The following is a 144,179-nucleotide window of genomic DNA, read 5'->3' on the forward strand; positions in this document are numbered from 1 at the left end:
ACTCCAAAACTGCTGTCGGCACTTTCTGGTAATCCAGCTCCTTTTTCCAATTCATCTGGAAGCACATGTGTTACCTCTCCCAGGATGCTATCAACCATAGTACTCCAGCTTACTTCCTCTTCAGCATTTGGCTCTTCTAAATCTATCATCTCCATTAACAGAGGCATTCCTAGACCACCTTTCTCCAACTCTGTTACAACAATGTCCTCTCTTACAGAGTCTGTTTGTGATATTATAGTATTCTGCAGCACTCCACTTTCAGCCAGTGTTCCCTTTTCTTCCTCCACCTTGGAATTCTTCAAACACTAGTGACAGCCCTCTGTCACCAACTCATACTCAAAAACAGTAGGGGTTGCTTTATTTATTTATATATGTCATTATTTGCACTTCCTTATAATATTTATGAATTCATACTCATTTCTTTCCATTTTTTACCTTAACATATAATTCATACACACACACACACACACACACACACACACACACACACAAATACACACACACACACAAAAATTAGCTCCGCTTCTATTTTCACCATTTCAAGAAAAAAACATAAAAAAATCAGTTTTCTAAGACTTCAACTATTTTTTTTAATTCTTTATCTATCTTCCTTCCATTTTTCCACAACCATATTTTTATTTCATCTAGCATATCTTTATTATGTCTATTTTTATTATACAATTATCCATTACACTTTCTTTTCCATAATCTCCAGATTACAACAAACCATATTCTGCCCAATTTTTTAATTTCACATTGTTATATTTGTAAATCCTTCCAAATTATATTCCATTTTAAAACTTGTACAAAACTGCTCATTTTATACATTTTAAAAATTAATACTTTATTTTGGGGGGTTAATAAAATTCATGTAGGAATCGTATAAGTCCTACATGGAAGGTACCGTGGCCGCGTCTGCGGCTCCCCCTCGGCAGTGCACCTGGCATATTAAAGAAGGCACGCTACTGAGAGAAAGCCATGTAACACAGTTACAGAATCAGTAAAGGGGGTGCGTTACAGTGTCCGGAGATGAGTAACACACACCCCTGCACTGTGAAAGTGCAGGATGGCACTGAAATATAAAAGTTACATTTTTTTTATGTGTGTGTTTTTGCAGCATGGTGCTTAGTAACAGACACATGCCAGACATCTAAAAATAGAAACCAGATACTTTCAATTTTCATATCAAATATCAAGTTTAAGCATAGCTGAGCATGTCTGAGAGGTGTGGCACAGTGCTCAGCATTGCTTAAATGTATAGAAATGTAAAGCAGTTGTCAACATATCCATGTAGCTGAATGGTTAGACTCACAGCCCTGTGTGCAGTAGGTGCATGCTCTGAATACAGAGACAGGCCATTCAGCTTTTATATTTGATAGCAATATTTTATAAATTATCCTATTTTTTATTGATGTATTTATTGACATTTGTTTGCTGGGTTAGTCCAGCTAGGCCAGAAGCCCATTTTCAGTGGAGACCTGAGAAGAAAAGATCCAGATACACACAAGTTTACAACACATAAAATACCCACTCCAAGATAAAGAAATTAAAATACATAAGGTCAGGAAATATAGAACTTCAATACATACACATAATAATAAACCAGTAGTCATGAACAAATAATTTAATTGTTTTTTATTTTTTTTTTTTAATTTGCTTTGCCCTTAGCTAAGCTCTGATAAGTACTGCTAAGCCAAGCAATGCTTAAAAATGACCCATTTTAGCACTGCTTAGCAACATGCAGCTCCACTTAAGTGATTTGGGCACTCCTAAGCAAACCCTGTTTAAGCAGTCCTCAGCTCAGCTAAGCTGGTTTGTGCACCAGTAAGCATTGCTAAGCATTGCCAGTTTAAGCACTGCTTGGCTGAACTCAGCGAGTTTGCGTGGTGCTAAGCAAACCACTGCATTTTTAAAAATGGCCCAATGGCAGCAAAAAGTGGTAAAACAGCCTTATTTAAGCTAAACAGCAGGAATACAGACAGGACCTGTTGGAGTTTGACCCATGCAGGAACTCCATGGCAGGAGTTGGACAGGATGCATGCTTCTGGGTGCAGCAGTGGGGCATTTTGGAGTCCAGGGTCATGGTTGGACTCCTTGCTAAAGACTATGATGTCTGGCTGCTGCAGGGCCAGTTCCAGTGATTGGAGTACAAGGTGGAGACCTGGGACCAGCTGGCATGCCATCTCACCAGTGAAACTGGTATCCCTTGCACAGGTGAGCAGGTGCATCACCATTATGATGATCTGAAGCATAGGAAGTGGGATCTCTTGGCAACATGGATCCAAGACGCTAGGGCTGAGAATGCCTCACAAGTTTGTAAGTATTGTAAGCATTGTTTTACCAAATTCTAGTATGAATATGTGATAGACAGGTATGCATAATGGTGTTTTTCTCTCCCCACAGCTGCAGAGCAGACAGCTCACAACCTGGAAGCCCATGCAGGATGTCTGGCCAGAGTGTGGTGAATGCAGATATATCTTGCAATCTATAGTAATACAAATAAGAAAGAGTACAGTAGCAACTGCCGGTAGGTATATTCTGTTTTGAGTGTACTACAATGAATGCGGTCATAGACCTGGACTTATATAAGTGAGTAATGTCAGGTACAGTTCAATATAGATGCAAGAATAAAACCTGCTAATGTTAATAATATAAAGTTACTACTGCATTAATAGTGTTAAGGAAACAAAAGTTTCTACTGTATTAGTAATGATAAGGTAATAAAGTATAACTGCATTCATAATGTTAAGGAAATAAAGTTCAACTGCATTCATATTTTTAAGGAAATAAAATTTGACTGTATTCATAATTGTCAAGAAAATAAAGTTGCTACTGCATATATTGTGGGATTACAGCTGTCTTGCAATACCTGCATTATCTGAAGTGTTCATCAATAAAGACTGTTAGATGTATACCAATCACTGCTTGGTGTTACCTATAATGAAGCTGTGTTGTGCAAAATGTGTGTATTATGGGCTGTTGGTCAAGAAATCGAGTATTACAAGTGCTGTGAGGTAAACATGGGAATAATACTATGAAGTGACTGAAGGTTACCTGATAAAGACTGTTTTGCTAAAGTGCAGATGTGAGGCTGTACTACAAGATATAATGTATTATGATATTTGTTCTGCAATAAGATCTGAATCTAGAAAAGTAATGGCTAAGTTATGATAGTGTGTTTATCTCAGGACTGTCTTGTGTTAACCATTGCATTTCAGCTATATGCATTCCTGAACTTAGATACACTACTGCAGGCAAGTATGAAACTGTGATGCCTTGTATTGCTCAGGCTCTGGATTGCATTGCATAAGTGGAAATTTCTTAAAATTACAACAGTAGGATAAGTTATTTCTTACACTTATTTCACTGAACTGCACTTCTGAAACGCTTATAATTGTGCTATACAGTTGATCTTCTACATTTTGCACTGTTATAAAGCTTTTTTATTGTTTCACTGCATTTATGTACTGTTTTATACTGTTTTAACATTACTTAACTGTAAACTGCTTTTTCATACTGAGAGTTGTATTTTATGTTTGTGAGTGCTCTATCCGAGCTTTCCTGTGCATTTTTGATTGTCTGTTTACAGTTAAAAGCATTCTCGAGTCTGCTCCTTAATCTGTTTAAAACTTTCATTTAGTGGCTACAGCTAGGAACTGTAATAGTGTGCATTATTATAATTGCATTTTTTATTTAATTACTAAATTGTAAACTGCTTTTTCATACTGACACTTGTATTTTCTCTTTGTGGGTGTTCTTTCTATGCTTTTAAAGTGAGGTTTCTGTGTTCTGCTCAGGGGGCATAATCTTGATAGAGGCCTGTTGTCTAGGTTGGTAGTTTTGTTTGAGTTTCCTGTGTTTCTGGCAGCCATTTTCTGCTGATTGCCTTCATTATTATTGAGAGTAACAAGGCCTCCTGACCTTCTGTAGTACAAGTGATTGGGTAATAGCAGGGGCTGAGTAGTAATCTGATCTTCCAACTCTTCCATTCTTATTGCTATATAAACCATGTGTCTTATAAAGGTTCTGCTTGTATTGCTCAGGCTCTGGATTTCATTGCATAAGTGGAATTCCTTAAGATTCCAAGATCAGGATAAGTTATTTCTTACACTTATTTCACTGAACTGCACTTCTGAAATGCTTATAATTGTGCTATATAGTTGATCTTCTACATTATGCACTCTTATAAAGCTTTTGTTATTGTTTCACTGCATTTATGTACTGTTTTATACTGTTTTAACATTACTTAACTGTAAACTGCTTTTTCATACTGAGAGTTGTATTTTCTGTTTGTGAGTGCTCTATCCGACCTTTTCTGTGCATTTTTGATTGTCTGTTTACAGTTAAAAGCATTCTCGAGTCTGCTCCTTGATTTGTTTAAAACTTTCATTTAGTGGCTACAGCTAGGAACTGTAATTTTTCCCACCCACCCTCCCTAGTGTTGTGTGTTCCTATACTTGGTGGCTTTGCATTTGCCTGCCCATACTGTATATTTGATCTGTGACACTCCTCCCAGTCTAGTGTCATTAGTTCACTCAATCTAATAGAGAACATTTGTGAAGGCCAACCCACTCAGATTCTTAATGTTGAATTAACTTCTGTTCCAGCTTTCTCCATTTCCACTTTACTGGAAAAAAGAAATTCTAAACTTACTTCACCCCTTTTCTGTGGCAGGTCTTGTCCAGATACGGATTTGCTGTGTCCAGGACTGTTTGTGAGCTCTTAAGCTGCCCCCCCCCCACCCCACTTAACTGGAGTTAAACTATTCCTGGCGCCATTAAGTCTGTTCTTCAATATTTCCCTTGCAACTAGCCAGCTTTTTAGTTTTAGCACTCACCTGTTTCTTTGAGCTCAGCACTTGTTCAGAACTCATTGTAAGCACTAAATAAGTTACAAATTACTACAGCACTCAACTTTCCTCACTTGTCTAGAGGAAAACAGTCTTTAGTACTTAATAAATAAGCACCTATTCAGGCATGTCTAAAAGTCAACTCCTGGTGTTTTCTCCTGTCTACCTGATGAATCTGGGCATCGTGGGACAATGCAACAATTGCCTCATGTACACAGACAACCCTCTCCTCCTACCACCCAACACTACAACCTGTGAGAGATGCACTTATATAGCCAAACTGGAAGCAAAGCTCTGTTCACCAAAGACTGGCCTTGACAGGCAAGAGGAGAAGGTCAACACTTGCACTTCACCAGACTCATCACATAGTCCCTCAAAACCTACACCACCAAAACACACACAGAGAAGCACAAAACACACCTACATTCGCGGAGGCTCTCAGTACAAATCTAGCCAAACAACAGATACCTCCAAGCAACCTCCACCCCCCAACACAACCCAAATGACATATAGCCCACATACTCAGTGTGCCACTCAACTACAGCACATAAGGCATAACGTACCCAACACTCTAGTCATAGGTGACTCTATAGTCAGGCACACTGATGTTCCACTCACCAGGCAAAACAAGGAAAAAGTTACTGTCAGCTGTCTGTCAGGTGCCAGGGTCCGCCACATAACGCACGCACTCAGGTCACTCCACAACAAGTACAAATATGACTCTGTCATTGTCCATGTTGGTGTGAATGACCTGAAATGTACCTCCCTGGACTGCATGAAAAGAGACATGGAGGAGCTCTCCAATCTTGTAGCTCAGGCCGGTATGACCCTAGCCCTGAGTAGCATCCTGCCATCACCCAGAATGACACCATAGTACAAGGACACAATGATTGACTTTAACAATTGGCTAAGCTTCTGGTGTCATTCTAAGGGAATCCAGCATTTGTCTGCCTGTGATGACATGGTCGACAGACCATGCTGCTTTGCCAGAGATGGCCTGCACCTGTTGCCCTTGGGATTCCATATACTGGCAAAGGCTCTTGCTACCCCTATAGTGCCTTTTTTAGGCAAGATTTAAATGACAAATTCACCACCGTAGCCGATATAAGCAAGCAAAATCTGAGGGTAATGCTACTCAATGTTAGAAGTCTAAAACTTAAAATGCACTCACTCAAGGCACTCCTTAAAATGGAGAACATTGACATCTGTGCAGTGACAGAGACCTGGTTCAAAGCTCCAGACAGCACCCCTGCATTAACAGGCTATAATTCATACCACACCTTTCAGCCACCAAACCCAGACCGAAACACTAAAGGTGGAGGCGTGTCCATATTCATGAAGGATATCCACACCTCCAAGCTAGTTGCTCAGCATAATGCATCCGAGATTATCCAAGTTCAACTAACTCCAGATTGTAGCTTGCTACAGACCCCCCCACCATGCCCCAGGATTCCCAATCCTCTTTTCTTGATACACTGGAAAATAGTAAGGTACAACCCAACACTCTAATAATGGGTGATTTCAACTACCCTACCATTAACTGGGAAAACTACTCATGTACAAACTCTTTTGCTCAATGTTTTCTGGAAATCATTAATTCCAATGCCTTGGATCAACTTATCCACACCCCCACCAGGGGCAGCAATATCCTAGACCTTGTCATCACCAGCATGGGTGACCGGTGTTCCACACCAGAGTTCAGCTCCTTGTTGGTCAGATCCAACCACAAGCTAATCACCCTAGACATCTACATCCCGATCCCACCCCCCATTTTGAAAACAACCGTAAAAAATTTCTCCAAAGCCAACTTCACGCTTCTTAAGATAGAAGTGGCAAACTTCACGACACCCATGCAGATGGACAATAGAGGTACGACTGCTGAACCCTACACAAATGCACTTTATAAGCACTTACACAAGTGCATGGATCATGCTATCCCTAACAGAACCAAGATGCTATCCTCCAAGAAAAGGAAGCCAATCTGGTGGTCTTCTGCTGTAAAAAAACTCTACAACAGAAGAAAGAAACTTGTTACAAAAAAGAGTAAAATCCCACGATTGGAGGAACTCCCTGATCAGCCTCAGTAAGAAGCTGAGATGACTCATAAAATCCTTGAAAGCTAGTTATGAAAACAAAATTGCCACTGATTCTAAAGACAACCACAAAGTATTCTATAACTATGTCAAGAATCTCAACGGCAACACTCAGATCTGCTTTGAGTGCTCTGCTTTGAGTTACAGCACAATGACACTAAATATACAGAACCAACTGATATTGCCAACGTCCTAGCAAATAGGTTCAGTGCTAACTTTACCCCCCCTCTCACCCCCTAAAGGGTCCATCATTATATCGGAAGAATGCAAAGTTCCTGTAATCACAGCTGCACAGGTAAAAACCTAACTCTCCAAAGCCAAGAACACAGCATCCATGGGACCTGACAACATCCCAGGCTGCCTTCTACATAAACTACAGAATGAACTGGCACTCCACCTAAGTACCATGTTCAGTCATAGCCTCACCTCAGGCTTTGTCCCATTGAATAGCGCACCATGACAGTTATCCCACTCCACAAATGGGGGGGGCTACAACAAACCCCGGGAACTACCGCCCCATTAGCCTGACGAGTCTCGTCTGCAAGGTCATGGAACGTATCATCATGGAACTCATAAACAAAGACACTGGAGATCTCCAAACTCTGGACCCCACACAGTTTGGGTTTGTAAAAGGCAGATCATGTCTCCTAAACCTGATAGACTTCTTTGAAGTAGTTACCAAAGCCATAGATGAGGGTAAGGTGGTTCACACAGCCTATCTAGATCTCGCCAATGTGTTCAACACCATCCCCCACTCTGGAATTATAGATAAACTCACTAAACTAGGTATAAATCCCTATGTCACAAGATGGGTTGCCAACTGGCTTATTGACAGAGCCCACACTGTGAAAGTAGCAGACTCCAAATCAGACTTCAGACCAGTGACAAGTGGAGTACCACAGGGTTCAGTCCTGGGTCTTCTCCTGTTTGGTATCTACTTCTCTGAAGTACAGGCTAACACAGAAGGTCTTTGGCTAACTAAATTCACAGATGACTGCAAACTAGGAGCCATAATTGAAACTCCTAATGATGTGGACATCCTACAAAATGGCCTCACTGAGACAGATGCCTGGTGTCAAAGACATGGTCTCAAGCTCAATGCCAAAAAGTGCATTGTCATCCTCTTTGGTAAAAACTCTGTACCCATGAACTACCACATAGGCGGTAGTCTACTTAACACCAAAAGCGTGATAAGAGACCTTGGGACACAGGTGGACAGTAGTCTCTCATTTGATAATCACATCGCCACAGTGGTCAGGAAATCCTTCTACATGGCACACCTCATCATAAAAGGTTTCTCATCCAGAAAAAAAGAGGTCATTGTTCCCCTCTACTCATCACTCATTAGACCCATTATAGAGTACAACACCCCTTTTGGTATGTACCTCACAAGACATCTACAACAACTGGAGAGGCCCCAAAAATTTCTCACAAAGAGGATTACTGGCCTCAAACAGATGCCTTACGCAGACCGTCTCAAAAAACTCCAGCTTTACTCTGTCGCATATCGCCTACTCAGAGGTGGTCTCTGTCTAACATACAAAGCTATGTCAAACCCAGAGCTGTTGGACATGCTCCACTTAAAGAAATCCCAATCCCTCCGAGCTACATGCTCTAGGGACCTAAACCTTGTCACCACAATAAACAGAACATGCTGGAGGGATAGATTCCTGTCCCAGAGACTTCCCATACTCTGGAACAGGCTACCTATATATGTCAAACAGAGCTCCTCATTAGCACTCTTTAAGAAAAATCTTGATGATTGGATGGGTAATAGGAAATGCACTCCCGGGATCACTTCTGTGTTTCTGCTTGATAGGGGCACGGGAAAATAATTTTCTCGGGTGGCAAAAGCCAGGGTACCTTTTTGGCTAGGCTTATATAGGCCCTAGGGCCAGTAGCCTAGTACCTACCTATGAACCTATGAACCTATGAGCTGTAAACTGCAAATATACCATCTGCAACTGTATATGGGTCATAGGCAACCCAGCAGTCCAACATGGTCTGTACACATCACACATATTCCCACCCACTAGGGGTTAATTGTATATACCTGCATTCCAATTATTAATGCACAGTTCACCTACTATATTTGTCATGCATGAATCTCATGCATGTGTTGTCAACTGTCACTGCAGTGTTCTATAACACTCTACCTCTATTACCAGGTCACAGTTTGTTATCAGGTGAGGTCTAGGCATATATTAGTCAACCACTATTCAGCAGTGGCTCAGTAGCTCAGTGTACTAAATGCTAGGAGTGATATACATTTTGTCACTCACAGACTGGGATTCGAATCTAAGGAAAGTACTACTAAATATTAATAGAAACTGTTATGTATTGTTAACAGATGTCCTCCCCACAGGAATTACAGGTAAATACTGTAAATGGCTGTAGTAGCTGTTCAAATAGGTTACTAATTTGTGTGTTCAGTTGTACCAGAGTGTTAACAGCATTGCTCAGCAAGGTAATAAGACTTCAGTAAATAAAAAGTTAACAATTACAATACTAATACAAGTTATTAAAACAAATAAAAGTGTTTAATCTTGGTACAGCTGTATGCCTGGTGTGTTTGTGAATGTCTGCTGATAGTCTAACCCTATGCCTGACAAGGATGACACGATAAGCATAAACTCTCTGTACTGTGCATGATACATGTCTTTCAAGTGTCATGCTGTCACAGACTGTGATCACTGTTGCCAAATCTCTGGGACACAGATTTAACAGCTATTTGATTTATATCAATAGCACAGTCACACTAGAGCAGTCCACAGTACACCTTGGTAGTTACATATATTCCCCTGATATGTAATAGTCCACTGTAGTTGTCTACCTTTAGGTGTTACGGCTTTCCCCATACTGTCTCATGTGGATAGCTTGAGAGGTATGTAGGTGAGGTGCTACAGGATCTATAGGGCACTTGTATACATAAAGTAAGGGCAGATCTGTAAAATATATAAGAGTACTGTTGCAAACAATATAGCCTATACTGGTAGCAATGGAATGTCTTTCTTTCACCCACCACCCCTTATCTGCATCATAATTTATTATTGTTATACATCGGGTATGGTTTACATTTAACATATGTTGTTCTCAAAATGTTATGTTGGACCTTCTGTTTTATTATTGTTATATATTACAATGGTTGCATACTAACGTACCTTGTTGAATTACCAATGATGATGGTCTTATTCCGTAACTGTTATTGCCATGCTGTTACAATACTTACTGTTATCTCACTTGTTGTGTTGCATATGCTATGCAATGTTATCTTGCATGCTGTTATAATTAACCTTAAAATGTTTTGTCAATTACTAACCAATACACTTTGAAAAACCTTAACACCTTAGCTCAACTGAGTGGGCTGGTTCCTGGCAACCCACCTACCCTACCTTAGTCAGCCATGGCACTGGGTCCCAGCATGTCTGGGACCCAATCTGGAGCTGCTCCCTCTGCTGGTCCTGCATCCCCTACAGGTGGAACAACCTCAGATGATGGGCCCTTTTGGGACTGGGTGGGACGAGGGAGTAGTCACCCATCGACAGCTACCAGGGATGGTGCTCAGGCTCATCCACCATGGTTTGGATGATTGCTGTGCCAGATTGAGGGCAGACTGGCCAACCGGGAAGGGTAGGCTGGCCCTGGTGCCCAGCTCCCAGCATAGCCACCTTCAGGTCCATGAAGGAACAGTGGTGACTACCCATGGGTGGGGAGCTCAGTCTCACTGCTGCCATCTGGGGGCATATGGCTGGCTCTCTGATTCCACAACACCCTCCCTGTCCAAGGTGTTTACCCCCTCATGTGTCATACACCACCCCTGTCTGCTGTCTTGCTTGTCTTGTCTGTTTGCAAATGCTGCCTATCCTACCCAACTTACCTCCCACATCTACCTATATCCCTTCCCCAACATTCCAATCTGTCCTTAAAAAAAATGGGCATCTGTCCCACAAAAAAGTATCACCCATAATAGCGCTCCATTTCACCCCCATTTATACTGCCCACAATCAATTATTACAGCAATTAATCAACACAGTTATGTCACCCACACCGCTCCGTCTGGGATGTGTGGCTCCAACTTCCAAATTGTCCACAACCTGCACAGCTGTTGCTGTACCAGAAATGGAGAGCTATGGTCCTTTCAATTACAGTACAGTGCATTAGCCCACTAGGCCAGTCTGCTCTAAAGAATAGTAGGTGTTTCCAAACACATATCCTGAGTATCAGTGATGCACATCAGCAAAAATGTCACCCTTCCCAAGTCTCAAACCCAGGACTGTGTCAATTACAGAATAGTGCATTAGCCTACTAGACCACTCAGCTCTGAATTGTATAAGGTGTTTCCATACACATATCCTGAGTATCAGTGACACACTGCTTGTACATAAAATGGGGAAAATGACAGTATACTTGAGACTGTGATGCAGACACTAAACCAGTACACAGCCACATAAATGCTGATGGATCTACATAAGGACTAAGATATCAGGTAGAGATGACAACTGCACAGACAGTTGCAGAATGCCCACAGTTGTGCCACCTACTTTTGGCATGGTTGTCACAAAACCTAGTCTGTGTGCTGAAGTACTAGCAAGTCAGTACAGATTGAGATTAAAAAATCATGGCAGACAGTTCAGTGTCACACTTCATAGCCATCCAAACATACATGTTCATGCCAATACTGTGTAACAGACTGTATGCATGCACATGTCTTGCAAATACACCTGCTATAGTATTGACCCAGTAGCTCAATCTGTTACATTCCTAGCATGCTTTACATATTGCCACCCACAGTCCTGGCTGCTATTCCAGTCTGTTGCACGTCAAGTACATGCTTGTCAATATAACAAATAACTGACTGAGTTATGCAATTTTAAGCAGAACCAGATGCTGCTGCTGCAGTCATTCCTAGCATGCTGTACATTTTGCCTCCCACAGTCCTGGCATCCATTCCAGTCTATAGCATGTCAGGTACATGCTTGTCAAAACAACAAATACATGACTGAGCGTGCAATTTTAAGCAGAACTGGTTGCTGCTACTGTAGTCACTGCCACCCATATTAGCACAGCAAAGTCCTGTAGGTTGGATACACTTCAAAGATATGTATAGGCACCCTAAATGTCACCTACCACTCTCTGGATGGCACTATTACATAACATATGTACCTGAGGCACATGTCTCACCTGGATTTTTATGGGTACCATCACCCTTGCAATGCTGTGACACCAGAGCTGACACTGCTCCTTCACTGACATATACAGCTTGGTGTCTCCCAATGTGTTCACAATCCCCAGTATGACTCACGGCCAGAATGTAGAAGCTGCAGCCTGCAACGTATGGGGCAGTATGATCGGCTACCTGCTACATACATAACATACCTCCCAAACACCTAAAACAGGGGATCCACACAACACCCATACTGAAAGGGGTTGGGGGAATGGTCAAGTGACAGGGACATGTGTCACAGTCTTCCCCTACAAATATACACAGCTGATAGACCAGTGGCTACTACAGTAGCATGCATATTCTGATGCAAATGAAGTATGGCACTCACATCTGTCTGTCCCCTTACTGACCTCAACCCACATTGTTAAACAGTAAACTGCCACATAATCAAAAGGTCTGTTCACAATGGCCTAACATAGCATGCCAGACTGTGGACATGCCAAATAAATCCAGATAGTGGACAGTATTTTTACCTACCCTCTGTGATGCTGTAGTCCCCATGCTTTGATAATGTACATCTCATAGGCCAGGAAAAGGGCCAAGGCCTACATGAAGGCCTTAAATATAGCACTGTGGTGCCATTCCATTGGCTAATGAAAATGCAACCCAGCTGTTCTGGATGCAATTAGCACAGATTGGTGCACAGGCAATCACCTGTTCATGAGCATTACCTACAAAAGCAAGCTGCTCCCTATGGTAAACAGTTCTGTAACTTTCTTTATGAATGCATTCTGTGAGAACATAAGTATTATACTACAGGATTTCTGCACATAAAGGAGAACAGCACTATACCAGGTAGGTAATAGAAGTCCTCATGTGATGGGATGAAGATGGGAGGATGCAGTTGTGGGAAATAGGGATTACAACAGTAGGTCTGTAGTACATATCATGGGATGACATGTTGCTGTTACTCAGCTGTCTGGCACCTACAAACTTCCCTTTTGGCTCTATCTGCTGTGACATAGGTCACAGCTCTGGCCCTCTGAGTCCCTCCAACAATTGCCAGCTCATGTACAAATGTTACTGGCTTGGGTTTTAGACAACAGTGACAGTAAGTACTGCTGGATACAGCCTGCATATCTCATGATGTATTGTCAGTCAGCTCCTCTCAGTCTGTGAATGTCATACAGGCATACTTCAAACACTGTGCAGGTGTCCCAGACTGTTCCTGATGTACTCTGGCTAGGACTCTGTGTACTCCACACATGTATCCCATCACCTGATAGCTATGCCTAGCATACATGTTGACCCCCTACAGCAGGACAGCAGGTTATAGCCAGTAGTAGTGGGGGAGACACAGCACAGGCCCAACATCAACGGCAGAATATACATATCAAGCATACAACATAAGGGAATTAATACAGTACCAGATATTAATGTACCATAACTGTTTTCCGAGGGGTCTGGTGTGTGACAGCCAGATTATCCACAGTATGGGAACAAACATTACGTACTGTCTAACTGTTTGTCACATATCCAAATTTGTCTGGCAGATGGTCCATATATATCAGGCACATGTGCACATTCTGCAAACATCTGTGTACTGTGGATGTAGGACACCTACAGGGAGGATATCCCACAGCATGTTTTCAGTGCTGTCTGCCATTGGGTCACACACATGTTGCTGGACTGTCCCCATACACTTGTAGTACCACTCACCTATTTGTCAGATGGTGGCTATATGACATCATATTGGAACGTCACCCATAGGGGACACACCACAGAAGATGGCAGTGATGGGTGTGGAGACATGACAACACAGTCCATCACAGCACACAGGGCCATAACCAGTAGACCTAGGATCATAGGAGGTTAGTGGCTTATTCTTCCTGAGGCCCTCATAAGCCTAGCCCAGAGTTTAGGCCATATTTATGCAAGTCAGCACCTGATGCCCCAGTCTAACCAGGACACAGGTGGCATTCCAAGGGAATATGACCTGTTTACTATCCAGTTATCCAGGTTTTGCCTAAAAAGGGGTAAAGAGGTACTCTATCTGATGTGGGCAGGGTGTCCATTCCTCAGCTGGGTGAGTGTGTGGGACACACATCTGACCTGCCATCAAGTCCTTTTGATGTCACAGACCAGGTTGAGGGCGTATGTGCAGGTTACTTGACTGGAGCTTGAGTTGTAGATGTGCAGCATTTCCATCAAGGCGGATTCCGTGATCACCTTGTATAACACACAGAGGTAACCTTAGAGGAGTCTGTATGAAACCAAGTAGAGGGATGGCCTTTTAGCCTATCTGTGTATGGTAGCTGTTTCAGGCCCTGGTATTTCCTGGTGAGGAACTTCTGTGGTCTCCCCAGCTGCTGCATGTTCTTTGTGAGGTGCATGATGAAAGGGACATTATACTCAATAATGGACCTTATTAGGGAGGAATACAGGAATGTTATGACATCCATGTCTCTGGATGAGATACCCTTACATATGAGGAAAAGGAAACAACATGGTGGTCAAATGTCATGGTGCCATCAACCTGTGCACCCAAATCCCTCATGACTGATTACGTATTTAGGACATTGCTAGTAATGTGATCATTTGTGGGGACATCACTCTCCCTAAAGGGGATGATGCTACATTTTGTGGCATGCAGCCTGAGGCTATGTGTCTGGCACCACTCATGTGTCTGCGTGAGACCCTCTTGGTGGATGTCCACATCACTAGGGGATTTGGTAACAGCACCCAGCATCCAGTCTTCTGCAAACATGGTTGACCATAGCCCACTGGTTGTGCACTGCACCTCAGAAGAGTATATTGCACATAACAGAGGCCCCAAGACAGAACATTGGGTTATGCCACTAGTTACAGGTCTAAAGCTCAAGGTGGCTTCCCCTATATTGAGTAGGTGGGTGCTGTCTGTGTGCCAGTGTGCTATCCAAATGGTAACATCTGGATCAATGCCTATTTGAGAGGGTCTATCTATTATGGATAAGTGGGGTATACTGTGAAAGTCTTTGGCCAGGTCAAGGTAGGCAGTGTGCACTGTTTCCCCCTCAATCATGGCTTTGGTGACTGTGTCAAAGAAGTCAACCAAATATAACAGACATGATTCCCACGTGACAGAGCCAAACTGTGTGTGATAGAGTGTGTGCAGGTCACCAATGACCTTGTTAATGATGTTCATGATAATCTGTTCCATGGCCCTGCAAAATCAGGCTAGTTAGGCTGATGGGTCTATAATGTGCCAGATCTGTGGACGCTCTACCTTAGTGTAAGGGGATGACAGTGGGTGTATTCCACTTGGCTAGAACAAAGGCAGTATTCAGGCTTTGGAGGAATACAGTGCCTAATGGTGCTACAGGTTCATGCTTAAGGTGATGTAGGATGCATCCTATGATGTGATTGGATCTTATGGAGGCTGTATTCCATGACTTTGAGATGCAAGTGATGTTCCCTAGATATAAAGGGAAGGGGACAGAAAACTGGAGATGTTCTGATGTACTGATGGGGGAACAGGGGGTGAAGCTTTCACTGTCTCTGTCAGGCAGCAAGTCTGTTATATCAACAGCACTTGTATATCTGGTATCCCTGACCACCATGTCTGAGCAGGTCTGGGTGCTTCCTTTGAGGTTACAGACATATGTGAAGAGGGAGATATGACTGTCTGCAGTGGATGTCACCAATGAGGGCTCGAAGTTTGCTTTGCAGGATTTCAGTAGTGCTCTTATTTGCTTGTACAGGCTGAGGAGACACTGCTTCACATTGAGCACCTGCTCCTTCTTGTCTTGGACACTAATCTTTCACTCCTGTTATAGAGTGTATTTATTGTCCATCAGACAGGTTTATTTATCCTTGCAAAGGATGATGTAGTCCTATTGGGTATACCTGACTCCATGCATCTATACAAATCCACGTATAGGGCTTTGGTGTATTTGTGGATATTGGTGGCAGTTCCTACAGAGGGGGAGGAGGCTGTGAAGCTGTTTATACTATCATTCAGGAGGCTGCAATCAACTTTGGTGACGTTTGTTTGTCTGACCCTAGCTAGATGGGTATTGTGGGAGATGATTACTACAAATATGACCACTTTATGGTTGGTTTTACCAAGGAGGATGCTACTGTAGGGATGCTGCAGTGGTTACCCATGTTGTCAATTATCAACTCCCAGAGATCTTCACCTCATGTGCGGGTAGCAGTTAGCAGCTCTGAGGTGTTTGCATTGCCAAATTACATGGATCTCTGTACATTTGTGTGCTGGCATAAGTTGTTCTTCCAATCTATGTTTGGGTACTTAAACTCACCCAGGATCAGAATGAGTACAGAGTCAAATCCTGGTAGAGTCGAACAGGTCCATATAGGTAGAATGGGCTTCCTGGTCACATGTGGGGGGCAGTAGCTAGATATGATTTGAAGGGTCTATATTATAACTTTGAAGATGTAAAACTTCGAAAGTTGTAATATCGAACCCACTACATTGAAGGGTGAAAATAGTGAAGCCCCAGAACACTGAAATATTACCTAGGGCAAGATTTTGGTGGGCCATTCTGTGGCTTTGCTATTTTTTTCACTGTGGTGCGACAGTTACGGACCTTAGAGTTAGGGTGCAGGTTAAGGTAATTAGATAGTTAGTAATGTATGTATAGTTTAGTGTAGGGTTGGGTTTTGTTAACTGTATGTGTGTGGTTTATTTATTTTGGTGTGCTTGTGTTGTGTGTATATGTTTCTCGGAACAACAATTTTTTTTCCCTGGTAAAAAAATTCGCTATTCTGAGCATTCATTGTTATCAATATTCAAAATTCCAAGTTCGAATTTATGGTGTTCGATATTTTGGAATTTCGAATATATGATATAGACCTGATTTGAATAGGGGTCGTGGCAATGGTTAACTGCATCTGGAATGCCTTCTGTGCGTCTTACTGTTTGAACAGCCTGGAGGTATGTATGTCTTTCATATATAGTGAAACCCCACATCCTTGGCTTTACTGCCCACACCTAGGGGTCTGACTTTAATGATAGGATGTGTGACCATGTAAGGCTGGGGTGCTCTCTGCTGCTTTGAACCATGTGTCTGTCAATGCACAGATGTCAGCATTCTCCAGGGTTAACACTGTTTGCTATGGGTGCAGATTCATGTTCAGACTCCTAGCATTTCGCATCATGGCCTTCAATTTGTGATATGTTGAAAGTTTCATGTTGGTAGTGTTAATGTCACCACTTTTCCTAATAAAGGCACTATGGTGGTAACAAGAACCATGGCCAGGTGTAATAGATGGAGGCCATCTCTGGAAAAGCATCGTGGACTGTTGATCATATCATCTCAGGCTGTCAGATACTGGATCCTCCTGGAATGGCACCAGAAACTAAGCCAATTGTTAAGGTGAATCATTTCCTGATTTTATTGTGGCATCATTCTAGGTGACAGCAGACTGCTGCTTAAGTCTAGGAACATTCCTGCCTGGGACACATACTCAGTGGGCTCAATCATGTGCCATGTCATATAGTCCAGGGAGGTATGTCTCCGGTCAGGCACGTCAACATAGACTATGACAGACTCATAACAGTAACTGGTGTTGAGAGACAGCAGTGTGTATGTGATATGGCAGATTCTGGCACCTGACATGCAAATAACCGTGACTTTCTCCATATACAGCCTGGTGAGATGCACATCTGTATTTCCCACAATGGAATCTGCTATAACTAATATGTTTGATTTATGGTGACGCCTTAGTGGCTGTAGGACACAGGTGTGTGTGTGGTATATGGTGTGCAGGGCTATGGATTTTTCATGTGTTTTTGCCTCAGAGGTCTCCTTTATTTGGGGATGTTTATGTTGAGGACCTCCACATATGTGAGTGTGTGTTGTGTAGGTGTGCATGGTGTGTGAGGTGTACTGATTGTCAACTTTTTTGGTGCCAGATATGTAGGCTTGAGAGGGAACCAGCATGGACTGTAGGCTCCTAATGTCATTGCATCTCTCACAAATTGTGTTCCTTGGTGTTGCTTGTAGATGTTGTCCATGTACATGAGGCAGTTGCTATACTGTGTCAGGATGCCTATATCAACCAGACTGGCAGGGGAATCTGTAGGACATTGTCCTGCCATATTTGTCAGAATCTGAGGGAGGAAGGCCAGGGAGACCAAAGGAGTGGTCTACAGCCTAGGTGCTTAAAAGAAATATAGGAGGCTTACACTACCGCATACAATGTAGATAGGCTATAAACAAGCAGTAATAGGTGCAACAGAAAAGATGCAGCTGAAAATCTTAGAGAACATGCAGCAAGTAGCAGGAAACAGCAAGATGAGGAGGGAACGGCATGATGCATTGCCACTATGTTGCTTATAGTCACATACATACTGTGGTGAGAGATGGTAGGGTATGATGTGGGAGTTAGTGGAAGATAGTGCTGGCAAATGTAGATGTGGAGAGTGTGTACATAATGGAGAGCAATGTATGTGGTCATGTGATGTGTTCCCCTCTTCTTGTCTTTCAGGAGTAATGAACAGATGGAGGAACCCACCTTTTTCTGCAGCCGAGAATGAAGTCATAGTTGATGGCCTCAGACTGCATCATGCCATCCTGCTGTTGAGGAATTGCCATATGCAGGAACAATATGCTGCACTGTGGGCAGACCTTGTTGCATCAGAAAATCACATCAGGCTACAGAACAGAAGCTATGGGCAGGTCTGACACCGAGCCACTGATATGATAAATGCTGCATGGCAAAGGGCCGCAGCTGTGGCCAGGGACCGTGCTGGCTCCAATGGAAGGCCTGCAATGCAACAACCACTCTTGGCCACAGAGGAGCTCCTTGCAAACTTGGGTTCAGCCACCAGCTCGCAAGCATTCATTACCCTATATGTCATGGAGATGGGTGGCACATTTTCCACAGCAGACGATCATCCAGGTAAGCCTCTTGTGGTCATCAGTTTAATACTGTAGCAGTTATAGTGACAGCCTCTGCTTACCTGTACATGGATGTCAGGTCAATCTGCATTTGAGGGGGAGGTTGTAATGCACACGTGTGCACACATACTCAGACTATCAGCAATGTGGGCAGTATCACAGTTTGTACTGTACATGTTGGTATATGCACATATTATCCTGTGCCAGTGCCACATTTGTGTTTGCTGACAATACCTCTTCCCCACAATTCCATAGGTACATCTGGTGTTCCCGGAGTCCAACATCCTATAGCTGTTGAGTGTGAAACTGTTCTGTTATGGCTCATCTATACCGTAGGAATGATAAAGGTTGTCAGTTTGCCATGGACACAACTGTTCAGCTTAGCCATAGTACAATACTTGTATGTTCAGTTGTGGAGGGGTTCAAATTGGTAATCACAGTAACATATTTGCAGGAGCTGTAACATATTTACATGTATTTTTGTGAAGGTGTATACAGTCTACTATACAGGAGGCAATAATGTGGTGGAGATGGGTGCACTTTTTTTTAGGTGAAGGTCCATCACATACACTGACATGTCACTTATCTCACAGGTATATAGTACTGGCAACATTAACCAGACATAGTGCCTTCTGTGGAAGGTTGGGTGCCGGGCTAGCAACTCGACCCAGTAAAACTCCACTGCCAATCATGAGCGGACAGGTGCTCCACTGTGGTAACTCCTAACCAGGAAAAGTTGAAAGAAGAAGAAGAACATTAACCAGACATAGCTGCACTGCATGTTGTTAAGTGCTTGTCTTGTCTGTGTCTGTTGTGGTCTGCTTGTGTTGTTGTGCATGGGATCAGTAATAAGGTGTGGTATGTATATTGCAGTTGTGGCACCTCACAGGTGTGTGTGTGTGTGTGTGTGTGTGTGTGTGTGTGTGTGTGTGTGTGTGTGTGTGTGTGTGTGTGCTTGTGAGTGGATCAGCAGCATAACAATGCATGTATTAATGTAGTCATGTTGTCTTCCTCCTCACAGGTGACCGTGGCTCACATCCTGATGTCAGTGTCTCATCAGACTCAGATGGTGATGGCCATAGTGAGGCAAAGGTGGGGTTGTTGGGGGCTGAATCTGTCCCATGGGTTGATATCCCACTTCCTCCCCCAATGTCCCCGCACACAGTCAGTATGCCCACACATACCCAGTCCTCTGCGGCCACAGATATTGGACAGCCAGAGGGAGTTTGCATCAAAGAGGAGAGTGTGTCAAATATGGCATCTGTGAATGTAGCCACTAACCATAGCTAGAGAGTTGGCAAGGTCCCATACAGGCAGATTGACAGTTGCTCGAAGAAGGACTGCTGCCCATCCATCACCTGTTACAGGTGTCACATCATGAGTCACTTGATGCATGTTTCAGTCCATCATGGAGGCACAGGCACATTCTGAATGCAGCACCAGACACATGCTCAGGATCATGGATGCATCACTGTCTGGCATCCATCACTCCATTCACAACATTAGTGATACCATGCATCATTTTGTCGATGTAGGGGACAGATGGTGAGGTGAGACATTAACCATCCATCGTCTGTGCTGGAACATGTGGTGGGAGTCGGGCATCGGACACGTGGATGTAGGCCAGCACCACCATTAGCTGACAGCCCATGTGGCCATGCACAGTCACGCTCCCATAGTGGCAGTACCACCAGCACTACAGAAGGGAGGTTGCTGTCTCCACCATGACATGGCAGGTCATGAGCATGTGTTCCTGGGTGGTCCCATGAGGAAGATGGTCACAACAGACACCAATCTCTGTCAGCAAGTAGTACTGCATCTGACCATGGGCATGGTGGTGCCAGTGCCGGTCCTGACAGAGCCAGTTCCCGTGTTCATCGCTGGAGACAGTGAACTGTACATTCTGCCATATACGGTACACAGCTGTCCAACATACTCTCATGTAGGGCTAGCACATGGCTTGACTGTGTTTGCACACACACTCATACATCACTGTCACATGCAAGTCACCAACAGACACAGACAGCTCCTTTCCATGGCCCAGCTGACCAGCACCCCCCCAGACACACACACAATGTCAACTGTGTGGCACAGCCTAGGCCTTTGGCAACCACACACCACACCCTGTGCATGTGATGATACCTGTGCCACATCCCTGTCATCCATACAATCGATGCAGAGACATGCAAATATGTGTCTGATGCACAGAGTGACTATAATACATTTAATGACAGTTTGTAGTGCAGTAGTGTTATGCCCTGTAAGGTGCTGTCTGCTGACATGTGTCAAGACTACACATCAAAGTTTATGAACGTTTGTTCCATGATGCTGCATTGGTGGTAGTATTGCTGACTGACTGTTGTTTCCCACACCTTTTTATGTTTCTGTTTCAGGGGTCTTCTGTGTCTACACTGAGGAGAGCTGGTGCCAATACAATGGCTCAGGATGGCATAATGGCAATGCAAAATTGTGACTTAGCCAAGGTACCGCTGTATATGTGCATGTTTACCTAGGTGCATATGTGTAGAACAGTGTGTCAGGGACAATGGGGGCAGACAGCATAATCTTGCATGCATACTCATGACACAATATGCTACTCATGATACATGTCACCTGAGAGTTCAGTGGGATCATAGGCTCATAGGATCATAAGAAGTTACTACAGTAATGGCCTTGGGGCCCTTAAAAGGCTAGCCATTATTTTAACCATAGAAAGAAACATCAGTCAGCACCTGTTGCCCCTTTCAGTAAGGGACACAAGTGGGACCCCTGGGACAGAATTGTGGTTTTCCATCCACTCACTATGGTTGCATTTGAAGAGGGTCAGCATGGTACTCTGTTTGATGTGTATAGGAAGTGTATTCCTGAGACAGGCCAGCCTCGGGAGACAAACCTGTCTCACCAGCAGGTTGTGTTGATGTCGCATATCAGATTCAAGCCTGTCATGCAGGTAAAGTGAGAGGGAATAGACTTTCATATATGTGGTAGCTGTAGTGGGGTAGGGTCCATCATTGCCTTCTAGGTGTGACACAGCCCACCTCTGAGCAACATGTCCAATACTAAGTGGAGCAATAGTGATTTGAACCTATCTGCATGGGGCAGATGTTGTAAGCCATGGACTACATTTGTGAGGTATTTCTGTGGCCTTTCCAGTTGGTGCAGATGTCTGGATAGATACATACCAAATGGGGCATTGTAGTAAAATATTGGTGTACAGAGTGAGGACTAAAGAATGGTAATGGCCACCTTTTTTCTGGATGCAATCTCTTTACCTGTGAGATGAACCACATGTAAGGCTTTTCTGACCACTGCCACTACATGATAGTTGAATGCAAAATTGTTGTCAACCTAAGAACCCAGGAGTTTCAACAAAGGCTGTGTTTTTAGGGGTTGCCATTGACATGGTAAACAATAGGGCCATGTCTTTGCCGACTGGTATAATGATACATTTTTATGTGTTTAGCTTCAGTCCAGGACCTTGGCATCAGTCCATAGTTGATGTAAGACTCTCTTGCAGTATGATAACATATAAGGAGTCAATGACAGCCAGCACCCAACTTACAGTCATCCACACACTTGGTCAGTACCTACAAATGTAGGTGATGGCAGGAAGCATTCATGCCTAGATACATGTGAGTTATTTAGGGGCAGCAGCTACTCAAATGGCCTCAAAATGTATACATATTGCACAGACATAGGCAAGACAGACTATAGCTGCCACCTTATCAAGTGCCCAATGTGGGACACTTTTTGTGGTAACATGAGAGTTGGCAAGACAAACCATACTCTCAATGAGTGCGACAGACAGAACCTCACTTTTTTTAAAAATATAACAGCTTATTTTGTAGTATTTATGTTAATCATGCTATTTCTTATAACATTTAGGTGTTTGTGATGTAAAATGACTATTTTATGCAACTGCTACTATAATGTAGGAAATGTTTGTTGTCCTACACTCTTAGGACATTTGTACTGTTTTAGTTATTTTCGGAGGACACACCTGGCCAAACATGGACTGCAACTTGGACAGTGAGATTGGTAGCAACCCTAACACACTCACACTGCTGCAAGGAGATATATATATATATATATATATATATATATATATATATATATATATATATATATATATATATATATATATATACACACAGAAACTGCCCTTGGTGTGAGAAGAACCCCTACCTGGCTAGTTATACATACTATAGCGCTATATACATATTGCATGTGCCACGTAGCTTATGTGTTTTGGAGTGTCTGCCACTACTGTTCAGGTGGATAACATCTGCAGGCACTGTAAAGGTTGCCAGTGGGGTGGTTAACAGGTTTACACAGGCCTTTAAAATTGTATAACCATTGCACACACACACACACACACACACACACACACACACACACACAGACAAAACAGCCACACTGCTGTGAGGGGATATGCTTATACACATACACACACACACACACACACACACACACACACACACACACACACACACACACAGACATACTCACAGAGTTGCCGGTTTTGAGAGTAGAACTCCTACCCATCTAGTTATATAAATTACAGTGTGCCTATGTCTTTCGGCTTTTCCCGGTTAGGGGTCGCCACAGCAGAACTCCGGTCTGCTAGTGATTGGCAGTAGATTTGTATGTACTGGCTTGCCAGGCCTAACACACAACCTTCAACGAAGGAATGCCCATTCACACATGTTGACACACAGAAGACACTCTAACTGAGAATCGAACGGGCAACATTTAACTGTGAGGCAACCATGCTACTGCAGCACCACCACCACAGTCAGTTATATACATTACAGTATTACATAATTATCGCATGTGCCACAAAGCTAATGTGTTTGGAGAGTGTCTAACTGTACTTTTAAGGTGGGCGACATCAGTAGGCCCTGAAAAGGTTGCCAATGGGGAGGTTAGCAGGCCCTTAAAATTGTAAAACCATCACACACAGGCAAGACAGCCACACTGCTGCAAGGGGAGAGGTTTACACACACACATACACTTACAGAATTGTCATTTTTGAGAGTAGAACCTGTACTTATCATTATATATACTGTAGTGCTACGTACTTATTGCATGTGCCACAGAGCTAATGCATTTGGCAAGTGTCTAACTGTGCATCTAAACTGGATGACATCAGTATGCCCTAAACAGGTTACCAATGGGAGGGCTTAACAGGCCTTTAAAGATATATACCCATCACCCACATGCAAGGCAGCCACACTGCTGCAAGGAGATATACTTACACACACACACATACACTCAGAGTTGCCAGTTTTGAGAGTAGAACTCCATCCTATTTAGTTATAGACACTATAGTAATACATACTTATTGTATGCACCACAAAGATATTGTGTCTGAAGTGTCTCATTGTGCTTCTAAGGTGGATGATATCAGCAGGCCCTGTAAAGTACACAAATGTGGGGATTAACAGGTAGACACAGACCTTAAAATGCATTAGAATTGTACATACATAGGCAAGACAGATGCACTACTGCAAGGCTATTTACTAACACACATGCACAGAGGTGCTGTTGTTGGGATTAGAACCACTACCTATCTAGATGTATATACTATAGTGCTAAGTACTTATCGCGTGTGCCACAAAGCTTATGTGCTCGGAGAGTGTCTCAATGTGCTTCTAAGGAGGATGACATCAGCAGGCTCTGTAAAGTAAGCCAGTCTGGGGGTTAACACATAGGCATGGGCCTTAAAATGTATTAGCATTGCACATACATAGACATGACAGATACACTGCTGTAAGGGAATAGACTTATGCATAGATGCACTCACAGAGTTGCCATTGCTGGGATTATAGCCCTTACCTATCTAGATGTATAGAGTGTAGTGCTATGTGCATAATGCATGCACCACAGAGCTTATGTGTTTGGAGAATGTCTGCCACTGCTGGTGGGGTGCATGACATCAGCAGCTGTTGAAATGGAGGCCACTGTTGTGGAGGAAACTAGTCACAGGGCCATAAAATGAGTGACCATTGCACAGACATAGGCCTGTTGGGTGTGTGTATGCTGCAGTATGTGGCATATCTACACACATGCACACAGAAGGTGCTTGATGTGAGATTAGAATCCCTGCCTACCTGCTAATAAACATTACAGCTCACTGTAGTAGTTGTATGTGCCATTGGTAACAAATGGAGTGCAACTGGCTGCAGCACTACATCACTTTATACCTTTCTGTGCTTCTCTCTCTGTCATTCTGTATATGATATTTATAATAAATATATATATATATATATATGTGTGTGTGTGTGTGTGTGTGTGTGTGTGTGTGTGTGTGTGTGTGTGTGTGTGTATAGAACCACTACTAAATCCCAAAAACTCAAACTACTGATTCCCAAAATCCCGAGACCAAATACCCGAAACACTGAAATAACGAAACATCAAACTGCAAAATTCAAACTACCGAAAACTACACTCAACATACACCACACACATTCACAAGCACACAACATCCCCCAAAACACAAACACACAAACCTAAACTACAGACAAGCAGGGGCCAAGCCCCCCTGTACCCCCCACCCCCCCTACTTAAATATTCTAACTCCAAGGTTGCACTACATACACAAACACACGAAACAGCACCACACACCTACATTCCCCTCGCACATACACATCACAGTCACAACACACACTTGCACACTAAACCCTAACCAACACATTTAAACATAGATACTTACCTGACCTTCCACCATACCGCAACACCAAAAGTGTGAATGTCAAACTCCTGATGATCAGGATTTTGAAATTCATGCTTCTGGTCTTTTGGTAATTAGGGGTTTCAGCTATATAGTCTCGAAAGTTTGAAAATCGATATTTCAAACTTTCAAGATTATGTAGTGATCCCATACATATATATATATATATATATATATATATATATATATATATAGATATATATGTATGTATATAAAACTCTACAGATACATATATATCCTATATGCACCACATACTGATAGGTAAGGGTAATCATGTCTGATGGGGATAGGGAGAGACAGTTAGGTATACATAGCTGTCTGTATGCACAGAGATATATTGACATCTCAGTTTTATAGGCAAATGAGGCTTCAGACATGGACTAAAATTAGCTAAATGTAGGAGTCGGCCCAGTGTGACCATCAGTACTTACAAGAGACTCCAGTCCAGACATACCTGTACTCCAGTCCGGGATTTTGTGTGCTACAGCCAATTTTATTTTGTGTGCTACAGCCAATTGGCTGCTTCACCTGATTACACAGTCCAGCACCTTCCTCATATAATGTCCAAGGGATTCCCCAGCTGTGTGCTGGCTGTAATATCTGACTCATACGTAGGGTGTGTACAGATTGTATTAGACTGAGTAGGATTTTTCATCATATGTGTGGTATGTTTTACATAGCAATGTGATTTCCTGGTACATCAGTGGCAGATCATAATAGATTGACATGGGGAACTGCTGACAGACATTTGAGTTACTGACTCTATACACAGCAAGTAACTCATGCTACTGCATGACCTGTTCTACTCTGCAGTTTTTACATTTGTCTGGACAGTAGTTCTCCTTATATGTGGCCCTTTGTCTCACTTTGGTTTCTGCCTTTGTCCACAGTTGCAGCTCTATGTAGTTGTAGGTATGCTGTGACTGAGGTACAAGATGTAACACCCCACACAGGGTTACAGACTTCAGACCTCTGACTGTACCTGTTTTGCAGGATGTCCAGCATTGTGCCCCATATGTCTGCTCTGGTCCAAACATGTTGTGTTGTATTGGTATTATAATGTTATATGGTGCCCATACTTCTCAATCTCTTTTTGTTACTGCAAGAAATCTGGACAAATCCATATATAACAGAGGGACACAGGCCCAAAAATAAGGATTTTTTTTTAATATTGCTTTTACTTTTACAAACAGACAGTTGGTAGAATAACAGGTTTTATATTAGCATGAATTTTCCAAAGGGTATGAAGTCTGCATCTTAAATGTCTGTCATTATTTTCTAACATCAACCTTTATTGATTTGCCACGAGTTTGCCAGAAAACTGCAATGTTATGAAAAATGGACCAGAGATATGAGGAAACACTGTGGACATTCTGTGAAACTCTGTACATTTGAGTGGTATGCTGGTGCCCACTGACTTGATGTAAGTACTGACACAGTAACATGATGGCCTTGACTTCCTGCTGCTACTCTGACTTGTTACCACCTGCTGTTCTACTAGCCACCATCTAGGTTACCAAGAGCTCTGTACTATCAATGTCTGTGGCCTCCTGACCCTCCGTTGTCTCTGGCTTTGTCCAGTTTTCTTGCAGTAACAAATAGCGACATATGCACAGTCTGTAGAACTCCTACCATAGGTGTACCTCACATGCAAAATACTAGGCGCAGCCAGTCTTGATCCATAAACACAATCAACCATGGTAATGTACTTAGCCCACTAAGCCACAACAGCCACCAGACAGTGCAGTTTAATTCCTGACAGTATCACCCACAGAAATACATAGCACATTGGTCCCCGCATATTGTGGAATTGGAAGATGTAACCAGGTTGACTGAGACAGCCATGGGATTGTGTGGTCTGCTGCTATCACCTTGCAAACATAATATTACTGCAGTTGCATGGGAATACAGGTGTGTTAGGGGTAGGGGATTCTAGCACTGATAGTCATGCATCTGTTCTATGACTTCTCTGTTTGTCATTTCCCTCACATAGTGCAGTGAGTTTTGCTGCCTTGGGGCCTACTGCATATTATGGAGCAGTCAGTATTGGGCAGAGAGCTCCTGTTGTCCCACATAGCTGTCAGTTGTCTGCAGGTTTCCCAGTAGCCAGTTCTATTCCCTAGCATACATGCGGCAGGTCCATACATATGCTACCATAGTCTAGTACATCATACATTTGTTGTAAAAAAGAGTGACTTACCTTGTGCCTGCAGCAATTGAGATTACAGTGCTTCAGGGTTGACTCTGTCAGATGCACACAGTACATAGCCAATACATGGTAAGGTACAGGTTGTGTGGTGTGGCTGGCATCCTTTTTGCTATGTTTGTAAGAGTGTGGTGTCAAGTATCTAGGTCCCTAGGAAGTCAGTGCATGTGCTATGCATTGCCTCTTTGCCAAGGCCAAGACATGCTGGGCATGCCTACGTCTGCCTACAAGGGCAGGCTCAGTGAGTTCCTCCTTTGATTCCTCCTGTGGCTGTGGGAACCTTGGCACTGGTGGGGGGCTGTGTCCCTTCCCTGTGATGTTCCCACCACAGCTGTTTCTGCAGGATCATATTGTGTAGCATGGTGCATACTGTGAACATGCATGCACATGTGGCTGGAGAGTTCTGCAGGGCTCCACCAGATATATCGAGGCAGCAGAACCATGACTTGAGCAGCCCAAACAAATGCTCTATGATGTTCCTAGTTTGTGTGTGTGTCTCATTATCATGTTCTTCGGTAGATGTGTGTTCATTTCTAATGGGTGTCATCACTCACAGCTCCAGTGCTTAGCCAACATTCCCCAGTACATGGCCATATGGGCTGTCCCCCCTGGCAAGCATGTGGTACAGCTGTGATATGTGTTACAGATGTGGGAGTCGTGATAACTGCCAGTGCTGCCAGTACACACATTCATGAAAATGCCCTGGGCAGTGCACATGACCTGGCAGTTGATGGAGTGATACGCCTTGCGGATGATGCAGACTCTACCCTCTTCACCATGTGGTGTTTTGATGTACACAGTAGTGCAGTCTATGGCACCCAGTACCTCAGGTTAGTGTGCTACATGGTGGAAGAGATGCATATTGCTGGGTTCATAGGTTCATAGGTTGGTACTAGGCTATCAGCCCTAGGGCCTATACAAGCCTAGCCATAACAATTCCCTGGCTATTTCTTCCCACATTATTTACTTTCCTAGGCCTCTCCTCAGGGGTGCAGGGTAAATATATGTGCTCACTAGCATGTGTTTGCATGGCATTCAGAAAGTGGTGGAGTACCCTGTAAGCAGATTCCTATGAGACCCCCATCATGTCCCCAGTAAGTCTTTGAAAAGTACCTGTAGCTAGTATTCTAAGCATTACACATACCTCTGTTTCCACTGGGATAGATTCCCCACTATTGGCTCTGGGTCTGAGTTAAGGGTGGCAAAGCTTGGTGAGTTCTTGTAGTATGTTCCTGTCCACCCTGTAGTGCTTTACTATCTCTAGCTCAAGTAGCTCCTGGAAGGTTAATCTGGGGCTGAACACTCTCCTCCTTCTCAATATAGGTCTATTGTCAGTATCAGCACCAACACTGACCTCAGCCTCTAGTACATAGAGATGTAGCAGAGGAACATTTTGTAAGTTAAAATTCCCAAGTGTGTACTTCAGTGATACAGAGTATGTGGGAAAAATCAGATTGAAGGGTGTATTCATACTTTATAGTGGTGTGCTGCAAATGCATCCTGTGTGATTGACTGATTAGGATGTATTCCCCCTACCAGGTCTATCATTGAAGGTTTTGAATGGCCCAGTGTCTGTGGGACAGGGCTTACCAGTCATTTATACTTGATTGGCTTTCCCAGGCTAATGCTTTGTATTTTTTTTTTTAAATTTCTTTCACTGCTAAGCACTGGGGCGCAGCCTGCAAACTCACGGTGCTAGTATAAATAATGCTCAGCAGTGTAGAAACACCCCCATGCATGGGCATGCTCAGCATATCTCAAATCAGCTAAAACACATGCCCTGCAGATAAACAAAGCTTAGCAGCACTGGACACACCTCCCTGTTTAGCTGTGCTTAGCTGAGTACAAACGAGCACTGCTGAGCTACAATCCACTTAAACAGAATGTGGCACACCCCCTTTTGATGTCAGCTACCTTATCTACTGACACCAACACAATTCCGGCCCTACATGGGTTTTATCTGCAGACACAGTGTGTGCTATTCAGTAACCCCAGCTCATTTGCATACAGATCCTTGCATATTCCTTGGATACTTCATTACTCTAGGGCCTGCCTCCTTAGCAATCACTGACACCTGCCATTGTACACTAGCATGCAGGTCACTATAATGCATTATTTTTGCAAATGTTTTATTTTCAGTTTTTCAACATTTTAATATTTTTTTGAATAACAGCATGTTTGCATGTTGCTGCATGCCACACAAATGCAATATATGTGTTAAAAAATGAAATATTTTATAATGCTTTGCATTGCTTTTTGGACTCACTGGGTATAGTTTTGGCCATTTCCATCCCTACATTGCAATATCCAACATTTTTTGGGGCTTTTACAGCCCCTATTTCATTTTTTTCATTTCTGTACATGGTTACTTTCTGTGCACATTTCTGACACCAAAACACCTCCTACACAGGTACTGTGTTGCTTATTGGATTGTAAATCACCATAATTTGCATGGATTGCACCTGCTTATGAGGTCATTTGCATTCCATGGATACTTCCATGTCCCAAGCTCGTGCATGCCCCTCTGTTGTGTTTACTGGATTTCTCTGCTGCTGGTTTCCATGTTGGGGTTGTGCCACTATGCCTACATGGAAAATCCCTCCATGTAGGCTTTACTGAATTTCCCCCTATTTCTTCCTTATTGTACTCCTCACAATTTCTTTGTTCCTCATCCTTTACACTTTTTACTGATAATTTATCCAACAAAATTCCAAAAAGAAATCTCCTGCTTTATAAAATTTTCAAAAATTTTCTCATGTTCCATATAGCATTTCTTTTGTTTTGAAATTCATTCTCAGGATATACCATATAATATTTTTCCATAATATTGGTATACCATAGTTTTCTTTTCTTAACAGTCTCATTAACTTTCCCTTAAACAATTGCATTTTATTTTTACATTCTTTTCTATCTCCTCTTGTTTACTGCTTCTTTTTCCTCCTTCATATTTTCACACATCTTCATATCTTACATACAATATTTTCACCATCATATGCAACTTGGTCTGTTTCGCCTTCACCCAGGAAAAAAATCATTTTATACTGTTACTTTCTTAGCATATCCAGCATAGTATTCCAGCTTATTTCTTCATCAGCATTCAGCTCAAAATGATCCAGCAACTCTAGCAAAAAAAGGAATCTCTGGACCATCTTCTTCCAACTCTGTAGAATTAATCCCCTCTTTTACAAAGTGTATGTATGATATTTTAGTATTCTGCAGCACTCTACTCTTAGCTACTTACTACTTTCCTCCTCCATTTTGGAATTCTTCAAGCACTAGTTATAGCCCTCTGGCACCACTTACAGCTCAGAAATAGTAGATGAAGTTTCCCAATGCCCTGGTCTAATTTCCACTAGCCAGTATAAATACTACATAGTAACATACTAGCAACTGAATATGTGAACCAAAAGATGCCTAGCCATATACACCTTTAGCAGAGAAACTTAATGTTCAAGTCTCCCTTGAAAAGAGGTCATTGGACTTGTGGGACTAAACCAGTCAACAAAGTATAAATAAAATGAAATGAAAATAAACAAATAGCTTTTATCTATCTGACATTAGCCAACAGGGCTGATATCTTTGGCACCTCCAATAAGTAAGAAGCTGTTTGCAATTAGTTACCTCATGCATACACACATGCACACACATTATATGTGTATATATATATATATATATATATATATATATATATATATATATATATATATATATATATATCTGTGTGTGTGTGTGTGTGTGTGTGTGTGTGTGTGTGTGTGTGTGTGTGTGTGTGTGTGTGTGTGTGTGTGTGTGTGTGTGTGTGTATGTACACACACACACACATATACATATATATATATATATATATATATATATATATATGTATATATATATATATATATATATGTATATATATATATATATATATATATATATATATATATATATATACACACATATATATATATATATATATATATATATGAAACATGCGTAAGCATACTTATATACTTATTTAACTAAAGGACTATTATGTAAGTACATCATGTTTTAATGTGATATTTAAAAATAAGCTGAGTAAAATCTTAAAATCATCAGCCAGCTGTAGGTCTTTTTCTATCTATAGAACAGAAAATGTTGTTGTTTGTCTTTTCGGCTTTTCCCGGTTAGGGGTTGCCACAGTGGAACTCCGGTCCGCTAATGATTGGCAGTTGATTTTTATGGTGCCAAGTTGCCAGCCCAATGCCCAACCTTCAGTGAAGGCACGCCCATTCATGCATGTTTTTCGGAGGCCACTCTACAGCGGGGAGGACATGCAGACTCCACACAGAAGGTACTCCAACTGTGAATCGAACAGGAGAACCTCTTGTTGTGAGTCAACAATGCTACCGCTGTACCACTGCTGCTGCAGAAAATGTATCAACAGGTAAACTGGTACTGACTTCAGTAGCAGCCTGTAAGTGATCATGAAGGAATAAATAGTGGGGGGAATTCAATAAAGTCTACATGGAGTGATTTTCCATGTAGGCAGAGTGGCATGGCCCCAACATAGAAACCGGCAGCCGTGCAACCCAGTAAACAGAGCAGAGTAGTGTGCACGAGTGTGCGGACACGGAAGTGCCTGCTGAATGCAAATCAGCACATATTGAGCTGAATTTCATGCAAATCGGGTGAAATGAGGGTTCTGGAGGTATACAGCAAGCAGAAAGGTAGTTGTGCTGACCCCTTGTAGGTGTCCAAAGTGTACACAGAAATTACCATGTACAAGAAAGCAAAAATAGAACAGGGGCTGTAAGAGACCATTTAGAAGGCCAAGATGTGCATATTAGGGACAGATGTGTTCAACACTATGCCCTGTATGTGCATAGAATAATGCAAAATAATAAAAAATAATTTATTTAATCCCCATATCTCTTTGTGAAACATGCTGTTATGCAAAAAAAAAAAATTAAAAATTGTAAACTCCAAAAACAAGACATATGTGAGAATAATTAATTATAGGGCCCTGCAAGCAGTATGTACAATGGTAGATTTCAGTGGTTGCTAAGGAGGCAGGCCCTCCCTGGAATAGTGTAGTATCCAGGTTGTACACATGGATCAGTATGCAAGTGAGCTAGGGTTACTGAATAGGAAAAAATGAGCTACTGTGTCCGCAGATAAAACTGGTGTAGCCCCTTAACCATGTTGGTGTCCACAGAAGAGGTAGCTGACATCAAAAGGGGATGTGTTACATTATGTTTAAGTGGATTGGAGCTGAGCAGTGCCTGTTTGCGCTCCTCGCAGCTCAGCTAAGCAGGGGTGTGTATCTAATGCTGCTAAGCTTTGTTTAGCTGTGGGGCATGTGTTTTAGCTGATTTAAGCTATGCTGAGCATGCCCATGCATGGGGGTGTGTCCAGACTGCTGAGCGTTGTTTACACTAGCACTGCCTGATTGCTGGCCATGCCACAGTGCTGAGCAGGAAAGGTATTTAAAAAAAAAAAAGATAATAGCCTGGGAAAGACAGTCATGTATAAATTACTTTTAAGCTCTGTTCCACAGACACTGGGCCATTCAAACCTTTCAGTGATATACTTGACAGGTGGAATGCATCATAGTTAGCCAATTATACAGGCTGCATCTGTAGCACATCACTATAAAGTATGCATACACCCAACAATCTGATTTTTCCCACATACTCTGCACCATTTGAGTACACACCTTGGGCATTTTAACTGACTGAAAGCTAGGAGCTGCTGCTGTTCTTCTGCTACATCTGTATGTGCTAGAGGCTGAGGGCAGTGTTGATGGTGCTACTGACAATAAACCTAGACTGATTCATAGGTAGGTACTAGGCTATTGGCCCAAGGGCCTAAATAAGCCTAGTCAACAAGGTTCCCTGGCTTATGCCACCCAAGAAAGTTATCTTCCTGTGCCCCTGTCGAGCAGAGCCACAGAAGTGATCCCCGGGGTGTATTTCCTATTTCCCATCCACTTATCAAGATTTTTCTTGAAGAGTGCTAATGAGGAACTTTGCTTGTCATAGATGAGTAGCTTGTTCTGGAGTATGGGAAGTCTCTGGCACAGGAATCAATCCCTCCAGCATGTCCTGTTTATTGTGGTGACAAGGTTTAGGTCCCTAGAGCATGTAGCTCGGAGGAATTGGGATTTCTTTAGGTGTAGCATGTCCAACAGCTCTGGGTTTGACATAGCTTTATATGTTAGGCAGAGATCACTTTGGAGTAGGCGATATGCTATGGATTAAAGCTGGATTTTTTTGAGATGGTCAGTGTAGGGCATCTGTTTGAGGCCAATAATTCTCTTTGTGAGATACTTCTGTGGCCTTTTCAGCTGCTGCACATGTCTTATGAGGTACATTCCAAAAGGGGCGTTGTACTCTATAATGAGTCTAATGAGTGTTGAGTAGAGGGGAACAATTACCTCTTTTTTCCTAGTTGAGAACCCTTTTGTGATAAGGTGTGCCATGTAGAAGGATTTCCTAACTACTGTGGTGATGTGATTATCAAAGGAGAGACTACTGTCCACTTGTGTCCCCAGGTCTCTTATCACACATTCGGCATTAATAGACTGCCTCCTATGTGGTAGTTCATGGGTACAGAGTTTTTATCAAAGGGGATAACAATGCACTTTTTGGCATTGAGCTTGAGGCCATGTTTCTGACACCAGGCATCTGTCTCAGTGAGGTCCTTCTGTAGGATGTCCACATCATTTGGGAACTTAACTATGGCTCCTAGTTTGCAATCATCTGCAAACTCATCACAGCTGTGCAAGACATTTGTGGAGGGACATCCCATATGGCCATCTACTGGATGATGCTGGCTATGCACCGAAACCATGGTTGATGACACCCATCAGAAATGCACACACACCTAAAAAAGAATGCCATAATGAGGCACATGCATACCTCTCAACCTGGAAACATCAAAAATCTGGACAAAGGTCCATGAAAAATAGGTACAAATCTGTGCACTGATTAACATAAATTTGCACACATAATTATGTAACCCCTCTCACTTCAATGGAATTGTGGAATACCAACTTTCAAATGCAAACTAAAGAACAGACAACCAAATATGGCCTCAGAGTCCTCCTACAGCCATTCCCATGTCCTATTACTTGACTATTTCGCTCCATTTACCATAAACATTATAATGTGCATACTGCTTTACTTCTACAATGATTATTTGGATTTTATTTTACATTTTATAGCACAAACACTAACAGACATCTGCTAAACAAAGCAATACAGTCTCACAATGAAAATAGACTTAGCATTAAAACTTCTCTGCCCTTGAAAGTAAACTCACATTCATTCAAACAGCATTGAAACCCACATCCAAAGAAAATGCATCTGGCCAGTGGTGGATAAAGATTACCTTTGGGCTGTTTTCAAATCATAGGCCCCTTGCACACAAAACATACATGTGTTCTGTATACCTTCCTGACTGCATTCAATTATATTCCTTGTATAATACAGCACACTTGTTAGAGCACATTTTACATTTATTGTTTTGAACATCTTCCAGTAAGCAATGAAACAAAATGCATGAACCAATAATGACAAAACTACCCAATTCAGAACATTTCCATCATAAAAGTCTACTCAAATGTCTACAATCCACCAGTATCAGTAAATATGCACAATGTCTGCAGAAGTAAAAGTCATCTAAACATTTTCACCTCACAGCAAGTGGTTCTCTGGTTTGATTCTAGGCTGAGGTACCTTCTGTGTGGAGTTTGCATGTTCTCCCAGCATTTGCATGGGTTTTCTCTGGGTAATCCGGTTTTTCCCACATTCTAAAGACATGCATTTGGAGCATTTCTCCCCAGGCCTCTACTGAAAATATGCTCTGTCCTAGTCAGACTTTCCCAGTCAACAAATGTTAAATAAAATAAATACATAAAATAAATAGCTAATGAAGAGGTTGCTGCTATCAAGCAACTTTATATTTCATTGTTTCATCTACAAGTAAAGTGCCTGCTGCCCTTGAGGGATACATTGCCTGTTACATTAACAAAATGGTAAGCTACTAATTTGCAATAGGGAATGGATGGCAAACTGATAACAGGTTCACAGTTACTAGGTATCCCTGCCAAAGAGGACATTCTCAGGACTGCAGCATCCAACCCCTTTAAATGTACAACACAGTACAGTATCAGCAATTCATCTACATACTGTGGGAGTAGAACGCACAGCCTTATGAAACAAAAGGCAAGCATTCTACCTGTTGTGTTACTAATACAAACAGATTTCACATAAACAGCACTAAACTTTTCTCCCCCTGAGGAACTATGCAGCACACGAATTCTGAAAAAAGCTAAAATTTATTGGGGGGGGGGGACAAATGCCTAAAACCAGGAACACATTTTAAACATTGCTTGTACAAGCTTAAAAAGTTGCTAAAATAAAATGTTTTGTGTTACCATGCATTTCCTGAAAGATAGCCTTCTAAGTTTCAGTCTTCCTATTATTTAGTGAATTCAGTTCTCAATAATTTTTTATAAAATCACACACACACACACACACACACACACACACACACACACACACACACACACACACACACACACACACACACACACACACACACACACACACACACACACACACACACACACACACACACACACACACACACACACACACCTACCTATAAAATGAGCAACACGGACTTTGCAGCAGCAAGAGAAATGATGCAGATAAATGGCAGCCTATAGATAACCCCCTATAAAATGAGCAACACGGACATGGCACAGTTAAATGGTAAGCTTGTAGGCACCCTCCCTATAAAATGAGCAAATAATAAGCTGAAAACGGCCCAGCCACAGACTTACCAAGGATGGAGTTATGGCACAGATAAACAGCAGTCTATAGACACACACAACCCTATAAAATGAGCAAATAATAAGCTGAAAATGGCTGGGCCACAGACTTACCAAGGAACGGACTTATGGCACAGATAAATGCCAGTCTGTAGACATACATGACACCCCCCTATAAAATGAGCAAATAATAAGTTGAAAACAGCCCAGCCCACCACAGACTTACCAAACAGACTTATAATGCTTGCAGGAATGAGGAGCATTCCCAGAACAAACAATATAATGCACACAGTACAACAATTATGATCCAACAGATAATTTGAGTGGCATTCCATTCTAATAAGCAGATGAACATGAATGGTCAGCAGATAAAACAATACTTGGTTAGCACAACAAATGGACTTTGCAGCAGCAAGAGATATGGCACCAGTAAACAAGCAGATAAACGTCAGCCTGTAGACACCCCCTCCTATAAAATGAGGAACAGATGAGCAAATAATAAACTGAAAAATGGCCCAGCCCACCACAGACTTACAAACTACCAAGGAATGGACTTATAATACTTGCAGGAGTGAGTGGCATTCCTAGTGTGCACAAACAAACAATATAATGCACACATTACAGACTTTAGGAATGTGCAACAATTATGGTCCAGCAGATAATTTGAGCGGCAATCCAGCAGATAATTTGAGTGGCATTCCATTCTAATAAGCAGATGAACATGAATGGCCAGCAGGTGCACAAACAAAACGGCGGACTTAAACTTATTATATTATTATAAGTTATAATGCACACATTGCAGATAATTATGATCCAACAGAATTTCAGATAAAACTTGGTCAGCCCAGCAGATAAAATAGATAAAATGAAGAGAAGCTTACAGGCGTACTCTGCAAAACTTACACACATCTGCCACCACTACTGTTTGCCGAGTTTAACAGGCAGTAGCTGATGTCATCACACACACCCCTGTAGGCTGGTGATGGTGGTGACATCAGCCATAAATTGAAAGTGGTAAAAAAAAAAAGACCAGGAAACTTGGAAATTAAGGGGGCCACTCTGAAATTTGTGGCACCCCAATATTTTGCCCTCAAAACCAGTAAATACCTAGGAATGTAGTATGGTTGAGAGGTATGGGCACATACACAAACTAGGAACATCATAGAGTGCATGTTTGGGCTGCTGAAGTCATGGGTCTGATGCATTGATATATCAGGTGGAGCTCTGCAGTATTCTCCAGCAACATGTGCACAGATGTTCACAGTATGTGCCATGCTATACAATCTGATAATGTGGAAACAGCTGTAGTAGGACCATCACAGGGAAGTGACACACAGCCCCCCACCAGAGTCTAGGTCCCCACAGCCACAGGCAGAGGGAAACTTGGAGGAGGAACCCCCTGAACCTGTCGCTGTAGGCAGATGTAGGTGTGCCCACTATGCCCTGGCCTTGGCAAAGAGGCAACACATAGTACATGCACTGACAACCTAGGATCCTAGGGATTGACACCTTACTCTGACTCACATACATAGTAAAAAGAATGCAAGCCACTGACCATACAACCTCTCCCTTACCATGTATTGGCTGTGTACTGCATGCAACAGAGTCATCCCTGAAACACGGGTCTCTCAACTGCTGTGTCCACAAGGTAAGCCACTCTCCTTTACTACAAATGCACAGGATACTAGACTATGGTGGCATATGTATAGACCTGCTGCGTGTATGCAAGGGAATAGACTGGGCTGCTGGGCTACTTGCAGAAAACTAACAGCTACTTGGGACAACAGGTACTCTGTCCAGTACTGGGTGCTGCATAATATGCATGAGGTCACAGGGCTAGAAAACCCGCTGCAGTATGTAAGGGGAATGCCAAATAGTCAGGTCACAGGACAGACACAACACTGTCAATGCCAAAATCCACTACCCCCAGCACACCAGTGTTCCCATACAACTGTAGTAACAGTTATATGTTTTCCAGGATATATTTGCAGACCACACAATCCCAGGGCAGTCACAAAACACCTGCCCAAATGTCCAATTTTACACAAAACACAGTGGTCACAGTAGGGCTCACACAGTGTTTGTCTGCCTGTCTGCTGTTGATAGTGTGTGGAATTAAACCTTAGCATGGATAATGCTGTTGATGGTTCAAAGTTAGCTGCACCTACAACTTTTGCATGTGGGGTACTCCTATGGTAGGAGTCCTACAGAATGTCAATATGCCTCAATCTGTTCAAGATGGACAAAGGCAGAGACAATGGGTGGCAGAGGGCCAAACAAACAGACATTATACATATGCACTGAGTAACCTAGTAAGTGGCTAGTGTAACAGTAGGTTGCAATAGGTCAGATTAGCAGCAGGATGTAAAGGTCATCACTTAACTGTGTCAGTACTTTTTTGTGGGCTCCATGTATTAGTATATTACCACAACTGTATGAAGAACAGAGTAGACATCTGAAGCAGAATGCTGGACATCCTGCAGAAACATGTACAGTAAGAGGTATGTAGACATTTTACCCTCTGTCTGCTGTTACAGCATGTACCCCAGTCACATCATACCCACAACCACTTACAGCAGGAAATCTGCACAAAGCCATGAACAATGGTAAGGAAAAAGGCCCAAATGCATGGAGAATGATTAACTACTGGCCAGACAAATGTATAAAGTACAGAGAATAAGATGCTGTGCATGAGCATGGGTTTGCTGATGTGTATGGAGTCAGTAACTCAAATGTCTGTCAGCCTGCCTAATATCAACCTATAATAATTTGCCAATACTGTACCAGAAATCAGCAATGCTATGTACAATGTAACATACATGTGCAGAACTCTGTGCATTTTAGTACAATTGTCAGACTTGATAGGTATAAGACACATATTACGTTCAGCACACAGCCAGGGAATGCCTTGGACAACATATCAAGGAGGATCTGTTGAATCAGGTGCAGCAGTCAATTGGCTGCAGCACACAAATTCCCAGACTGGAGTACAGGTAGATCTGGCCTGGAGTCACCTTGTGAGTACTGACAGTCACACTGGGCATGCTTCTACACTTAGCTAACTTGAGCCCATGTCTAATGCCTCATTTGCCTGAGGAAGTGATATATGAAAATATGTGTGTGCATATAGGCAGCTATGTATAGGTATCTGTCTCTTCCTATCCCCCTCACACATGATTACCTAATCTTCTATCAGTTTGTGGCACAGATGTTTTATATACATATATATATATATATATATATATATATATATATATATATATATATATATATATATATATATATATATACACACACACACACACACATACACAGAGCTACATAAAGGTGTAGAGTGATTTAGACCCTCTACATATATCTATACAAGATGGTCACATAACACACACACACACACACACACACACACACACACACACACACACACACACACACAGCTACAGTTGCATCCCATATATATATATATATATATATATATATATATTATATACACATAATATATATACATATAGAAATACATATATGTGTGCATATGTGTATGGGGATGTATGAATGTCCACACATACATGCAGGATGCTGGGGTTATCTGCAGCTACACACACAGCAGTTGTTAGATGGCAACAGACAAAGGCTGCATAATGATAGAACCATCCAACAACAGATCCCACTGCCTGTGAAATGTCACCCTGTAGACAGACAACAGTGAGCAGGTGGTGTAATATGCAATGGCATCAATGCAGGACTTGGACAGGCCATATTGTCAATGGCCAATTGTCGGCCTAGCAAACTGCAACTGAGCAGACATGGTGAAACTGGTACCTGTACACACATAGCAGAGGTATTAACACCTACCCCACTGCTAGGACACTAGATACTCTAACAGCATACAGCAGGTTCACTCTGCAGGCCACATATGCTGCGTAATACAATGCCACTTTGCATAGTCCACAAGTACTGTGGCTGCAGCCACATGTACAACAGGTTTAACCAGTGGCACATGCAATACATACTGCGAGCTGTAGTATGCAATAGTAGGTAGGTAAGGGTTCTAATCTCACTTCAGCCACTGTGTGTGTGTGTGTGTGTGTGTGTGTGTGTGTGTGTGTGTGTGTGTGTGTGTGTGTGTGTGTAGAAATATACACTCTTCTAGCAGTGTGCCTGTCTCACCTATCTCTGTGTAATGGTTATACATTTTAAGGCCCTGTGCCTACCTGTTTACCACCCCATTGGCCTCCTTTACAAGGCCTGCTGATGGAATTCACCTTAACAGCACTGGCTGACACTGCTGAAATCGATAAGCTGCATGGCGTATGCAATAAGTACATAGTGTTATAGTGTACATAACTAGATAGCTAAGGGTTCTACTTTCAGTATGGTCAACTCTGTGAGTGTGTGTTTGTGTAAATATATCCCCTGCAGCAGTGTGCCTCTCATTGTCCATCTGGGTGCAATGGTGTAACATTTTAAGGCCCTGCGCCTACCTGTTGACCTACCCAATGGCCTCCTTTACAAGGCCTGATGATGGAATTCACCTTAACAGTGCTGGCTGACACTATCAAAACAGATAAGCTGCATGGAGCATCCAATAAGTATGTAGTGTTATAGTATAAATAACTAGATAGGTAAGGGTTTTCCTTTCACTAAAGGCAACTCTGTTAGTGTGTGTGTAGATGTATTCTTTTGTAGCAGTGAGTCTGTCTCACCTATCAGTATGTAATGGTTATACATTTTCAGGCTCTGTCAACCCCCCCCCCCACTGGCCTCCTTTACAGACCCTGCTGATGTCATACACCTTAACAGCACTAGCAGACACTCCCACAACACATAACCACCATAGCGCATATGAGTATTGTGTGTGTGTGTGTGTGTGTGTGTGTGTGTGTGTGTGTGTGTGTGTGTGTGTGTGTGTGTGTGTGTGTGTGTGTGTGTGTGTGTGTGTGTGCCTTGCTCTTGCCTATGTGTGTGCAATGGTTAAATATGTTATGGCCCTGTGAGTACCTGCTGCCCCTAAATAGCCCGCATCTACCTAGGCATAAATCCTATCTGCCCCCACCTACATTTGTAGGTACACAACACTCAAGTGATACGTATCAAGGGCAGCATGCCTTGTCATGGTGTATGCATGCAGGATTAATCAGTCCACCCATTGCTCCTGACACACTGCTATACATAGATGCATGTAGGTAACCATGCACACATACAGCCATCCCTTGCTGATGTCATATGTCTGCTTTGCTACCATGCCATCCTGAGCTGCTGTATTGTCACCAAGTCTCCACATCATAGTCACTCAGACCCCTGCAACAGAAACATACTAAGTTCTGAGAGACACCTGTCAGTCTCTGACACCACCGCCAATCTAATATCACGCAACAAAGGAACAAACATGTTAATATGTACTCATGACACATGCCAGCAGACAGCACCTGCCATGGCATAACAGAACAACAATAAACAATGTAATGTAATGTACTATAGTCACCCTGTGCATCAGACATGTATTTGCATGTCCCTGCATCCATGTTATGGATGGCAGGGATGTGTCACAAGTATCATCACATGCACAGGGTGTGGTGTGGGGGTGCCAGTGGCCTAGACTGTGCCAAACAGTTGACATTGTGTGTGAGGGTCAGGAAGGGGTGATGGTCAGCTGGGCCATGGAGAGGTGCTGTGTGAGACTGTTGGTGACCTGCATGTGACACTGATGTATGAGGTGCCCCCAACAACCCCACCTGTGCCTCACTAAGGCCACCATCATCATCAGAGTCTGATGAGACACTGATGTCAGGTTGTGAGGGGGACACACTCCAACCCCTATAGCCACCTGTACTATTATGTCTGCTGGGCAACACACACACACACACACACACACACACACACACACACACACACACACACACACACACACACACACGCACACACACACATACATATGCAGCTGAGGTGCCACAACTGCATTATACATGCAACATCTTATTTCTGATCCCATGCACAACACACAAGCAGACTACAACATACACAGACAAGACAGGCCCTTAAGAACATGCACTGCAGCTACATCCAGTTAATGTTGCCAGTACTTTACACATATGAGATAACCAATATGTCAGTGTATGTGATGGACCTACACCTAAAACACAGTGCACCCCTCTTCACCATACTCTTGCCCCGTGTATAGCAGACTGTATAAACCTTCACAAAAATAAGTGCAAATATGATACAGCTCCTGCAAATACACTACTATGATTACTGATTCAATGCACTGCAGTCCAACACCAAACATACAAGTATTGTACTCTGACTAAGTATAACAGTTGTGTCTATGGCAAACAAGCTGCCCTTAACATTCTTAGGATATATATATATATATATATATATATATATATATATATATATATATATATGAGCCATACCAAATCAGTTTTACACTCACCAGCTACAGGATATTAGACTCTGGCCATACCAGATGTACCTATGGAAATGTGAGGGAAAGTTATTGTCAGCAAACACAAAAGTGGCATTGTTACAGGATAATATATGCATATATCAACATGAACAGTAGTAACTCTGATTCTGACAACATTGTTGACATTCTGAGCATATGTGCAGAAGTGTGCATTACAAACAACCCCCCCCCCAATGGAGATTAACCTGACATCTGTGTATTGGTATGCAAAGGCTGCCACAATGACTGCTACAGTATTATACTGATGAACACAGGAGGCTTACCTGGACGGATGCTCCTCTGCTGTGGAAGCTGTGCCACCCACCTCCATGATATATGGGGTGATAGATGCTTGGGAGCTGGTGGTTGATGCCAGGTTTTTCAGGAACTCCTCTGTGGCCAACAGTGGTTGTTCTGCTACAGGCCTGCCACCAGTGGCCGCATGGTCCCTGACCACAGCAGTGGTCTTTTGCCATGCAGCATTGATCAAATCTGCCACCCGGTATTGGAACTGCTCGTAGCTTCTTTCCTATAGCCAGTCTTGGTCTACTGATGCAACAAGGTCAGCCTACAGTGCAGCATGTTGCTCCTGATTCTGGTGACTCCTAGAAAATAGGATGTTGTGATGGAGTCTGAAGCCATCCATGATCATGTTGTTTTCGGCAGCAGAAAAAAGTGAGTGCCTCCATCTATACATGGTTTCTGAAAGACAAGAAGAGGGGAACACATCACAGGACCACGTACATTGCTCTCCACTATGTACACACCCTGCACATCCAAATTGGCCAGCACTATCCTCCACTAACTACCACATGATACCCCACAATCTATCAACACACTATGTATGTGGCTATCAGCAACATAGTAGCAATACATCTTGCATTTTCCTGTGCATCTTGCTTTTTCCTGCTACTTGCTGCTTGTTTTCTAAAACATTCAACTGCTTATTTTCTATTGCATGTATTACTGCTTGTTTATAGCCTGTCTATATTGCAAGTGTTATAGTAAGCCTTTTCCTTATGGTTTAAGCACTTGGGCTTTAGGCCCACTCCTTAGGTCTCCCTGGCATTTCTCCCTCAGATTTTGATAAATATGGATGGACAATGTCCTACAGTTTCTTCTGCCAGTCTGATTGATATGGGCATCCTGACATAGTCCAGCAACAACTGTGTGATGCAGTGACAGACAGAACTGCAAATGTGCTGTAGGATATCTTCCCTGTAGGTGTTTCACTTCTGCAGTACAGAGATGTTTGCAAAATGGGCCTGATATATGTGGACCCTCTGCCAAAAAATGTAAATGTCTGGCAAACAGTTGGGTAATACATAATGGTTGTTCTCAGATTGTTGGGAATCTGGCTGTCACATGCCATAACCCTCAAAAAAAAGTTATGGTACAGTAATATCTGTTACTGCATTCATTCCCTTACTTTATAAGCTCAATATGTACACTTACTGTCACTATTGTCTAACAGATAATCCAGTAGCATTTGTACAGGAGCCGACCATTGCAGAAGGGACTCAGAGAGCCAGAGCTGTGATGCACATCACAGCAGGCAGAGTTGACAGGGGAGCTTGTAGATGCCGGACAACTGACTATCAGCAACATGTCATTCCAAAATATGTACTACAAGCCTACTGTTGTAATCCCTATTCCCCATAACTACATCCTCCCTTCTGCATCCCATTACATGGGGACTTCTGTTACATACCCGGTAGAGTGCTGTACTCCTTTTTGTGCAGAAATCTTGAAGAATATTGCTTGTGATATCACAGTCTGTCTTTGTAAAGAAAATCACAGACCTGTTTACCATAGGCATCTGCTTGATTTTTGTAGGTAATGCTCATGAACAGGTGATTGCCTGTGCACCAAACTGTGGCTCAGACTTGCTAATTGCATCCAGAACAGCTGGGTTGCACTTTCAATAGCCAATGGCATGGCACAACAGTGCTATATTTAAGGCCTTCATGTAGTCCTTGGCTCCTTTCCTAGTCTGTGAAATGGACATTATGGAGGTATGGAGACCACAGCATCACAGAGGGCAGGTAGAAATACTGTCCACTGTTGGGTTTATGTGGTAAGTCCACAGTTTTGTATGCTATGTTTGGCCATTGTGAACTTTCTGATTATGTGGCAGTTTAGTGTTAGACAATGTGGGTTGAGGTCAGTCAGAGGGAAGACAAATGTGAGTGTCATACTTTATATGCATCAGGATATGTATGCTGCTGCAGTAGCTGCTGGTCAATCAGCTGTGTATGTTTGTGGGGGAAGACTGTGACACATGTCCCTGTAGCTTGAACTTTGTGCCCCACCCATTTATGTATGGGTATTGTGGATCCCTTGTTCTAGGTGGTTGTGAGATATTGTAGGTCTGTAGCAGGTAGAGGAACATACTGCCACATATGTAGCAGACTTTAGCTGGTGCGTTTTGCTCATGAGTCATACTGGGGAGTGTGAACACATTGGAGGACAGCAAGCTATATGTGTCAGTGAGGGAGCAGTGTCAGCTGTGTTGTTACAGCATAGCCAGGGTGAGGGTACCCATAACAGTCCAGATGAGGCATGTGCTTAAGGTACATATGTTATATAACAGTACCAAATGGAGAATGTTAGGTGACATATAAGTAGCCTATACATATTTGTGCAGTGTATCCCTACCTACAGACCTTTGACATGCTAAGATGGGTAACAGTGAATGCAGCAGCAGCAATCTGTTTTGGTTAAAATTGCAGGACCCAGGCATTATTTATCATATTCACAAACATGTAATTGAAGTACAACATATTGGATTTGAACCCAGGACTGTGGCTGGCAAAATGTACACCTTACTAGGAATTTAACAGACTGAGCTACTGAGCCAGTACTGCAGCAAGTGTATTTGCAAGACATATGTGAATGCATACAGTATGTTACAGATGATTGGCATTAGCATGTGAGTTCAGATGGGCATGACATGTAACACTGAACTGTCTGTCCTGAATTTGTAACCTCAATCTGTACTGACTTGTCAGCACTTCAACACACTGAATAGGTTTTGTGACAACTGTGACAACAGTAAGTGGTACAACTGTGGGCATTCTGCAACAGTCTGTGCAATTGTCAGCTATACCTAATTTCCTAGACCTCATGTCCATCTGTCATTATTTATTTGGCTGTGTACTGGTTTGGAGTCTACATCACAGGCCCAAGTACACTGTTAATGTTCCCATTATTTGTACAAGCAGTGTGTCGTTGGCAATCAGGATATGTTTATGGAAATACCTGAATCATTTTGAAGCTAAGTAAGCTAGTGAGCTAATACACTGTGCTGTAGTTAACAGGGTCCTGGATTTGAGACTTGGCTGGGCTAATTATTTTGCAGATGTGCCTACCAGAATACAGAAGGTGATTAAGACAGTTTTAAGCGGGTTTGCATGATGCTTAACTACATGTAAACCTGTGCTCATCCCAAACAAAGAAAAGAAAAAAGGAGTGAAAGGAAAGTGGGGAAATGGGGGCAAGCAGGGGGAAAAATACTGTGTATGGCAGGTAGGGATGTGCAGGATGGGTCTAAGAAATTACCATAGCTTTCCATTTCTTGTACAGCAACAGATGTGCAAGTTGTAGATAATTTGGAATTTGGAGCCTCTAAGAGCAACATAAATATGTTGATTGATTCATGTGATGATTAAAGTGTGTCTAGTAGATGTAAGTGCAAAATGCAGAGCTATGTATGGGGCAATATTTTTTTTTGTGGGACAGATGCCTTTTTCTTTTTTTTTAAGGAGAGAGTGGGATGTTGGGGAAGGGGTATAGGTATGTGTGGGAAGGTAAGCTGGGTAGCAGATGTTGCATTTGCAGATAGACAAGACAGCATACAGGGGCAGTGTATGACACATGAGGGGGTAAACACCTTGGACAGGGAGGGTGTTGTGGAATCAGATAGCCATGTGCCCCCAGACAGCAGCAGTGAGACTGAACTCCCCACCCATGGGCAGTCAACACTGCTCCTTCACTTCCCTGAAGGTGCTGGGGGATGGGTGCCTGGGCCACCTTGCACCTCCAGGTTGGCCAGTCTGCCCTCAATCTGGTGCAAGTGATCTTCATAGCCTCTGTGCATGATCCTGTGCACCATTCCTGGTAGCTGTTGCTGGCTGACGACTCCCTGTCTACGCCCGGTCCCAGGGGGGTGACGAGCCCCATCCCCTGAGATGGTTCCACCCATAGGTAGTGCCGGACAAGCAGAGGGGGCAGCACCAAGTTGGGTCCCAGACATGCTGGGATTGGCGCTATGGCTGGCTGAGGTAGGGTAGGCGGATGGCCAGAAGCCAGCTTACCTATGGTGTTGAGGCATTTCAAAGTGTATTGGTTAGTAATGAACAGTGCATTTAGTTAGTTATAACAGCATGCCAGAATGTTACAATTAACCCAGTAACATAACATTGCATAGCATATAGAACACAACAATAAAAGAGATAAGAGTCAATATATTAACAACATGCCAGTAACAGTTACAGCATAAGGTCAACAACATAGGTAATTCAACAAGGTATGTTAGTATACAACCATTGTAATACTTAACAATAATAAAACACAAGGCCAAACATAACGTTTTGAGAACAACATATGTTAATAGTAAACCATACCCAATGTATAACAATAAATTATGATGCAGATAAGGGGGGAAAGAAATACATTCTGTTACTACCAGTATAGGCTATATTGTTTGCAACAGTACTCATATACTCTACAGGTCTGCCCTTGCATTATGTATACTAGTGCCCTATAGCTTCTGTAGCACCTACATACCTCTAAAGCTATCTGCATGGGGCAGTATGGGTGAAGCTGTAACACCTACAGGTACACAACTACAGGGGACTATTACATGTCAGGGTGACATATATTACTTCCAAGGTATAGTGTGGACTGATGTAGTGTGCCTGTGCTAATGACATAAATCAAGTGGATCATCAATCTGTGTCCAAGGGATTTGGCAACAAGGATCACAGTCCATGACAGCGTGACACTTGAGAGACATGTATCATGTACACTATAGAGAGTTTACCTATCATGCTGTCCTTGGCAGGCATGGGGTTAGAGTATGAACAGACATTCACAGACACACCAGGCATACAGCGGTACCAATATTACACAGTTTTATTTATTTCATTCACTATTATGACTGTTGTACTTTTTGACTTTATTTACTGATGTCTTATCACCTTTCTGAGCAATGCTGTTAACAGTCTGGTACATCTGAACACAGAAATTATGAACCCACTTGAACAGCTACAACAGCCATTTATTTACCTGTCATGCCTGTGGGGAGAACATCTGTTAACAATACATAACTGTTTCTATAAATATTTAGTAGTAGTTGTCCCTGGATTCGAATCCTGGTCTGTGTGTGACAAAATGTACGTCATACCTGGCATTTATCAAACTGAGATACTGAACTACTGCTGAATACTGTTATACTGATATGTGCCTAGAGCTCACTTGGTAACAAAATATGACCTGGTAATAGAGGTTGAATGTTATACAAGACTGCAGTGACACTTGAACACATATGCATGAAATGCATGTATGACAGAGATAGTAGCTGAACTGTACATTAATACATGGAATGCAGGTGTAGACAATTAACCCCTAGTGGGTGGGAATATGAGTGATGTCTACAGACTATATTGGAGTGCTGGGTTGGCTACCTGACCCACATACAGTTGCAGATGGTATATTTGCAGTCCACAGCTGTTACAGTTTCATACTTGCAGCAGCGTACCTAAGAGCAGAAATGCATATAGCTGAAATGCAATGGTTAACACAAGACAGTCCTGAGATACACTGTATAACTTGGCCGTTCCTATTATTGGTTCAGATCTTAGTGCAGAACAAATATCATTATGCATTATATCTTGTAGTACAGCTCCACATCTACAGTTTAGCAAAACACTATTTATTAGCAAACCTTCAGTCATTTACAGGTATTATTCCTGTTTTTACTTCACAATAGATGTAATACTCGATTTCATGACCAACAGCCCAAAATACACACATATTGCACAACACAGGTTTATTACGGGTGACTTCATGCAGTGATTGTTATATGTCTGCAGTCCTTTATGATGAACAGTTCAGATAATACAGGTGTTGCAATACAGCTGCAATTCCACAATTAATGCAGTAGACACTTTTATTTCCTTAACATCATTTATGCAGTAGAACTTTATTTCCTTAACATTGTTAATGCAGTAGAAACTTTATTTACTTAACAGTATCAGGTGTCCTGCTTTCATCTTTATTGAACTGTACCTGGCATTACTCACTTATATCGGTCCAGGTTTATGACCACATTCATTGCAGTACAATGACATGAACATATCTACTGGCAGTTACTAATTTACTCTTTCTTGTTTATATGACTATAGATTGCAAGATACATCTGTACTCACCACACTCACTGTGCAACCTGGCCAGGCACCCTGCATGGGCCTCCAGGTTGTGAGCTCTCTCCTCTGCAGCTGTGGGGGGAGAAACACACCATTAGGCATACCTGTCTATCACACCATTCAGAGTAGAATTTGATAAAACAATGCTAACAGTACTTATAAACTGGTGGGACATTTCCGTCTCTAGCATCTTGGACCCAGATGGCCAAGAGCTCCCCCTTATGATGCCTCAGGTTATCATAATGATGAAAACCTGCAAAACTGTGCAGGGAATACACTTGCACTGGTGAGATTGCATTCTAACTGGTCCCAGGCCTCCAATTTGTATTCTGACCCCTGGTACTGGCCCTGCAGCAGTCAGACTTCATGGTATTTTACTAGGAGTCTAAACATGACCCATAATGCATTTTAAAATTGTGTAATTGCAAACTACAATGTTTAATAACATGTCTGTGCATACATACATTATTCCATCAAGGGTTTACACATACTTCTCATAATTGTGTATTTGCAACATAAATACTTCATAACCTGTCTGTGTATTCATATAAAATTCAATCAGACTTTAACAGTACTTCACAAACATGTGTATTTGCAAACTAAATTTAATAGCCTGTCTTTGTAATCAAAAGAATGACATTAGGATTTAAAAGATGTCTCATACTGTGTTTTTACAAACTAACCAGTGTGTGTATTTGAACCCTGCACCTACTGCACATAAGGCTGTCACTCTAACCACTCAGATGTTATACTTTTATGTATATCTCCCCACTACATTTAAGTACCACTAAGCACTACGGTGCACCATGCAAACCCATTTAGCTATGCTTACACTTGACCTTTCCAAATAATTAAAGTATCTGGTTTCTATTTTTAGATGTCTGGCACATGTCCATTGCTGCACGTCATGCTGTGCCGCACAAGCACACACCCAAAAAAATAATTAAAATACTTTTTAAATACATTGCTATCTGGCACTTTGACAGTGCAGGGAGTGTGTTACTCATCTCCGGACACAGTAACACACTCCCTACACTGATTCACTAACCGTGTTACACGGCTGTCCCTCAGAAACATGCCTTCATTAATATGCGAAGTGAGCTACAGAGGGGGATCCGCATACACAGCCACACTATGTTCTGTGTAGGTCTTCCACTATTCCTATATGGATTTTATTAAATCCCCAGGAGTATCTTTCTATGTTTACACTATATGACCACTTGCAGTTCTGGGTCATGAATATTCGTATTGTTTTACTTCGTTGAATTGAGTGTTATATTTTTGATTATATCATAGAATCTGTAGCACTCACTGTCATACAAAACGTAATACCATATTACAGCTTTTAATAACATTACCAGCAGATTCCAGATTTATTATTGTTGTCTTCATTAAACTTATTGGACGACATCAGCTTGTATTTCTATTTCTAGTCACAGTTCTTCTTCACAAAAATCCATTGCATGACATTGTATCCCAATATATTTTATTATTACAATGCTTTTTATTGAAATTGGTTTTCTGGATCTGTCCCTCTGTCCCTCTGTGGCTCCGTCTCTCTAATGCAGTTTCAATACAAAGCATTGTAATAATGACAGAGGGACAATACTTTACTCTTTAAGTAAACTATTGCCCTTCTGTCATTAGCAAGACAATACACACACACACACACACACACACACACACACAAACACACATACAAACACACACACACACACACACACACACACACACACACACACACACACACACACACACACACACACACCTCTTCAGTTCCTTTTAGTTACATGTGATATCAGGATATTCTGGACAGACACAGCTTAAAGACATGGGGTGTTCATAAACATTCTGATACCTAACACTGTATGTTCCCATGAAATATAGCAGACAGTGTTAACAATTTTATTCCAGTTAGGTGGACCATGACATGTAGCTGTCTTTTCCAACTTGATAACTACTCTATGTCTTTTATCAAAAAATAAATGAGATTTGGAAATGTTGCTGAATTAGAGAACAATGAAATTGCAGTTTGCCCAAATAAAAAGCCATGCTATTGTACATAAGATGGGCACAGCTGTGGGCAATGCACTCATGAAACAGTGTCTCCTTTTAGACACATATTACTTTAAAGCAGTAGCCACGAAATGATGGCTGAACCATTCATTTGAAGGAGGAAGCCAGAAGCAGGCGAGGAGCAAAAGGGAAACAGCAATGGCACCCAGAAAGGGTACTTTGCTTTAGGGCACAAGCATGCAAACAGACAATGACCACACAGAGTAGTAAGACAGCTGTTTGTTTAAATGTATCTGTATCTTCTACTACCAGAACTAAGCTAGGAGGTTTTCTGCAGGCATATCCCCATGTAGAAAGAATGATGCACACTCCTGTACTATGAGTAATGTGCAGTTTTAATACAGAACTGTGTAAGTCTGGCACCGGTAATAATTAAGATACACGGTGCAGTTTTTCACACTGCAATTCCCACTGGGAAGTAGAGAGGGAAAGTAATAAATTGCGCATGCACATTTGCCTGCTTTCCAAAGTTCACTCTTCGGAGTGTGTTCGAGCTATTGTTTGGGCTACTCACAGAATAGAAGTGAAATAAATATCCTGGATAAACTTCACTGCTGTGTGTGCTTGTGACTGAGTAAGAGTGATTGTGTGGTGCCCGCATCCCAAATCCTATAAAATTATATACAAGGTAAATTCCTCTACAGGGTTATATTTTTGAAAAGTCAGGTTTCAGTCATTCAGTTAACAATTAAGTTTAAACATTTCACAAGGCCAGAGAGAAGTTCATCAATAGCATTCATAAACTTAATTTGATTAAAAACTAGAAAGGAATAAAATATAAATGAAAAAAACTAAAAAAAAAAAAAAGAATGCTTTTTATTGAGTCGCTCTAAAAAGTAAATGCGGAAGAAGAGTGAAAACTTTGCAAAAGAAACATAGTCAAGCTGATTTCAGAAAAGAATTTGAGGCTGGTTTTGCTGATTGTGATAATGAGGTACCAGAAGAAGTAGCAGGAATCAACAAAACGATCCTTGAATGTTTTTCCAAAAATCAGCTTGTCTGTGTTTCTTTTGCAAAGTTTTCACTTCACTCTTCTTCCTTATTTTTTACTTTTTAGAGTGACTGAATAAAAGGCATTCTTTAAAAATATTTTTTTGTATTTATATTTTATTATCTTTAACTTATCTTAGAGCATCTGACATATTATTTGCAATGGTTTCTTTCATAAGAGAAGTAAGTGTGTTGGATTGGTTGTAGAGGGTAGGTGTTTATTGCCTTTCTGCAATTATTTATTTTACTATGTCTGGAATGAGTCAGCATTAACATTTATAATTAACATTTATAGAAGTTTGATAATGAAAGACTACAACACATATTTCTGGTGTGTGCATGATCTTTTTTATTAAAACTAATAATGAATAAGAAGAAATTCTAAATAGCAATGGTATGGTGAAGTCATTGTATTTATTCATATTGAGTCATGTAATGCAAACTAATGTGCAGTAAGAATTCACAGAGTATCATTTGAAGGAAGTATTTATTTATTTATTTATTTAATTTATTTTACATTTGTTTACCTGGAAAGTCTGACTAGACAACAAGTCCTTTTCAGCGGAGGCCTGGGAAGAAAAGCTTCACATATAACACAGCATGATACATACAATAGTATTTACAGATTAGACAAACATTTGAATGCTCTACAAACTTAACACAGTAGATAAAGAGGAACATTATAACAGTTTTAGTGACTAACATTTGTCAGAGTACATTAAAACATATTAGGATTCAAACAATATATTTTACAAAACTTAGACGAATATAGTTGGTTGTGCCAAATAGTCAATTTCTGCTAGATATAAAAAGAGTATATACACTGTATCAGAAGTACTGCTAAGATACAGAGATGTAATTCCTGGTGCTGGGAGAGTTGTCATTTAGTTGTACACACATGTAGCAGAGTGCACCATATAAGGTATTAGTGCATATTGCTGTTAATGTAGAGGAAGAAGTATTATACAGTTAGAGAGGGGCGAAGAAGATAGACAGCAGTGGTTATGTGAAGAAGAAGGTTCTTAGCAGGGGATGATGTAAAGATAAAAGGGTAGATATGTGAAAGTAGGAACGTAATTTAGAGTGGGTGGTAAGGTAAATAGTGAACTGAGAAGGGAGTTAGATTAGTCAAGAATGTCACAGTTGCAAATCCAAGAAGTGTGTGTTTAGTTTTAAACTCAGCTAAGGAAGATAAACTAGAGACACCAGTGAGTAGATTGTTCCATATTTTAGCTATGTAATTCAAGCAGAGGAAGTGCTTCCTGCATTGTTGGCGTTTGTTACTTGAAGGAGAACTTTGTTTCTAGAGCGAAGTATGCTAGTGCAAAAATAGGGATGTATTATGTTTTGTAGAACAGGAGTTTTGTCAGGATAGTTTAAAATCTTATGGGCTAATATGAGCTGGTTATAAAGCAGAAATGAGTGAGTTCCAACCAGGTAAGTTGCTTCAGAGCTGAGCAGTGGTGTGTTCTATTTGTACTGTTGGTGGCAAACATAGCTATGTCAACCTTCCTGAGGTTGATGAGGAGGGGTGAAGTATAGGGAAGAGTGGGAAGGAGATGGGTTTGTGCTATTTTTTCCTCTAGTGGTTTTTGTAAGGAAGTGTTTGTTTCTATATAATGTCCCTAATTTTGTATATACTTTCTTAATTGAGACAGAGACACGGATCTTAAATTTAAATATTGTAGTAAATGTCAACACCTAGGAGTTTGGTGTGAGTGACTGGAGATATAGTAGCGTTATTTTTTGATATGATGTTAAATGTGGGTATGGAGGAAGTGTGATTAGTGAGCTGGAAAATGAGCAGTTTGGTCTTATTGGGGTTCTAAATTAGATGTGATTCGGTAATCCATTGTTCTACAGAAAGAAAAGATGCTTGTGTTTGCAGGTATAGTTGTTGGAGGGAAGGAGAGGAAAAGGTTTGTGGAGTCATCAGCATATTGGATGACTGAGACATGTAGAGGTGTAGAGATTGTTGGTGAAGATAGAGAAGAGTAATGGGCCCAGAATGGAGCCTTGGGGAACACCTAATTTAAACTGATAATATCGGGCAAAGTTCTTGCCTCCACTTTACTGTTTGCTGTATGCCTGTTAAGTAACTATGGAACCATGTAATAGTCTGTTTGCTAAGGCTCAGTTCAGAGAAAGCAGTTAAAAGCCCGGATCAATTGACCATATCAAATGCTTTGGAGAGGTCAAGGAAGACTGCAGATATATAGTGTCTGTCATTTATGTGATTGTTTACTGCATGAGCAAAGGTCATCAGTGCTGTAATGGTGCTGCAGGGGGGTCTAAAGCCATGATTAGTGGAGGTGAGCAAGTTATCGGTATTAAGGTAGTGTATGAGTTGAGAATGTATACACCTCTCCAATATTTTGGACAGGGTGATAGTATAGCAAATTCATTCTAAAGGGATCCAGTATTTGTCTGCCTGGGATGACAAGGTCGACAGACCACAATGCTTTGCCAGAGATGGCCTGCACCTGTCACCCCTGGGATTCCGGATACTGGCTAAGGTTCTTGCCGCCCCTATAGTGCTTTTTTAGGCAAGGTTCAAATGACAAATTCACCACCATAACAGAAACAGGCAAGCAAAAACTGAGGGTGATGCTACTCAATGCTAGAAGTCTAAATCTCAAAATGCACTCACTCAAGGCACTCCTTAAAATGGAGAACATTGATATCTGTGCAGTGACTGAGACCTGGTTCAAGGCTCTAGAGAGCACCCCTGCACTACCAGGCTATAACTCATACCACACTTTTCGGCCATGTAACCTGTACCGGAACACCAAAGGTGGAGGTGTGTCCATATTCATTAAGGATATCCACACCTCCAGGCTATATGAATCTCATTATGGGAAACTTCTATAAAAAAATTCCCATTATTAAGATACTCTGACATTTTAGAGGAATGTAGAAAGTGGTCCATAATGAGCGCCCCCCTCCCATTTCAGGCTTCATAACCTGTAACCTCCTGTCGGTAGATAATGCATACATTAACTTTCTTTCCTCATGAGTCAAATTATGCCTGGGTTTGTTCATTTTGCACCAATCCCTAACAGAATGCTCACAGAGGTGCTCCAAAAGAGCCACAGGTGGTGCAAGGAGTGGGCTAAAAATACTACTTCTACATAACCCTTTATTATACGAAGCACCTACATTGACAGAAAAAATACATCTCAAGTTTAACTTCCTTGTATATAGTCTGAGCTCAGTAAGGAAGTCAACTACCCTGGGCATATTAATAGGAATAAATTTAAAACCTATTTGGGACAAACTACCAAACACAAAGGAAATCTTGAGTCTAGAAAAAGTGTAAATTTTGCAGTCCCCATATTCGTGCACATTACCTCATATCAATGTCCATTTTCTTATGAAAAACATTTTTTTGAATGAAATATTTAAAATAATGCTCACTGTACACTGAATTTGGCTTGCATACTTGGGTGGAAAAAGTACTTCTATGGACTGACATTTAAGTGCATAGATTCTGTTGAAAGAATGTTTACTTTTAGTCATATTACATAACTTAAAAAATTCTGATTTCCATATAATATAAATATGCTAAAATAAAGCTGTCAACCTAACCGTGAATCAACATTAGTACATCATGTTAACTTTTATTTTTATTTCACAGAATGATCTGCACCATTTATTTGTAAGTGTATTTCTTTATATATTTTAGTGAGGATGGTGGAAGCTGGCCATGAAGTGACAGAAATGTGATTATTAAAATGATACATAATATACATTTAGTGGAATATTCATTTCTGCAATGGAGTTATTGCTGCCTGTTCTCCAAACTGATGCTTTCTGGGTAAACTATAAAGTAAAGGGGTTTTCAGGCTGATTAAATCAAAGAACTGAACTGGTTTTATCTGTTGTGTCACTGTTTCTTAGTGGGTAGTTTGTCAGTTGCAAAATGGTATTAAATGTCTTGATTAATGACTAGTCATTTGCTTTGTACATAAAAGGCTGTGTCATGGGTAGTACCACTTCTTGTTAAAAGTGTCTGCTTAATTACATCTGCTAGCTCTTTTAATGCTTACAGTTTTGCCAATAGTAATTTATCTTCATTGTATAGGTTTGTTTTACTTTATTAAAAGGTTTAGCTTACCACATTCCAGGAAACCAAGAGAACATACAATGTTCCAGTTTGTTCTCAGGTTGCACACATATGTGACTGTAACTTTTATATATAGAAAAGCAATAGAAAAGCAACATTAATGTATCATTTTTTTATTGCAAGCAATGGCATATGCAGGCATAGCCTATTTTATATATAAGAACTTGCTGTCAGTACTATGTTTTACTGTTCTTGTTTAAATGGCTACATTGAATTGTGAGAATTGCAACTTCATCATTATTATAGTCTATACATTTCGAAACAATGTCAGTAAAATGAAACAAATTATTACAAATAATAATTAAACAAGTATAAATAAGCAGATGACTACATATATATGTATATATATATATATATATATATATATATATATATATATATATATATATATATATATATATTTATATTTATATATATATATATTTTTTAATTTCATTTTACATTTGTTGACAGGGATTGTCTGACTGAGCTGAAGAGCCCTTTTTCAGCAGAGGCCAGGGGAGAAAAGCTCAAACATATTATACAATTTTCATTATAAATTAGCATTAAACAGCAATGTTACAGGATTATTACAAGGCATTAAGTAGCAATACAATGTTATACAATGTCAATAATCAGGGGTATAGCATAACTATTTCAAGATGTAAAAATAGAAATATGTCATTAAGATGAGTATAGTTTTTGGGGTAAGTGGTTAAAAAAACAGTTTTAATATGATGTAGTTGCATGAAGGCAAGACAATTACAATAGAATGTTTCTCTGAGGTGATTTGCTTAATAGATTTTAGAAGACAGTAGAAAGAGTAGTCAAGGAAGATTAGAGAGAGCTAGTGAGAAGAGTGAGTTAAGGGCAGAAAGTAGATTAAGGTATGGGAAGTAGGGGATGTTTAAGGAGGGAGAGTGCAGTGGCAGGAACAGTGACTTTTAAAGTGCTCTTTGGTGGCTGTCTTAAATTGTTTAGGATGTATAAGGGTCCTGACTTCTAGTTGGAGCCTATTTCCGGCAATAGTGGGGTGATAGCTGTAGATGTTGGGTCCAAATTTAGACTTGGGTTTGTAGATTTGTAGTAGGTCTTGGTTAGAGCTTCGGAGAGGTCTGGAGGGAGAATAATGGGAGATGAGATGGGATAGTGCTGGGCAGTAGGAAGGTTGGTATAGGATAGAATGGATGATCGGGAGCTGAGAGAGAAGAAGCTGGTGGGGTAATTCAAGCCAGTTTAGGTGTTTTAGAGAGAGACAGTGATGGGATTTGTAGGTTTGTTGGGCAGCAAATCTAGCTACCTTGTAGGTAGACTCTAGTTTGGTCAGGAGTGCTGAGTTAAGATTTGTGAGAATTTGAGAGTTGTACATTAGACTGGGTAATGGTAGGTAAGAGAGAGAAAGTAATCTTGGCTTCAAAGGTAATGAATTTCTTGTTATGGTAAAGGAGCCCTAGTTTTGAATGAGCCTTTTTGATACAGTTATTAACATGCAAGTCAAGTTTAAGCTAATCATCGATGGTTACACCTAAGAGCTTAGTACTGGATTCTACCTGAATGGAAGTGTGATTAAGGGACTGTATGGAGAAGGAGGGTTTAATATTGTTGAGCTTTTTAGGTAGGAAGAGTAACCACTTTGTTTTTTTTTTAGGTTTAAGGATGAGCTGGTTGTTGGAGAGCCATGTTTCAACTAAGTTAAAAGATGCCTGAGTAGCTGAGAAGAGCTTAGAGGGAGAGTTGGCTGTGATGATGACTGTAGAGTCATCTGCGTATCGCACTTAAGATGACTAAGGACAGGAGGTATAGAGCTGATTAGTAAAGATATTAAAAAGTAAAGGCCCTAGGATAGATCCTTGAGATACACCCATTTTTACAGGGGAGAGGATGGGAGAGTGCAGAGTGCCATCTCACTGACTGAGATCTATCAGTGAGGTAACTGGAGAACCATGCAACAGTATCAGAGGAGAAGTTGAGGTTATGCAGTTTGTGCAGCAGAAGACAGTGTGAGACAGTGTCAAAAGCTATAAATATATATATATATATATATATATATATATATATATATATATATATATATATATATATATATATATATATATATATATATAAAACAATAGTACAGTCAAAAGCCAAGATGAAAGAGTATTTTGAAAATTAACTGTCAAGGCAAACTGGAACAAAGCTGAGTCAAATAAGGGTCTGCATCCCACTCATATTTACAAAACTGATCACTTCCTTTATTTAGCCACATTTCAACAAATTCCTTCCAGATGGTTTCCATCCTCAGATGTTAAATGGTACAAAACACTCCACTATTCAGTCATACATACAAAGAAGCAGGGCAGAAAAGTCATTTAGGACAAGAGCAAAGCTAAATACAAGCAAACAATATGACAGACATTCCAGGTCTTCGGCTGTATTTGAATTACCTACATGCAGAAAACAGGCACACTCTGATCTTCATCCAGGCATCAGCAGCTGTAAAAGCAGTGGCACTAACAATATTATACAAATATTAGTTGCAGTGTCTACACTGCCTCCACTGCTGATCATGAAATTTGTCAATATCATTGCTGCTGGGCAGCCGTTGGGCTTCAGCAATTCATCACAGGGATGGCAACAATCTGATTTCCAAAAGACAGTTTGGCTCTATCTCTATGAACCTCATCCAAACCTAAAGAAAAGTGACAGTTGCAGTATCAGCAACACTAAACATTCAGATAAATTGCCAATAATACAAAATGAACAAAAAGGAAAATAAAAAAAATAAACTTAACAGTGCATAGTAACTGTCACAAAAAAGACCAGCAATACAAGACTGCTGAAAGTGAAAAGAAACAAACAAAAAAAAAATAAGCAAAAACAGAGAGCTGACACTTGGGCTAGACAGTCAGTCTCTGCCATCTTGCCCTCAAACTCCCTTTGATAGTTTGGGAAAGGGAATAATTTATCTGTTGTGTCTCTTAGCATCACGTCTGAGCATGATTATAGTTAACAGTGCATTATAATTGAGTAACACTGTATACCAAAATGCCTGCCTATATGATATTTGGTATGGACCTTGTTTTTACCCTGTCATTCTGGTTCTGCTACTAGAATGCAATAATTTATTTCAAAGAGGAATTCAAGTTTCATTTTTTTTTATTATTATTTTTATTTTGTGGTATGATAAAAATTACCCAAATAAGCAATTTGACCACTTGTTCATATTTTTCTTAGAGGCAAATTCTTACATCGGGGTTTTGTGCCCAGACAGGTTTCTTTTTCTTTCTCTTTCTTTCTTTCTTTCTTTCTTTCTTTCTTTCTTTCTTCCTTTCTTTCTTTCTTTCACAAGTGTGATTGCATAAACAATAAAGAGTCATAACTATATAACACAAGCTTTCAGGGAAGGGAGTGGAAAAGAAAGGAGAACTTGGAAATTAGAAGGAAAAAAGTTAGGAGGACTGAAGCAGTGTCAAACATTGTACAGGGTACAGTTACAGTAGGTAAATGAAAATCTTGGAATCTTAGAAATCGAATAGAAATGTAATCTGGTCCAGATTGCTGGAAGTGACACTTTCTGTGCCTGACCTACGTCTGTTTACTAAATGTTTTGGTAAATGCCTTGCAATGTAAATGTGCCAGCATGTTGAGATAGAAAAGATGATTTCTAGTTCTGGTGATTATCTTTCTGATTGTCAATAAACATGTTCAAAATAACTTGTGCTGTGACTTGGGTACACACTTGGAATGATAGGAACACTAAAAAGGACTGATTGTTTAAATGAAAAGATGCACCAATAAAGTTTATTAAGTCTGCTAAGTATACTTGTATTAGAGTGCTAATGATAGACGATTCAAAAACAAACATGTTTCAGCAGAAACCAAAGGACACTTCTAATACAAACATGATGTGGAGGTAAACATTTTGGTAAGTCTGAAGTGTAACATCCCTAATATATGTATTTCTAGACAGAGCTTCTCTTTTCTAATTTCTTCAAGTCTTTTGAGTTTCAAAAATGATGGGAATGGACCCCATTCCTATGATTAAAGTTCATGAAATTAGTATTCTTTCAATCTGTGATGTTAGCCAGAAGTGCTCTTTGCAGCACCAACAATGTGCCCAGTAATGACTCCTGCAATTCATATGGAGTTACATGTATTGGTAACATATGTAGGTATGACTGTAAATTCTTTTTTATAAGACCCATTGCTCTTACTACTACTGGAGCTGTCTGGGTATCTTTCTTCCACGTTGCCCTCATTTCTGGCTGTAAAGCCTGGCATTTTATGACTTTGTATCTCTCTGTGTGTAAGACAGTGTAGTCACTGAGAATTGCAGTTTCAGTGATCAATGCTACTTTTGTCTTCTTTTCATGGACTACTATATCTAGTTTCCTCACACTTATTTTTTGAACTGTTAGTAATGGGTGATCCCGTGTGATATAAATGTCATCATTTTCTATAATGCTTTGTGGCTCATATTTCCAATGCTTCTCAGCTACTTTAATATTATAATGTTTGAAGAATCCCCAATACAACAGTTTTGCCACATTATCATGTCTTTCAGTATACAGTCCTTCTGTCATTAGTGTATCATACCCAGCAACAAGATGTGTGACTGTTTCCAGTTATAAAACCTGCATTTGTCTGTTTCAGCCACATGTTCAGTGGACTTTGTAAACTAACATGCATGTAGTCCACTATCATGGGCTCTCAATCTTAACCTTTCATCTTTTGGTTTAAAAAGTTCACCTCTCCTTAATCATTCCTGCACTCAGTCCTGATCAGCATGAGGTTGTCCAAAGAGTGTTCCATACTTGCAACTATATTTATGCATTTTCCACATTTCTTGCTTTCTCATCTGATCCTTCGCCTTATGTTCTTTCTTATGTTTTTTGGCACATTCATTTGCTGCCTGATTTTTATCTATTTCTGCTTTGATTTCCATTCCCAGTTGACACTGATATGCTTCTGCTAAACTAACCAGGAAGTCATCTTAGACTTATTCTCTTCATGTTCTAAAACTTTCGCCGTGCTTGGATCTTGTAAGGTTAGCAGATATCTATTCAGTCCTAAGGTTAGTGGTCTTTACGTGTAGTCAGTTTCAAGGAGGCCCATGCCTCTTTCAGAATGGGGAATATATAATCTTGGTGCATACTGATTTTTATAAATCATTGATAAACACGAAGCATCATTTTTTCTTGTTTTCCTGTCCAACTGATCCAATAACTTTTGAGGCCAGTCAGTCATTCCAAAACTGTAAGTTAGGACAGGAAGTACAAACTGGTTTATAGGTTGGACTTTATTCCTAGTTGTCAAAACTGTTTTCAGTATTAATTTTAGTCTTCTAAAATATTCCTTACTAGGTTTTATTCACATTTGTTCATGTTTTATTGTTGATCCTTCATCAGTTCCCAAATATTTATACACTCCCTCTTGATCAAGTTCTTTTATATCACATTCCTGTCCCAGACCAATATTTTCTTGGTGCTGCAGCTTTTCGGCTTTAAAGGTTGCTTTTGCACATTAATCAAGGCTAAATGACATTCTTATATCATATGAGAAAGATTTAACCACTTGTAGTTGTGCTTTTATTTCCTTATCTGATAAACTATACAGTTTTACATCATCTACAAAAAGAAGACTAGAAGTCTTTGTATTTTGTTGTTTTCTGGGAGCCAAATTGTTGCTGTGACTTATTCTATTAGACAGCTTAATGCATTAAATGCAAGACAAAAGATCAGCAGTATCAAACAGTCACCCTGGAATATCCCCCTTTGAATGTTTATCCCTGGGATAATAATTTGTCCTTTATCATGGCTTAATTGCAAAGTGGTTTGCCACTGTTTCATGGTCACTATAATGTAATCAGTGTATGGTGTATCTTATTCATTTGTAAGCATTCTATTATTCACGAAAGTGAGATCCTTTCAAATGCTTATTTGTAGTCTATCCATGCCATGTTTTGATTCTTCCCCTTTTTACAGTTCTCCATTATGACTTTATTTAACACCAAATAATCTTTTGTTCCATATGGCATTCTTTTATTATCCTTTTGTTCCATTGTCTTGATAGAGTTTTCTTCTAAATGATTATAAACTCTGTCAGCATCAATTCCAATGTATAGTTTATACATTAGAAACCACAGATAATCCACGAGGATGAAATTCAGAGAATAAGAGCATAAATATAAAATCCAATAAAACTAGACTCTGACTAACACTGCTTATAAAACTTTAATATCAAAAAGACAAATAAAAATGAAAAAATGAATGAAGATGAGCTCTTTGCTAACAAGCAGCTTCTTCAGACCATACAGCTGACTCAGTCTGATTCATTCATAAAAACAACAATCAACCAATCAGAATAAAGCATTATTATACATGACACATACACCCCTTCCCTTAGAATATACGTCATTTCACTGAGAAAATACAGCAAAAAGCTCATGAAGCAAAGTACGAGCTTTCAGTACCAGTTTTAAAGAGACATGCTCATTTAAACCTGGGCTAACATCTGCTCTAATACTCTGCTCAGTATTATTATGAATATCACCACCTCAAATATTCATAGATGCAATTTCTAAGGCACAAAACTTTAATCTATGTGTAAAATCATTATCCATAATGTGTTTAACAAATGCGTTAGTTGACTTCCTATTCCTTATGCCATTAACATGTTCTATAATTTTATCTGTGAACATACGATTCATTTTACCAGCATAGAAACATTTGCATTGCACACATTCTGCACAATAAACCACATTAATAGACTTACAATCAGCATGGGAGTCAATTTTAAAAGCTGTCACAGAATGCACAATCAAACCAATCAAAAGCATTACATGACCTTTACAATCAGAGCAAGTATCACAAGCATTCGCAGTGTCACATTTAAGGGATTTATTATTCTTAAACGAAAAACAAAGTGATGAACCCAATAATCTATTTATGTCATTATCACTAATCAAAATGAGTCAGTAACTTTTAACAATATCACAAACTGCACCGATATCACTGGAATATGTCAGAGCAATATGGGGGCAGCACTCCCTATTAGAGGATCCTCTTGCCTCAGTTCAGAGAAGAAAGGTTTCCCTGTCGTATCCCTCAACGTGCGTACTGCTGCAGTGATATGTACTACATCGTTCTGTGAGCAACCTCTTGCTAAAAACTGTTCAGAGACTGAGGCGAATGCTTCTTCTGCTGAGATATCGCTGTTATGCAGTCACACAGTCCTAAGCATCTGACCCTTAACCACATTCTTGGTAACATGCTTTGGATGCATACTACTTATTTATTATGTATGTATGTATTTATTTGACATTTGTTAACCTGGTTAGTCCATCTGAGCCAATGGCCCATTTGCAGTGTAGCCCTGAGGAGAAAAGCTCCAGCAATACAAACATAGCTTGTCTGTACATCTGTATTGCATTTACAACTTTCATTACTGATAGCATGACTTTACCGCGGTGGTGGTGCTGTGGTAGCATTGTCGCCTCACAGTAAGATGTTGTCTTGTTCGATTCTCAGCTAAAGCATCTTCTGTGTGGAGACATGCGTGAATGGGCGTACCTTCATTGAAGGTTGTACGTCAGGGCTGGCAACTCGGTACATAAAAATCTACTGCCAATCATTAGCGGACCGGAGTTCTGCTGTGGCGACCCCTAACTGGGAAAAGCCAAAAGATACAATAACAACAACATTACTGATAGCATGACTGCCTGGACACATGCATAACCCAGACAGTTCTGCAAAGCAGCATTTGGCAAATCTCTGGCATAACTTTCAATGGGCTCAGAGTCAAATAAAGGCAGTCACAAGCAAACAAGTAAGCTCTGGTAGTTATGCCATGCAGTGATAAACCTAACAGGTGCAGTGAATTATTCAGTGTTTTACTTAATGACTTACCGGCCAAAAGGAAAAATGAAGGGTCTCTAAATGGTAGAACTTATAAGAACTGTCATTTGATTGTTTGTTTATAGTGCACTAACAGGGTCCCTATCAGTTGACTGAGTTTTCAGAAACTCAAAATTCATATGGTCAAGACCACATAATCAAGTTTTTCAAAACTTGAAGCTTTTGAATAGAGATCACTATACAGAGTGGATCGGGAACTTTACCCTTTTCCTCATTGTAGTACGATCTCAGAGATGGTATATTTAAATTGCAGGAGTTTGGGTGGTGCACCCTCCCACATGGGGGATACCGTGGGGCTTGCCTCCTGCAGGAACATAAAAAAGGTAAATTTCTGTGTTTTTGTGGGGTTTTTTGATGTTCAAGTTTTGAGAAACTTCTTCATATGGTCTCGACCATATGAATGTCGTGTTTCTGAAAATTCGATCATCTGACATAGGCCTCTCTACCATCCATCATAAAGGGAAAGTAAGCAAAATTCCATTAATACTTACTATATATCTATATATCTATATCTCTCTCTCTCTCTATATATATATATATATATATATATATCTATATATATATAAATATATATCTATATATATCTATATACATATATCTATATATATATATATATATATATATATATATATATATATATATATATATGGATGTAGGATACATGCTCGACTAGTATATGTCTGAATCAAAAAACATCGAACACACATACACAAAAGCGCTTAACATCGACAAGCGTTTCCATGTATGTGTGCCTGTTTCATAGATCGGACTACAGTGCGGGTAAGGGAAAATTCCCTTTTCCCCACTGTAGTGTGATCTCGGAGTGAGAATAATAAAGTAGGGGGGTGGGGGGGGTGCAGGGACATAGATTTTTATTTTTTGAACTACACATACACGGAAGTGCTTTTCGATGTTAAGCGCTTTTGTGTATGTGTGTTCGATGTTTTGTGATTCGGACATATACTAGTCGAGCATGTATCCTAGACCCATATGTATGTATGTATATATATATATATATATATATATATATATATATATATATATATATATATATATATATATATATATATATATTCCCACATTATGGTATCACGTCCCTCTCAATGCCAGCTATAATGACTGTAAGCAAAACTGATAGATAACAAATGTATTTTCAAAATGTACTCACGTGATCCATACGTGACCAAGTCCGTAGCATAAAACTTACCATCTCAGTCTAGAGAGATGTTGATCTGTAATTTAAGGGATAAGTTATATTTTCCCTTGCTTAATCAACATTGTGATAACTAAAACATTGAATGATAGGCTGATGTCACTTTTATTCTGAAAAGACTTAAATAAAAGTGTTAATGAGACTATATCTTCCTCTTTTAAATCTTGATACAGCACATCAGGCCCTAACTCTTTGCCATGAGGAGTATAAGTTATAGCTGCACACACTTTGGCTGCTGTTATCAGGCTGGACAGTCTTTCCTTCAGTATTGAAGAGACAGAAGGTAGGTTATAATAATCTGCAAACTGTACCAGTCACTTCCACACTCCTCTTCTGTTCTTCAAATTTTCATATGTAAATTTTGATAAAAAAAGAAAAAAATCATTAGTAATATATCTATCACTGCATCATATCTTGCAGGTTCTCTTTCTAGTGCTAAAGGTCAAGATTTTCCCCAACTTGTTTCTTAATACTCAGTTCCTTACAACTATCTCTCTGACTATAGTAGTGAATTCATTTTTTTTAACAAACTTACAGTTTTGTCCACTGATTATAGTCCCCACTATCTTGAGGAATCTTTGAACCTATATATTCTAAACTGCTCAGAAATTTCCTCTACCTGATTTTCATGTTACTAAATTTGAGCATCTCTTTCCCTGTGATAAACAACTTTGGCCCACTCACATATATTTTTAAATACAATTTTGAAATACTTCAGTGTTATAAATGGCTCACTATTAAGTTTATGCACTTTCTACATAGTGCAACTGCTTCTTGAATATTCTTTTCAAGAAGGAACATGGTTGAGATTAGTAGACCCATTTCCTTACCACCAAATAGTCTGCAGAAGGTGCTGCAGTTATGTCTGTCTTGCTGACATATGCAGTTTTAACACCAAACTCTAATCAATAGTAAATTTAAGTCACTGCTTTGCTTGTTGGTGCAATGAATGCACCTCTGGATACAAAGGTCTCCAAATATCCATCGCGCCAATACTTTCAGACTTCACCAAAGCTGCCCTTGCAACTTAGTGTTCTTTTCTGAGTTTGGAATAGTCCTGTTTCTAACAGAATTCAGAAATATATTAAAATCTTCCATTATTAATACAACAGCACCAGAATTTAGAGTGCTGCCTGGATGGTCAAATAATTTCTAGAAAAAAACTTAGAAGTGTATCTATTTTTGAATATCAAGGCAACCTATTTTTGCCTTACACTTCTGTGAGTCAGATGTTGCCAAATCTTTGGAGTCTTCCAAAAAATGGGATTCGGTCAGCTAGTCTGAGAAAGGTCCGTGTGGATTATTATTCTCCTTTGGTTAACAGGTAAGAGCAGGTAAGTAAATAAATTAGTTCTCCAGCCAAGCAAAGATTTTATAAACACTGTCACCCCTAGTTTTGATACAGAACATACACTGCTCACACCATGCCCATCCCAAAAAGTTCTTAAAATTATTATATGCTTTTCACCACTTTAACTTTCTGTACACAAATAGTCTCTGCTTCTTAGTTTATTTACCCATTCTTAAATGTAGATTCCCTTGCATGGAGAATTAAATCTTCTACCATTGTACAAAATAGTCCAAACCATGAATGCTTATCAATTTGTCTTATGCAGATTGTGAATCTGCCCACAAGTGGTGTTGCTAGGCAGCCATTAAACCAGCAAAATGGTAACCGCTGATAGCTTGAGCTGTATCAGACTGCAGAAATTTTCAACTGCAAATAGAGAATTACTTACACTTAGCAAGTGGCATTATAAAAACACTTGTGCAAATTCAATAAAGCGGATGTGGTCATTTTTTCCATGTTTTTGTCGCAGCATGATGCAAACACGAGTGCAGTGAGGTTTAGATTCAGTAAAGTCCGTATAACAGGGTGCAATCACGCGCATGCACTCGCATTAATGGAAAATTTAGTGGGATGCAAACATTTCAGCATAAGTAGCTGAATTTTATGCTAATGACTGATGCAGCATGGTGGAGTGATCCAACATCCCTTCACACAACCGTGTAGGCTCCGTGTCCATGTTGGAAGTGTATTCAGAAATTTTCCACATACACAAACCTACACAGAGGCAAGGGTATGTAAAAGTAGTGAAATATGAATAGAATGCCCACAAAAAGCTAAAAACATGCATTTAATAGTCGATAATATCCAAAGGAATCAGGGTGGAGTGTCAGATCACTATAAATTTTATAATTTTCATTATAGCACAATTTTGCATTGTGCACCACTACTCACAAAATGTTTGAGAAGGAATAATAGAAATAAAAGATGGGTATGATGTATTGCCACAACAGGTACAATAATACCCAACATTGTGTCTTTAACTCCATGTTCCCATGCTGTTGCCCAGCTTACAGAGCTACTATCCATATAGTTTCCAGGCTATCATCCCAGTTATTATGCAAATGATGTAAAAAAGCAGTGGATTTGTTGAATCACAAAAAGCAGGGACCATGTAGGGCTGTTCACTTTGTGTAAGCTTCTACATAGTGTTTATGATTTCCATGACTGTTGATGACATCTGGGGGGTGTGGCAGGTAACTTTGTTGTTATTTTATTGAGTCTTTTGCATGTATGTGTGCACTGTGCCACTTCATGTAAATGGCTATGATTATGCAATCTTTATTTGTGGGTGCAGACCACCCACGTACCATACACAAGTTAAACATTCAAAAATATAAACCGGATGGATTCAATCAATATTCTGTGCATCATGCATACCTGGTAAGTGTGCTGTCATCTACTAATTCCTAGTTAGAAACCTTTGCTTGAGTACTCCTGTGGTGACAGCTTTTAGGTATTGGACTAGGATGCAGATAGTATTGGGTTCAAGTACAGGGTATATCAACTTTTATCATACTGCTGACATTGTAGATCATAGAAATGAAGTGCAATTATCAGTAATCAGCGTATTCTATATGTATCATGACAACAGACATGAATTTATATCAGTTTTTACATGCTTTACTTTCATCATGTACAGCTGCGCTCTGCTGTGTGTCAGTGAGCAGAGTGCAATACTGCGCACTGCAGCAGGAGTTTTAAATGCTGTTAGTTATATCCTAAGCAGGTGAATTTCATTTAAATTAGCAAATACTACATGGTGGTCCTACTCAGGAAATTTATAAAGTATGGATATGGCCTACATTCTGATTTTCCCTCGATATTTCAACAACATTAGAGTAGAGACTTGGAACTTTTAACTGAGATAATGCTAGGGGCTGCTGCAGCTATTCTGTGTCTGCATGTGCTAGAGGCTGAAGTCAGTGCAGCTGCTGTTGATGACAATAGGCCTAGGCCAAGAAGGAGAAGAGTGTTCAGGCTCAGGGTAACCTTCCAGGTGCTTCATGAGCTGGAGATTGTAGAGTGCTACAGGGTGGACAAGGAAACATTACAAGAACTGTGTGAGCTCTGCTGGCCTCATCTTAGAGCCAGCCAAGGTAAACCCATCCCAGTGGAAACTAAGGTATGTGTAGCCCTTAGAATATTAGCTACAGGTACTTTTAAAGGACCAATTGGGGACATGATGGGTGTGTCACAGGCATCAGCATCTAGGATCCTCCACCAGCTCATGGTTACGATGCTTATACATGTCAATGAACACGTACATTTTCCACTTACTGCTGAGGAGAAGACCAGCAATTTATAACATTTTTATCATGTAGCAATCTATGCTGAAGTACTGGGTGCCATAGACTGCACTGATGTACACATTAAGGCACCACCTAGTGACCAGGGTAGAATCTACATTAACCGCAAGAAATACTACTCCATCAACTGCCAAGTCATGTGCAATACCCAGGGGATTATCTTGAATATGTATGCTGGCAACCCTAGCAGTTAGCACAACTGCCATATCTGGCACACATCACAGCTGTACCAGATGTTTGTAGGGCGGACATCCCACAGGGTCATTTATTGGGGGATATTGGCTACGCCCTGGAACCATGAATGATGACACCCATCAGAAATGCACACACACCCATGCCATAATGAGGTACACACAAAATGTCTTAGGGCTTCTGAAGTCATGGTTCTGGTGCCTAGATATAGCTGGTGGAGCCTTGCAGTATACTTCACATACATGTACACAAATATTCAGTTCGTGCTATGCTCTACAATCTGAAACTGTGGAAACAGCCACAGCAGGATCACCAAGGGGAATGGACACACACACACACACACACACACACACACACACACACACACACACACACACACACACACACACACACACACACACACACACACACATCAATGTGACTAGGTCACCACAGCCACATTCATAGGATCACTCAGAGAAGAAACTCCCAGCTGATGCCCTGTAGGTAGATGTAGGCATGCTCAATATGCCCTTGCTTTGGCTAAGAGACAATGCATAGCACATTCACTGACCACCTAGGTGCCTAGAGTCTAATACCTTCCTCCTACTCACATACATATATTAAAATTTATGCCAGGCAATTCACAACAGTTTTATCTAGCCATGTATTGGCTGAGTACTGCTTGCATCAGACAGAGTCAGCCCTGAACTAATGCTGTGTCAACTGCCATATTTGCAAGGTAAGGCCTGAACCTAGACTGTAGTGTTGAAGACTATTATGAAGTATCCTTGGATGCTGGTTATATTGGGAGATGGATGCTAAGGATGGAGTTGGCAGGTAAAAGGAAAAGAGGAAGGCCTAAGATAAGGTTGATGGATTTGGTGACTGAAGACATGCAGGTGATTGGTGTGACAGAGCAAGATGCAGAGGAAAGGAGGAACTGGAAGCAGATGACCTGCTGTGGGGACCCCTGATAATAGTAGACAAAAGAATAAGAAAATTAGGATGACACCTGTTTTTGGAAAAAATCCCACCTGTACACATGTGGCAGGAGTGTACAGTAGGAGTATCTATATGAAGTTTAGTGTTTCTGGACTCAGTGTGAGCTTTAACAGTGTTTCCTTGTATTACCTGCTCTGTTCTGGTTTATGTGCAGAGGCCTTAACACTTTGCCCTCATACATACAGAAATGCCAGTACACTTATTTCCAATACAGTCAGCTACTGCTATATAGCAGAGTAGATCCTCAACAGCTCTATCATACCTTCTGTTACATAACAAGCAGCAATTAAACCACTTACCTATCAATTACAGACCTATAGATCCACTTTATGAAGGACCTCCTAATGTACATCCCATAGGTTACTCCCCTGAAAATACCACTCAGATCACATATACCCCTCCTTTCTGCATTCTCTATGCAAATACCAGGTTCAAACCTTCCATTATCACCTATCATTTTCCCTCTGTTTCCCCTGCTAGCCTAGTTGACATGATTTTTTGACTCGGTGCAGATAATGCCTCATCTGAATAATTATAGGAGGACAAACTCACTTGCACAAAATTACCTGGATTTTGCAAACTGAAATGCCATGGAAGAAATAGTGCACCACTCCACAAGCATCTGTAATATGTCAGACCTTTTCCTCAATAATGAGTGAACAAAGTACTGGCAGATGAGTAGTGCATGCAATGTTAATCCAACCATAAAACAGTATGTTTAGAAGTTGGAATAGCTAAAGACCTTTCTAAAGGAGGGGCCTGGTTCAAAAATATCATCCAAGGTAAATACATCCTTCTAAGTGATGGTATAATCAACTTCAAAGCTCAAGTTTCCACAAAGGACATTGACAGCTTGCCCTGTCTACACATCTACACAAATGTATAAACACAGCCATACCTTATAGGCAAAAAGACAGATCCACTGGAAAATACAGTCCCTACTGGTGGATGTCTGTCATTACTACGTTCTACAGTAAGTGAAGAAAGCTGCTGTTTACAAATACAACATGTACAAAACAGTCCTGGAAGGCAACTCCCCTCAGTGTACCCAACAATAAGACACCTTGAAAAACCTTCATATCGCAACTATGCTAATCATTTCTGACACATATCCAGGGAAAACCATAAGCCTGTCATCATTTACATCTGCAAACTGATATATATCACTCAGATGTATTTTGAAATAATTCTGGATGGTACTGCACACACTGACCCACTGTAAATTTTAAACCTGCTAGTAGACACAGGTGGCTGAAAACTCTCACCCTCCCAACACCAAGCTTACTATAAGTGTGCATCATCACCTCCAAACTGTGGTATCTACAAAGAGCAAGTTATCACTGCTCTCTCCAAGACTAGGAACACAGTCTCCATGGGACCAGATGACATTCCAGGTTGTATTTGTCATGTGCTGCAACAGTGGGCTACTCCACTAGGCACCATATTCATCCATGGCCTGAGTACTGCTGTTGTCCACAATGAATGGAACACAGTGACCATCTTCCACTCACACAATGAAGGATAGGCAACTTACAAGTGGAATTATAGACTCACAACTGTATTCAACCTCTGCTATAAGGCAATGCAAACAATCTGCATGCATCTCAGATAAAAGGACATAGGTGACCTCCAAACAGTAGATCTGTTCTAGTTAGCTGTTCTCAAGAGTAGCTTGTGCCTGCAAAACCTGGGGGGATTCAAGACTGTGAGCAGAGACATAGATAAAGCTGTGTACTCATCCTATCTTGACTTGACCAAGTCCTTCAACACAATCCAACATTTTGTCTCAGTGAGAAACTAACCAAGGTGAATATCACATATTGTGTTATCAGGTGGGTAGCAAATGGGATCACAGACCAACAACACTCAGTCAAAGTGAAAGACGTCACCTCAAGCAGTAGACCTGTTACCTGTGTGGTAACAGATATGTCAGTGCTGTCTCCTCTCTTAGGTTCATAGGTTCATAGGTTCATAATAGGCTATCTGCCCTAGGGCATTTATAAGCCTAGCCAGAGTGTGTTTGGCTTTCGCCACCCATTCTAAATTAATTTTGTAATGCCCTTTTTCGAGGTTAGTATACTGTGCCTCTGTCTAACAGTGACACAGAAGTGATATCCGGAGTAAATCTACAATCTCCCATCCACTCATCAAGATTCCCTGGACTGGGATTTTATTCCAGAGTGAAGGAAGCCTCTGGGTTATGAATCTGTCCCTCCAGCATGTCCTATTTATTTCAGTGCTGAGGTTCAAGTCTCTTGAGCGCGTAGCTCAATGGGATTTGGATTTTCTGAGGTGCAGCATGTCCATTAATTCCGGGTTGGACATGGCTTTATACGTCAGACACAGATCGCCTCTGAGCAGGCGGTATGCCACTGAGTAGAGCTGGAGTTTCTTTAACCGGGCAGCATATGGCATCTGTTTGAGCCCTTTGATCCTCTTGGTGAGGTACTTTTGGGGTCTTTCCAGTTGCTGCAAGTGTCTGGTAAGGTACATCCCAAAAGGGGTATTGTACTCAATTATGGGCCTGATGAGGGATGAGTAAAGAGGCACGATGACCTCCCCTGATCTAGATGTGAATCCCTTCATGATTAGGTGGGCTATATAAAATGTTTTTCTAACCACTTTGGCCACATGGTTGTCAAATGAGAGACTGCTATCAACTTGGGTTCCCAGGCCCCTAATTACTTCTTCTGTACTTAATGGATTATCACCTATGTGGTAATTTGTGGGCGCTTTGTTTTTGCCAAAGGGGATGACTATACACTTTTTGGCATTTAGCTTGAGGCCATGGCTCTGGCACCAATTGTCTGTTTCTATGAGGCCCTTTTGGAGGATGCTTGTGTCAGCTGGAGAGTCGATTATGGCACCCAGTTTGCAGTCATCTGTGAACTTGGTCAGCCACAGTCCTTCTGTGTTGACCTGTACCTCCGAGAAATATATACCAAACAAGAGAGATCCCAGGACTGAGCCTTGTGGGATGCCACTTGTAACTGGTTTGGAGTCTGACATGGCTCCAGCAATTCTAACCATGTGGGTTCTGTCCATGAGCCAGTTTGCAACCCATCTAGTGACATAGGGGTTTATATCTAAGCTGGTGAGCTTATCTATAATGCCCGAGTGGGGTATTGTATCGAAGGCTTTTGCGAGGTCCAGGTAGGCTGTGTGGACCACCTTCCCCTCGTCAATGGCCTTGGTGACTGTTTCAAAGAAATTGACCAGGTTTAAGAGGCAGGATCTGCCCTTAACAAAGCCAAACTGGGTAGGATCCAGTGTCTGTAGGTCCCCAATATCTTTGTTTATGAGGTCCATGATGATCCTTTCCATAGCTTTGCAGACCAAGCTAGTCAGGCTTATGGGGCGATAGTTTCCAGGATCCGTTGAGGCACCACCTTTGTGGAGAGGGACCACTGTTGCTGTACGCCACTCTTTGGGTACATATCCTGTAGTAAGGCTGTGATTGAACAGTAGTTGTATGTTTGGGTTTAGCTCTTCTTGGAGTTCATGTAGGATGCAGCCCAGGACACCGTCTGGTCCCATTGATGCTGTGTTTTTTGCTTTGGAGAGGCGGCTCTTACCTGAGCATCTGAGATGTCAGGGGCAGCACTCTGCTGGGATAGATATTTGCCCTTTGGTGGGGAGGGAGAAGTTTGCTGAACCTGTCAGCTAGGATGTTAGCAATGTCTGTGGGTTCAGTGTATTTTTTGCCATTTTGGACTAATTCTGAGCATATCTGGGAATTCCCACCCAGGTTCCTAACATAACTAAAGAAAGCCTTGTGATTATCCTTAGTGTCCCGTGCAATTCTTCTCGTGAAGCTGGCCTTAGACAATTTTATGAGTGCCCGTAGTTTTTTGCTAATACTGATCAGAGATGCCTTCCCTTTTTGGGATTTTGCTCTATCATGTAGTAGCTTCCTCCTTCTATTGTATAGTTTGTTTATGGCTGGGGTCCACCAGACAGGATGTCTGCCTTTGGAGGATTGGGTCTTGGTTTTATTTGGGATTGCATTATCCATGCATTCCTGAAGGTGTTCATAGAATGCGTTTATAAAGGATTCTGCGGTCTGGGCCATATTTTCCACAGGCCCGGGGGCTTTGAAGGATTCCACCTCGGTTTTGAGGAGTGTGAAATTTGCTTTAGAGAAGTATTTCACTGTGGTTTTCTGGGCAGGGGGTGGGGTTGGGATGTGAATATCCAGTGAGATTAGTTTATGGTCTGATCTTACCAGTGAGGGATACACTTCTGGTCTGGAGCATAGAGTCCCCATGTTGGTGATGATCAGGTCCAGTATGTTTTCTCCTCTTGTGGGAGTGGTAACAAGTTGTTCCATAGCATTTGAGTTTATAAATTCTAGGAACCTTTGGGCTAGGGTGTTGGAGCTAGAGTAATGCTCCCAGTCTATGTTTGGGTAGTTGAAGTCGCCCAATATAATGGTGTTTGGAGAGACCTTCATATTTTCCAGTGTTCTCAGGAAGGCTGAGTGGGGTTCCTTGGTTTGGGAGGGTGGTCTGTAGCAGGCTATAAACTGGAAGGCAGTTTTACCTACTGTTAGTTGCACATGGACAGTCCCTGATGCTTCGTGCTGTGCCACCAACCTGGAGGTGTGGGTATCTTTGACGAATATTGATACTCCCCCTCCTTTTGTGGTTCGGTCCAAGTTTTGGGGCCGAAAAGCATGGTATGAGGTATAACCTGGTAGTGCTGGTATGCTCTCAGGAGCCTTGAACCAGATTTCTGTTACTGCACAGATATCGATGTTCTCCATGCTAAGGAGAGTTTTAAGTGCATGCATCTTGAGGTTTAGACTTCTGGCATTGAGTAGCATTACTCTTAGTTTCTTATCCCTTGTGATACCTATGGAGGTAGGTTTGTCTTTTGAGCTTTGCCTAAAAAAAGCACTATGGGGGTAGCAAGAGCCTTTGCCAATATCCGAAAGCCCAGGAGTGACAGGTGCAAGCCGTCCCTAGCGAAGCATCGTGACTTATCGAGCATGTCATCCCAGGCTGACAGGCATTGGATCCCCTTTGAATGACACCAATACTTAAGCCAATTGTTGAAATTGATCATCTTGTCTTCATATTGTGGCATCATTCTTGGTGAGGGTAAGATGCTACTCAAGGTCAGGGTCATACCGGCCTGGGCTACATGCTCAGAGAGCTCCTCTATGTCTCTTTTCATGTAGTCCAGGGAGGTACGTCTCAGGTCATTCATACCAGCATGGACAATGACTGAGTCATATTTGTACTTGCCTTGGAGTGACCTGAGTGCTTGTGTTATGTGGTGGATCCTAGCGCCCGACAGGCAGCTCACTGTGACCTTCTTGTTCAGCCTGGTGAGCGGGACGTCAGTGTGCCTGACGATAGAGTCACCTATTACAAGTGTACCAGGTGTGTTGTTTAGCCTTAAGGGCTGTGACTGTTTGGCACACTGGCTTTGTGAGCTATGTGTTGCACGTGTTTTGTTTTGGGGTAGCGGTTGCTTGGGTGTCTGCTTTGGAGGTCTCTGCTGCTTAGGCAGATTTTTATTTAGAGCCTCCGAGTATGTTTTTGTGTGTTTAAGTGATTGGTTTGCTGTCATGGTAGGTCTATGTGAGACTGGAATTGTAGTGAGTGTGGTTTCCTTCTCCTCCTGACTGGTTATGCCAGTACTGAGTTGAGAGAGCTTAGCCACCAGTTTGGCTATATGGTTGCATCTCTCACATGTGTTGGAATTTGTTAGGAGGAGGAGAGGGTTGCCTGTGTACATGAGGCAGTTGTAACATTGCCTCAAGATTCCCAGATTCACCAGCTGAACCGAAGAGGAGATTGACAACTGACCTTTGGACATGCTAAAATAGTATTGGGAATTCCTTTATAATTGAAAAAAGGGCCAATGGGGAACAAGGTACTCAAGGGGAGTTTGTGAGGGTGTAGTGCTTTTAATTTTTTTAGTGCTGACTTAGTGAGCAAGTGCCAGGTAACTTAAATGCAATGTGTTACAGGTAACTTAAATGCAAAAATGACAAACAATAACTTTCTTTCAAGTGAAACAAGGAAATAAGTACAGTAAGCAATGCAGATATCACTAGGGATCCACAGAAGAGCTGAAAAGCCGTGTTTTAGGTGGAATTAGCATTTCAGGGAAATAACAAGTAAACAAACAGCAAGCATACAAACAAAGCTAGATTCAGCAGGCCTGGATGTAGTCTATGCTACAGCAAACAAGGTGTACCAATTTCAGTAAGAAACAGTTCAAATATGCAGGCACTATAAGCCTTTAACCAGAAATTCCCACCTCAGAAGGGCAGAGTCCAGCCTCTCCTCCCATAAGATTGCAGACCACAAACCTTCTTAATGTAAAATAACTGGCCTGAAGCCCAAGTGCTTAAACCAGAACTAATACACTTTTAGAATAACAGACACTGAGCCCTCAATCAGCAGTTCCCAACTTAGAAGGATGTAAGCTGCCTGTCCTGCCACCACAGTGCAGGCCACAAACATTCCTAATGTAAAACAACTGTTGCCAAATACTTCTCAAAAGACCAAAACAAAACATAGGATGTGTGGCAAAACATTTTTGTGATTTAAAGACTGCTGACAAAGTCATGGGTATTATAACAACTGTACAAGCATACATCACCATGCCCTGTGGTAATAAATGTTCCTTTTTATTAAAAAATAACCTAGAGTACAGTATTCCCAAATTCTATATCAATATACCTTTGAACATGTGTTGACTGCAATCTTTGTTAACTGATTAGCAAAGGTATTACATTGAGAACAATTTATGTTATCAATCCCCTATACTCATCCATTATCAACCCTATTAAGGAATATAAGCCTTCCTTTGATATGTATTGTCCCAGACACCTGCAGCAAGTTGACAGACCTCAGACATTTCTGAGTAATAAAACATCAGAGGATTTCCAACATGTGTCTTCTGTGGACAGAATGAAGTAGCTGTCACTGTACGCAGTATCATATATATAGCTTTGAGGCAGATTATGTATGCATTACATGGCTGTCTTTGGCCCAAATGGGATGAATATGCTGTACATCCTTAAGTCGTATGAGACTACAGTCACCTGTTCCAGGGACCTCAATGTATACTTTGACATGCATAGGATATGCTGGACCAACACATACATCTCTCAAAGGTTGTTGGTCCTCTGCAGTAGGCCTCCAATTCATGTCAAGCAGAGCCCCTCCAATAACCTGTTTAAGCACAGACTGGCTGACTTGATGTGAAAATGTTATCTGCCACGGATCACTGTTGATTTTCTCCAGGACATGGGGAGTCCTTTCTATAAAAATCATGGCCATGCATTATATCTGCCATTGCATATTATATTGTGATGTATTGGCTATGCTTCTAAACACCATTAGGCCAATACCCCTGTCACAACCTATAAACCTCAGAACCTATAGCAGTGTCCATGAAAAAAAACAAAAATATTGCATTACTGTAATGAGATTTGTCTGCAGTGCTGACATACAGTCCAGAGTTCAGAATCTGATGGGGTGTCTTTGGATGTGCACACATAAGGTTGCACTAAACAATCCTTAAAGAGAAGGTTAGATATATTAATGAGACACATTTCATTGGCTGACTTCACAGGTCATGCAAAAGCATCATCTATAAAGTATAGAAATTATTATGCTAACAACTGTCTAAATGGCTAAGTACAATATAACTGACAGGTGCAGTTATCAGGTCAACAGCACAAATGGAGATATAAAATACATATTACTGTAGGTAGTCACCCTGTGCCTCAGACACATAGCTTAAGTGTCCCTGAATCCAAAAGATAAGCAACAGGGATGTGGCACAGCCATCATCACTTGCACAGTGTGGTTTGTGGGGGTGCAGGAGGCCTAGGCTGACACAAAAGGTTGATGAGTGTGTGTGAGTCAGCAAGGGCAACAGCCAACATGGAACATGTAAATGTAGTGTGTGTGCCAGTAGTTGCCTTCAATGTGACATTGGTGTGTGAGTGTCTTCATGAACACAGCCAAGCTCAGTGTTAGCCTTACATACCTGTATGTTGGGCAGCTGTCAGACATGCATGGTAGAGCTGACAGTTCATCGTCTTCGCCCTCGACCCCGAAAATTGGCTCTGCCAGGAGTTGCACTGGCACCTTCACTCCCAAGGTCAGATGGTGTGCTACTACCAGAGGGTGACTGATGTCTACTGGATGTGCTCCCTATATGGGAAGGCCCAGGACCATGACACAATGGCCTGCTATGTCTGGGTGTGGACAGCACACTCTCTGATGGAGTAGTGGATGTACTGCCATTACGGGAGGTTGATTGGGCATGGCCACATTGGCTTTCAGCAGATGTAGTTGCTGACCTATGCCCACAAACTTAACATTCCTCTCTCAGCAATCATTCCATCACAGACAATGTGCATTCCATGACAGATACTTTGAGCTCTCTCATGGACACATCCCATTCATATGTGTCATTGAACTGATCCAGTGCATCAACAACACAGTGGAGACAGTCATGGATGTCAGACTGTGCCACATCTAGAACCCTGAGCATTCTTCTGGAGTGATGTTCTGAACATGCCTGTGCCTCCATTATGGCCCTAAACATACTTCGAGTGACATGTGAAGAGACATCTGTATCAGGTGGTGGAGGGACAGCAGTCCTCTGACAAGCACAACCATCAATCCACCTGTGTGACACCTCGCCAACAGATTGGCTACAGACAGTGTCAATAGGCACAGAAGCCATGGTAGCCACACATCCCTGGTCATTGTCCTTGCCCTCCAACTGTCCAATATCTCTGGCCTCAGTGGACTGGGTATGCATAGGCATACTGGCTGTGTCTGGGGATCCTGAGAGAGGTGTTGGATGTCAACTTCTGTGTCAGATTCAGCCTCTGCAACCCCCGACTGTGTCTCACTTTGGCAATCATCATCATCAGACTCTGATAAGACACGAACATCAGGTGGCACAGGGAACACAGAACCACTTCCATGTTCACGTGTGATAAAAGGAAGAAAAACAGGACAACATTAATACCTGCACTACTATGCTGCAGTATATGTTAAGTAATTTACACTGATGTCACAGACATTTAAACCTATCAACCACTTACAGCAATGTGTGGACAAAGCCATAAATAGCAGATGGACAAAGGCTCTAGAATAGGGATAAATGTGGTATAATGTTCCTACAACCCTAGACAGTTGATAGAATAGCAGGTTTTGCTTCACCATGACATTTTTTCTGAAGGGTATGCAGCACGAATGCGAGATCTGTGTCATATTATTTAATGTATGCAATCATTAATGACTTGTCAGTAATCTGCCAATCAATTACCATGATCTTAAATACTGGCCAAAAATATGAGTAAAAAAAACTTGACATTCAGCAGAAATCTGTCCAGTGGACAGGTATGCAGACAGTACTGCAATACATACAGCAGGCCTGAGAGGAAACTTTAGCAGATATGTGGGAATATATATATATATATATATATATATATATATATATATATATATATATATATATATACATATACAGTACAGACAAAAAAATAGATTCCACTTACTAATCAGCCCTTGCTTGGTGAATTCCTGACAGTCCTGGGAAAAGTAAAGAAGACATAATGGCAGCAATACCACACATTTAACAATGCAACAGATGATAATACTTTTACTCATCTATATGTACAGTCAAATACTCAAATACATTTTATCAGGAATGTGGCTGACAACCTTAAAATAAGAATAAAACTGCAGCTATCTGAAATACCCCTTCCACCCAACAGAAATACAGCTTGACACAACTATATACACTTATGACAGAATGCAGAACTATTTTAATGATGCTGTGACAAAGCTCAAGGATTACTTGGAGCTGTCTTGTGTGGAGATGTTTGCCAGGAATTCCTCTGTGTCAGTTAAAGAACCTGAAAACTGCAGCTATCTTAATTACCCCCACCAAAAAAGCAAGCTGACACACATTAAAACTATATACCCTATTACAGAATGAATGCAACGGTATTCTACTGATGATCTAACAAAGCCTACCTGGAAGCTCCTCTTGAGATGTAGGAGTGGCATCCACATCAAGGAAAGGACATACTGGCTGATGAACTGCTGGGAGTTTTCGTGATTGGCAATATTTGCCAGGAATTTCTTGGTGGTGCTGAGGGGTTGTTCTGCTGCAGGCCCACCACTGGTGGGTGACCTGACGAAAGCATGCCACTTCAGCTGCATGCTTCCTGGATGCATGAATCATATCAGTATCTCTGTGACACACCTGCTCATATGTGTGACTCTGTCAGTCCAGCCTGTTGATAGTTTGAGCAACGTCATCTCAGAGGTTTGCACATTCAGACATTCTTGCATGCCCTCTTGACAGCAGGACTTTCTAGTGTTGTCTGAGTGCATCTATAATCAGGTCATGTCCGGCCTCAAAGAATGGTGCCCTACATCTAGGGGGCATATCATTTATTAAAAGACAAAATAATGATGACACATATAAGGGTCGCATAAGTACAAATACATTTTTGTACAGATAATGCAGTAAAGGAAGGCTCCCAATATTCATCAGTGGATTGAACTGTAAAGATTCAACAGTGGCCAGTAAATAACAAAGGTGGTTATAAAACTAAGAGAGCAACAACAGCAACATATTCTTGATTGTGCCCTAACAGATACTGAACTATGTTACCTACCCAGCATAACAGTCCACTCTAGTTTGTGCCATAGCAGGACATCACCCCCACCACCAAAAAAAAACAGGGTAAGGAACAATGTTGTTAACCAAACAACAGTGAAATGTTAAAAGTACTATCAAAGGATCTTTCCATGGAACATGTGTATATAGTTAGCACACAGCATTATACTTTCGGCCTACTCCACATCCTCCGTACCTCTCACATTGCTGGAAAAGAAGGTCATGTAATGAGTATGGTTGCAACAAATGCATACAGATTTACTTCACATTTATTCGTATCTACATTCCAGCATATGCATTATTTAGGTTACAAGATGGAAACATACTTGATGGAGTACAATACTCCTCTGTCAAAATATACTGAATCAGAAGAAATGTGTTTCTGAGTTAGAATCATGTAATAACTCTCATCCACATCAGTTTACCCAGCTACACAGTTGCCATTTTATAATGGAGTACATCAATAATTTATTGCGTGCGTCCTATTCTGTGGTTCAGAGTTGCTAATTACAGCATACACAGCTGATTTGCATGATAATCAATCAATCCTGTGGAGCTAGTCAACAAGATATAAAAGCATACATGTTGTCTCAATGTTTTTTTTTCTTTTTTGTGGATTGAGAAAATACTGGAGTACAGAAACATAGTAGGCCAAGAAAGATTATTAGCTACTGCTTTTTGAATACATCTGTCTGTAATACTGGCTGAAGATGCTGCTGCTGCTGGCAATAGCCATACACAAAGAAGGTGAAAAGTTTGTAGGGCATATAAACACTGGTGGAAATGAGCAACCCCTCTCAGCATTGACTCAGAGGCAGAGACAAGTGCAGGAAACCATCGCATAAGGTATGTGTTTAAATGCTATTCCTAGTCACTAGTACAGATTAGCAGGGGGCATGCTACAATTGTAACATGTATTGCATTAGCCTAAATTAGTGTGTGCTTTACATTGGAGTCATATACACATGACAACAAGAAATGGGGCACAGGGTAGGGTCTACATTAACCATGAGGTGTACAACTCAAACTGCCATGTCATGTTTATTTATTTATTTATTTATTTAACATTTGTTAACCAGGAAAGTCTGACTTGGAACGAAGCCAATTTTCAGTGGAGGCCCGGGGAGAAAGGCTCCAGATGCATGTCTTGTGTTGTGGGGAGGGAAGCGGCACCGAGGGAAACCCACACGAACACAGGGAGGACATGCAGACTGTTTAATGGCATGTATATCATCTGCCCCAAGTGTGCTGGCAAACCTGCCAGTTAACATGAATCTCATATGTGCCACATCTCCCAACTGTTCCAGATGTGTGCTATGGCAAATATCTCACAGGCTCACATAGGAGTGGATGCCATTGCTCCCCACCCCCAAAATAACAGTCAATGCTTGTTTATGCTAGCCAATCTGGCTTTACTTATTTGCCAACTGCATAACATATTCCGAGTAAATATCCCTCAGCATTGTAAAGGCAATAATATAGAATTGTTTTCACACACACTCTGTACCACAGTACTTGTCAGATAATTGCTGATTGACCAAGGAACACAGCATGTTAGGACAGTGTTGTATATTTGAAAACAAGAATCATAGCAGCTTGTGTAAGCAGTTAAGTGCAGTATTTTCCAAGTTAAATATTTCACTAAGTTTATAACTAACATGTACTATTTCAATATAAATATACATTCCTTGTTTAATTTGCTTGTGTGCTGAATGATTATTACTGCTTGCTACAGAGGTGTATATAAAAACAACAGGTTTAAGGAAGTCATGCATTGCTCTGAATCTAAGTTATATGTTAATCTGGATTGCAGATGCATGTAGGCATATTTCCTGTGTACTAACCAATTGTAATGTATATATCATACATTGATTTCTGTTTCTGCATGTTATCACTTTTTTCCCTTAAATTGTAAGCCTGTATGAACCTTACAACAAATACAAATTTAGCCATAGCTTATGTAATTTCTCCTGTGGTGCAATGAGTTAAGTGTCACTTTTAAGTTCACATGGTCCTGGGTTGGAATAAAAGTATTGCAGCCTTGTTTTTTTGTAATGTGACCTTGCAATGGCTAGCAATGAAATGATGTGTAAATACTTATATCTTGATTCTTGTAGTGGGAACAACTGTGACTGTAGGACTGCCACAGCTAAGGTCCATAATTCAAATACCACAGAATCCTGTCCTTTTTAATGATGTCCCAGTTCACATGATAAATTATATTAGTTGACTTAGTATTTCCTATATCATAATTATGCATTTTTTTTATTAATATCTGTATTATTTCACATATTGTGCTTATTTAGCTTCGCACAAACACATTGCCTGCATTTATTCTCCATTAAGCAACACGCTCCATTTTCAAATGTTGCAGATTGCAATGCTCTGCATTCTCAGTATCTGTTATAACTGTAACTGGTATAAAAAGACATTATACATTGGTGATCATCTACATTACACATGGCTCATGTTCAGGGTGAAGTTTTGGGATTTCATTCTCAAAGGTGGGATGTGCAGGAGTCCAAAGTGTCTGTTGGACTCCTATTGAATGACTATAGTTCCCGCTTGTTGCAGGGGCACTATCATGAATCAGATTACAAATCAGATGCATGGAATAGTTTGGCCCCTGATCTGCCCAGTGTTACCAGTATCCCATGCTCTGGTGAACAGTGTATAAATCACTATTGAGATCTCAGGATCAGGAAGAGGGATACCCTCAGTCATTGGATCAATGAATGCAGGACTAATGGCACTCTGCATATGGGTAAGTATCACTTACAGGCACTGCTTGAATGATGAAGCAGCTGCATCTGTTTCTGATTGCTGATCTTTAACATGTTTTATTTTTTCCCATAGCTAATGAGGAGTGAACACTAAATGGGTGAGCCTATGAGGGAATATTGAGAAGGATGAGATGCAAGTGGTATGTATGCTTCAAAACAGAACTGTTATTTTAGTATTAGGATTAAATGCAATTTATTGTGCTAAACACCTGCATCACTTTGAGTATGCATTTGTCTATTTTATTGCAAGATTATGCATGGATTAGGATGCTTGTTAAAACAACAGTCTAGTATTACAGAGTAGACAAGGGTTGTCATTTAGAATACCACACTTCCAAACTATACAGTACATGTTTAAGTTGACATACATATTGCAATGTAAATAATGACTTATACACCACAGACACCAATAGCATACTGCAGATTGTTAACATTATAATAGTGAAACTGTATCTATAAAAGTGTAAAAGAAAAGAGTGCTGGCATTATGTTGTATTCCAAATGGAAAGTACAGTATTACATTTATCACTGCTTGTGAGTTTGAATAACCAAATTTAAGGGCAGCTCTTTACAATAATGTTTTAGCTTGTCATCAATAAAATTCAGTAGTGTTATGTATTCATAAAGATAGCAGTGGAAGCACAGACCTCTATACCTGTGCCTCAGATGCCAGGTGCCAAATGTAAACATTGTACATGCAACATCTATATGTTCAATATATGCAACCATGAATGACTGCTGGATGCAATTTGATCTGTAGCATAGTGTGTCTGTGTTAGCAAAAGGGAAGTATTCAATGTAATAAAGATATTTATTAGCATTTGTTATTGTTATAAGCAAAATGTAACAGAATATAGTACATTATTTGTAGGAAGCTTTGTATATTATCTGTGTGGTTACTAATGTTATTTTTTTTCTGTCTCACCGCACCCTGTGCTTTTTTTTTTAATTTTTTTATTTAATTTTAACATTATATTATGTATCTAATCATATTTTCCATTATAATAATTATTTTTTATTACTTTTGTTTGTTATGTAAATGTTATTTTGAACATTAATTTGTGTTATGTTTATTTCATTATTGGATTTTAATTGTGTTTGTTATTACTACAGTAAAGCAGAGTAAGATAGTTCCCCCTAGAATGCCTACACTCCCTCAACTGGCTACAGCACCAAAGCCCAGCACTTCTGGGCTCCAGTCTGGTGGCCCCACATAGCCCCTACCATACCTGCACCCACAGGTAGTTCTGTCCTAGACAATAGGCCTGTGGTTCCCTCTGGGAGCAGAGGCAGGGGGTGCCTTTTTTCACCTGAGATGAACTGCCAAGTTTGGTGCATAGGATTGTGAACCATACAACTGATGCACACCTACACTGAGTGGAGACACTGTTCTCCATCATCATACTTAATGCAAGGAGATGCAGATGTCAGATACATTAGCCATCAGCACAGTGGGGTGACAGTGATGAATGTCCACTGGATGGGGACTTGATTCTCACTGTCGCCAAACATGACATGCATAGGCTCTCGATTCCAAAATCCTCACTCAACCAAGGTGTTCACTGTGTTCACCCCCTGTGTCCCTCACTAACCCTGTCCTTGTCTTGTACATCTTGTCTGTCTGCAAATGCTTCCTCACCTTCCCAACTTGCCTATCGCAGACTTGTGTATGTCCCTTCCCCAACATTCCACTCTCTTCTTTAAAAAAAAGAAAAAAGCGCACCTTTCCCAAAAAAAAAAAAAAAAAAAAAAAAAAGAAAAGAAAATAGTCCCATACATAGGTCTCCATTTCACAGATGTGTCTACTTGACTCACCTAATTTGGTCCATTTGGCTTCACAATACAGTCATGTTGTTGTCACCCCTCTATCTGGAGACGACAGTCCAAATGCAGCTTAAAATGTATGCATGTGTCCATTTGTTATTGAAGAAATGAATAGCTATGATTCTTACCGACACCCTTCCTACACATTCCTACCTTCCTTTCACTTTGTTTTTCTCCCTACTTGCTCCCCATTTCGCCACTTTCCTATCTTTCCCATTTCTTTTCTTTAAATAATTATTGCACAGTGCTATGTGACATAATTGTGCTGTGAAGCCAACTGAACCAAATTAGGTGCGTCAAGTAGACACATCTGCAAAATGGAGGGCTCTATATGGGAGAATTTTGTTTTAGGGACAGGTGCCTGTTTTTTTTTTTTTTAAGGAGAGAGTGGAATCTTGAGGAAGGGACATAGGCAAGTCTGGGGCAGGCAAGATGGGAAGGTGAAGAAGGATTTGCAGACATGCAAGACGTAAAAGACAAGTACAGGGTCAGTGAGGGACACAAGATGGGGTGAACACCTTGGTTGAGGTGGGGGTGAGGGAATTGAAGTCCCATGGACATCAGCATTGTAACAGTGTGAATCAATTCCTCACCCATTGGACTGTCAGCACTGTTTCACCACTGTTCCACTGGCTGCAGTGGCCAACGTCTGATCTATGTTGAGTCTGCTGTATAAGGATGGGCAGCATGTTCTCCATCCAAAGTAGGCATCTACTCATGGTCTGGTGCACAGTCCTATACACCACATCTGGCAACTCCACATGGGTTATGTATGCATCTCCTCTGCCTCTGCTTCCAGAAGGGACCACATGCCTGTCCACTGGGGCAGATCTACCTGAGGGTCCAGGTAGGGCAGGGACAGCAGGGGAGGGTGCCATGAGATGACAGCCCAGAAGTGCTGGGCCTTGGTGCTGCATCTGGTGGAAAGAGTGTAGGTGGATCACCAGGAACCAGCCTACCTTGCTGTGCTGTAGTAATAACATAAAGAAAAAACAAAACAAAAGCAAAAATGAAATAAAACATTAAACAAATTTAAGCAAAGATTAAAAAAAATCAAACATTATAAAAAGTGTTAAATATTAATACAAACAATGATAACTAATAAAAATGGAAAAGTATCAATAATTGAAAATACAATTATACATAATAAAACATAAGAAATTATAAAAAAATATGTAATAGGGTGGAATATGATTAGATAAATAATATTATAATAAAAAATCATAAAAAAGAAGATATGGGGTGGGGTGAGAGAAAAATGGAGAAAATTAGTAACTTCACACATTATATAACAAGCTGCCAAATATAACTTTATTGTATTCTGTTACAGTCTACTTTAAACAATAACAACTGCTAATAATTTTCTTTATTACTTGGACTGCATGTACAGTAATAACACTTGACAGGAGGCCATTGAAGCCACAGGTTTGGAGGTCTGCACTTCAAATGCTTTAATGATGACTAAATAACAGTGCTGCATTTTTATTAATGAAAAGCTAACACAGTATTGTAATCAGGTAATTTTTATATTTGGGGAGTGTGGTATTAGAACCTACAAGCAGTGTCTAATGTAATACTTCAGTTTTCCATTGGACTACAACATGATGCAAGCACTCTTTCATTTTACACTTTATAGACTCATGGTCACTGTTGCCTGAGAATGTGCAACTGTTGCTTTGCATTTCAGACCACACCTCTTCACCTTTTACAGCAGGCTATCTTGACATATCATAAAATTTTGGGTGTACAAGGACCTACAATTAGGAACATATTTAAAATATTGCTATTTCACACATGAGTAGTTGGTTCCCTATTAAAAGACTGAAAACGCATTCTTTCAAATGTGTCCTGGTCCAACTCAAAAGCCTGAAATATCAAAATATTGAAATGGCTTTTAAGCAAATTCTATCCCTGGGAAAGAATTTGTTTGATCGCTTTGTTATTTTGCCAATTTCAGCACTGTAGTGTGGTCTTGGAGTTGGTATATTTAAGTAGGGGGGTGTGGGGGTGCAGCCCCTCACATTGGGGGTGTGGGGGATGAAACCCCCCACTTAATGTAATGTTTAAAGTTTTTTTTTTTTTATTGGAACAGCGATTTTTTTCCCTAGGGAAAAAAAATCGCTGTTCTGACAGTTCACAATTGTAAGCTTTCACTTACTTAGGGTCGATAAATCACCATTCGCTTTTTTAAGCATTCAGTGATCTAATAAAGACCCAAGTAGTTGCATAGGATTTGTGTTAACATAACATTTTGAAACTCATTATTTATCGACTTCAATATGAAGTACATGCCAGACAGCCATGAATCCTACAATGACCAGAGCAAAGCAGTGATTCTTAAATCTGGGTTTTCAGCAAAAAGAAGTGGAATTGAAAGTAATGCCACAGTGTAATGCATGCATACTTGCTGTTACTGCTCAATAAAGCATTTTCAAATTCCTAAAATTGTATGATATAGCAACTAATCCATCTATAACTGCAATAACAGTGCTTTATATAATTATTCTTACTTATCACGTGCTTCTCTCATCCTCATTAATCACCTAGCATAGGCCTCACATTCAAGGCCCTCTCTTCTGCAACTGTGGGAAAAGGGAAATGAAAAAGCATTATGAATACCAATGTTTACCATAGCCAGCTTGAGTATGTGCATGTGTGAAGAAACTGAAAACACTGTCATCTGTGTTAGCATGTCTGGCAGGAGATTTGTGTATATTCTCAGATTAACTTGTATTGTATGCCAGCAAGTCTACTTGTGAAAATGTAAATATGTTTTAAAATTTTGAGTATTTCCCTATTTATACAGAATGTTTAGAGACTCTGTCAGTGTTTTGATACATTTCTAATTGCACATGTTTGTGAGGGGCATTCTAAAGTACTGTGGTGAATCAGCTGAATAGTAGGTGATGTCATTAGAATGTTCCTGGTTGCTAAGTGATAATTTAAACAGCTGATTGACAGAAAAATAACTTTTTTTCAAACAGCTGACTGTTATTTTTAAAATAAGACAGTTGAGACTGCAGTTTGTCACATGCTGAGCAGTTTTGTGAAGTATATTCAGTTATAATGCTGTACAGTCAGTGGACACCCATGAAAGAAAACTCACCAAAAAAAAACTGTAAGCCTGCCTTTTTCCTTGTTGTTGTGTGTTAAATTAGATCAGGGACAGTACTTTTTTAGTTAGATTAGGAAAGCTTAGTTATTAAGATAGTTTTTCTAGAATAATGGACTCTTATCCTTCAGTTTAATTTTACATTTCCAGAGTTCTGGTGTTTATTGAAAGCTATTGATTTACATTCTTGTAATAATTTTACTTATTAAATGTTTTTCATTACTTTACATTGTGGCTGTAAATCAGTGTTTTTCTTTAGAGATTAGAATATTTATACCTATTTTATACTCCCCAGGTTCCCTTGAAGGCCTGGTCACTTATGATCCTAGCTATTATTTATTTTGATACTTAACTTTCATAATTGGATACCCCTTTAGAAGGGCATGAAGACACTCTGATTGGTGCAGCATTACCATATTATTTTGGGAAAGGGAGACAGCTGTAAATCTGTGTCAGACTTTCCCAGAAGTGTTTAAATGTGTGAAATGTAAATTTATTTTGAGTGTGTGTATCAGAGGTCTTAAACTGAGACACATTGTTCTGAAGTGTATAATAAAAACCTACATTTGGGGTGGACAGAGGTATATACTGCAGTCCCAGGAAAATAGAGCCTGTTCCTGTTGTGCTCTTAGAGGAAAATTGTGAAATATTACTTCTGTTTAAGTGATAGTCTCATGTTGGAGTCAATAGTGAGGATTAAAGCTCCTTAGTTGCTGACCCAGGATAGTAAGAGATGTCATGTGATTGTTGGCAGTCCAGTGGGATATAGCTGGACATAGCAGCAGATAATATATGTTAATCATGCTTACACATCACTGAGGTGTTCTGTGCCTGGCAATTGTTGATCCACTGATCAAGGGTATCACTCTTTCTCCTCCAAAGGTCATCATAGTGGTGATGACACTGTTCAGTGGTGCTGGGGATACCAATTGCACTGGTAAGAGGCCTTGTCAAATTATCCTAGGCTTCTGATTTGTATTGGGAGCCAGTGTAGTCTTCCTGTAACAGGCATGGGCCATGATCCCTAACCAGGAGCCCAAAAAAAACTTGCATTCCTGGACACCCCAGTGCTGTGCTTTATATTGCACACCCTCACCAATGCCAGACATTGCTGTACAAGTTGCATCTCAGTGTATAAAGTGCAATTCCCCATAATTCTCCTTTAAATACCATGTTTTCTTGCCAATTGCACTTACTGCGAATGTGCACTGTCTGGATTTTGATACACTTGAAAAAGATGCACACTGCTTAGCATCATGCAAATAGAGGTCTGTGCAATGATAAGCGGCCCACATATTTTTCAAATATATCAGCAAAAACAATCAACCAATACAATTCCACAGATATTACCTTACAGTACCACTTTATTTGGATACGCTACATTGCCACACCATGATAAGAAAGGTTTGCATACCTTGGAGTAGAACTCAGGACTATCTGCACTCTAGTCTACTACTTAACCCATGTCACCATAGGGGTAGTTGCATGGTCAATGTATTTGAGTAGTCATTGTTAACTTCATGGTATAAGTGTAGCGTGGCGCCACTTACCAGGTTTGCACAATGCGCAACGTTGTTCAATAATATTAATTGAAAGCATCTGGTTTCTATTTTTGGATGTCTGGGTCATGTTTGATACATGGGTGGTCCCACTGCGCAATCATAGTAATAATCGGCAAGCAGCATGCAAACATGGGGAAAAACAAAAAAAAATTTTTTTAAAAAGGAGAAAAGACAGAATATACAGATATAACTACTTCTGGCAGGTTTAACATTGTTTTGGATTATAGTTTTGTGATGTTTCTCATAACATTTGTGGCTTTCAGATATTCATTCCAGATGAATATAAATAAATATGACAGACATTTTTGTTTAGGAATTCATACTGTTCAGAAAATGCATGATGGGGGATGGCCATCAGTGCTGTCATGTGCACAGATTCATTATCTGTGTTGTTCTATGTTTCGCAGCCAACATGACTGGGACAAACATCAAAATCTCACTTAGGCGCTATGTGCATTATGAATATGCATTGTGCACTGCCAAAAACACTTCATGGCCATGTACACGGATACACTCCATGTAGGCTCTACACAGAATTTATTGAATTCTGGGCAGTGATATTTACTTTGCCCTCATATTAAGGAAGTCTTGTCTTCCGTTTCTTCAGAAGGTAATACTACTAAAAATAATAACAATAACTATTATTATTATTATTGTATTTTTGGATTAGTTCACTGCTCCAGGTCAGATACTGTAATTAAATGTGAGTTTTTAGTACGTTTATTACTGAAAAGTGTGTTTAATTTGTGTCAGAATCCTTATTTCTCTTCTGTCTTATTTCATTTTAAATCACTATGCAGATTTAGTAATGCATTGGAGGTGTGTGTGTGTGTGTGTGTGTGTGTGTGTGTGGGGGTGATTTTGGAGAGAGAGAGAGTCTGAGTGAGAAAGCAAGAGACAAATGGAATAAACAGAATAATTTCCATTTAGACCTATATTTTATAAGACATTTTTGTTTCCCAGTTATACCTGAAACATTGTTCTGTTTTTACTGTAAAAACAAATCTAATAATATGCCTTGAATATATTACATAATCTAATGTTTTCAGCAGCACAGGATCTAGGTGAAAAATTGGCATATTTTGCAAATGGGTGACTTCATTATTTTAGAATCCACCGAGAATTCATATTACCTATTGTTATGTTTGCAGATTTTGTATAAAGCCAGACCATGTCAGAGTTTCTTGTTATTTGTGCATCAAATATATATACTGATGGCATTTAAATGCAAGTTTTACCTAGTAAAACACCCATAAGCCTCACAATATCTATGTTAATAGCAAGAACTCACAGGCTGGGAACTATACAATTGGGAGGAGCCTGTTTATGATAGTATATCAGAATCACTGACATTACAATAGTAATTTATCTCATTGCTTCCAACTAGAGTTTAGTCATTAAGAAAGCAGAGTTCCTTTGTATCTTGTAAGAGTGTACGTGTTTTTACAGGAGACTTTCCTATACTTCATAAATGAGTATAGCCATCAGTGTTTTCAAACTCTAATTTCTGAAGTCCTGGTACAGATATATACCTAAAACTAAGACAGCAAGGTAGCATCTATGAGATGACATGATTTGCTAAGCATGCATAGTGAAACAATCAACATGGGATATACATAACTGGAGTTACTAAGGAGTGTTTGCAAAAAGTTATAAATAATATGAAATATGTTCCAGGTTAAAACTAATAATGCAAAAATGGAGTGTTACAAATTAAAGGATTTGATTTCTAGGTATTACCTTATGCAGTGCCATGACTGCGGTGGTGGTGCTGCGGTAGCGTTGTCGCCTCACAGTAAGACGTTGTCCTGTTTGATTCTCAGCTAGAGCGTCTTCTGTGTGGAGACATGCGTGAATGGGCGTACCTTCGTTGAAGGTTGTGCGTCAGGGATGGCAACTCGGCACGTAAAAATCTACTGCCAATCATTAGTGGACCGGAGTTCCGCTATGGTGACCCCTAACCGGCAAAAAGCTGAAAGACACAACAACAACAACAACCTTATGCAGTGACGTTAATTATTTTTTTTTCTTTCTTTTCTCTCACAATTTTTTTGCTTAGTGCAAAACGTTAATAAACAACACATAATTACATAATAGATAAGCTTTCTTTAAGTCTATGTCCACAGTCTGTTCTTTAGTAGTAATTTGTTCATTTTCTATATACCAATGAATTGACACAGAAACATCTCCCAACAAGTAGTTGTGAAACATGAAGGTATTACCAGATGTTCCTGAAAACTGAGATGTCATGATACATATTTACAGCTTAGCAGGGGGCTGTCATTTCAGCGTTTTGAATGAAGTTAGTCAAAGTGCAGGGCTGCATCTGGACTTAATTATATTTGTTAAACTGATGACTCCCTGGATGTGTAAACTACTTATCCCCATGAGATGTCGAGAAACATTTTTTTCTTTTTGTTTCTTGACAACGGTGTCACATGAAATTGTAAGATGTCTCACTCACTTACACTTGAACTGTTGCCTTATGAGTGCTTCTGGTCAGTGAATCATTTTTCAATGGTAAGTCCTGCTGAGTTATAAAACAATGCCATCACATTCCTGGCTTCATACTCCTACTGGTATGCACGTGCAGCAGTTGAAAATTATTTTCTGTGCAGTGATTTATATATGGATTGAAATGCAAATTTATTTTAACTATTTTGATGTCAAAGTTTCTGATAGGATGAAATATACACATCCACAAACTCTGTCAATCAAAAATAGTCTGGTACACACACACACACACACACACACACACACACACACACACACACACACACACACACACACACACACACATATAGACTCACTCCTGTAGATTTAAAGTCAAAGAAACACAATTTGTCCTTTCTCAGTTAGGTCTTGAGTGCAGGCTGTTAATAGATATTTTTGTTTAGATATTATAACCGTTTAACTTTTTAAATGAAATAATTTTCTTGCTTGAAATTTGAAATCAAATCTTGGATTGTAGTGTAAAATTTGTGAAATGTTGCATATTTATGGAAACTTCCCCTAACAGTGAAAACTTCAATAAAGTCTGTTTAATACTAGCATAAATATGCATGATTGATTAAATGTCAGAGAACACGTCTAACTCTTAAAAGTGAGTCGGCAACATTTTAAAAAGCACATCCATTTCATAATACTGGTAAAACATTTCAGAAAAGGCAGCAGTTTAAGGCTTCTATTCATAGCCATTTATGCAAGTGCATTAAGGATTTCTGGGGTGAGCGCAATCAGGCACAGCTGAGTTACAAATCATAGAGGCCATTAATGCCAATTCACAGTGTCTTTGAATGTAGTTATGCAAATAAACAGATAGTGAGGTGGAAGTGAGAAGTGATGTAAATGTCTGTATGCTAATTAAGGCTGTTTATACCAATTGCAATTCATAGTCAGTTTTTCCTATGTTCTTGTGCTCATAGCAGATGCACTATAAAATGGAATCATCGGCAAATCTATCACAGTTGCAATTGCTGAAAATTACATCTCTTGCAGTGAGCTTTGCTGTTTCTAGGTCAGAGTTCTCTGTCTTGGCTGGGCCAAAACTGCTTGCACCCAGCAGCTGTCACCTGCCAAGAAGGCAAAAATATAAGCAAATGATTACTCATTATAACTTTGATAATCAAGAAATCCTTAATAGGTTTAGAGAGGACAGGGACATTATAAGGATCTTACTGGGCATGTTTGATCCCCATAGGGGCACTGGAGGAATGCATGGACACTGTATTCCTATGGATACCAAAGTATGTACAGCCCTCACTATACTTGCTATGGGGACATTCCAGACATGGTCTGTGGAAACTTTGGGGGTATCACAGGCTTCTGCATCAAGGATACTGAAGGAGTTCCTAGATGTACTCTTGGCACACGTGGATCAGTACATCTATTTCCCAGTGTCATTTCAGGACCAGGCTTGTACAATACATTCCTTTTATGGGGTAGCACATTTTGCGAAGTACTTGGTGCATTGGATTGCACCCATGTTGCAATTATGGCCACTGCTATTCCACAGAATGAGTGGTACCACAATAAGAAGGCTTCCCATTCCATCAGTTACAGGGTAGTGTGTGACATATGAGAGAGTGCATCACCAGTGTCTCTGTCAAGAAACTGGTAGTGAACATGATCCCCATATCTGGCACACTAGCTCACTTTGCCACCCCTTCCTGCATGGTAGGATGCCCAGTGGTCATTTTGTTGGTAAGTTGATTTTTTTTCTTTTTGAGTAAGTAGTTATTCCTGTTAAATGTAATTGTTGTACATTAATCTATATTTTTTTATTTTGCCTCCCCTCTCTCACACTCTGTGACACATCTAAAATATTTTATTACTAGTTTGCCTAAGTACTCAGTGATGCCTTTTCAGTGATGCTGAAAGGCAGCAAATCAATAAATAAGTCAACAGTTGCACATGCTCTATTTAATAACTTTTTGGTTTAGTTATTTATTTACTATGCAATAGAAAGCGGTACTGGTGACAGTGAAACTTTTAAGATTTATTTGCCATTTCTGTGTAAAGAATTATGTTGCACTGCACATCAAATTTCTTTCTTACTGCCATTCAAAACAATTGGATTTCAGAAACTGTCTTCATTTGTGCAGTGATGAGGGTATACTGGCAACAGTTAATTTTTCATGCCAGGATGATTATTTCAATGTGTTATTTCTGTAGTGGGCCTGCAAATGTTTGCTCATTGCTATAGTGATTTCTTAATGTAACTCTAAGCATAGGGAATTGTATTCATGTATCATTGCTTTTTGCCTCACTGTTCAGATATATATTTAAGATATGAACATAGACTTCCCACTTCCCCACAATCCAATTGCATTTAGACAGCAATTTAATTTAAATGTCTGCAATTTCAGAGTATGGTGAAAGTAATAGCTGGAAAGGAAATAACATCACATATATGCACTCCGCACACACCCCTAACAAAACCTTATTTCAAGTACACAAACATATTGATCAACTAATGTAAGTTGCAGTAGCTCCAGATCAAGTGTGGCATACTCATCTCCTATTGATAGGCCTGGTGATGGTGTAACTGATCTAGAGGATGGGTTGCCATGAGAACTGTAAAGGGAGTTAATGCAATGGTGTTATCTAGAGGAGCATGACCAGGAACATGAGGTTCTCCTAGGTGTTTTGGACCACTGACATTGTCTGTGAGAAATGTGGTGTGACTGCCCACTTTGAGAACTGACATTACTGTCTTGAGAACCAATGTTAGCATCATTTGATCTTCCCCCCATGTGTCCTGCCCCCTTCCGCTCATGAAACTGAATCCAGCATGACTCTGGTATGTCTTAACCAGTTTATGAAAGGAGGCTGCAACCGATGCCTGGTCTGCCATCATGCAACACATCAGTGAAACCATGGCATTATTCTTGCTCTCTGCCAATTTAAATTACTGTTGAAATCTTCATACATACCCTGTAGGACTCTAACCATTTCTAGTTCACTCTGTTGCATTGGTTTGAGCCCTATGTCATGGGACATTTCCTGTTGTGCAGCCAATGCTTTACATGTTTCTTGAGGTAGTTCTGGCACCTCTTTGTAATGTTGTCACTGCAGGCAATGTGTCTTCAGACTACCTGCCTTCATCTTCAAACTGTTCTTCTGCATGTGAAGACACTGGTGTAGACATGCAGGTTTGTTCCTGTGTAGAAGCATGAGTGGAATATCAGCTTGTGTTTGACTTTCTGATGCAGTGTCACTTCCTGTAGAGTTACTAACATGTTGAGAGATAAGACAGGCTATCATTAAACTTGGAGACTGCCAGCAACTTGCCTCAGGTTACCTCATAAATACAAGTACATTATCGTCAACATCATCAGCAGCAGCAGCAACTTCTATTCTACTGCTGACTTCACATTTTTGAGACAGTTGAACTGTTTGTTTCTGATGCTGAGTCTGTAAAAGAATTCATTTCATTACAACACATCAATAACAATGCAAAAGCATACTGTATAGCATGATTATGGGGGGGGGGGGGCAGTGGGACACTTACTATGAAGTTGATCTTCATTTTCACTAGCTGCTGATGTATAAGGCTGACCTAATAACAATCAATTGTCATGTGTATAATTACAGCACTGTTTGTCACCATTCAATTTTAAATATTTAAAAGGTGCATATTTTAAACCATTCTTCAGGAGTTGATACATTCAAGTGCTGCTACAGACTTTGTTTTGATAGAACATTGTCCACACCATCTCTAATTGTTCGGGTCTATATCAGAAGCTTGAAGTGTAGAAACAGCAAAAGCTCTTTAATCAACACCAAATACACAAAGTCCCAGAAAGATGAACAGCTGGAACAGCATTTTTTCCCCTGGGAAAAAAAATATTGCTGTTCTGCACGTTCGACTTTTTGGGATTTTGAGTATTTGGTGTGGATTAAGGAGTGCTCACTCTTTTTACACTTTGAGCTTCTGATATAGACCAAATTAATCCAGCTGCACCATTTTCTGTATCATAGTCACCCTCACAAATGGACAAAAGTTACTCATCATCTGGTGTTAACTTAATGAGATTCAGAGCTCCGCCCCTGCAGTGGTCCTCGAAATTGCATTCTGTCTCGCCTTGTTTCTAGCACATCCTTCTATATCATTTGCCCCTTTCTCACACTGTGCCACTGATCTGATTCTGCCTCCAGCATTGATTTTAACAACCACTTGGCTTCATGCTTTGCTCCTCTTGGCTTGTCTGGACCCCTCCCTTTACCAAAAAGAAGTTTGCCATATGTCCTAAGTGCTTCCTCATGGTTAACGTTATCATGTCTATGCCTGGATCCCTTATTCTCAATCTGTACTACACAGGAAAAAATAAGGAAAAAAAAATAAAGGAATTTAGTCAGATACTTTTTACACTACTCTCTGGATGATAAACCACTGGCCTGCTATTCTTGCCACCAACAGAAATAAATACGCAAACAGAAATGTTATTTAAACTGCACAACTTCAGCTTATTCAGTACTAATGAAAATAATTGCACCAAAATTAAACTGCCACCCTTTCACTACTACCTTTATTAAAAAAAAGAGGGGAGAAAAAAGTAATAGGTCCCACTTCACTGTATGATACCTTCTGCTGTTACAGTAAGACTGAAAAAGAATGTAAATTTTATCAAGAAATATTACTGTGAACAGTTATTATAGATAAACTTCAAAATAATCCATTAGTAATAGAAAGGTCAGGTAAGTGTTTTCCTTTAAGAAAAAATAGTGTGTGACAAAGCAGTTTTGATTACAACAAACCTTCCAATTTTATCAATATCTGGTGAAATAAGCATGCTAGAAACAAGTGTTTGCTCAAGGTGATGTCACACCAAACAGGGAGTGGTTTTAACTTGCTTACTGCGGCCCTCATCATACTTTCCTTATTTGGTTTCTGACTATTCAAATGACAGTAGACCTGTGAATACATGAGGCCATGCTCCTTGCTGGTCTGAGAAAGAGATCTTAATAACATTCTACCTTTTGTATGACTCATACCAGGAGAAGATCCAAGCATGCATGTGTCACAGTATGTGGAAGAAAATAGATATGTCGCAGGAGTTGGGTGACCACCTGTCAACCCTGACAGATATAACCTGCTCCAGTCAGCAATGCCACCACAAGTATGACAATTCGCAGAAGCACAGTGCTGACCAGCTGATTGAACAGGTTATGGAGAGAAGGCCAAAGATCTATAGTAAGTAAAAGTTTTAATTCATATAAGGCTGTGTGTCTAAATATATACATGGACAGGGGTAGCCGGTGTTGATCACAGACCAATCTCTTCATAAATTTGTTCTGCGATCTACCAAAAAAAAATAAAAAACAAATGGTTATACTTGGGATTAACATGATTAGACTTGCAAAGGCTCTAGGGCTGTTAGCCTAGTAACCTCCAATGAACCTATATGTATAGAGAGAGAGAGAGAGAGAGAGAAACAGAGAGAGATATATAGATAGATAAATATATACATATATAAAATAAAAAAGGGGTTAAAAATGTGCACAAGTACATGTACTTCAAGAGTCAGACATCTTTATCTGAAAATATGTACCTGAGGTGACATTCTGAAATGCAAAAAAAAAAGGACTAGCATTTCTGTAATCAGACATCCATCTATTCAAGGAAAAGTAAAACTGGTTCTATGTGTTAATGGGTTACTGCAATAAATGGAAATGTCAGTAAAAGGTATGAAAATAGTAATCTGTATAGGTAATGCTGTAACTCAATCAGTCTTCTTTCGTCTTTTCCTGGTTAGGGGTCGCCACAGCGGAACTCCGGTCCGCTAATGATTGGCAGTAGAGTTTTACATGCTGGCTTGCTGGGCCTAATGCACAACCTTCAACGAAGGAGCGCCCATTCACGCATGTTGTCACACAGAAGACGCTCTAACTGAGAATCGAACGGGCAATGTCTAAATGTGAGGCGACAACGCTACCGCAGCACCACCACCGCAGTGTTTAGATATCAGGATTGCTGAATGCATATAATACAGTTATGAAATAAAAGTTGCAGATATAGATGTAAAGAATTGTGTAGCATTGCAATGAAAAAGTTGTAAAACTTTCTATAAATATTACGTGGAGAAAGTTTTTGTGAGAGATAACTAAATATAAGTAAAAGGAATTGCTTAACTGAATTGCTTATTCATATGTATTTCTAGCTGCATGTACAACATGGCTGAATGACACTCACCACACCCTAGTTAGGATGCCAGTTGGGGGTTGGGGAAAGGGACTGGTAGTTACATTTCTGAAAGAATGAGCAACACTTTACTTTGCAGAGAGCGTGCGGTTTTACTTCACAATTACTGAACTAAGCATCAAAGTTCTACAGAAAAGGAAAGTCACACTTCCTTGAACTGATACATTTCAGCCTTTGCAGTTCAGGTATTCCACAGAGTGTTACACACATGTTTTTTTAAAACAAAAAACAAGATACATTTCATATTTCTTTACTCTGCTGCAAAATTCAATAGAAAATGTATGTACTGTATTTTAATAATACACACATCTATGCATGCAACAGTTGAAATCAGAAAGATAAAGATAAATAAGACACACGTTCAGAGAATTTAAACATGTATATTTGGTATACATTCACTTACAAGTAAACAAGAGTATCCTTCTGTCTTTTACTTACAGCTGGGGATAGGGTTACCACCTGTCCCACTTTGTGAGGGACAGTCCCCCTTTGGGCAGTTGTGTCCTGCATGAAAATTGAAAAAATGGCAAATGTCCTGAGATATAAAGACAAACATATTTCCTATATTTAATGTAATAGCTGCATAAAACAGCTATTCTGTTACTGAAATACTTTAATGTTATAAGAAACAGAATAAGCAACTAAAATGCTACAAGAATAAGCGTTTATTTAGGCATAAAAGTGAAGTTCTGTCCTTTGTACTGGCCGTGAGTATGTTTTGCCTTGCAAAATCTGACGTTTGTACAAAAAATGTCCCACTTTGGGCATTTGAAAAGGTGGCAACCCTAGCTGGGGAAAATATACAATATAATTTCCACAGCAGAAAAGACGAACAGAATGCCTGGTTAATTCTTCTTCTAAGTATAACAGGTGTCCAAAAGACACAACCCTTCAGAAAGACAAACTCCCTTGCCATTTCAGTTAATCACAAGTATGAATAGGCACTGCTCTTCTACATTCTTCCTATTTATATGAGCACTTCCACAATCACTACCCTCAAATGTAAGCCTAAGCACTTCTCATCCTCAGGTTTACTTCAATAAAGATTTTTCTTCAGAGATTTATTGTGTTTTATTATGTTTTTTTTTTCTATTTTGTCTCTCCCCACCCTTTTTTCTTTCTTTCTCTTTTTTTTTTTTATTTTGCTTCTGCTTTTCTTTCTCCTTCATCGCTTTACTTCTCTCTCGTTTTTTTTTTTTTTTTCATTTATACAGGTTCAAGTCCCTCAGGAGCAGACCAGGCATTTATCTCTCAGGCAGGGGAGACATCACCCTCTGCCCATCTGGAGACGTCCTCGCAGGGTTTAGAGTGAAGGCATCAGTCCTGCAGGCACTCCTGAATGTGACCGCTGGCAAGCAACACAGAACAGGGGCTTTGGAGTTTGGCTGGACATATTAGTAGAGGTAGTGGAGAGGAGAATTCAGCCAGTTAAAGCCACTCTTTAGTATGTAGAAGACACTCTCGCTCAGTTGTTGCTGACCACTGCGCCAACACAGGCCCCTACCCCCTAAACATTGGGTCCTTCACTGCAACACCATCTGGCAGTGGATATATTTGAGGCTCTGTGAAACGGGGGCTCAGTTGAGACTTCCTCATCCCCTCTTCCCTTATCATTTCTTCTTTACCCTTTTCCCTATTTCCCACCCACAGTAACCTCTTACAAAAAAATCTGAAAAATAGGGAGTCTATCCCATGACAAAAACATAATGCCCATCCTCTCCCACCTACTTCAGCTCAAACTCTTTTGATGTCTCCCTTGTGCGTTCACCTCTTTGTTTTGTCTCTCCTTTTTCACTCTCTGCTATCACCCCCTTTCTATTCTTTAATGAAACCATAAGGTTATTCACAAATGGATACCCTATATGAAAGAGTTATAACCCATGTATTTCTTTCAATGTGTTTACACTCAGATGCACTTGTCCACAATATGCCATGGCACAGACCATTTACAGCTTACACGTTTACAAAAAGTGGGTGTGATTACAGAAATTGCTTCACTTTCCCATATTCAATGCAACTGCATTTCCCTGACCTTATTTACATATCCGTGTAGAGCCACTGTCTGCACATGACTGTTTCACACTAGAAAAATCCTGGACTATGAATACCGCCCATTTAATTTTTATGTAATGTTTAAGGCTGTGCTTTATTCTGAAATTCCAATCACAGAGATTGTGCTTGTTTCCTAGAAGTTCCATTTCACACTCAAAGAACCTCAACACCCATTTTCCATACTTCTTCAAAATATATAAGCATCATGTTTGCCAGTCTTGCCTGTCATTGCCAAAATGCTGTTACTGACAAAATAATTCCATTATACTTTTTGATATTGTGAAAGCCTTTCGTGAATACAAGTATTTTACATGTCAAAATTTTGAATTTGTTTCCATTTCTTACCTAATTCTCAATACATTTGTGTTTTATATATCAGCTTTTATTAAGAAAATGCCTTTGAATGTCAGGACATAAATCACATCACTGTACCATGCATAACCATTCATCTTCTACATTATGCTTATAGTTATTGTTAGCACCTAGTATGCCTTGCATAAATAACCATATTTCATACCATACTTCGATAAGAACTCTTCCAGTGTTTAATACTACTAAACACCTTCACTACTAACCAAATCTTCAATACTTTTTGATAAAGGATTCTATTATTAAAACTCTGCTTCCCTTAGATCTAAATCGGATTTATTAAAAACATTTCCAGTACTCTTAACCATGCTGTCTTCCCCCATTTATCTTCTTTTTCCTAGAATTCATTAATTTGTACATTTTTCTAATGGCCTATTTTATCACATTCAGGCCCACAATGAAACTAGACCCTATCTCAGGTCTTAATGAGCATAAGGCAGACAGCCAATTCTGGATAGGATACCAGTCCACCATCAGAGCTATTTATTTTACCTTCAGCTTTACTTTTGTTGATATGGTTGGTCCCACCCTGCATGTCTGTTTTCAGGGCTAACTAAAGGTGGCATTTATCACACTGACTAGAAGTAAATGACCATGGCAGCAGGAAATTAGGCTCTTCTAGAGGGAGTTATAAAGCAAATGTCTGGAGACTGACTATGTTGTACAGTGAGGAACCAGGTGCAGGTATAAAGAATGTAAAGAAACAGCAAATGCTGCTGAATGTTTTAAACAGCAGTGGTTTATCAATGAAATCAAAATCTTAGAAATGGATGTAATGGAATATTCAAAATGTTGTAAACTGAGCAGCTATGTTCAACTGTAGCTTGAAGCAAACAGATTAATTTAAATAGTAATGTTTCTAATAATGTGACTAATAGACACGAAATAGGTAAGATTGCAAAATGGTGCAGCCATCTGAAACTTTGCAAAGCACATCAGAGAATTATGAAGTCTGAAGATGGATCAAGATAGAGATGACAGAGACAAGAAACCCAGTGGAGTGACAAAAATGATTTGCGGTAAAAAAATGTTTGTGAATATAACTGCTGAAGCTATTTGAGTAGAATGACTGGATAAAAGCAGTCTTGAATGAAGACAACATTAAAGTAGTGTACAATTTGTTTGCATTTTCATTTGTTGCATCATAAAGAGAAACATATTCAGGTATATTTTTTAGGAGATAGTGATTTAACAGTAGTACAAACAAATGCAAAGGGTACATGACTTACTTCTCTGTTAAACTAAAACTGTTTATATCTTACGTTTGGAGATAGAAAACAGTTTGATATCTATGTGTGAAGGCTTTGAGTTGAGCTAGGCCAGCTTGGAAAGACTTTTGTAGGTATGATCTGTTCTAATATAAATGGAGGAAAGTTCAAATGCACCAAAGAAATGTGTATTTACAAGAACAATAAGGTAGTGGAATAAATAAACTCTCTGTAGTTAAATCTTTACTGACACAAATAAAAGACATGGCTGGTTTGTAAACTAGATGTTAAGAAAGTGAAATGGATTTATTAGTGGGAAACTAGAGACAAGCAGTCAGTTGTTTGTGAATGACAGCACATGCATTCTCTAACTTGATAGCTAAGGAAATACTTTGTGTGTGTGGGGGGGTTGCTGGTTGTATCAAAGTTAATTTGTTTAAGGGTTATGTCTGGAGTGTGTCAGTCATGCTGCTTTAAATTGTTAGAATTATGATGTGCATTAAAATTGGGTGACATATTTACTGATCAGAAATAATATACCACAGCATGTTCCTCACTATCAAAAACATTCAAGAAAATACAACAGTTTACATATAAGTGAAATCTAGGATCAGGATACATCAAATACATTACATTTTTTATAAGAATCCACAGGACTACTTTTTCTTCCATCTCACAATATGGGCGCCTTTAAGTTATTAACTTGCTCTTATCAGGATAATTCCTAAGTACAAATACTGAATCAGTGGCTTGTTTTGGAATTCAAAATATTGTGCCTATGATCATAAAACATTTGTATTGGCTTGTTTCTGTCAGTTCTTTATTTTTAGACTTCCTATTTTCTGGTGCAAATGCAGTTCATGCCTACTAGTCATGCAGATAACATATAAGAGCACAGATATAAATATAAAGAAGGAGATTTAATGTTCTTACAAAATAAGTATTTCTTGTAACAATAATGTGCTTTTATTTAAATAGTAAATTAATTTTAATAATATCATACCAGCAACACTAAAACTGATAGGAACGTTTAAATCATATTTGCTAATTATCGTATTTGTGTTTTACTTTTTTGATTGATTCCTCTCCACTACTTCTTCAAATTTAGATTAAGAACACACTACTGATGATGCAATTAGCATTTTATTTAAATCTGCAAATCTACTGTATTAGAACAAACAACATATAGCTGTGTTTATGCTGAAAAAAGCTGTTATGTGTTGGAGATACTGCTTTTTTAAGTGAATTAGCAGAAACATTTTATATGAATATGCATCAAGTTACTATTCATAGAACTGATAGTTCATATTTATAAATAAAATACACTTGGGAAGGTATCTATAAAGGGACATTTCCTAAGCATGCAAAAACTTTAATGGAGTAATAAATGTATCACAGCAGAAAAGAAGACAGTGAGAATAAAAAAGGCAAAGTTGCAGGATACAGTTTGTTTCTCTAAATTATATACCTTTCAGTTTGTTCAGTAAGTCAGTGATAACGCTATTACACTCAGCTAGTTTTAAGTTTATTTTGAGATACACCAAGTTAAATAGCTTTTCCATCACATGTTTTATAGATTGGAGGTTATGGGAAACATATACATGTCTATATATTCATGGTATTAGGGTTGTTCATTCTGCTACCTAAACACCAGTGTTGTTTTTCTTTGCAATGACAATGACATATTTAATTTTCTTGTTAGCTATTTTTTACCATCATAATGCATTCATTCATAAGGATTGATTTCAGCTATTTTCTGAGATTTCAATCCATATTAATGTATTTTATATTTTGCTATCCTAATAAACTCAAGCTTCCACACAAAATTTTGAAAATTAAAATAAAAATTGAAAAGTAAAAGTATTTAGCCTTTTACTTCTTAGAATAGATTAAGGATCCTGGAAATGTGTGCATGTGTGTGACTGTGTATCCCTGCGTGCACTGAATTTCTGCAATGAATTGAGTGTTTTGAATGTGTGTCTGCATTTTTCTCATCATGTTTCTCAAATAAATTCATGCATTTTTGTCAAACACGTTCAGTGCTTTGAAATGTTATGAAATGTCGGTGCTAGTTAGCACTTTGTTATGCCTCACATCTTTATAACAGATGATCCATAAAAAGCTGTAAACGGGTGAAATATCTTAACTCCAACAGCTGCACTTTTAGTTTGCCTTATTTTGTTTCACTCAAATCCAAATGCACTATTCCAATACAGATTAGATGAAGCAAAATGAACATTGTTATAGTTATGGTTATAAAACCTAACATTTGGGGGAAGCCTCAGTGTGTATAAACTAAATGCCTGCACTGTATTGCCCTCTGTTGAGGTTAATAGTGTTATAGGAACAAGGTACATGTAGGGACAAATAAGTCAATTTGAAATTAAATAAGACTCATAGCATGATTTCCTGCCGGATTTGTCATAATTAGTAAGATGCTATCTCTATCCTGGCAAAGTTTTCTCAGGGCAATGTAAATCCTCCCTGATAAAGCTAAATGGCTTTGCTGTTTATACTTGCATTCAGTTGAAAAGAAGTATTTGAAAGTGAGAATGGCAAAAGGGTGATTCTATCATACACAATCAAATGTCTGTAAACTAGTACAATAACTCATTTATAAGAAACTTGATAAACAAGGGGACTTTTCAAGAGTTCTCTTTTTAAAGCAAAACATTGTTGTGGTAACATATATCAAGGTTCATCTCTGTTCTGGTTTGATCTCATGTTTATGTACTCTATTTGTTCATAGTGTGCTAGAATTAAATATGACTCCAAACCCATCTATCTAGATATAAGCCATGCTGTGGATGGTGTAATAAAATATTACATGACATAATGGTGCTTCTCTAAATATAAGAAGGCAGCTAGTATTTCTCATTGCAAACAATGTACTCAGTCACATATGTGTATAACCTCTAACGGGTGTGTCTTGATTTGGCAGTTTTGGCATTCCCTTTAAGTTTCATCTGAGCTCTAAAGCAGTGTGTGAGCCTTCTGTTCTAACTTTTTGCAGGTGATAGCCAATGTGTGGTAGCTGATATCTAAATTCTGCAAAATATTTAACTTTCATGACCATGTGCCCTTGGATGAGGTCTCCCTAAATATTGAGTTATTATATCCAAGATGCTTTGATATTAAAAATGTAATATCTTATTAAGTAGCACCATGCATTCTGTTATTGCACTATCTCACTGAGGCTTCTGTTATAATGATCTGCAGATTTCTGGGAATGAGGTTGCTAACTTTTCCATGAAATTTTACATTTTAAGCAACTATCAGTACTCAGGACCTTTTAACAGGTTAACAGAATTATGTTCAATTTATAAAAAAATAACAGATATAATGCTGCAAGGTATTCTTTATTATTATTATTCCACACACTACAGAGCACAAGGGAACAGTGCATGCATATGCAATTAATATTTATTAAATTGCCTGGGCACGTCATTAGTTGTCAGAATCTATATTTGCTTCTGTGAAAAACTGGGATTATTTATGTAAATTAGTTAAGCATGAAGCAAATGTCATACACTGGAGAACCAGAAAGAATTAATAAATTGCATAGTGCACCAAACTCATAACAGAAAGTTGAGCAAGTAAAAAGGAAACAAAAAAAAATCAAGTTATAAAACTGTGGAATTTACACATCACAGCTGAGGTATGTGTCAAAAAGGCATAAATCCTTAGTTTATTTTTTTTAAATGCATTTGAACAGCTGGCTAAAGAAAAGGCCTCCCTGAAGATCTGCAAGTCAAAAATAAATTACAGGTTTAATGTCAAGTAACTGAAAATGTTCCTAATCAAATACAGTTCCTATATCATATTTAACCAAGTTGCTTAAATGATGCATAAAACAGATGCATATCATCATGCCATTCCTGGTGATTCACGGCCGTTGCATTCTGTTCTGCCTTGCAGTTCAGTGCTACTCGGGCAGAAGCTGAGCTAAGCAGAAACATTTAAATAAATAAACAAAATAGCAGACATTATAATGACATAAAAAGCACCAAAATGCACAGAATTAACACTTTTTCTCCACACTGTGGTACTGAGTACAGTAAATATGATACACTTCAAAGGATTGCCCTTAGCATCAGAGGCTCCTCAGTGCATGTGGGTGGCAGAATTTTTATTGTTTTTATACATTTAGGAGTTCCTAAGCCTCAATCTTTCAATGAAGATTTAAAGATGTTTCAGTATTTAGAAAATACAAAACTTCTATCACCATTTTGCAATTCAACAGATATTATTTTTTAAGAAACATCAATAATCTAACCAAATTAATATAGTTACTTCTTATCACCCTAACATAAAATAATTAAAAGCAGTGGCTACATATAGCCTGATAAAATGTACATCTCCAACAGCAGAAAATGTACATTGTATTGCCACATTTACATTGAAATGCAACATTTGTGGGGGTATGATTACCTAATGTATTTATCTTGTCTGAAGTTCTTGCATTTTATGGCTGTTCTGACTGCATGAACCTCATAACTGCTCTTTTAAGTAATTCATGTATAGTGTGTATGAAATGAACCATGAATTTCATGATTAGTATTAAGCAAAGCCTGAAACTGACGCATAGAGTTAAGTCTTTATTCCAAGCAAGTATTGTTTCTCACAGAGACACTTGTTTTTTCGGCATCCATTTCTTTGCTGTTTATGGGCATTAACTCAAGAGTATATAGATTGTCAAAAGGATTCCAAGAGAAGCCATCTGGTTTTACTTACTGTTATATCCCTGGACTTGTGCAGGCTAAGTTTAAATCTTGTTCAGCAAATCAGATAGTGCTGCAATCTAAAAGGCATAAAATTGTATAGATCTTTTTTTCCAGTCTATGAGAACATCATTTTTACTCTTTCTGACACTGTTGAGACATGTGGTTCAGTTAATTCAGCTGGGATTAGAGTCAAGTTCCCTAGGTAACAGATAAGGCCTTTCCTGCCATTTGTAGGTATTGAACTATTTCAGAACAATCTGCATTCACTCTTGCTAAGTATATTCAAGCTACTCAGGCTTTCCCATACACTAGAATTCAAAAGGAAACCATAACTTTATTCTGTGGTAAAAATAATTAAATCCCAGGCCATTAATATACGCCCTTGACCTGTGATACCAACAAATTACAATAAAATCATGTACATGCACAGAAGAATATTTATCAGGAATTCCTGCTACAAATAAACCAAACAGCCTTTCCCTCACAAAAACCTGATTAAATCCACCTGTATCATATAAATCTTCTTCTATACTTTCTTTCCATTATATTCATAAATGACATTCACCTAAGAATGAAAGGTGGTATTTCTGATAAATACATTGCCAATGTTTCTTTTTCTATCTATGCAGAAATTCTGAACTATGGAGCTTTAAATATGACTTTCTTCATTCTAAAGAGCAGCACCACAAAACTTTGGAAAACCTTGGAAACTCCTCCTTGCAAGGGCATATGTATCCGCTTACCACTCCATCTCTTCTCTAGAATTCAGAAATAACTAGATCCACGGTACAATCACGAACAGCACCTCTAAGGCATCCATTCCTGTAACCTTTTCCAGTCACCTTACAAAGTCAGCATAACATCATACATGGCATCAGTTATCTTCTATATATTTTCCAACTACTCAGCATTTTGTTACCACAAAAATATAGTACATAACTCCTACGTGATTATTACCCAATAATTTCACCTTGTTCTTGCCAGCTGAAGCATTTCCACTTGTCTATACCTTAATAAGCCCAGCAGAGGTGGTTTCTTGAGTCCTTAAACCAGTCAAACATATTTTGAAACAATCTGTAAGCAGTGGTATTATTCTTCTTGCTATGAATCAGACATCTCCCCATTATCTAAAAGTTCATATCCAATCTGACGTCCTTTCTAGAGCCACATTTAAACTTCTTATAAATTCCTAGATTTAGTCTCACATTATAGAACGTATCAAACATCCATATTTAGCAAAGCTCCAGATGGCTTTTATCAGGGATTCGGCTCACTCACTGCATTCTGCTCAGAAACCCTCTTTGTTTACTCTAAAAAAGAAAGAGACCTCCTTGTAGGTGTATATTCTAGACAACAGGCAAGTCTTTGTTCACGAGTACTATTTATGGCTTATTTGAAAAGTTACTTACATAGTGTTTGTAGTTGGCCTACTGCAATGATATACAAACTATTTCTGCTCAAGAAATGCAAGAAACTAAATATTTCATTACTTGAACCAACAAAAAACTGATGCCTTTTTACTTAGTTTGGTCATTGACAAAAGTTAACTCAATTGTTAGTAACCCACTGATAATCAGTTGATGTATATTTAAAAATCCACATCCTAGCATGATGTTATGCACCTATCGCTGTACTTTTATGACAGAAACCATTTCTCGCTCCTCGTGTGATGGCTTTCACTACTATTGTTGTTAAGACAGAACTTAGCTTATTGCCTCATTGACCACTGTTTTATCCCAGTCACTGTCAGTAAGACAGAAACAGTTTCATCCCAGCTTCTTCTTTGTTGCCGTATCTCTGATTATATTATGAATATTGTAAATTATGATTATTATGAACCCAGTCAGTAGTATAAGTTATATAAATTCTTTTCATTAACCTGCTACTTTTTGTCTTTTCCTGACGTCATATCTCCTACCTTCATTCCCCCATTTCTGTTTCCCTCACTCTTACCAATAAAACACTATAAATGTACCCGTCCCCTTGGAAACAGTCTGTTAGCACCTTTTTTGTTATACTGAATCTTTTACTTATACATCACATGATGTGACAACAAAAAGCGATAAAATGAATTTGAGTTGTATCAAACTAAAGTGGTTGATGGCATGTAAATGGCATAAATATGGCCTTGCATCTTTTGACGTCTTACATCTGTGTACTGAATAGACTGATAGGTGACAGGTGTCAATCTATGCTCATTGCAGCATGGTTTCATATTCCCTGCAGCTTTACTCCTTCCTGTCTGTTGTGCCTACTTTAAATGTCACTCGCTACTTAAATAAAGCTTGCCTATTGTGCTAAGGTCGATGCATATTATACTTAACACATCTGTTCTGGACCAATTCCCTGTTCAATATAAGATGCACAGTTATGAATTGTATTAATAATTTTAGCAGGGGAGGGAGGAAGGTGGAAGAATGGTTCTGCTTGCTCACCCACTCTGGGAGGAAGGGAGGGATTTCTGCCTGTGATGTGCATGTCACATGATCAAGGGACAGAGTGCCTGTAAATCTGTGGCATTTTTGAGGGACTGGATCTATTTGACATTACGTGATATGATGCCCTTGATGTCATTAGCTCTGTCCAGATAGGACTTACCAAAAAATCTCCTGCCGTGCAGGGTCAGCACGTCTGGCATTGCAGCTGCTATGCTGCACCTCTCCTACCATATCTGCTACTGGTGCAGTCCCAGTCCCAGGGCACAACTAGAAACACATAATGAAAAAATAGTGCAGCTGGGCAGTTGATGGTTTGCTGGGGGGGCATACAAATGGGAAAAAAAGAATTGTGTAGAATATTAGCTGGGAGGTTATCTCATGTCTCTGCTTACGACCAATGCAAATTACTAACCTAGCAAGAGTTATAGCACTGCATTTTATGAGACAGTATGTCTGAATCACCTATTGTCAATTTTAGTGTCATGAAAACTGCAGAAACCCTTATAAAATGCATACCTTTTCATGAATTCATGTCATTGCCACTTTTTGTTATGTTTGAAACCGTGGAACTTCTGAGTTCATATTAAGATATCATTAAATATCCTTGTACTTTCTGCATTGTGTAATTTTGTGTTGTGTAAATTTGTTTTCATCACTTCCTTTTGTTACAAGACAACTCTACTAAGTTTAGGATTAGGCAACAGAAAGAGGATTATAGGGTTAGGAAGGAAGAATGAAGTTTTATGATTAGGAAAAGGAAGTGACCTTTGGGATTAGAGCTCAATTAGAGGAGTTTTAGAGTTAGGCTTTGGGAAATGTGTTTTAGGGTTAGGGAGTGATCAGAGAATTTAGGTCTAGGGAAAGTGGGTGGAGTTTTAGGTTTAGGGAGCAGTCAGGGACTTAAGGCTAGGGAGAGTTAGTGGAGGCTTTTGGTAAGAAAGTGACAAGTTGGATTGGGACCTGGGTGGGGTTTTTGGGTTAGAGTTTAAGTTCTGATACAGCTCTGTTGTTTATTGGACTGGGTATTGGAAGAGATATATAAAACCAGGAGTTACAGTACTTACTTTTTCCAAATAAGTGGCAGTGCTCAGGTGTACCAGGAACTACTAGCACACAGACACCTGTAGTATACCTGGATCCTTCAATAACAGGATGTGTTATTAAAATTTGGACTGAATCTTATCAGATAAACTTCATACATTAACCTTCCACAAGAGTGGATCAAACCAACATGAGGATTTCTAACTGGGAAAAGTTTTTCAAAACTAAACCTTCTGTAATGCTTGTGCACCTATAGGACATTAACTGGTTGCAGGAAAAAAGCTTTAGATTTAAAGGTGAGAATCCAAGGAAACAATAAGCTACTTCATATATTTTACTATCATGAGATTGCAGATCATAGCAATGAAGTGCAACATACAGAACTGTTTTCTCAACCTTCTTAGGAGAACCGTAGACATGGTTCATTTGACTAGCACATTTACACAAGGGTCTGTTTACCTAATAATCTTGAAATTGCATTGCTTGCCACTGTTGCTCATCACTTAACATCATGCAAACATGGTGCCTATCAGTGAGCACCCTCACCTACCATGTTTGCGTGATGGTAAGCAATGTGCAATGTTTTCAAATGTTACAAAACCAAAACATGCACACTCTCAGTAAGTGTGAGATGTACAACAGGTGGGAAAACATCAACATATAAAATGCAATTGGCAGGAAATGCTCATTATACATTGAGCTTGAGCTATGGCAGGCATGTCAGGAGTTGCTGGTGAGGGTGTGAGCTTTTGGACACTGAGGTGGGGTATCCAGGAGTCCAAATTTTTTGTTGGACTCCTGGTTAAGGGGCATGGATCCCAGTTGTTCCAACAGGACTATTCAGGCTCAGAATACAAGTCTGAAGCCTGGAATAGTATCACCAGGGCTTTAACCAGTGCTACAGGTATCCCTCAGATCGATGAGCAATGCAGACATCACTTCAATGACCTCCAGAGGAGGAAGTGGGATGCCTTCAACCACTGGGTCAGGGAATTTAGCACAGGGGACACCCCACAGATGTGTAATTATCAATTTCAGTGAGTAATTGTAAGAGTTAAAAGTTGAATATAGTCAAGACTGGTATTCATAATGGTGTTCTGTTTTTTCAACAGCTGATGCAGACTAAGCTGTGAATGTCAGGTCCCATGCCGCTCATTTGCTAAGGATATGAAAAGCATGAGGCATATATGCATTAGAAAAGTACTGTATAAATACTATTTTAATAATAATAATAATTTGGGTAGTAATTTAGTAGCATTAAAAGTTAAGGACCACTTAGTTGGTATTTAACACAGTTGTATCAAATTGAGCATGCATATCCCAGCTGTAAAAGAAACTATACATGCCATATATGCAATGGTGGCATATACTCAAATAACAGTGAGCATGCATCTCTAAACTGTAAAAGGAAAGCATGCATGTAGTAGTCTGTAGGGCAAAATAACAGAACAGTATTTAAGAGTAGTCATCGGTTGTGGATTGAAATAACACACTTCCCAAATATACAATATTGTTAGGTTTTCATCATTATTGGAATGCATCTTTATGCTTTTATACCAGTGGCACAAATGGCCTTCTGTAAACTGTCAGTGTAATTGGAAAATGCATATGTGCAATAAATCCATACATCAAGGATTGCTGGCTGCAATCTGTATTATAGTGTGTCTAGGTAGTCTTAAAAGTAAGGCAGAAACTTGTTAGGAGTTTGTAGTGTTAAAAGTAAAGGTGACAGAATCTAGTCAAATAATTGTATCAATGCTTTGTATGTCACATATAAAGTTACTAATGTTCCTCCCATTTTCTCTCACCCCAGTCCTTTTCTCTCTCTCTGTTTTTTTTTTGTTTTTTTGTTTTTCCCATAGCACAGTGGTGTATGCCTGGTTCCACAGGATCCACCTGCCCCACTCCACCAGCTACAGCACAGTTGCCCAGCATGTCTAGTGCACAACCTGCTAGCACACCATCTACTGCCCCTGTATTACCTGGCCCCTCAGGTAGTTCTACCTTGGAGGATAGGCCTGTGGCTCCCTTTGGGACCAATGGCAGATGTGGTGAGTTTATCAGCTGACAGAAACTGCCAGGGATGGTGCATAGAGCACCTGCTCTCCATCCTCATATAGAGCACTTGTAGGAGATGCACATGTCAGGCACTGCAGCCAGTGGTACAGTGAGGTGACAGTGATGACAGAGGACTAGATTCTCACTGTCACTCACCTCAACTTGCATGGGACTTGATTTCCCACACTCTTCCTGACCATGGTGTTTACCCACCAGTTGTATCACAGTCCCTGTCACAGTCTCTTGTCTTGTTTGTCTGCAATTGCTTCCTCACCTGCCCAACATACCTCATCCAGACATTCCTACAGCCCTTTGCCAACATTCCACTCTCCCTATTAAAAAAAGGGCACCTTTCCCACAAAAAAAAATCCCATACATAGCTCTCCATTTAGGACAAGTGTCTTCATGACACACATTATGTGGTCCAATTCCCTATACAACAGATTGCATTGTGGTCTCTCCTCTCTCTGGAGGTGGCAGTCCAAATTCAGCAAATTTTTTGCATATATATTTTCATGTTTTATTCTTGAAGAAATGGATAGCTATATTTTTTTTCCTACAACCTTCCTGCACATTCCTTCCCTCCTTTCACTTTTTTCTTCCACCTGCTTGCTCCCCATCCCTGAACTGATCAAAACAAGGTCCTCATGGAAAAACAAGCCACTCTGGTGGCCATCAAGCATAAATAGGTTATACAAATGGAAGAAAGTAATGTCTAAGAACAAGATGGAAGTGACTCAGCAGAGGAAGGGCACCCTTCACAGCTTGAACAAGCAAATTAGCTATCTTGCAAAGTCCTCTAAAACCAAGAACAAAGTTAATCTAGCATCCTCAGCTAAAGATAATCAGAAGGTATTCTTTAGGTATGCCAGAAGTCTAAAAGTGAAGGGCCAGCTTTGTGCCAAACTAGTAGTGGATACTACCACTCATATTGACCCTGAGGACATCACCAACCTGCTACCAGACAGTTTGGAGCAAACTTCACCTCCCCTGTTCCCACCAGACATACCCCAAAATGTACCTCTCACCAGTCCTCTACCTAGAATCTCCAAAGAGCAGTTCATAACCACACTCTCCATGGCCAAAAACACAGCCTCTATGGGACCAGATAACATCCCAGGTTGCCTACAAATCATCTGAAATAGGAGCTAGTGGAATGAGCTGGAACTCTCTTCGACCACAGTGTAAGTATCAGCTTTGTCCTAGCAGAGTGGAACACAACAACAGTAATTCCCTTGCACAAAAGGTGTCCATCAACCAACCCTGGAAACTATAGACCTCTAAGCCTAACCAGCTTTATCTGCCAGGCCATGGAGAGAATAATTATGAACCTTATCAACAAAGATGTAGGTGACCTTCAAACTCTTGTCCCAACACTTGGCTTCGGTAAAGGTATTTCATGCTTATTAAAACCTGGTGGACTTCTTCGAGAATGTCACCAAAGCCCTGGATGAAGGCAAAATAATACATACAGACTATTTTGACTTAACCAAGGCTTTTGACACAATTCCTCTCTCTAGGCATCATTGATAAACTCACACAACTAGGAATTAACCCATATATCACTAGATTGGTTGTCAACTGGATCACCGACAGAACATATGCAGTCAAAGTTGGGGATTCCACCTCTAGCAGAAGACCAGTTACCACTGGTATACCACAAGGATCTGTGTTGGGCCCCCTACTGTTTGGAATGTATTTTTTAGATAACCAGGGGAAAATAAATGGCCGGTGGCTTAACATGTTCCCCGATGACTGCAAACGGGGTGCAATCTTTGAGTGTCCCAATGATGTTGACATACTACAAAAAGGACTTACACAGACAAAAGATTGGTGTCAAAGCCACGGGCTCAAAATAAATGTAGAATAATGTGTTATCATCCCTTTCGGCCATATGGAAATCCCTGCACATTACAATATTAACAGTACCCTCCATGGCTGAAACCCTGTGCTGAGAGATTTGGGAGCACAAGTTGAAAGCAACCTTAACTTCAATCACAATGTGTCCACAGTGTTAAGAAAGGCCTTCTATGTTGCACATCTCATAAGTCAATGCTCCCTTCTGTATGTACTTCATCAGACACCTGCAGCAGCTGGAGAGAGGTCACTTGTGCCTGGCCTACAGAGCAGTCTCAGACCCTGGCCTCATGGATATGCTGCACACCCCCAAGTCACATGGGACAAGATTCACTCATGCTAGGGATCTTAACCTAGCCTGCAGCATTAACAGGACATGCTGGAGAGACAGATATGTCTCCCAGAGATTGCCACTCCTCTGAAGAAAACTGTCAAGTCACATAAAACAAAGCTTCTCAATGACCCTATTTAAGCTTAACTTAGACAACTGGATGGGAGACTGTAACTTTACCTCAGGTGTGTCACCCATGTCCCTGTTGGATAAGGACAGCTGGTGCTGATCATACACTTGTGCTGCAGATATAAACCATACAAGCTGGTTAATAATGGAAAAATGACATAACATGGCTAGGCTTATAAAGGCCCAATGACCAATAGCTTAGTAACCTTCTATGAACATAAGGTGATGTCTGCCTGGGCTGCAGGCCAGTGTCTGATCCTGCCCTGGTGGGATGGTTGTATATGTAATGATCTGATATAGCTGATTACATCAGCATTGTCTGTTCAGCATGTGGTGGTGCATCAGCATTGTCTGTTAAGCATATGATATGTTATGATATGATATGACTATCATATGATAGTGTCCCACATGCTGGTGTAAAAGGATCTCTGTAATATCAAGTAACAGCTTACCCTCAGACACAGACACACATAGTTGATTGCGGTGAGAACAGAACCCCTACCTATCGAGGTACACAGACTACAGAACACTATACTATACACAAGCCCCACAGCACAAGTCTGACTTTTACATCTCTGCAGGTCAACATATAATGGATAACATCAACAGTGCATGTTAGAGAGAAGAAGGAGGGAGGCCTGCTTAAAATGGGTGTTTAGTCAGGTGCAAGTATTAACATGTTGTCAATTTATGGGAGTGGGATAGTAACTGCAGGATACACACTTGCTCTTCTGGCTGGATGGACACACACACACACACACACACACACACACACACACACACACACACACACACACACACACACACACACACACACACACACACACACAGTTGACTGCACTGAGAACAGACCTCCTACTTAAGTACACAGGCTTTAGAACACAGTACTCTTTGTAAGCCCCACTGTGCAAGTCTGACTTTTACATGTCTGCAAATCTACTTATAGTAGGTGATATCAGCACTGCATGTTAGAGAGAGGAAGGTGGGATGCCTGCCTGAAATGGATGTGTAAGCAGGTGTAAGTATCTATCAAAATGCTATCGGTTTATGGGATTGGTGTGGTAACAGCAGGATGCGCACTTGCTCTTCTGGTTGGACACACACACACATACACACACACACACACACATACACGCACACATGCACACACACACACACACGCACACACACACACACACACACACACACACACACACACACACACACACTTCCGTGCAGTAAGAACAGAACCTTACCTATCTAAGGTACACAGACTCTAGAACACAGTACTCTACACAAGTGCCATGGTACAAGTCTGACTTTTCATGTCTGCAGGTCCCCTTATAGTGGATGACATCATCAGTGCATGTTGGAGAGAAGAATCTGGAAGGCCTGCTTGAAATGGATGTGTCAGCAGGTGCAAGTATGAAAATACTGTCAATCTATGAGACTGGGGCAGTAACTGCAGAATACACACTTGCTCTTTTGGCTGGACACACACACACACACACACACACACACACACACACACACACACACACACACACACACACACACACACACACACACACACACACACACATGCTCGCACACACAAACATAGTAGACTGGTGCCAGAAACATGGCCTCAAACTGAATGCCAAAACATACATCATCATCCCCTTTGGGAAGAGTGACATCCCCACAAATTATCACATTAATAATAAGGTCTTAAGCACGCAATCTGTTCTGAGGGACATGGGCACCCAGGTTAATAGCAAACTGACTTTTGACCACCATATTGCCTCCATTTTATGGAAAGCTTTCTACATAGCCCACCTTATTAGATAGGGTATCTCATCAAAGGCCAAGGTGGTCATAACATCCCTGTATTCTTCCCTTATAAGATGCATTATTGAGTACAATGCCCCTTTCAGCATGTACCTCACAAAGCACATGCAGCAGAAGCTGGAGAGACAACAGAGGTTCCTCACCAGAAGAATCCAGGGCCTCAAACATCTACCCTACACAGGCTATATGCCCTGTCCCTCTACTCAGTCTCTTACAGACTCCTCAGAGGTGATCTCTATCTGGCATACAAAGTAATCTCTGAACTCACCTTTATGGGATTGCTGCATATCCACAAGTCAAGCTCCACTCAAGTAATCAACACACGCAACCTCAACCTGGTCTGTGACATCAATAGGACTTGTTGGTGGGACAGTTTTGTGTACCAGATACTCCCCCTTTTGTGGAACAGACTCCCTCTCAACGTCAAACAGAGTACCTCATTAACCCTTTTAAGTGCAACCTGGATAACTGGATGGGGAAGAGAAAATACATCTCTCGGATTCTACCTGTGTCCCTGCTGGACAGTGGCATACGGTGCTGACTTGGAACATGGGCTAAATTCTTGACTAGGCTTGTAAGAGCCTGAGGGCCAATAGCCTAGTGACTTCCTATGATCCTATGATCCTATACATAGCTCAGTACTCTACGCAACAGCCACTGCACAAGTTTGGCTTTTACATGGCTGTAGGTTAACTTATGGCCATGTGGGGGACAACAGGATGGGAGATCTGCATAGGCACATAGATTCATCGGTTCATGTAAGACAAGTAGCCTCACTGTAGAGTGTCTCCTAGGTGTGTAGACGCCTAGCTGTGTAAAAACAAAATTGCCCTTAATGAGAATAGTTAGATGTTTGAGTTTAGCAGAGGAAGGTTGTCAGCACCACCAATTGTCTCTGTCCATGAGAGCACACACAACATTATATATTACACTTTGTAGTGTGGTTGATATATGTGTATAAAAAATACTGAGTTCCCAGGGTTCTACTGGTTATGTGTGTGGGGGGGGGCAACACATGTATGTATTGTGAATATATGACATATACTTAGAATGTCCTCTGAATTTGCAATGTTTCCACGTGCAGTTTTATGTCATACAAAGAAAATGGACAATGAACACCAATAAGAAAGCATAATATAAACAATTCCATAGTGCAGTGAGCAGTAGATTTGTGCAATGGTTAACAAAGTGTACATACATGCGAGTTACACCTGTTTGCGAGTTAGTAAACTGTGTGCAAAAGTGAGCCATATTGCTAACATCAGTAAAAATAACACTATATGGCATATAGTGTATTTGAACCCAGTACCATATGTATGAAAGTCCTACACAAACTCCTGCTGCTGCCACAATAATGGAGAGGAAACAGTTGCCATGTTTCATTTCATTGCTATAAACTGCAATGTCACAGCAGTAAAACAAGGGTTGCACACTCTGTATTAGAACCTAGTACCCTCTGTACTCCAGGCCAGGTTTTCGTGATGGCAGGAGCATTAATTGAATGTATCCGGTTACTATTTTTGGCCGTCTGCTTCATAGGTGGTACGCAGTGCTTCGCACAAACTGATAAACACAACTATTATTTGCTTATGCTATTTGCACTACGTGGTACATCATGCAAAAAGTGTAATGAATAACAAGAGGAATAAGAAAGAAAACTTAGTAAAGGACACATATAAGAAAAATAAGTTTCTGCTATCACATATTAAGGTACTTTCTGTACAAATTCATCACTATTTACTTCATTACTGCACCAAGTTACAATATACAAGGATATGCCATAAAATTATTGCAGAATACATTCTAGGTTCAGGACTTACCTTGCAAATGCAGCAGGTGAGACAATTTTATTTCAGGGCTAGAATTTCCTTGTGCCTACTCCCACATATTGAAGTAAGCAGAAAAAGCAGAATGTAGGCTACATGAATGCTTTATAGTTTTTTGAATAGCTCCACAGTACTGAAAATCACCTGTTTATGCTGTAATTAGCAGCTATAAAAAATATCTGCTACTTTACTGAATATATGAACTCTGTTAGTGCCCATTAGTGCATGGTGTACACCTACATGTCACTGCACTCATTGACACTGAGTGCATTGATGATGAAATAAGGTTAAAAAAGGGATCTTATTACTTTTGTCAATGCCTGTGATGTTGTGCAAACATGTAGCTCAAAAAGTAGTGGGAACATTGCAAACCTTGTAGTAGAACTCAGAACATTCTATACTCTAGCCTTCCACATACACATGCTGCCACAGGAATAGTTATGTAACAAGCACTGAGAAACCTGTCATTCATTGCCCCATTTTCAATGTTGTGCTAAACACCACATCATGCAAACAAGGATGAAAATTAATAAAAATATTTTAACTTAATGCGGACAGATATAATACATTTTAACAAACAATAAAGAGGATGACACAGAACTTGTGAATTGTGCACTGCTTACATGCACTTTTATACTTCAAAGACCTACATGTGTACTTCTGTAAGTGTAACCTGACATGCCCTGATGTCATCATTCACTGTTGCCATGCATTTAACACAAACATTGTGAAAGTGCCTCCATGAAGTGAACATCCAGACACAGTTACAAGTTTTGGGGATTCAGCAGTTCTAATGAGTTTTGACATCATTTGCATCTTCACCATGTTGACAGCCATTAAATGACATGGTTGGTAACTGTGTAGGCAGGGAAACTGAAGGGGAGCCCAATGTTGTACTGTCAAGGGACATTATTACTCAGGTATATATCTGCACAGAGGAATGCAGATTTTGGATTCTATGTTTCATGGGGTTTACACTTTTAGCTGTCTACATCAGTTACAAGTACATTGTTCATTTAGGGGTAGGGGTGCAAATCTGCTTTTATATCATGGCACTTAAGTAATTGTTGCTATTGTTAATATAATTATCTAGCATACATGTCTAAGAGTGTCATAGTGTGTGTGGGGTTACATCTCATTGTCTGTTCTGTGCAAATGTGCAGACATTTACTTGCTTTTGATTCCATGTAGACTTCTTTGTGTGGCTGTATTTGGAAAACTTTTGAATACATGGCCAACATGAGCATGGAGTCTACATGGTCACTTTACAGCTTGTTGAATCACTCCACCATGTTGATTTCCTTCATTAGCATACAGGTCAGCTACGTATGATGTAATTTGCATGCCACAGAATTTTCTGTGTTTGCTTGTCAGAGTTTACTGAATCTAGAACACTTGCGGCCATGTGTGCATCGTGTAGCCAAGTGCACATGGTCAAAATTATCTTGTAGGTTTTACAGAATCCCCCCATATTCTTACTCCATTGTGTAGCCATAGTATTTGACATACAATGTATGAATGCAAATGACTCCCAACTCTTCGATTGTGCATAATTCATAAACACAATAGGTTGAATTCATGAAGGTACTAAGGCATTGCAGTACCTTTCACTTATTCAGCAAACATCTTTACATGTTGCAACATTGTCTTCAAAATGAAGACACTCAGTGGCATGAGGGGCTTGCCCCACAGCCATTCTGAATGCTAATGAGGCATTCTGGGAGAGCTGCATATGCTAATTAGGCTTGTGGTCTCTTCCCAGAACTGCCTCCAAGAAGGCATCTATACATCTGAGTGATTCAACAAATAGCTCACCCATGAAGATCAGCACAGCCATCCCCACCATGTCATGGTATTGGACATGACCAAAAGGCTGTGCTCATCTGCCCAATATGAACATAGTGGAGGGAACCACTAGACACCAGGGATTGATCTTTGCAATAAAGGCACCAGTGGTACTAAGGGGTTCAGAGGTGGAATACCCACTAGATACCAGAGATTAGTCTTTAAGTATGCCATAATGGCAACCACTGCGGTAAAGTTATCAGAGGTTTGGAGGATAAACTACACAACCAGGGCTATTATGAGGTGGGGGAACCACAGGAGGGCAGATAAGGTAGGTACAGGGACTGCGGTGTGTATGTGTGTGTGTGCGTGTGTGTGTGTGTGTGTGTGTGTGTGTGTGTGTGTGTGTGTGTGTGTGTGTGTGTGTGTGTGTGTGTGTGTGTGTGTGTGTGTGTGTGTGTGTGATAGAGTTACTGCAGGGAATGTCACTGCCTACACAAGCAGCAGGTTACTACTGATGTGTGCAGATTAACAATTATCTCCATGTTGTGATAGTAACTGTGATTCAAAAAACATGCTAATCATCCCATAATGAGGTCTTACCTCATCACAGCTAACATGTTTCTGAATTGCAAATGGGCACATTATGGGAGAAGGGCCTTTTAAGCATGAGCCATGACAGTTTAACGAATCCCTGTACATATCTGTATACACGCTAGTCTGACTAGGTTCAGCTGTGGGACTTCAGCCACATTCAGATGGTGTTGTGCGTGTCAGAGCAGCAGTCTCACCTTCCTGTCAATATATTGTTCAGAATACATAACTCATTTATATATATGGTGTGCTGTATTAAATATATATATATATATATATATATATATATATATATATATATATATATATATATATATATATGCACACACACACACACACACACACACACACACACACACACACACACACACACACACACACATGCACAGACACACATATACATATACAAATATATACTTTGCCTGGAGGGAAAAGCCCTACCAATATATAGAGCACCTAATGGTTCAGACAGCTTCCACAGCTATATCTTCCCCACCCCCACATAGTGATGTTACTGAACAACTGTCAGTTGTATCTTGCATAGCAAGAGATCCTTCATTATCATAATAGTGTAATGATTCTAGTTCTACTGCCATGCTTAATTAATGGCAGTTTTAAAGAATTGCTATTAAGCATGATGGCTGAACACAGAGCAGTAGGGAAGAGATAGTTAATAAGCTATGCATGTGACATGAATCTTCAATGCCTGAAGTGTAACACAGTTAGTGGAATGTCTGTAGCAGCAGAGTGTACTGCGCACAGCGTGTACTATATGGGCTCCTGTGTACCGTTTAGAAACAGAAACATTACTTTGTATACCAGCATTTGCTACCATGATCTAGGTCTTTGGGTCACACTATAAATGCTGTTGTGCTATACATACTGTATAGAATTCTTGTATACTGTATGTACATTATGTTTATGAATAGTAGGACCCATGCTTAGCCTTACAGATACTGTTTACATTTTATTCTTAGATCTCTTAACAAGCAGTGGGAAATACAGGTTAAGCCTTGCAGATAGAAAAAAGTTTATGATTTTTCAACTGTTTTCACTAGGTTGATAGTCTGTACAGAAAATTTTAAAATTCAAATGAAAAATAACTTTTTATGTATGCATTTCCTATCAATCCATTTACACCATAAATGTTTTTGATACATATCAATTTGTGGTCTATATGAGCATATTTAATTACATTTAAAATAAAAGCTTCTTAGTTTTTGGAGACTTATCAAGACTTCTATATATTCACCTTGGAATTTCAAAGCTCTGCAAACTTTAAGTAAAAGGAAACTATTTTAATATTATTTGCAAAAATCCTGTAAATAAAAAAAAAACTCACAGGGGTATACAGAAAAGTATTAACATCTTTGGTTAAAATTAGTTTATTTTCCTTGTTTTCTGCTATTACCTCCCTGAACCAGAGAAAAAACACTTTGTTTCATTCTTCTAAAGTTTTTGTGCTTGAGACAGTCAAGCTAATCACTGACTCACATTGAGGTTTCACCCAGAGATTATGTGAGGCACACCACTCAGCTGCCTGGATTCAGATGTAGCGCTATGATTTTTAGCCCTCAGTTTAAGTCTGGCTTCTTCTAAATGTATGATGCTTCTCTTAAAGTCTGACCTGTTCATAGGTGCATATGATATTAAATACATAAACTAAGCCTATACAAAGGTTTACTAGCATTAACTATATATGGTATAGTATACCAAGACTGTTTATTGTGAAACATAAGAATATGCTTCTATTTCTGACTCTGTTGTGATTTTTTTAAAAGGCAGTAATATGAGGTTTAATGCTTGGAGACTGAAAGGTATGACATGAGGCACAACATTAGTTACCACTGTTCCAGTTGAAGTTTTAACCGTCTCATATTTTGCCAAGAGATTCCCAGGAAGGTCTTGCAAGAGATATTTGTGCTTATTTGTTTTCATTTGTTTTTTTCATTAGCTGTCAGCAGAGCCGGATCATGGTCAAATGGGGCCCTAAGCACAGCAATGGATCAGGCCTTCCCCATACACAGCTCCCCCACCACTACCTGCAGCCATTCTAGTGTCCCACTACTTGAATATTTCTTCCCAGTTACCATAAACATTGTCCAAACCTCCCAGGGTGCATATTGTTCTCTGTTTTACTTCTACAATGATTACAGATATTTGGATTTAATTTAAAATTTTTATTTTAAATTTTATAGCACAAACACTGATAGACATTTGCTAAATAAAATAATCTAGTCTCACAATGAAAACAGACTTAGCATTAACAGTAAATTTCTCTGCCCCTGGAACTCATATTCATTGAAGCAGCATTGAAACCCACATTCAAAGAAAATGCATCTGGCCAGTGGCAGATAAAGTTTACCTTTGGGCTGTTTTCAAATCTTAGACCCGTTGCACATATTTTTACAACCATGCATACATGCATGAGCTCTTTGATTAACCTGATTGTATTACATTATATTCCTTGTATAATACAGCACCACTTGTTAGAGTATTTTTAAATTTGTAGTTTTGAACATTTTCCAGTAAGCAATGAAACACAATGTACAATCCAATAATGACAATACTGCCCATTTCAGAACAGTTCAACCATAAAAGGCAACTCAGACATCTGTCATTACAATCTACCAATGTCAGTCAACATACACAATCTCCATAGAAGTAAAAGTTCTCTGAATAATTCCACATTAAACAGATCAGTAACTAAAAAAGAGGTTGTTGCTAGCAAACAACTTTATATTTCAGTGTTTCATCTACAAATTCAGTGCCTGCTGCCCTTGAAGAATAAACTGCCCATGCTACATTAAAAAAATGATAAGTTGGTAATATTGCAATAGGGAATGACTGATAAACTGACAACAGGTTTATAGTTACTAGGCATCTTATACAAAGGAGGAAACATTGAGGTCTTCTTGTATCTAAATTCCAAATGCAGAAATGTCGAATCAAGCAACAAGTCTGAGTGACGATGATCAATGCAACAGGTGTGTGTGACAATGTCATATCGATGCAGAGAAATTCTTAAAGAAGAACACCCTTAAAAAACATGCACATATGAATTTTTTTGTTTTTTTATTTTTAATTAAAAAAATTAAATGTGACAGCCCCCTGACCAGCTGGCCCCCTCCCAGCCAGTGGGCCCTAGGTGAATGCCTAGGTTGCCTAGTGCTGGATCTAGCTCTGGCTGTCAGGGGAAACCCTGACAGAAAGTGATTGAACTTTTTCCCATTGGTCTCTCCATCAATAAGCAAAAGGAAGTAAAGTATCTGACTGTGGATCCCTTGGCAGTAGAAAGAAAGAAAGAGAGAGAAAGAGCAAAGTTTTCCTTACTGTGAACTGTTACCTGTTCCTACTGCTACAAAAAGAGAAAGAAACAGAGAAAAGACTGATGCTTACTCAGACCTAGTAGTAGAACTATTAGTAGCAGTAATGAAACCATCACTAAAGTGACTGTTGACAAGTTTGAATTACTAAGCCCAAAGAGGCTAAACATCAGGAACAAACTTGTTATTTTTCATTTGCAAATCCCCCTTTTGTGCTGTGAAATATTTTATTTTTTAGTTGGTAATAAAGCAGTGAACTAGTTTAAGTTCTCCTGTCACAGTTTACAACTGGGTTATTTTATTTTCCCTGCAATAAATTTTAAGCTATAAGCATGAACAAATGTTGACTAAATCTAATTTCTTTCTACTGGTGGGTGCAGTGAGCAGCTGAAACTGCACCTTTTAGTTAAATTATTATAACTTTTGTTCTTTGTGAGTATCAATTCCCCTAAAACATTTTTTCTATAACCCATGACCATGATTCAGCAGCAACTGCAGGCCATTGCTACTGCCATCAAAAGGACGCTGACAGTAGCCAAACTGCTATCCCAGATGAGGGCAGTACCCTCATTAAAACCACTTAATTGTATTAAGGACTTAGAAGTCTTCTTGGTCAATTTTGAAGACATCACTAGTCAGGAAGGTTGGGACTGCCTATCAATGGCTCAGATACTAGCTGCTAGTCTTATAGGAGAAGCCTTGGGGCATATACAAATGCTGAATGCTTGGATTCTGACAAGGTTAAGAGGACCTTGTTAGCCAGTGTAGGGGTAACTGTTGAGACACAAATCCTTAATTGTGTGTTTTCAAAAAGTAAAACAGTAAGGACTGGTTGTGAGTTGAATTATAGAAAAGTACTAGTTGCACTCTAAAGGACATAACAATAAAGAAATAATTCTAGAAACCTTAGCCATAGACAACTAAAGAGAGCATTGCCCACCACTATTAAGTGGTGACTGTGTTCAGCCGATACCCAGAATTTTAATGAATTTGAAACCCTGGTAGAAAAGGTATAGTGTTACAAAAATATGTTTAAGGAGACCACTAACAAACTGATTGATAAGTCTAGCCCCAAGGTGAATGGTAATTTGTTATCTATTCTTCACTTTAAATGAAATACTATAGGAAACATAGGCAAAAGACTCCTGTTTGGGCAACTACAGACACAAAAGAAGAATAAGATGCTATGGTGTGTGACTGTGTTACTACACGGGTAGTAAAAATAGCTGTGTTATTGTGCTGCAGCCATGCTAATAAAGTGTGTGCTCAAGCTGGTACAGTCATGCTAATGAAATCAATACTAAAGGTGGTACAGTTATGTTAATGATGTGTATGCTCAAGGTGGTACAGTCATGCTAATGAAATCAATACCAAAGGTGGTACAGTTATGTTAATGATGTGTATGCTCAAGCTGGTACAGTCATGCTAATGAAATCAATACTAAAGGTGGTACAGTTATGTTAATGATGTGTATGCTCAAGGTGGTACAGCCCTGCTAATGAAATGTATGCTCAGAGTGTATAGTAGAGAGCTGCAAGAGTTGATAGAATCTATTAGCATTTTTTTAAAAGACCGAGATCACCAGAACCATGGAAGCTACTGGAAATCATGGTGAGAGAAGGCACTGCCCGAATACCCAGGTAGGGGGGCAGACCCAATTTTGGGGGCAGTGCAAAATCCAGATTTAGTAGTTCTATGCATCAGTCATGATGTAATTATTGGGTTCAACTTCTGTCATTTTAAAGAGTTATGGAAGGACTGTGAAGGGGAAAATTACCAAGAGATTTGGAGACTCTCACCCACTGCTAGACAGGAAACTGCCACTCCTATAGAAGAAGGTCAAGAATGAAGCAAAAGACAGCCCACAGTAACACTGGAGAAAGCAGGTAACATTACAATATGGATAAATATTCCCATATGGTGAAAGAACTTTAACATGAGAAGGAGAAAGTCAACTAAGAAAAAGGTAATAAACTCATGGAAACCACAAATGATGAGAAAAACAGTAACAGAGACAGAAGAAAGAGAAGGGACCCTCAACAGTAGAGAAGGGAGAACACAAAAGGTTAACCAAGCAGAGAATATGATCAAATATTAGCTGTCTACCCAGCAGACAGATAAGGAAGGACTGGAGAAACACTTGGATAAGTTATCCTCCCTTTGGGAAGAATGGGAAATAGAGGCCCCAGTGTCTGATTTGTGGTAAACAATCTATTTCTAGGGACAGCAGTGAGGAAGACCTAGTCTTCTTGAACTTCCAGCTAGCTGAGGAAATTCCAAAAAGGTTCAGTGTTATGAGCCTAGCATTAGGCAGCATTCTACCTTCCTTAAGGATGATGTCACAATATGAACAAAAAAGAATTGATTTTACAATTGGCTTAAAGTACGGTGTCATTTGAAGGGATACAATATTTGTCAGGTCTGGGAGAATATGGTTGACAGGCCATGCTGCTTTGTCAGGGATGGTCTGTACTTGCCCCATCTAGGATTTTGAATATTGGCTAAAATCTTGTCCATTCCAATACTGCCTGATAAACCTACCAATATAGCTTAACTAAGACAGTCTGAAGGTGTTACTGATCTATGCCAGGATTCTCAACAAGAAACTGCACTCTCTGCAAGCTCTCCTCACCCTGGAGAATATGTCTGTGCAGTTATTGAGACATGGTGTAAAGCTGAGTAGAACACCCTGGCAGTGCAGAGCTACAATGACATCTGCACATTGAGGCCAACTACTGTGTAGGAAAGGACAAACAGTTGAGGTATCTCAATTTATATTAAAAGCAAACACACCTCAACTCTGGTCCATTAGTATACCTTAAGCTTCGACATGTCCAAATTACCTTAGACAAAGACCTATACCATATGCTTGTGAGCTATAGGTCCCCCCTCTATGACTCAAAAAAATATATATACATATTTAAATGTGCTAGAGACACTCCTGATTCAACTGAATACCATAATCATGAGTGACTTTAACAATGCCAGTCTAAACCAAGAATCATATGGGACCCCTAAGATCCAGAGCAGAGATTCCTGGAGTTTATTAGTTTATACATCCACTAGGAGTACAAACATTCTTGAACTGGCCCTCATAAACATGCCAGAATGTTGCACCCACCCTACCCATTTCAAAGTCCTCACTGATAAGGTGAGACAACAAAGCTGTCTCCTTTGAGGTAGATGTAAAACCAGGGACACAAGCTAATCCTGAAACTTCTAGGAATTATTCTAGGGCAAACTTCCTATTATTAAGTGACACCCTGGCAAAATGTCAACATCCTCAGACGATGAGAACGTTGCTGACTCTGCCAAATCATTCACAGAAACCCTTTATAAGCTTGTTAAAAGCTGTATAGAGACAGCTGTACCTATCCAGATTGAGTGCAGGATCAACTTAAACAATAAGTTACCCTGGTAGAATCCCAGCATCAGTAGGTTGTATAACAAAATGAAAAAAAAAAACATGGCAAAAATTAGGAAGTGTAATGCCCAGCAAAGTAAAATATTTCTCATCAATCAAAACAAGCAAACCAGGGGCCTAATCAAGTCTACCAAAGCTAAATCTGTGGTAAAATTAGCCTCCCAGGCCAAAGAAAATCACAAAGCATTCCTCAGCTATGTCCATAAACTCACAGGCAGTGAACAGCAATGTACCAAACTCATTGTTTATGGTGCCACATGCAGAGTATCCAGAAGATGTAGCAAATCTCATGGCTGACAAATTTAGCACAAAAGTTACCTCCCCCCACCAGATGTATCTTAGGACCCATAACTCCCCCAACTATCAATAGAGAAGTACTCAAAGCATCCTCAAAGGCGAAGAGCACTGCACCGATAATCCTGATAATATCCCAAGATGCCTCCTTAATATCAAGAAATATGAACTACTGGGTGCACTAAAGTCACTCTTTAAGCACAGACACCAAATTGGCTTTGTGGCAAACAAATGGAGGACTTCAACAATTTTATCCTCCTGCATAAGGGCAGGCCATCCACAGACCTTGGGAATTACCAAGTCATAAGCCTGACTAGTCTGCTAAGCAAAGTTATGGAGAAAATAATCAAGGATATCCTAAATTACAACATAGATAACCTACAAACATTGAGATGAAATAAGTTTGGGTTTGTCAAGAGCAGGTCTTCCTTACACATATTGGTGGCCTTCTTTGAGAAGGTCACAAAAGCAATGGATGAGGGCAAAATGGTGCATACTGCCTACCTTGACCTTGCCAAAACATTGACACAATACCCCACTCAGGTATAGAGGAAAATCTCACTAATCTAGGTATAAGCCTCCTACATCACCCACTGGATATCCAGCTTACTTACAGACAGGGCACAAGAAGTTAGAATAGGAGGGGAGTCTTCCTTCACAGAAAGAGAAGGTACTAGTGGTGTGCCTCAGAAGTCACTGCCATGGCCACTTCTGTTTGGCATCTACTTCTCCAAGGTTAAGCCTAACATTAAGAGCTTCTGACTGAGCAAGTCTGCAGATGATTACAAATTGTGTTTAGTTATTGAACCCCCCCCCAAATACACAAATATGTTCCAAGAAGACTTGACACAGACTAATAACTTTTGTCAGAGTCAGTCTAAAACTCATTGCCACACCAGAAAAGTACTATACTGACAATACACTCTTCAAAGTGGGGTCTGTAGTCAGGGATTGGGAAATACATGTAGAGAGTGATTTTGCATTTGACCATCATATGTCTACTGTAATGAGGAAGTTATTCCATGTTGCACAACTTATAAGCAGGGGTGTGGCATCTAGATCCAGACATGTCATTGTAACATTGTACTCTGCTCTGACAAGACCAGTCATTGAGTGCAATACCACTTTTGGTATATACTTGGACATGCATATGCAATAGCTGGACGGTCCACAGAGATTCCTCACAAAAATAACACATAGTGTGGAAAAAAATCGTATACAGACTGCCTCAAATCTGTGTTCTTATATTTGGTCTTATACAGACTGCTGAGAGGCAATCTATGCCTGGCTTACAAAGCATCCTCTAATCCAACCCTAATGGACCTGTTGCATGTCCATAAAACAAACAGCATCAGGAGCAGCAGTTCCATGGGAACTATCTCCTGTCTGCAACATAAATAGGACATGCTGCAGGAATATGTATGTGTTTTAGAGGCTTCCCTTCTCTGGAACATATTTCTCATCCATGTGAAGCAGAGTTCATCCCGGCACTTTTTCAAACAAAATTTCTATCAGTGGATGGGGAACTGCAAATATACCCCTGGTTTGGCACCTATGTCTCTGTTAGAAACTGGAAGATGGTACATTCTCAGCCACCCATGACCAAGTAAATATACCCTCAAAGCACCTTTGGAAACCAATACCTGCCAATTGTATTGGAAAGTATGACTAGGCTTAAAAAGGCCCCTTGGGTTGATAGCATAGTATTCTGCTATGATACTATCATATAAGAACAAAACACATAAGGCAGAAAGCTGGTATTTCACCATAAAGCAAGAATGCCTAGCAATTAAGAAAGCATGTTGAGCAGAACATTTACTGTTGTTACACATTACATCCACCACCAATGCCTTTAACTGCAGAAGGTGATCAACCTCAAATATTAACAGTGGGCTTTGACTTTGCAACCATTCCAGTTAAAGCAGGAGCGGCCTTAGGTCAACTGGTGCCCTAGGTAAAAGGTCTCCATGGCGCCCCACACCACACCACCCGGTGCCCCCATTCTATTCTACCTATACCAAATAAATACCGGAAAAGTGCCCCTACTAGAGCAGCGCCCTAGGCAGCCGCCTAGTTGGCCTATGCCTAAGGCCGGCTATGAGTTAAAGACCAACACTGACTCAGTGCATACCATCAAAATACAGCTGGTCTGCTTAGGGATACTATTCATGCTGTTGGATTGAGGAGGATGGCTTCAAGCTAGGGGTGGTCATCTGAACCGTAATATGATAGCATTACTGGGAGGTGCCTGACAGATGATGCAAACAGGGAGATGAAGGACTGCTAGGTATATCAGATCCTGGAATCAGCTTTACATGATCCTTTAAAATCTTTATGGATGTTAGAATTTTGAAGGAGTATAGTATCTAGATGTCCTCTAAACTTCTCACCTTTTAGGTGGGTAATTACCTATAAGAGAGAAGCAACTATCAAGATAACCAGTAGTTAAAACCACAACAGAAAGAGTTATTGAGTCAAAGCAAATGACTGATTAAGCTTTGGAGAAGTCTAGAGAGCTTGGAGGAAGAGAAGTCATCAGTGTAGCTAGGGCAGGATAAGAGGGGCAATATCTCTGGGTGCAAAGTGTTGGGGGGGTATGATCAGCCATCCATCTTCCTAATCTGTCTTTAGTTCAATATTGATTTTTAAAAGCTGGTATTGTATTTGCGGTCAAACCTTAGCCCTGTAGCGCTCTGTGTGTTGTCTAAACTGTAGCAAGCCATTTGCTACAGTTCAAAAGAAGATATGTTTTTTAACCTAAAACATGAGAGCCATAGTGCTCCATGCAGACAGGGTATAAACTGTAGCAAAAGTTAAAAAGTTTAAAAGAAGACATGATTATTATTATTATTATTATTATTATTATTATTATTATTATTATTATTATTATTATTATTATTATTATTTTACTAAAATGTGAGGTGCAGGGCACAGAAATGGGACCTGAATGGCTGGGGCAGGCATGAGGAGGGGACATGTCATGCATTTGGCCATCTGGTTGGTGTGCAAGTAAAAGGAATGGCTAATATTTTATTTATTTATTTTTTTGGTCTTCATTTTAAGAGTTAAGGGGATGGGGAGCTAGTTTGTGGGACTGGCACAGAGTGCTGGTTGAGCCAGCTTTGCTTCTGACAGAAGGACACATTGCTTTTGAAACAGGTTTAACAAACACGTGTATGGAGGGGTTTGCATACTTCACAAGTACAAGGTACAGGGTTTGATTCTGAACTTTGGTTGTTGGCTAGGCTTGTAATAGTCTGCAGACTGATAGGTTAGTAATAACCTATGAACTTAAGGTGTATTTCAAGAGAATGAGTGGACTGGAAACAACTTTTCCTGCATGAGTAGTGAGAAAAAGGAAGATCTTTTAGTTTGTTGGAGTGAGCTGCTGACCCCAAGGCATCCTACTAGAATTAGTAGGCTGTACTGAAGACAGTTTGGTAAAATTATGCTTTTTGTATGTGTCCAACTCATCAGAGACTTTTATCTATATTTTTTATTTTCTTGTATTGCCTGTGTCAGCCAACAGTAAGCCACTATGTTTCATTTTTTTAAAGATTTTATGCCTACAGACTACATGCAAGTTGAATTTCTCTCAAAGACTAACTAAGGTCCAAAATTAAATGTTGCTATTTTAACCAAGGACTTTTATTTTGCCCAGTGTTTTCCAGTCATCAACAGGAAGACCTTGTAAAAGAAACTCCTGCTTAGTTGTCTTGTTCATTTGTTTTCCTATTACTATTATTATTGACCTGAGGAGAAGTTACTGAGCTGTGCCCTTTTGTTAAACTGCTGTACCGCACTTTCACAAGACCCAAATGGATGGAAAGCATACAGCTGTTCATCTGTTGGCAGCAGAAGGAATGAGAGAGATGAAGAGAAAGAGAGATCAAAATACAGAGGCACAGACAGAGAGAGAGTAGGAAGTGAGGGCAAGTAACTTGTTTCTGCAGTTCTGTTCTATTACCTTTTCATACTGCTACAAGAAGAGTGAGAGAGAGAAGAAAACTCCTGTCTAACGAGATCTGGAGTTTGTATTACTAAACCTAAACACCCTAGAAAAAAGGAAGAAACCTTTTACTTTTTTATTTTTATTTATCAATTTGCTCTTTGGCAACCAGGAAAGTCCAACTGAGCCAACGACCCATTTTCAGCAGACGACTGTTGAGAAAAGTGAAACGTTATTTTTTTTTCCATTGGATATAAAACAGTAACCTTTAAATATTTAATTTCCACCTATCAATATTTACAATAGAGTTGGTTTATTTTTCCTGCAATAATTTTTAAGTTATAAGATTACTAAGTGTTGACTGCATCTATTTTCTTACACTGTATATACAAAAAGAAGAAAGTCAGGACTAAGTCATATATATTATATATAAAGTGTGTGTGTGTTTGTGTATATATATATATATATATATATATATATATATATATATATATATATATATATATATATATATATATATATATATATATATATATATATATATATATATATGTATATATGGGTCTACTTTGTGTGATAGAAAACACATTTCACTGAAACTCATTTCGTTGAAGCCTCATTTCACTGAAAGTGAATTGCCTGACCACAGTTCACTGAAAGCTCACTTCACTGAAAACTCATTTGACTGAAGCTCATTTAGTCTAAATAGGTATATGCCCTGTTTGGAGTTAGTATATATATATATATATATATATATATATATATATATATAGAGAGAGAGAGAGAGTAAAGGGTGTGTGGGGGGCACAGCCCCCACATTGGGGGTGTGGGGGTATAGCCCCCCACCTATTTTAAATGTAAACCATAGACATGGATACTTACAAGTTGAATGAATAACTCTTTCCAAAAGATAATATATACCCAAACTATGTGGGTGGCTATGCCCCCCCCCAAGTATATATACGTAAAAATACAAACTAGTCAGGCAACTCTTCCCAAACATTCTTTAATTTATATTTGCAGCTCTTATATGTTTGTCATCTAAATATACCCTTATTCAATTCTCAGAATTTTTTGATGAAATTGTTCAATAAACAGCTCTGTGATGAGTTACAGTTTATCCTTGTTCTCCTAATGAACTAGTCAAACTGTAATAGATGCAACACATACATCTATGTCAGTTTCAAATAGCAGACAATACTGGTAAATATTTTTTTTTATTTTTATTTTTTAAATAACAGTGTCTATATTTGCATCTGCTTGCTTTTTGTCATATCAAGGTAGCAAATTCCATCGACTATGTGAGTCCAAGAATATTTCAAAATAGTCTATGCTTTAATAAGCAAAGTGCAGCCAAAGTTTAGGAAATCTTACATTTGATATTAAAAAACAACAGAATCAGAAGTTTTCCTTATTTTCAAATATTTCATTTAAAAATGTAGTTTCCATATATATTTTCCTGATAAATTCCTCATTTAAACAAATCTGCTCTGTCTATAAGCTTCATAAAGATTTATCCATATTGCCATTGCATCCTAGGTGATCTAGGCTAACATATGGTAAACTTCATTCTCCGTAATGGTTATATTTATTAATGTGACAGCACTGTCAAATTAATAAAATCAGGAAATTTTTCTCATTTGGTTAACAGCTAGGCCCCAAACTCTGGTATGTGCTAAATGGTTAACATTTAGGAAAATTAATCCTGATGTTCCTTTTCTGTCTAGGCATAGACTTTCTGCACTAGGATTACCTAGTTTTACACACATGTGCATACATGCATATACACACACACACACACACACACACACACACACACACACACACACACACACACACACACACACACACACACACATATATATATATATATATATTATATATATTTTTTTACTTAAATTAACATTTAAAACTAGATTATTTTAATAAGCTTTTTAACCTATTATATTAAAATGAAGTATTATTTTACTTGGCTCAGTAGTAATACCTTACCACTTTCTTACCACTTTCTTATCTTTAAAAGATTTAAGAGTTAATGATTGTACTAAAAACTTCTAATGTGACATTAATTTTATTTAACCCTTGATATCTAAGTTGTCAGGTTTTCCCAAATACCTTCATTTTAAAAACTGTAATTTTACAATTCCTTGTTAAGTATTCTAAAAAATGCGTATGGTGTTTGTAACATATAAGGTTTTTCTGTGAAATGCATTTGGTAAAATATATTTCATTCCAGTATATAAAACAAATACTGTTAGTTAATCATTTGTTTTCATAACAGTCCCTTTTATAGAAGCAAGCATGCAACTTTATTCCCCTTCATAAGTTAATTTATGTATACTTTGTGATCGTATGTAACTGTATTTATCTCCCCAGGAGTTCAGTGGTAAACAGAATGCTTGCATTTATCCTGATACATAGTCTTCCATGCTTCTTCCATAACACCTGCTGAAGAAGGCACTTGTTTGCAGTGTTCAAAATGAGGTAAACTATAAACTGTACAATACAATGCTTGTAGTTATCCTGAAGAAGATATCCATCATGATTACAGTAGACTCCCTCTTATCCAGCCTCTCTTTAACCAGCTTCCACTTTAACCAGCCATCACATTTCTGCTGTAGCCCTAGCAGAAGACAACAGGAAAGAACAACACTTCCATCTCCTCTGGGCTAAATAATGACAGACATTTGAGTTTTAGACTTCATATTCATTAGAAAAATGCATACTAACACAAATCATGTTATTCTGGCTGATTTATAACCTATAAATTCTATTTTTCATGCTTTTTCTGATTAATCAGTCATTTGTTTATCCAGCCTAAAGTCCAATCCCAGCAAGACCAGATAAGAGGGAGTATACTGTACTGGTTTTGTAAATTAGTAAGTCCATTATGTTTCTTTTTTGTTTGTTTGTTTGTTTTATTTATTTACTTTTTAATGACAGGTTAAAACATATAAAGCCGTATAATCTAAATTAGTATGGGTCAGGTGGCACAGAGTTGATTTGATGGTTATTTTACTGTAATTTACATTGATTAGTTCATAGGCTCATAGGTTAATACTAAGATAACTGCCCTTGAAGGCTATTTTAAGCCTAGCCAGCTTCCTTCCTTTGTGCTTGAATTAACCTATGCGCTTTCGGGAAATTCAATGACTTCCCTTCCTCAGACAAAAGCATATGCTTGCAAGCTTCAATAAATAGCAAGCCTTAATGCATAAATTAAACAATCAAGTAATTAACAAAAATCAGACATTCTTTAAAGATAAATCAGTTAAAAAAACAAATGTAAGCTCACGTAATAAAGTGTCTGTTTGTTCTGCCTGAAGCAACTAGTCCTGGTTTTCGTTTATTCAGTTTAGTGTGTTTACATCGTGCCTTTGTCTGTTTTGTTGAATTAACCTATCCCATGGTCAATAATTATATATTAACCCTAATGAAAATAACTGGGATGACAATATAGATAATTTGAGGGACCCATGCATGGGTTAAAGCATTTAGGAACCACTCTTTCCATTAGTAGTATCAAGTAGGGGCAGTCCTGGGATACACTTTCTGTTTCCCAATCACAGATCAAGTTTGCACTTAAATATGGACAGAGAAGTTCTTTGTTTTATGTGGACAAGGAATATGTTCCAGAGCAGTGGTATCCTCTGCTAAATATACCTGTTCCTCCAAACAAGTCCTCTGATGTTGCAAAAGAGGTTTAGGTCCCTAGAATGATTATTTCTGATGCTATTTGACTTGCTGATATGCAGTAAATCCATCAGTATTGGATCAGAAGATACTTTGCATGTGATGTTAAGGCCTTGTATCCTTTTAGTAAGGTGTCTCTGAGGAAATTCCAGATGGTGTATGTGCCTGGATAAATACATAGCAAAGGGGGCATTATATTCAATTGCTGGCTTAATGAGAGCTGAGTAAATGGGGGCAGTGATATCCCTAGATCTAGACATAATCCTTTTGTTAATAAGCTATGAAATATAGGACTTTCTTGCAACAATGGACATGTGTTGGTCAAAAGATAGGTTGTTATCCACATAAGTTGAAAATCCTGAACAACTGGGTCAACTCTAAATGGTGTATTGGTAATGTGATAGTTCCCTGGGATAGATCACTTTCCAAAGGATACAATAATGCATTTTTTTGGTATTTAAAGCCCATGATTTTGGCACCATTTATTTGATTGGGACAAACATTCCTGCAGGATGGATAAGTCATTTGATGATTCAGTGACTGCTTCTAACTGCAAACTTTGACAGGCTGATGAAAATGATGATAATAATAATAATAATAATAATAATAATAATAATAATAATAATAGTAATAATAATAATGGTAATAATAATTATATCTACATTAATTATTATAATAATTATAATGATTGATAGCAATAATCTTATCATATCATTACTTATCAAATTTTATTTTATAGCTTCTTGTTTAAATCTTCAAGGAATTTCTAAGCTGTACTGATGCAGTAAAACTGATTGCAAAATTAGAAAATTAAAAAATCATGATTATCAGTCTAGCTGTCATACTTACATAATCCAGGACTTCTTCAGAATCTATTATAATTAAAATAGTACCCATTTTTATAGACCAACATGGCTTGAAACAATAATTGAATGATTACCAAATAATCATTATGCTATTATATTTAAAGAAACCTTATTCACTTAACTCAATGAACCAGGTAAAATCTGTTCAAATAAAAGAATGGTAAATAAGGAATAATCTTACATTACTGAACATACATATTTTATGTATGTTTCTTAAGATTATACTTATTTTAATGGCATAAATGATTTTGGTGTTTAACTTCTTGTTATATTATTGTGTTATGATTTAAGTATAACACTTTTTATACTGCATAGGATGTGATATGTATAATTCTATTTTATGAGTTTCCAAAAACTCTGTAAGTATGTTATTGAATTGTTTAATAGTGGTACAGATAGACATTCAGAAGGTCCTATTTTATTTCTGTTTTTTAATATGTAGTCTATCAAGTGCTTGTTTAACAACCTTCAGGAAAAATATACCCAACACTAAGGCAGTATTAGCCCCATATCACAATATTTTGGAAAATTACTATAAACGTCCTGTGGGAGGGCATGGAGGATGGTATATGTAATTTTATCAGTTACCTGAACCTTTCATCTGTTTTTTTTAAATTTACGTATAATTTTGATAAACATGGCATTAGTTACTTGGACCCCTTGATAGCCCATACTGAAATAGGTTTTAAATCCACAATGTATAGAAAGCCTACATTTAGTAATTCATATTTAGATTTTAAAAGTTGTCATCCCTAAAGTCAAAAGAAGAACATCGTTAAGGGTCAGTGCATTTGTGTAGCCAGGATGACATCTCATTGTGAGGATAACTCAAAAGAACTAGATGGAGTTGTGGATATGTTCATAGCTAGAGGGTATCCTCTTCAAATGGTTAAAGACATCAGGGACTATGTTCAATCTCAATAGGGTATTTTATACAATCCTTTGCTTGGTACAGTACACACTTTGAACAGACAAATTAATGATGTGAATGACTTTAAGAGGGCCTTGGTGTTACAACATTGCCCTCAAACAAGTGAAATTAAGAACACTATTAGAAGAAATTGGAATATACTCCAAGCTAATCCTGATATTTTTAAAATTCTAGGGCCTTAACTGAGATTTGTTTCCAAAGCAGGATGTAATTTGGAAGAATGGTTTGCAAGAGGAACCATTTTTAATAATCTACATAAAGGTGGGGCAATCAAATGTGGGAACTTTCCGCAATGCCCTTTCATTTTGGAGGTGAAAAATTTAGTGCTTGAAAATGATCTACATTCAGTTGTAGAATTTTGCAAAGGTAATTGTCAAGCTAAAGGTGTAATATATTTAGCCAAGTGCTCAAATTGTCCATCCTTTTATATGGGGAAGACTGACAGATGTTTGAGGAAGTATGTTTATGAGCATGAATATGAAACTTAAGAAAATAATGATAACAATGCTCTATTTAAGCACTCTAGGATGTATGCTACATATAAAAAGTTTCTGTTTGGCATTTTAGCCATATTAAGGTATAATCCAAGAGGGGGAGATTTCAGGGGGAAACTGGAGGTATTAGAACTTAACTGGCAACTGACATTACATGATTTTTAAGAAACTAGTCTCAGTGAACAAATCTCTATTCAACCCCTGTTATGAATGAAGTCTGTTACTATGTGAGGTTTAACCAGTGGTTATTTTATTTATGGTTATTTGGAATGATTTTTAATATTTAATTATTCAAAAATAGAGTTTTATATATTTATGTATTTATATAATCATAAGTTTATATATTTATATATAAATATATTTATGTTTAGTAATGTAAGATTATTCCTTATTTACCATTCTTTTATTTGAACAGATTTTACCTGGTTCATTGAGTTAAGTGAATAAGGTTTCTTTAAATATAATAGCATAATGATTATTTAGTAATCATTCAATTATTGTTTCAAGCCATGTTGGTCTATAAAAATGGGTACTATTTTAATTATAATTGATTCTGAAGAAGTCCTGGATTATGTAAGTATGACAGCTTTTAATTCTTTGTGGATTTTATATTGGCAACAAAAAAATATTTAATACATGGTGGATTAGTTATCCATGTTGTTCCAGCTGCTAGTATTACACTTGTTTGTTTTTTTAGTCAAATTACTAGAAACAGTAAAAAAATCAATTCACCAAGCAGTTGGATATACTATGTAGCAAAAAATCAGATATGTCTTCTTTTTTAACACCTTTATTGAATTATCACTTAAGACATATGCAAACACACCTTTATATTAAATAACACAAACTATATTAACATGTTCCTATTTGCAAACATTATATATCATGTGATTTTTCATAACTATCAGCAATCCAATATTACATAAATTGCTCAATTCCTGCATTCCTTTAAATTTCACTCCTCCTCCAAAATATTATTCTGCATGTATTGTTCCCACAATTTCCATTTTTTCTATATAACCTGCTCACACCTTTTCTAAAGATCCCACTTCCAGTTCTTTTATCTCTGTTACAATATTCAATATTTCAAAATCAGTTTGTTTAGACTTGGATGTCCATTTTCTAGTATTTTTTTTTTTTTTTGGCAACACCTGGAATTAAAGTTAATAGGGACTTACTGTGTCTAGGCAATTCAGATCCCGTATCCCAGTTCAAAAAAATATTTCCTCAGTTACATTCATTTGCTCACCCAGTATTCCTGACAGAGAATTCTGTAGGGAATTTTTAAAGCCTACCAACCCATTAAACTCTGAAAACATATGCACCCAGGTACCTCTTTCTTCCCCAATTACACCTCCAACATTTGCCATCTACCCAAGGAGAAATTCTTTGGATTCTGCTTGGGATATAAAAATACCTATGCAAACACTTCCAAGCAAAAATAAATCCTAAATCTTCCAGACTTTGTTGCTTACTTTGGAGCCAGCCATGCATATGTCATCCCACTTTTCCTTATGAACTGCTTATCCAATCTCTCTTCCAATTTTTTTCTAACCTCCTCTAATTGATTCCAATAATTATTATGCAGCATTCTATATGGCTTACTAGTTATCTCTTTATAAACAACAGCCTCTGTTCTAGATTCACCTAAAAATTGTGCCAGAGCAGGTCTTTCACTTAGGCGTCCACTATCCCTTTATCTTAGCCAGTACTCTGATATCAGTCCCTAATAGGAAAGGTGGTCTGTAGCCTGCAGTCTAAATGTCTTTTTTTTGCCTCTTCCCATTCTTTTACATTTTCCCTCTCTAGTTATTTGCCACTAATACCTTGTTTCCTTTGCCAGTTTTCTCCAAAAATTCCAGTCTCCTCTTGCCTATTTTCTGTACTCCTAATTTGCAGTCATCCATATTGGCAAAACCTCCTTTCTCCATTCTTGTGTTGGCTTAGCTGCCAGAATGCTTTTTGCTACTTTATGAATATAATATTTTGTATGGCTGTTGTTAGCTCCATAAGGATCCACATCCAAATCCCACTCTCTCCATACTTGTTGAATTCCCAGTTTCATTATCAGCCCTTCCCACTTTGAATTATAGCTTTCTGATTGTGTTATGTATATGAGCCTTAACTGTGTAATTCTAAAATATCCCATTCAAATCAGCTAATCCTAAAACACCTTTTCCTGTTGGAAGGATCAACTTATCCCCCTTGACCTTTGCCATCTTCTCCTCCCAGATAAGTTCCCTAAACTCATTGTTAATTATTTTCCACAATGCCGCCTCTGGTTGATAAAAAGATGCCTGACTTATATATAAAACCAAAGGGACTAAAACATTTTTTCTGTTTGTATCTTGCTATCCATATCCATAAACAAGAGCTTCCAGTTTCTCAGTCTTTGTATTATCTTTTATTTAATCTCTTCTCACATATCCCTCACTGCTATAACAGAATCCTTTTAGATCCATACTCCTAAATACTTCATTTTATCATGTCCCATAAATATGAGTATTGCTGGACTAGCTCATGTATGGGTACATAGTTTACAGTTATAGCCTTTGTTTTATTTTCATTAATTTTATATACCAAAAAATACTTCAAACTGTCTCAAGATGTTCCATAACACTGAGATATTTTGTTTTTGGTTTTAGCAGGTGCAAAATAATATAATCTGCAAATAAAACCAACTTTTCTTCATTACCATACCAATTATATCACTGAATTTCTGAGTCCCTTATTTTATTTGCCAATAGTTCTAAATATAATGCTAATAACAAGGGGGAATGACAACACCCCTGTCTAATTTCTCTTTTCAGATACAACTTGTCACAGAAGAATGTTTCAACTTTAATTTTTGCCTCTGATCCTTCATATATCCTCCTAATTAACCTTATTATTCTATCAGATATGAGAATGCTTCCACTGCCCTACTCATAAAATCCAGCTTACTCTGTTGAATATTTTCTCTGCATCAAGACTCATTGATAACAGCCATATGTTTTGTACATTCTGCTTCCCTCTCGATCATTTTTGTTCTATTAATATTGTGAAATGTTTCCCTCCCCTCCACAAAACCACATTGATCCATATATATTAATTTTAATAACATCTTTGCCATTCTTTTGGCTACTTACCATATACACAAACACTTTATAACCATGGTTTAAAATTGAAATGGGCTTGTACGTAGCTGGGTCTGATGGGTCTTTACTGTCTTTAGGTATTGCAGCCATCACAGCTTTCTTCCAGGATGTTGGTGCTTCAGCTCCTTTTAAATTACTGTTAAACAAAATACTCCAGATGTTTATCACTTTCCTTCTTCCTAGCTTCCAAACTTCCAAGGGAATACTATTTCTTCCTGGAGACTTTTATGTAGATTAATTGTACATCACCATTTTTCCCATCTCATCCCATTGTAACTCTTAATTGTTGAGCCTCATCAACTTCTAACCTTGACAAACTTAAGTCTTCTGTAAATATTTCCATTTGTGCTTTTTCTTGATTTCCACATTTCTCTGTTTTATACGAATTTTCAGAAAATTTCAAAAATATATCTAATACTTCTACAGCATCTCTAGTTATTTTTCTTGCTACAGGCTCCCTACGTTTTTTAACAACCCATTCTACTTTCTGTTGCCTAAGTTGCTGTGCTAAAAGTTTTTGTGCTCTGCAGTTATTATCGAAAAAAGTTGCTTAACAGCAATCTTTCTAAACTCACTCTTGTGCAAATACTTCCATGTTTGCCTTTAGCATTCTGTAGTTTATGCTTCTTCTGTGAGATTCCTCTTATTCTGCAGTAATTTAATCTTTGTCAGCCTAATTACATCATTTCTGTTACTTCTTAACAATATCACATTTTCTTTTATTTCTATCTTATTTTAAACTACACTTTCAGTTTATCCTGCTGACTAGATAAAACTTCAAAGAAATTTCTGTCTTCCCCATTAACTCTTGTATAATTTTCACTACCCTCCCTTAAATTCCTCTATGTTGTAGCAGGTACGTAGAAAAGTACCAGTGTCTGATTTTTATCTTATTTGATATTTACCTTGTTATGCTGTATTATTATCTTAGTTAATATTGGCAAATGATCTAAAATAGTTATTGGATGTGTATCAAAGCTTTCAATTAAATGTACATGCTCCTGTGAAATATAATTTCTGTCTAGTTTAGCTCAGTTATTATACCTTAGCTATTAATATGTAAGTTCCCTTCGAGTTCCTACTACTGAATGCATGTCTTCCAGACCAAATATTTTCATAAATTTCTTCAGTAATCTACCCGTTTTTGCTATATTTTCCTTTCTAGATTCCCCAGATATGTCCTCACTGTTGCAATTCAAATTCCAGTCCCCCTACATATAAGTAATATTCCCTCATGAAAGTTAAGTATTTCTCCCAAAACATTCTTAAGCTCCATAATAGCAGTTTTAGGTGGACTATATATTCATGTCAGTGTAATCGCCCTCCCTTGCCAGTCGCCCCTTACTACCAGAAATCTGTCATTAACTTTTTCCTTCTTCCATGACTGTTCCAGCTCCTCTAATTAGTATAAGTGCTCTCCCTTCACTTTGTCCCTGATATTCTGCTGAATATCCATCCTGAAATCCTTTCTTTATCAAATTTCCATGCTCCTTTCTGTCTAAATATGTCTCCTGTAGCATTGTTATTTAAGAATCAGAGATTTTGAAGATAAGTGAAGACCTCTTGTGCTGTCTACCCTGCTATTTTCCTTACATAAGGACTGAGCAAAAGATGCTTCTTAAAATCAGATATTTATGTTTCACCAGTTCATAAAAATGTGATTATGTCATCTCTAATAATTATAGATTATCATCTAAGTTTTAATAACATATACAAGAAAAATAATAGCCTGCTGGGATTACACATGCATTTAACCCATGGAACTATTAACAGGTCAAGTACATCCTGTATGCCGGAGATAATACGTGTGAATCAGTATAATGACCTCACACTGACTTGCACTTCCACTAGTAAGTCCATCATGGAAGAATATGAATGAGCATACTCCATACAATACTGTCACTCCCCCTAATGTACACATGTGAGGCTGTAGAGTCCTGAGCTGGGCTGCACACAGTAGAATCTGGCCTACAGCTCAGTGCTGAGTCCCAGAACGTATTCTAGCCTTATTCCATTATAAAGCAGAGTATCTTATCTTGTTTTATACAATGAAAGAGCAAAGGTATCAGGTGCATGATGAGGATTCTTTTCTCTGACTGTCGTTATCACAGACCTGGGACTAAGTGTCATGTTCTGTCCCTCTCTACAGCATGCATCTACCTTATTTTCCCATCTCAGATGCGTCTGCTCATTTATAGACTGTGCTGCTCCAGTGGCATTTAAATTTTATTAAATGACCTAAAAAGCTGATATTTTGTAAATCACACTATTCTGTAACATTCAGGAATGTCATATCAGAATGATTCATTGTAGAAATAGTTGCCCTGCATATGAGTGTATTAGTGAGATTGTATGCCCTTGTTGCTCAATGAGCACCAGACCATAGACTTAGTAGTCAGTCCATATTACTGCGTAGCAATACAGGCAGCAGTCAGTCCAAATTTTAC

The sequence above is a fragment of the Protopterus annectens genome, chromosome 2.part0, assembly GCF_019279795.1.
Source record: "Protopterus annectens isolate FY-2018-M chromosome 2.part0, PAN1.0, whole genome shotgun sequence".
NCBI classification, from domain to species: domain Eukaryota; kingdom Metazoa; phylum Chordata; order Ceratodontiformes; family Protopteridae; genus Protopterus; species Protopterus annectens.